This window comes from Nipponia nippon, unplaced genomic scaffold (assembly GCF_047370975.1).
Source record: "Nipponia nippon isolate SJK-2023a ecotype South Korea unplaced genomic scaffold, ASM4737097v1 scaffold_3, whole genome shotgun sequence".
NCBI classification, from domain to species: domain Eukaryota; kingdom Metazoa; phylum Chordata; class Aves; order Pelecaniformes; family Threskiornithidae; genus Nipponia; species Nipponia nippon.
This window is the reverse complement of record NW_028262347.1, coordinates 57,803,444-57,919,917: the sequence shown is the minus strand read 5'-3', so window position 1 is coordinate 57,919,917 and position 116,474 is coordinate 57,803,444. Positions and strand designations below refer to the sequence as shown.

At 51.7% G+C, this 116,474-nt stretch overlaps 7 protein-coding genes across 12 annotated transcripts in view; 2 read left to right on the top strand and 5 right to left on the bottom strand.

Moving 5' to 3' along the window:
- The window catches only part of SOX10 (SRY-box transcription factor 10), a 10,915-nt gene extending 10,609 nt beyond the window's left edge, over nt 1-306 (bottom strand). Inside the window, exon 1 of the mRNA XM_009475194.2 lies at nt 173-306. The gene's annotated coding sequence lies outside the window, so the exon portion shown is untranslated. The remainder of the gene's footprint in view (nt 1-172) is intronic.
- Nucleotides 307-26,857: 26,551 nt separating this feature from the next.
- On the top strand, nt 26,858-37,705 carry PICK1 (protein interacting with PRKCA 1). 2 transcript variants are annotated; one of them, XM_087766695.1, is made up of 13 exons: nt 26,858-26,953; nt 27,850-27,941; nt 28,730-28,841; nt 29,328-29,456; nt 29,580-29,646; nt 30,969-31,058; nt 31,494-31,547; nt 31,647-31,709; nt 32,057-32,190; nt 32,986-33,078; nt 34,076-34,126; nt 35,351-35,495; nt 35,761-37,705. In XM_087766695.1, exons 2-13 carry the CDS (start codon nt 27,901-27,903, stop codon nt 36,003-36,005), a joined length of 1,224 nt encoding a protein of 407 aa, XP_087622821.1. In that variant the 5' UTR covers nt 26,858-26,953; nt 27,850-27,900; the 3' UTR covers nt 36,006-37,705. The 2 variants fall into 2 exon arrangements, with proteins under 2 accessions (XP_087622821.1, XP_087622822.1); XM_087766696.1 differs by lacking the exon at nt 26,858-26,953 and adding an exon at nt 27,079-27,430.
- A 2,327-nt stretch (nt 37,706-40,032) lies between these two features.
- SLC16A8 (solute carrier family 16 member 8) lies at nt 40,033-50,964 on the bottom strand. 2 transcript variants are annotated; one of them, XM_009475196.2, is made up of 6 exons: nt 50,895-50,964; nt 48,758-48,944; nt 44,915-45,223; nt 44,276-44,419; nt 42,852-43,715; nt 40,033-40,533 (listed from the first exon to the last, which is right to left on the bottom strand). In XM_009475196.2, the coding sequence occupies exons 3-6, from the start codon at nt 45,141-45,143 to the stop codon at nt 40,139-40,141; spliced, it is 1,632 nt and encodes a 543-aa protein (XP_009473471.1). In that variant the 5' UTR covers nt 45,144-45,223; nt 48,758-48,944; nt 50,895-50,964; the 3' UTR covers nt 40,033-40,138. The 2 variants fall into 2 exon arrangements, with proteins under 2 accessions (XP_009473471.1, XP_087624242.1); XM_087768116.1 differs by having other exon boundaries at nt 44,915-45,151.
- Nucleotides 50,499-63,412, bottom strand: BAIAP2L2 (BAR/IMD domain containing adaptor protein 2 like 2). The gene is made up of 15 exons (XM_009475198.2): nt 63,274-63,412; nt 62,211-62,346; nt 61,145-61,220; nt 60,741-60,827; nt 59,559-59,620; nt 58,940-59,011; nt 58,211-58,327; nt 57,658-57,804; nt 57,022-57,174; nt 56,610-56,748; nt 55,586-55,811; nt 54,559-54,630; nt 54,034-54,214; nt 52,122-52,156; nt 50,499-51,299 (listed from the first exon to the last, which is right to left on the bottom strand). The coding sequence occupies exons 1-15, from the start codon at nt 63,324-63,326 to the stop codon at nt 51,227-51,229; spliced, it is 1,629 nt and encodes a 542-aa protein (XP_009473473.2). The 5' UTR covers nt 63,327-63,412; the 3' UTR covers nt 50,499-51,226.
- A 28-nt stretch (nt 63,413-63,440) lies between these two features.
- On the bottom strand, nt 63,441-79,799 carry PLA2G6 (phospholipase A2 group VI). 3 transcript variants are annotated; one of them, XR_015707089.1, is made up of 17 exons: nt 79,128-79,799; nt 78,373-78,588; nt 77,387-77,567; nt 75,647-75,834; nt 74,304-74,400; nt 73,147-73,329; nt 72,828-72,936; nt 72,082-72,234; nt 70,331-70,421; nt 69,377-69,540; nt 68,698-68,848; nt 68,379-68,515; nt 67,580-67,734; nt 66,661-66,828; nt 65,457-65,530; nt 64,696-64,927; nt 63,441-63,575 (listed from the first exon to the last, which is right to left on the bottom strand). XR_015707089.1 is itself a non-coding variant. In XM_009475199.2 (16 exons), the coding sequence occupies exons 1-16, from the start codon at nt 79,334-79,336 to the stop codon at nt 64,786-64,788; spliced, it is 2,418 nt and encodes an 805-aa protein (XP_009473474.1). In that variant the 5' UTR covers nt 79,337-79,799; the 3' UTR covers nt 63,659-64,785. The 3 variants fall into 3 exon arrangements, 2 of the variants coding, with proteins under 2 accessions (XP_009473474.1, XP_087624241.1); XM_009475199.2 differs by lacking the exon at nt 63,441-63,575 and having other exon boundaries at nt 63,659-64,927; XM_087768115.1 differs by lacking the exons at nt 63,441-63,575; nt 72,082-72,234 and having other exon boundaries at nt 63,659-64,927.
- Nucleotides 79,800-80,246: 447 nt separating this feature from the next.
- Nucleotides 80,247-83,594, top strand: MAFF (MAF bZIP transcription factor F). Its single transcript, XM_087768120.1, has 3 exons — nt 80,247-80,395; nt 81,400-81,453; nt 81,537-83,594. Exons 2-3 carry the CDS (start codon nt 81,418-81,420, stop codon nt 81,948-81,950), a joined length of 450 nt encoding a protein of 149 aa, XP_087624246.1. The 5' UTR covers nt 80,247-80,395; nt 81,400-81,417; the 3' UTR covers nt 81,951-83,594.
- Nucleotides 83,595-84,634: 1,040 nt separating this feature from the next.
- TMEM184B (transmembrane protein 184B) lies at nt 84,635-115,347 on the bottom strand. Of its 2 annotated transcripts, XM_087768119.1 has the most exons (10): nt 115,139-115,347; nt 101,849-102,109; nt 99,199-99,364; nt 95,678-95,768; nt 95,063-95,138; nt 91,843-91,934; nt 91,372-91,541; nt 89,927-90,121; nt 89,007-89,030; nt 84,635-87,957 (listed from the first exon to the last, which is right to left on the bottom strand). In XM_087768119.1, exons 2-10 carry the CDS (start codon nt 102,047-102,049, stop codon nt 87,716-87,718), a joined length of 1,257 nt encoding a protein of 418 aa, XP_087624245.1. In that variant the 5' UTR covers nt 102,050-102,109; nt 115,139-115,347; the 3' UTR covers nt 84,635-87,715. The 2 variants fall into 2 exon arrangements, with proteins under 2 accessions (XP_087624245.1, XP_087624244.1); XM_087768118.1 differs by lacking the exon at nt 89,007-89,030 and having other exon boundaries at nt 115,139-115,271.
- Nucleotides 115,348-116,474: the final 1,127 nt, after the last annotated feature.

Here is a 116,474-nt window from a genome sequence, read left to right as displayed (position 1 = left end):
TCTGGCTTAGCTGAAAAAGAGCCAACGCAGAGCAAGGGCTGCTATCCCTGCAGTTTCAGAGGGCAACACGGACCCTCACTGGGGAAATCGATAAAAGTAAGAGAAAGTAGGGGGGAAAAAGCGTGAGCAAACGTGTGCGCGCGTGCGAGTGAGCTCAGGTAGGAAAACTTACGTTGCTGGCCGGTGTGCTGGGCAGCTCCTGCGAGGGCTGTGATTTGTATCCCAATAGCCCCCCTGTTCTCCCTCCCAGCCCCGGCGGCGTCGGGGCGCGCGGCGCGGGGAGGCTCTCAGGCGAGTGCCATTCCTAGAGGGAGGCTTGGTTTTTACTAATACCCCAGCTGGATGTCTCTAGCTGGCTTTGCTGCTTAGCACCGGGGGAGGGAAGGGCGGAAGGTGGAGCCAAGCACTCCTCAGAGCCAGAATACGGTCGGTCGGGGACGGCGGGGAGGGGACGCAGGCAGCCCCCCACCCCACCTCAGCTGCCAGCACGTTCCCCACTTTCCCCCAGTGCTGGCTTCTCATGAGAGCTGCTGGCGCTGGGCTTCTCTCAGCAGCATGGCTGCCCCAGAGATGGTGCTGGAGGATTCAGCTCTGGGAGGTTTGGGGTGTTGGGGTGCTGGAAGGGGTCTGGGTTGGTTTGGGGAGATGGGTGTGCACCCCAGGACTGGGATCCCACTCCTTTCCCCTGCTAGCACGGTTGCTCGTGCGGGATCTGGTGTCCCCTACGTGTCAAATGAGTCCCTGATCCCTGTCCCAGAGTCTCACCGGGACCCTGCTGTGCTGCAACAAGTTGGCCCAGGACCCTGGGGTCAAGATGCTGCCAAAAGGCCATCCTCATTCACACCTGAGTCTGTGGGGTGGGGAAGGAGATGCAGGAGGTCAGGGGTGTCCCGAGGATGCAGGACATCAGGTCCAGGGAAAATACCGTGCTGCTGGACAGTGGATACCAGTTTGAACCTTCTTAGGACTTTTGCACCCTAGGGATGGGCTTGTCACAACATGTTCATCTCTGTGGTCTTGCCAAGACAAGCAGGCTCTGCTTCCTCTGGCATGCTGAATTGTTCTTGAAGGCAAATGTGGGTTTTTTCACGAGGAAAGGGAGGTCTCCTGACAAGGACTCTCTCATACTCGCTCACCCTCATTCTTGCTGCTCATGCACTGGGACACATAGAGGATCTCAGCACTCAATGGGTTAGAATCATAGAATCATTAGGGTTGGAAAAGACCCTTAAGATCATCAAATCCAACCGTTAACCTATCACTGCCAAGTCCACCACTAAACCATGTCCTCGAGCACCACGTCTACCCGTCTTTTAAATACCTCCAGGGATGGAGACTCAGCCACTTCCCTGGGCAGCCTGTTCCAGTGCCTGACAACCCTTTTGGTGAAGAAGTTTTTCCTAATATCCAACCTAAACTTCCCCGGGCGCAGCTTGAGGATAGGTTTCCTCTTGTCCTACCGCTTGTTACTTGGGAGAAGAGACCAACCCCCACCTCGCTACAACCTCCTTTCAGGTAGTTGTAGAGGGCAATAAGGTCTCCCCTCAGCCTCCTCTTCTCCAGACTAAACAACCCCAGCTCCCTCAGCCTCTCCTCATAAGACTTGTGCTCTAGACCCTTCACCAGCTTCGTTGCCCTTCTCTGGACACGCTCCAGCACCTCCATGTCCTTCTTGTAGTGAGGGGCCCAAAGCTGAGCACAGTACTCAAGGTGCAGCCTCACCAGTGCTGAGTACAGGGGCACTATCACCTCCCTGGTCCTGCTGGCCACACTGTTCCTGATACAAGCCAGGATGCCATTGGCCTTCTTGGCCACCTGAGCACACTGCTGGCTCATGTTCAGCCAGCTGTCAGCCAAAACCCCCAGGTCCTTTTCCGCCAGGCAGCTCTCCAGCCACTCCTCCCCAAGCCTGTAGCGTTGCATGGGGTTGTTGTGACAATGTGTGCAGACACATAACCAGCGAAAACAAAAACAGGGCAAGGTCGCTTCGTACAAAGTTGTCCGTGGCCCACTGGATACAGAATCAATGATGCTGCAGAGCTCGTGGCATCTTCCCCCAGCCAGCAAGGGTCATCCTCCATCTGTAGGGACCCTGCATATGAGGTGTGGGAGAACTGGAGGGAGGGGAGGGTTGGTCTTCTGTCCCACAGGGAGATAGCCACTGCCAAGAAACACTGCCCTGCTTGTTCCCCTGGCTGCAACCAACCTCCAACCTGGGGCAGGGAGGAAGAATGCCACAGAAAATGGCCAGACAAGGGTGTTTAATTGCCCTCCCTTCAGATGGCTGGTTCCTGTGAACCCCAAGGGAAAGAGGCGATGGAACAGGGATTTGTCATTTCCCTCCAGAGTGGGGATACAGGGTGCTGGACACCAAGTGGTAGGGAGCGAGAGGCTGGGGGTCCTCCTGGTGCTTTGATGGAGAAGATCCCCAATCAGGAGACAAAGGAGCCCCACAGGGCACTGAGAGGAGCTTCACAGCCTGCTCAGCTCATACCCCAAATGCAGCGGCCTCTTGGCAGGCTCTCCGGGGAGAAGGAGACGGTGTTTGACCCCAGCAAGACAGTGAGTGGCAGGGCTCACATCTTCCTGCATGCCCACAGGGTCTAGGTGGGTGAGCAGAAGAGCGTCTGACCCATCACTCTCAACTGGGGCAAGAAAGGGATCAAACCCAGAAAGGATTTCAGTAACCCACAGAGCTCTGGACTGGTGTTTGTCCCACTGCTCACCAGCCCTGTCAGGGGCTGCTGCCACCTGCCAGACAGGAGCCGGGTCGCATTTATGCCTTGTAGGAAGAGCTGTGAGTGCCTCAGCTGCAGATAGGGACAGCCTCAAAGAAGCGTGTACCAGCCACACAGTCTCTGCAATCTGCAGTCTCAGTGTCTCCTCACATTTAAATGGCAGGGAAGGGGTTTTTTTCCCTTCCTTCTGCCTGTTTCCAGTTCTTGCTTTTTGTCTCCTTTTGTCCTGCCTCCTCTTTCTGAACTCTCTTTCCCTGTAGCACCTTTTTCCCTATTTCCAGCCCCCTCTCACAGCACTGACTGCTGATATATCCTTTTCCAAGTCCTTTCTGTCCATGTGTCATCTCTTCTCTTGTGCTACGAAGAGGTAGATGCAGGAGAGAGAGCTGTAGAATATATACCTCTACTGCAGTAGGAAGAGGTGTGATGTTTTCTCTTCAGCTGAAGTGAGAAGACAGGCAGAGGGGAAGGAGAAGAGACCATCCCTGTTTCAGGAATCACTGGGGTTGCATGTGTCTTCCTCCAGTGTCCCCTGGAGCCCTTTTTAGAGACAAGGACCCTCCAAGAGCTACCGCTGGCCACAGCAGCTAGCATTGCAGAATCAGTCTTTCTAAATGCAAGTCTTCCTAATAACTGGTCCCTGGGGAAATGCTCATATAGCAGGCTTCCACCCCTTCTTTTCAGCATATATTTCTATCGATGAGGTGCTCCAGGTCCATAAAAAGGGACAGCCCTTTGTGGATGAAGGATCTACCAGTGAAGGTGGTTCATGAGCTGGAGACCTTGCTAAGTCACAAATTTCCTGTGGCACATTAGTGAAATGCTTTCTTTGGGCCTCAGTCCCCAATATGCAAAGGTGGAAGGATGCCGCTTCTCCACCATAAAGCCATGTCAGGAGGACAATGGGTAAAAGTGGGTGGGAAGTGGAGATGTCCCACCACGCTAGGTGCCCCTGCATCTGCACTGCTCCCAAGGCTGATGGGAAAAGCGCCCGGCTCCGGGCTGGGTGCTTGGCAAGCAAAGTGCATCGTTGCAGGGGCAGGCAGGGGCACCTGCTCAGTAGGGTTTCAACGAGGGGACCACGTTGGTGGGACACCTCCAACACCAAGGTGGGGCCACTGAGGTTGCTGGGGAGGGATTTTGCTAGGTGAAACCCATCCCCTGAACCTGTGGCAAGGGAGGAGTAAGAGGGGAGAGCCTATTCACAGCAGAGGAGCAGCAGGATCCCCAGCGTGAGAGCCAGGGCCAGCTTTTGTCCCCTGCCCAGCTCGGGGGCACAGCACTGGTATTGTCCCAGGACTGCCTGGGAAAATGGGAGGGGTTCCCCATGAAATCTTTCCATACAGTAAAACAGCGTCAGAGCTGGGGAGCGAGGGGGGGACGACACAGACATTCGAAAAAATACACACACACCCCAGCCAAACAATACCCGCAGTGTGCTGAGGGAAAGGGAGACCCATGAATTGGGAGTTTGATAAGGATTTTCTCCCGCGTGCGCCCGCTCTCTCAACAGCCCCTTCAGTTTTCCCAACAACCCCCCTCCTTCCCTTGCCGGCTTTCTTGTTTGGGCCTTAAACAGTGCGCCGTCTTTGTTCGGGATACAGGTGAACGACAATCATGTGATTAACACACACTCACACACACACGCGCGCGCACATAAAAAGCTTTTTAAGAGCGTCCAGCTTGCTCCAGACCCGAAGACGGGAGAGAAGACCCAGGCTAGGAGGAGCTGAGGCGGCAGCGTTGGCCGGGATGGGGACAGCCACTGGGATGGACGAGCGGGTGCCACCGCCTCTCTGCAAAATCCCCTTCCCGTGGAGGTGGGCACGCGAGGCACTGAGGGGCAGGAGGGGCGGCAGGGGGCAAGGTTTGGGATTTGGGGGTGGGAGGGGGTCTTGCCCCTGCTGCCTTCTCGCCCACACCAGGCAGGCTGGCATGGGTTTGCACTGGGTGCGTCCCCCCATGACACTGCGGGAAAGACAGGGGGTGACCATCCCAGCATCGTGCTGGGGAGGGGGATGCAGAACTCTCCCCTTCTCTCCCTGCTGGGGAGGGGAGCTGGGTTTCCCATGCCAAAGCCAAGCCCTCAACCCTCCCCAGCTCCCACATGGGATTTGCATCTTCACCGGCATAAAGCTTGCTGGTCCCACCATGGCTGGAGGGGACAGCTCGGTGAGGAATAGGAGGGGGGCAGTCCTCCTGCTGGAAAGGGGCATGTCTCCCTGTCCAAGCTGTGGTGTGGGGAGATCTGAATGGATTTGCTCAGTCCCATGGTGGCCCAGGAGGGAGAAAGAGAGAGGGAGAGGGCCAGGCAACCCAGGCAGTCGTGGGAAGGTTGTGGATGGCAAGGACAGTTGACCCATGCTGGAAGTCCCACTGCCCCAGCCAGAAATAGAATATCCAATATCCTCAGTGAGGACCGCATGTCCCCTTTGGTGTGGAGATGCCACGGGGCCCTTTCCCACCTCATCACCATGACCATAAAGTAGCTGTGAAGCTGGTTATTCAGTCCTGAGGGGAAGTGGAGGGTAGTGAAGGGATGGCCAGGTGACCGTCTGAACCATCCACAGAGGAAGTCATGAAAGAATTGGAAAAAATAGCAAGGTTTCAAACAGTTACTCTTTATTTGAAGATCGCCTGAGTGTGATGCTCCAAGGAAAAGCAGGGAGAAGCAAAGGGAGAGGCCACCATAACGCTTGGAAAATCTATGGGTCTGTAGCTGGTCTCACTCGTGAGACATCATGGGACATGATTGATGGCAGCCTGGGAGTGATCAGGACCAGGCCATACCCTTTGCTGGAGCAACCAAGCCCAGCCCCGTCTCCAACACTTCCTCATGCCCTTCTGTCCAAATTCCTCCCTGATCCGATGTCACGACCGCCCTCCGAGGCTCCCAGCGTGCAGGCTGTTTTAAAGGCCTTTCCATGAACAGAAGCAGAGGGTTCCCAAAGCTCATGTCTGTGTCACCCTCCACAATTCTGTGGCAGCCACGATCTCCAAAGAGCCCTTCAATCTGCTTTGTGCCGTAGGAGTTCTCCCAACAGGAAGCTGGACACAGGAACCACTGCCGGACTCTGGTCTTGCCATTTTTGGCTGAAGCTCACAATATTGGTCCTAGACCTTCCCAAATGCCTCTTTGCTTCCAGTCATGGGCATCAATGAACTGGCTGCCTGCAAGGCAGCCTGAGGAGGAGGAAAGTGGTTTGGGCCGCTCATGAAAATCAAAAAGCGCTGCCTGCAGCCCTGTCTGGGTTTTGGCAGCACCCCACCGCATCTGTGTAGTTATAGGACAGTTAGCTGCAGGGGATGTGCAGTAATTTTTGTCATGGGGTATCACGGGAAACAAAAGGCATGTGACGCCTGGAGTTGTTTGCTGAGTGACCGGGCTGTTTGTCTCTCTCTGTCATACCCAGTATCCTGCAAAAGAAACATCGTGGTGGTTGCTCTCCTCTGGGGTTATCATTCCCCATGGGCGACATAGGCTGGGTGATGCCAATCGGCGCGTGGCCCTGCGCTCCCATCACCCCGGGATGGGAGACCTCAGGAAGCTCTTTGGGGCCTGGGGCATGGTTGCAAAGTCCCACCCAGCACCAGACCATAAGAAACCCCGTTCCCTCTTGAAGGCGCAGTGAGGGCTGCCACAGGTGTGGGAAACCACGCCACTGCTGCTGCTGGTGTGATGCCTTGAGGTGGCCGAGCAGGAGACTTTGCTCAGTGGCATTTTTTGCTCTAAACCGGTGGATTATGGTGCCAGCTGCTTCAGAGAGGAGGTGCAGGGAAAAATCTCACAGAAAGGAGAGGGAAGAATCCCCTCTGAGCATCACAAAGACCCTGGGCGTCTCCTGGCCTGTCGTCTTGGCCAGCCCAATGTTTCACGGGCATGGGGAGGACTTGCAATGGCTAAACTGGACAATTTTCCTGCATTACTTGAGTCTGGGAAGATCAAAGAGGAATGGGGCAGGCATGTCTGTCTGCTACCTGCTTTGATGGGTGGCACGGAGCCTCCCCGGCTGTTAACCCCCTCAGCTCCTGCCAGAGAAGCCAGGTGCGCTTCCAAAAAGCAAACTCCAAAAAGCAAGTGCTGAAGAGGTGGGGAGCTGGGGGAAAAGGGGACCCATTTTGGCTTTTCTCGGATGGAGTCTGGCACATCCAGTGAGATGTAATGGAGGGAGCTGAGTGCTCTCGGTCTGCACGACAGAGGAGAGAGGCCCAGAGGAAAGAGGAAGGGAATTGTACAAGGTTGGGTGGAACAACCAGAAAAGGGGGCCCTGCCAATGGAACCTGTGGTTGTAGCAGTGCTGGGTGACCCTGGTGGACTCATTGAGCTGTGGCCGAGGTGGCTCCGGGGTGATCTTCACCTCTGCCAGTCCTCTGGCTGCAGGGAGGCTCCTGGGGAGCCGGGGGAAGGGTTAAGTCGGGAAGGCTTCAGCCTGCTGCCTTGGCCCCTGTAATTCCTCCAGAGAGTAGGACTGGGAGAACAAGGAGCCCTTTCTGTTCGCAGGAATTAATAGCAAAGAGTCATCTGGGGTGTCATTCAAGCCCTGATCAGCTCCCGGAGGAATGCAAGGGAGAGCGAGCGAGGGAGCACGGCCCGAGGCCAAGGCACCAAAGCCAGGGCAGCAGCAGTTCGGCTGGTAACCAGTGATACCGGCCGGCATTTGGGTGGCAGGAGCATCTTCCCCTTCACCCCAACCTCTGCGTCCCCTCTGCCCCGTGCCGGGGCTCGCCCCGACACTCATACTCAAAGGGCTCCCACCAGCTCCTAAGCTTGTCCTTTGTTACCCATCACTTCGTCCCGGGGGGGGAAGATGTCCCAACCTGTCAACACCGCAGCCTCCCCTCTGCTGAGCCGGGAGGGATGGGCCAGGCAACCAGGCACCAGGCCAACCCCACTGCCCCCGTGGTGAACATGAACTCCAGCAGACACCCCCTCTCCAGGGCTCGCCCATCACCCCCAGTCTGTGATGGCTGTGGGGTTTGTCCTCCCAAGCAAGGTTGTCCATGGAGAGAGTCTCCAGGGAGCCCTCAAGCATGGCCAGGGTCATGGGGCTGTAGCTCAAGGGACCATGAAGTTCAGTGCGGAAGCCTTTGCCGCTGCATCATCTTGCCCAAGCTGACTTTGGTCACTGCAATTTCAGGAGCAAAAGATCAGGACAGTGAGTTAGCGTGACAGCGCTTCAGTGTTGCTCCACGGCCGCACAGGGAGGCTTGAAAGTGCTGCATGGTGACACTGCAGCGTTGCCTGTAATGGCAACCATCTCTGGTGAGACAAGGAGAGATTTTGGCCACATCTATACCAGCCTGAGAAGGGGACCTTGGAGTGGCCCATCCTGCTCTGTGACCGACCTGCCTCCTTTTTGCCTGGCTGCATTACTGGTGGCCTGCGTGACTATGCCTGGTGGCACAAGGTGACCCAGTGATGCACCATGGTCAACCTTACCATATGGACTATGGGCTCTTCAGGCCAACCCTTCGGGTCAGCCCTAGGTGTGAGCACGGCTGCAGCACCAACCATGAGCTGAGCTCACCAGCCTGGCAGCAAATGCAGGTCGGGCAAAGGTGACCTGTGTGAAATGTGAACAGAACTGTGCTGGAGCACAGGAGTTGCTTTTGGTGGCCGAAACGCATCTCACCAAAGCTTTTTCTTCTCCCCATATACACCAGGTTGGTACAACAACAGGTTTAAGCACTAGCTCTGCATCTCAGCATCCCCCGAGAGACAGAGCCGCCAGGACGGACTCCTCTGCCCCCTCCCCACTCCCGTACCAGTGCCACCACCACCGCCACAATGAGCGCCTCTTGTCATAGAGGGGTTAATAAATGATGCAAGAAAGGAGCCTTTTAATGCACAGTGACCTTTGGCCTTTCATAAATCACAGTGTTGGGCTGCGAGTGCGCGGGGGGCGCAAGGCGGTGGGGGGAGAGGATGGGAGGGGGTCCATGCAGCTGCGCCACGGAGTTGACATTGTTCCCACCATCACTAAAGTGCAACAAATCCCTCTATTGTGTTCCTGGTTTATCTGGTTCCTCTTGTTTATTAGCAGAGGTTGTTTGGCACTGGCTCCAGCCCTGAGCGGGTGGAAAGAGTGTTGGCACGCACCAGAGGAGGGGAGGGAGGGAGTGGGGGGGACCGGGACGGGAGGACGAGAGCAGTTCATCAATGGCTGTATTGTCCCATCTTTTTTGTTGCTCCTGTAATGATATGTTCGAAAAAAGGGGATTAAATAAAAAAAAAAAAGAGGCGGGGGGAGACGAGAGAGGGAGAGAAAGACAAACGGCACAGAAGGACTGGGTAAGAATGGCCAGTCTGGGCCCACAGCGGATGCTGTCGCAGCTGGGGAGGATGGGTCGGGACGGAGCCACGATGGGGCTGCTCTGTGCCTTTATGCTGCTTATTCAGGTCGGGAGCCGTGAGCTCCAGTGGCTTGGGCTGGGCCCACCCGTGCCAACTCTATTCATCGCCAGCGGGGACCACGTGCATACGGCGGAGAGGATGGGGCGGCGGGAGCGAGGGGCTGGGGCCGGCGGGGAAGGGGGAGGAGGGCTATTCTTCACGTCCCTCGAGTCTCAACCTGCCTTTGTACAGAAGAGGCAGTTGGGGAGCACAGCATCTTCTCAAAGCACTGGCAGTGTCCTTCATCCCGCTTGGTCATCATCCCCCAACCTACCTACCCATTATGAGAAGTACCAGCGCCCCTTCCCAAATTAGCAAAGATTTTCTTGTGCCCAAACCTTGCTTACGCTAGGATTTTCTTCACCTGGAGCTGCCTATGGACACAGGCCCATAGAGAGCTCCACTGGTTTTCACAGGGATCAGCGGGACAGTGCTGGAAGACGATGGCACTTTGGTCACCATCTTGCCTAAAGCCAGAAGACAATGGGGATAAAACCACCAGGGCCACAGGGGCTTTGCTCGTCGTTGCTCTGCCTGTTGCTACCCATGGCGCTGAACAGATGCAAGCATGCCTAAGAGGTGCACATCCCACCACAAGCAGCCTTATTGAGTGACATTTATTGAGATAAGAGTGAAATTCTGCCTGGGATGCTCAAGGGTATTTTCTAGTTCATCTCAGGTCACTACCTGGCTGGTTTTATTGCAACCACACCAGCTGTTTCCGCTCCAGTGTCTCCATCACCTCAGAGGTGTCGTGTAGAGGTACGTTGATCTGGACATGCACAGGAGCTCTGCCGTGATTTTTTTTTTTTTTTTCTAATGGCATAACTCAGAGATGGAAATATTCTGCCGAACTTGAAATAGCAGGTTTTATTTTGTGGTTATTAGGCGCCTGTGTCTGACCTCTCATCTTTCAACCTGGGTCAAATTTTAAATGCGAAATGCTGGTTTGAAAAGAAATGTCAGAAATTCCCTTTGAAAATGTCCATTCATAACATTTTGGCATTTAGAAAACAGAATAATTCAGGAAGATTGTCTTGAAATGAAATGTTTTGATATTTTAAAAATCCCCCTCCCACACTCGCTTTCCAGCCAAAAGTGCTTGTTGAATTAGGTCTGGATCTGCAACTGATTTCATTCCCCTGAAGTCCTGTTTCTTGGCAAGTTATTTACCAATAAATGCTTGCCCAGTACCAGTCATTCCCACCCTCAGATGATGCCACATCCTTGCCATCCCTGGGAGGTCTCAGGGTCTCCGCAAAGTGCTGCAGCGTGCCTGGATTCTTGGTTTCCCTGGTCCCACCTTGCTGCAAGTGACCTCAGGACTCGTGGCAGGCCTGCCATCAATCCATGCCACCCACTCCCTGAAGGTCAGGCGTGAAGCCCAGCGCTGGCACAGCTGTAGCTTTGTGGCCTTAAAAACTAGAGGCTTAAACTCGTGTAATGCGGTTGCACATGTTTGTGCAGCTGCAGCTTGGGGTGTTTCTAAAAGGATGTAGGAGGAGCAGGGTGGCAGGGCTGTGAAGGTCTGAAGCTGTAGGAGAAGTGGAGGGGAGGAGAGGAGGGAATGGGACAGACTCCCCCTTATCACAGGGATGCATGGCAATGCACGCAGAGGGACTCCTTTTCACCTGAGTGGAAAATGAAGTGCATCAAAGCTGAGAAAAATTGCTGACTCGATTAAAGCTAACATTTTTCATCCCCTCTTCTCCCATATAAACACAAAATGAGAGAGTGAACCATGCCGGTGACCACATAGAGATGAGCCAGGTAGTGATGACAGGATTATACAGTTGTCAACAGCTTCCCATTTCAAGAGTGGTTCAGCTCCCCACCTTCTCCTCTGCCTGTCACACTCCTTCTCCAACGCAAGTCTGATCTGCCTCTCCACTGAAGGAAATTCTCAAACCTAATGCTGGCTTCCCCCAGTCAGATACTGCTCCATATCCAGCAGGTACCTCCATACCCAGTGTCATCCAAAGTATCTTCATCTAACCTCTGGCAAGAAAGAATGAATAATTCCCACCAGCACTTGGTATCACTACTTGTTCAGATAAAACATCCAGGACCACCTGTCCTTCCCTTCCTCCACTCCAGTGAGAGGGGACTTCATAGGACTTCTGGATTACAAACCCAGAGAGTTATAGGGTTTTGCTTGGAAAAATCTGGTCACACAATGAGTTTAGGAGCAACCTGGAAACAGAGTACAGTTTGCCTGTGCCAGCTTGCACCGGTGGCAACATCAACCGTACACCTGAGCTGGACAGCCACAGGAATGTATCAAAGCCAAATCCCCTTCTGAGACTCTCATGTCTCTCTTTTTTCTCCTGGGCAGTCTAAGCTTCGCCTAACCTAAGGCTACCTGCCAATCTCATCAGCCCTCACAGCAGGTGGCACTGGTGGCTCTGAAGGAGATGCTCTTGTCTGCCCAGAGTAGGTCATGTCACATCACAGAAAGGACAGAGCGCTGGGACCTGGACTTATAGCAAGCAAGCGCACCCCTGAGTGTCCTCAAAGGCAAAGTCTAGCCTGAGCTGCTTCCCCTGAGAGCAGCATCTGGATCACACCACAGATGTCCCCAAGAGCATTCAGTGGGTAGTAATGAGGACAAGTCAGGTTGCCTCAAGGCTGTGCCTGCAAAGCACTGTAGTTTGCAGCAGGGAGCACCTCTTCTTCCACATCAGCAGATAATGGAAGAGAAAATAAATTCTCATCGTGCACACGAAGAAGATGTCTGATCCCAGACAGCGTGGGAGATGCTCCTTGGACACTGAGGTCTCAGCTGTGCTCATGGTGGGCCTGACTCTGCTTTCAGTGGCATCCCGTCGGGCAGGGACAGGACTGTGGCACTCACCATGAACTTCACAGTCTGAGCAGTTGTTGAGAATCTTACCGTTAGGTTTTGCTTTCTGAACCCCAGGGAAGTTCAAGGAATCACTTCTCTGCCAGCAACAGTCTGGAAGTTTTTAAATGAGTATCAGCATTAGGTTGGGAATTCATAACAAGCTCAGATCAAGTTCCTAATCAAGAGGTACATTTGGGACATTTTAAACCCAAGTGCCACCTCTTGGGAACAGCACAGCCCCTGCACCTCTGCAGAGTCGCAGCCTGCACGTTTTGCTCTGAAGCGGGAGAGAAGTCACAGCCCGTCGCCCCCCGGGACGCGTGACATGGTGACTAGAGGAGCATGGCACTGCTCGCTGAGCATCCCGGCCCAGATGGCACAGCTGAACCTGCTGGGTGGCAGGACTCCCCGGCACCGCCGGCTGCACCAGTGCCTGCTCCCGCCCTGTCCGGAGCACAGCTGTCTCGTGTCCCCTCTTCTCCCTACCCCGCAAGAGACCAGACAGCATCCGTGGCCCCCTGGCCACCAACGTGGCCCCTCCATCAGGGGTCCCCTCGCTCACTGGTCAGCTCTGTTTGAATCGACGGATGAGAATTTCTCCCTCATTCGCACAATCGTCTTGCCTCCCCCCCCAGCCATCAAAATCCTCCTTCCCTGCCTCCCTCGTTCTCCTTCCCGCCGCCTCCCCCTTCTCTCCCTGGAACTTCCCTGCAGCTGCAGAGCTGGCCAGACAATCGGGTGTTTTAGAGAAATACATTTTTGGGCTAATTTGCCATGCATAAGTGTTTCTCTTACCCTTTAAAGGCAGGGAACAAAGAGCACATTCTCCGGGAGCTCTGCCCTGTTGTGAGCAGCCCTGCAGCTGTACAGCGCTGTGCTACCCTCCGCTCTCCTGCTCCACTCTCTGCTAGCTGTGTAAGGAGATGGGGCTCTGCTTCTCCCTGGGACCACACCATCTCCTACCCGTCGCTACACATTTCTTCCTGTTTGTCAAAAGCAGAGCCAGAACAAGTGGGGAGGGAAAGGATTTGGCAGCACTGTCACCCCACCTAGCCTGACTTGCCAGATCATCCAGGTACAGTCTTTTATGTTATGTATTTGGAAACAGTCTGAATTTTCCTTTATTTGGGGGTTAATCCTGTGTCCAAGTTAAATATTTATTTTATCCCCTTGGTAAGTAACAGTGTGGCAACGCATTACGTACACCATATTAGACTGCACGAAATTCTGCACCATCAAGGAACACTGGCCATTAAAAAAGAACTCATATGCTGGGTTTTCAGGTCCTATTTCCTCACTTCAAACACTGGGAGCCATCCCTGGTTGGGGAATTTCTCAAACAGGAGGATTTTCCTTTTTAAGGCTAGGATGTTGACTGATGAACAGAGTTTACTTGGTGGACCAGATTAGGAAGGAGATGCAGATGTTCTGGCATGAAGCACTCACGAGCATGCAAGGAAGGCTGTGGGGGAAGGAGATGGCCTGGAGCAGCTGGACACTGAGGCAGTAAAGCTTTTTGTCAGCTTTTTGGGGATGCCATTTCAGCACTTGAAATCATCTTTTTCCTATCCATGGAAAGTTGGTCCAGCAAATTACTTCCCAGATGGGGCAACACGTTCTGGTATAAGCAAGACGAGGCTTTTAAACCAGCCACAGTGAAGCCACTTGCCCCATTTCAGCAGCACTGCATCCTGGCAAACTCTTCCCATCAGCCCAGTCCCACCCACTGTAAATATTCTTAACTCAGTCCAAACCAGTCCCATTTTCAGCTCCAAATTCACCACAGCCTAAGGCAGCTAACCCAGTCAAGCCTAGCCTACCCAGAGCACGCCTATCACAAGCTGCCACCTCAAACCTGCATTCAGATTGCACTCAGTCCATATAAGTGTAGCTCAGTGGGATCAAAGCCAGTGTAACTCAGGCCAAGCCAGCCATACCCAGGCCATTCTGACCAAATTCAAGCCACACTCTATTCAGGGACCAGTATAGTCTAACCTGCCCAGTTGCACTCAAAGTCTAACCCAGTAAGGGTGTGAACCAGGATGTGCCAGCTGCAAGGCAACAGAAGCTCAGCTCGAAGACACTTGAAATGTGTTTTCAGGTGAAAATGTCTGGATCTTACCCAGAGTACAGAGGTCAGCATGGCTTTCAGAGCTCCAGCTTGTGGCACTTTCTCTCAAATAAGTCAACAGTATCGGTCCCCCTGAAACACCCTGCACCTCATATCAGTACAGACGCACTCGTTCTTCAGTCCTCTCCCACACATTGCACCCTATCATTTTGCCTCCAGCAGATCCTCTTGACTCAAATCCAGACGGATCTCTTGCAAATACACAGAAAGATAGGAACTTTGTTTTAAAATTTTTCCATCTGTTTCAAGAACAGATGGAAAATAGGGAAGGGAAGGGAAGGGAAGGGAAGGGAAGGGAAGGGAAGGGAAGGGAAGGGAAGGGAAGGGAAGGGAAGGGAAGGGAAGGGATGGGAAGGGAAGGGAAGGGAAGGGAAGGGAAGGGAAGGGAAGGGAAGGGAAGGGAAGGGAAGGGAAGGGAAGGAAGGGAAGGGAAGGGAAGGGAAGGGAAGGGAAGGGAAGGGAAGGGAAGGGAAGGGAAGGGAAGGGAAGGAAGGGAAGGAAGGGGAAGGGAAGGAAGGGAAGGGAAGGGAAGGGAAGGGAAGGGAAGGGAAGGGAAGGGAAGGGAAGGGAAGGAAGGAAGGAAGGAAGGAAGGGAAGGGAAGGGAAGGGAAGGGAAGGGAAGGAAGGGAAGGGAAGGAAGAGAAGAGAAGAGAAGAGAAGAGAAGAGAAGAGAAGAGAAGAGAAGAGAAGAGAAGAGAAGAGAAGAGAAGAGAAGAGAAGAGAAGAGAAGAGAAGAGAAGAGAAGAGAAGAGAAGAGAAGAGAAGAGAAGAGAAGAGAAGAGAAGAGAAGAAGATATAAGGCGAGACTGCAGTCAGCAGAAATGCATTCGGGGGAGCATGTAAAGCAGGAAAAGGTGAAGGTCTTATGGACTGGAGACCAAGATCCTGAGCTTCTAAGCTACGAAAGGCCAGCCTGGAGGAAATGATAGCTGGAAGAACGTACAGTAGAAGTAGGTGTAATTGGCAACACCACCCAAGTGCTAGGACTGTGCGACAGGCTGAGCCTCACCTGGCACAGCCCACTAAATCCCTCGGTTCCTTCCTGACTCCTTGAGCTCTTTGCTCTCAGCAAGGTTGGTAGGAACTTAGTTACAATAGGAGGCCGTTAGTGGAGCCAAAGCTCAAAGACATGCATTTATTGATAGTGTGGTGGCACTTGTTCTACACAGAACACCACCTGCTCTTAGCTTGGCTGAGGTCTTAATGCTCTCAGACTCCTGCCTTGCTCTGCTACTGTGAATGAGTTGTATGAAGGAGCAGTGGAGAACTTCAGGTTTCTTAGTTTCCAGCCTGCATTTCAAACTCCAGAACTCGCTCTTCCGACTTTCTATGTGACTCCAGTAAGTGCCAGTCAGGTATTAAAACAGTAGTGCCAAGAAAAAGTCAATTTCTGCCTGACTCACAGCTACAATAGTGAAAATCCCATTGAGCAATGGGTTTGATCATATTTAGCATCCTCTCTGGGTAAATGCCCTTCAGTCCCTCTAGGGGACTGACCTTGAAAATTTCCCTGGCCAGGGCTGCAGGGGACATCACACAGCACAGGTGGTGTGAGTGGCACAGGTAGGTTGGACACCAAGACCAAGTGCCAACACAAACAACCCAAAGCCCAGGATGAGGTTAGCAGGAACAAAATTCAGCTCCAGCCTTTGTGGTTACCATCTCAATAAGACAGAGAGAGAGATAGAAAGGAGGCGAAAGGGAGGGAGAAGGTTAGGGAGTGGGGGAGGTGGGGGGAGCCTGCAGACTTCTGTTGCCACATGATTTTCCTGGTTGTTTTCAAAGCGTTGCTCTAACACGCACGCATGAGTCCCGTGTGATCGCTTATTTACGAAAGCACAGTCGTAATGTTGTGTGCATCTCGCATCCGCTCGGCAGCCCACCTGACTGCGGGCTACGTGGGCACCCACGGCACCCTCCCCATCTGCGCCATCGAGCCGAGGGGGATGGGTGACCCATGATGGGTAGACACTGCTCCTGTCCTGGGGAGGCAGGGAAGTGGAGAGGAGGACCATCTTTCCATTTCCAAACTGCTCTTTGCTTCCCTTCTGGCACTATGTGTGGAGGCTCCAGAGGCAGGGTGCTGTCCCTTCTGTACTGTCACGGGGAGAAAAAGCTTTTATTTCAGATCTGGCTGTCTCAGTTCTTTTAATTTGCAGAGCACCCGGAAGAAAGCTCAGATACAAACTGACCTGGCATATGCTGATATCCCATATTTGATCTTCAAATAGGTGCAGATTCTCTTTCCTTGGGTAGAACTTCTCGTGCCATCATCACAGAAGTCCCATTTCACCCAAAGAGCCACTCAATAAAAGAGGAAGCCTCTTTAGAAAGGGCAGGGAGGAGGCTAAGGGAGAATGTTCACAATGAAATAAAGCTGGTTGGTTCTTTGGGGATGGGGGATTTGGCCTACCTTCAAGTCATTTGTATAGAGAACCCCTAACTCCAGTAAAATTGTTCTTCTCAGCCAAAGGCAGGTCTAAGACATGAGCAAGAGAGATGCAATGTGTGAGAATGGAGTTTTTGAAGGCCAACAACAGGAACTGAATTCACAGAGGCTGTGACGGGACAGGATTATGCTGCAGTAAAACAGATATTTTAGGGGTGGTTTTTTTTTTCCTTTCCTTTCTGTCTCCACAGTCCTAGGTGCCAGCATCCCTAGAAAAAAATGTCAATGGAAAAGAGTCATCGCCTCATATGCTGCAAAAACCCCTCCACTGATCTTTGCCAAAACCAAAGCTCCTATGAAGAAAGGACATCTGACATTTTAAAACTTTGGTATGGTCAAACCACCCAACGTCATCCCTACCTCCTCTTCCCAGACAACCAATCCTTGCTTTAAATTGCCCAAGAGCCAACGCGGCTACTTCGCCACACAGATCACACCTCCCACGGCCATGCCTCTTTCCTACATGCTCAGTAAGTCGCCTCCATGAAGGGTTAATTCAACCAGGGCCTTTTACTCCAAGTTGTTTTCCAAGTAGCTGAGAGAATAGGTCTCTTGTTACAAACATGGCTTCTGGGCATTTGGTGATGCTTTCCCTTTTCTCTCTTTCTGTGCCACAAAAGAATCTTTTGTTCTTGTCCCTCTGTCTCATTTACTCTCCCCCACCCTGCTCTCGCCTCTTCCCTCCATTGGCTGCCAAGTGACTAAGGAATGGCAAAAACTGACCATAGCGGGTCATGGCAAATATTTCTTCAGCTATTATCTGATAGAGACCTTGAGCATCTATGTGAAGGGCCCTCTGCCTTCCCTCGGGCTTCTCCTAGAGATGGGGAAAAATGAGTCAGACACAACAGGGCAGGATATAAGTTGAATCAGCCCAACATGCTAATGGAAATGTCTTGCGAATGGAGTCATGGTGCCTGTTTCAGGAAAATCAAATGATAGGGACCCAGAACTGGCAGGAGTCCAATGGCGGCTTCAATGGGTATAGATTTTTCTAGGAACTCCGCATTTATTAAAAAACACACGAGAGGCACAAAAAAGTCGCGTTCTTGCCTCCACATTTACTGATTCAGCTGTTTGTAAGCTGGAGCTGACACTCTGTTAGATGGGTTGTAATGTTGTATAGTTGCTCTGCACCATTGCTGTAAATTCTCTTGTGCATGATCTCCTGCTACAGAAAAGCTATGGTAAATCCCTATGGACATCATATCTTCCCACACCCCATTGAAATTATACGTCAGGCATTCCCACAGACATCCTTTTAGCTATAGTCTCCTTGCACAAACTGCTTCACTGAGTCATTTTTACATGTACATACATAGATATGTAAAAGCTCACATGACGCCAAAGTCACTGCAAGTTCCACAATGACCTTTCTGCAATGGAAACAATTCCCCCGCCAACTTCCCACCTCCCTGCCTTTTAGAGCATTTGGGTATATCCTTCAGTGATACTGCCTCCTGCAAGAAAATCAATTCTTCAGCCTCACCTGAAGCAAATCTTGCTGTTTCTGCCTTTCTGCTCATCTTCTTCTCTACTGACCCTCTTCACTCCTCTGACCATCCTTTGTCCCAAGTCCAGCTCAGTCCGTGTCGTGCTTCAGGTGAACACGGCATACGCTGCCTGGCTCCATCTGCCAAGCTTTCTGCATTCTTCTCCCATTCAGTGCCTTAGCTATTTTGGAAGGCCCTTGAAACAATCATTAAATTTCAGCCTTAGTGACTTCCCGCACACAGTCATACAAAGCTGTGGATGTAAGGCGTTATCTGGAGAATTTTTATTCCTGTAAAGAAGGGGAATCGACTATACAGATAAAAGGGCCATTATATTCCCACGTTAGAAGGACTTCTTGTCTGGTGGATTTTAACCAAGCTGGTTAAAGCATCATGAAAATGGTGCACTGACCAACTCCTTATATTCGTATGACTGTGCCCACAACAAAGATTTGTGCTAAGTCAACCATATCTGTTTCGAAACTGCGTGCAGAGCAGCTTTCATTGTGAAGCATCAAACCCATCTAGTATGTAATAATTAACGAATATATAATAATCCTCTTCCTGCCTCCTGGCTCGATAACATCTAAATGAATCCCAACGCAGACACAGAGATCCTTACTGCAATCCCAGCTGTGCCCCGCTGCTCCCGCATTAGCTCTGTCGCACAGGGTGCTCGCCAGGAGGGTACAGTCAGCCTCAGGAGATAAACACTGATTATCCCCATCACAAAGGACAACCAAAGCACCATGAGATGAAGAATTTTACTCTGGTCAATCCAGAAACTCATGAATTCAAATGTTGTGCATCTAATGCTACAAACATAAACCTCCCCACCAAGCAGTGCCCCTGATGAAGCAATGCCTTGCTGGATTCTCTTAGAAACCCCCATTTAGCAACGGTGAAACAAGGAAAAGGATTTGCTTCTCCCTGGTTCCAATTCCCCTTCACAGGGTGGGATCGCACAGTCCTGCAGTGGAGACTACTGTAGTCAAAGGCATTACACTGCCTAGAGAGCCCCATCAGGGTCGTCTTTGCACCCTGTGGAGACCAAGAGGCCAGCTGTTGAAGTCCCTTTGGAAAAAAGAATCTACCACCATCTCTTTCACAGATGAGAAGCCCAAGGATGGATTATGGATTCTCACTTAGATAATTTTGGATAAATCAAGAAGAGAGAGGAGGGATAGCTGGATGGCTAAATAAAGCCAATGAGATCACATGTTCCGCCTTTTTATCTGCTTTTCTCTTTCTGCTTTTGGACAACAAAGCTTTCTTTGATACAGAAGAAGAGGGGGGTAGGGAGGGTGGGGAGAGGGGGTGCCAGAGTCACCCCAATGGCCCCCGGTCACTTATCCACGCTCCTTAATGTGATGTTCCCACTGAGAGAGACAGAAAAAAAACAGTGATCTCATGATTCCAGAGGCGATTCATGCAAACAACCCTGGGGATGAGGGGTGAAGGGGACAGGAAAGAGGGGTAAAGGATGAGTAAGGAAAGGCAAGAAAGGGAGAGGAAAGGGCAGGAGTGATAGGGAGAGGGGACACGGGAAGCAGGACCTTGCAGGACAACTGTGGATGGAGTTAGAAACTGGAGGTCGGAATCCAAAAGAGGATGTGTAGAGGGACTGTAGGGAAAAGGAGAAGAAAGAGGAGTCTTGAGGCCAAGGGTAACAGGACCGGTGGAAGAAGGTTAAGTGTGACATTGTATGGCAGGACTGAGGGCAGGGTCAGGGATAAGAGTGGACTGAGTTCTTGAGTTCTCAAGGATGTAGGAAAGGGAGGCTGGGCTCAGAGACAGTGTGGTGGGACGAGGAACACGGGCTTGATATGAGTGTGAGAAGGAAAGGAGAGGGAAGTACCTGTGGGGTTGGGAGCAGAAGGGGTAAGACTTACTGAAACTTGTTACTTCTGCATTCTGCTTACACAAATCCAGGTCACCAAATCTGCCAAGAGAATAATCCTGGTCTCTCGCAGCCCCAGAGCCAAGAGATGCCAGGAATGTGATGGGGAGAGAGATTTATTACCTGAAGCATTCAGCTATGTCCAAGGGAGGCAGTGGGGCTGGAGACAGGCACCCTGTTTTCCACTTTGGTTGGGCTGATCTCTCTGCAGGAGACCTTCACACCTGCACAGAGGAGCACTGTGTGTGTATTACACTTCACCTGCCACCAACCACTTCCTTCAGCCTTCTTTCTTTCCTTCCCTCCTGCCTTCTTCCCTCCTTCGCTTCTTCCCTCCCTCCATCCTTCCTTGCCGCCTCCCCACAGGGAGACTCAGTGAAGTTGGCAGAAGATGTCCCACCTTCTTCTCCATCCCCCCCCCGGGGGACCTGCCACCCAGCAGCCCTTATTCCTAACTGGTGAAGCAGCCAGGGCTCAGCAGCAAGCTTTTGAGCCCACAGGGCTCCTGATGGAGCTGGGACAAAGAGGGGGACGAAGGACTGGGGAAACAAGGAAAAGAAAAAGTGTCTCGCATCATGAGCTGCCATCTCCACGTCTCACGGCTCTCCCCAGCACTGGTCTGTGCCGGGGGCTCATCACATTTCCCTCCTCCTCTGTCTGCTCCGTGGCAGCTAATCGGTGACCCACTGACAGTCTCTGTCCATCATCCGACTCTGCACACAATGGGGTAATTAAACCCTGACCCTCCGCTCCTTTTATCCATTTCCTCTGCGCAGTCACTCCCCGAAACGGCAGAGGGGAGGGCCTGCTGTGGAGGCTCCTGCCCCAGCCTCCAGCTGTAATGAAGATGTAAAGCACAGGAAGGACTCCCTGCGAAAAGAAAGATGCTGAGGGGGCAGCCAAAGAGGTATTGAGTGGTACAAGGCTTCCCACATGCTTATGCTGAGCTCTGCTGCCCTACCTCTATCATGGACGTTGTAAACCTTCAACTATTTATCATCATGCCCACAGGTTGTCCAGCATCATCCCCTGCCCATGCATACCTACAGCAAACCCACTGCTCCTCTGCGTGTCCTCAGGGCAGTGCCAGGTGTGGGTGCTCAGCTCTGGTCTAGCAAAGCTTTCCAGGAGCCTCGATACCTCCAGCCCTGGGCTTGCTTCGCCACACCACCACCCAGCTTTGTTGATGTGCCCCAACCTGAAGCTTCTGCACTCCCTGGTGCGTACCCATCGCCTCCACTCGGGCTGAGCCTGGTGCCTCAGGCCTGAGGCAGCCGACTTCCCCCATTAAACACCTGCAGAAGGGCAGAGGGAGTTCTCAGTGGCAGGGTGCACCCCGTGGAGCACAGCTGGCCAGGACGAGGTGATGTTACTCTTGCCTGCGTGGCAGGACAAGGGAGGATGCACCCAGTGACAGGCAGGAGTCACGAAATGCCAGGAAGTCTTCTTTCTTTCTTTCTTTCTGTCTTTCTGTCTTTCTGTCTTTCTGTCTTTCTTGTCTTTCTTTCTTGTCTTTCTGTCTTTCTTTCTTTCTTTCTTTCTGTCTTTCTTTTTTCTGGCTTTCTGGCACTCCACAAAATTTATTACACAGATTGATAAACAGCCAGAAATGATGCCGAGCAACTCAGACTCTGCTTCCTCCTCCCTGCCCCGAGTGGGGAAGCTGCCTCCCTCCCACGCATGAGCAAGAAGGGCTGGAGCCACCCGGGGAAGGGCATGACGGGTAAAGCAGTGCCCCTGAACAATTAAGCACTGTCCCAGGCACTGCGCACCCCTGTCCCGGGAACAAAAGAGTCACACAGAAGAGACCTGACTGTGAAGCCTCCATCCGCTTTCATCACTGACCCCCGGGGCAGTCAGGGCACAAGGTCAGCCCACTTAAACTCCAAACTCAGCCAGAAATAGAGCTGGGAAGTGGGCAAGGGTGGCCAAGTGCAGGGGTCCTCAACCATTTGAGGGGTCCTTTGACTGAGCCATTTCATTTCATCAAAGACACATTTTTTTCTGGAAGGAAAATGGAGAGCAGCGGGTGTGAAGGGAGTAAGGGGGAGGCAGGGTGTTCACCGTGAATTATGACCACTCTCAACAAGAGCCTTTTACATTGCGGAGGTGAGGAGAGGATGGGGTAATTGGGCATGTTAGACCCATGCATAATGAGGGCAAGTCTCTGCCTGTTTCCCACCCTCCACTCTGCCACTGCTCAGGAGATGTGGTCCCCCATATGCCCCGTCGCTATTCCACTGTGGGGCTCAACACCCCACGGGCTCAACCCAAGGACCGCAAGCTTTGATAGCACCTCGCCAGACCAGCAGTCCTCCTGGGCTCTGCGATTGCGTGTGGCCATGCCCCTGGTGTGGAAAGGCTGAAAGGTGCCTTATAAATTAAAAATGATCAGCCAAGCCGGGGCTCACGCTTTCCACCTTCAGGGTCTCAGAAAACCCATTAGGCTTTAAGTTGCTGGTTTTTCAGGTTGTAAATACTGCCTTTGCATATAATGCTTTCATATAGGTAACAGCTGGACCTTCTGGGGGTCAGCACTGAGCAGTATATTAGTGGTAGGTAAGGACAGATGCTCCTGAGACCGATCTCCTTGACTAGGAGGAGAAACCTGTGGGGCCAAAGTCAAGGGGGGGATGAAACATGTTTGGTGTACGTGCATCATGCATCTACCACAGAGCACTGTCCATTCACCAGGCTTCTTCCCTCTGGGTAAGCTTCTGATAATCCTACAAGCAGGAAATTTCAGAGGAAGGACAACTAAAATGCCCAGGAAAAAAAAAAAAAAAGGACAAAAGAAAAGAAAAAAATAATCCATGTACAAAAATACTGCTTTTCACTCCAAAAATGTGAAATTTTACCATCCAAAGTCAGTCAGCCTGAACTCCAAAGGACAGCGATACTGTGTTCTGCTGATACGCTATGGGGCAAGCACTCAGAGCTTGGTGCCCCCATGGGGAAGGATATCTCCAGCTTGTCAGAATGAACTGAAGGTACATCTCATTCTGGGAGGAGTCTGAATACAGCAGCAATAAGATGTACAGGCTGGGAAATAAGCAGTCTGGTCATTTGTAGCCATGTTTTCGATGTTTATCACCCCTTCCTCTCTCAGTTGGTAGCCCCAGGATGCAAGTTCTAACAGCAAACACCCACCCCAGCGTGTGATAAACCACCCCTGCATACGACTGTCCCCTGTTCCACCTCAGTGGGGGGCACAGCCACCTCTGTCTCCCACCTGCACCATGTATAGACCCCTGCAGGGGTCTGGAGCACCCAGCAGAAGTGGGGCAGGGACAGGGCAGGCAGGCGGTAGAGTGGTGGGCAGGGAATACAATCCCCGCGCTTACCCACTGGAAGTTCCCCCAAAAAGAGACAATATGGCTCGAGGGACAGCAACCGAGGAGGATGTTAGCTCAGCGTCAGTCGTGTTGACGCTGACAAAAGCAGCAGCAAAGCAGCCAGAAACACGAGATTCAGCACAGACCCAGTACAGAGAAACGCATCTGAGTGCCAAGAAGCTAACTAGTCATGCAACGTGTGATCTGCTTGCAGACTCCTTATTACACGTGATGAAAGACAAGCAGAAGGGAGTTTGACTCTCAGAGCCTGGGCTGACTTTTCATGGGTTGTCTATCTGGGGGTGGAAAAACGTCTGTACTTGCAAACTGAGCCCTCTTGATCCAAGCCGTATTGGTAGACTGTAAGCAGTGAGCCCACTTTTCAGGATAAAGCTGCGTTTCAAATTTTTGATACAACAATTAATCAGACCTATTCTTGAAAATGAACGCTTCCTGGGATTTTTCTACACGTTGGCTAGCCTTTTTTTTTTTATTTTAACCATTTTAATCAGTAATTCATTACTTTTTCCCTTGGGAGGAGGCGATCGGCTGGATTTCTAATATTGAGACAGACATGGCTTTAGGGCACATGCAGATTCATTCTCCATCTCACGCAGAGAGAATCCAATCAATCTTGGACATGTTGGAGCGACTGTACACAAAATGCAGGGTCAGTCAGCACACGCATACAAAGGCCGACGCTTCAGGGACACACCGAAGGACATACACAACGCACACACATCACCGGAGCGGCACAAACGCAAGGCACATCAGACCTACAGGTTTTGGCTTTGTCAGTGTCAGCAGGTCTGTTTTTTTACCCCAGGCCAGTTCTGCCTCTTTTCTTTCTTTCTAATGGCAGGAGCTGCCAGGAAAGGAGAAATTCACTGTGCCTTTTTTTCCCTTGCAGCTCTAGCAGCAGAAGCAGACCAAGGAGAAATGAGGTCCTGGTACTTCTTTTAACTGCTCTGTTGCCCAGCCATGCACTGAGCAATGATTTATGTTCTGTAGGTGTTCTCCTAGGTGTGGGGGAAACATTTTTTTCCTCCCTTGCAGTAAAATAGGAGAAATATCCCACCGTGGCAAACCCCGTACGCCTGAAGCCAGGCTCCCTTCCTGCAGCAGAAGTTCTCAGTAGCGCCCACACGGTGGAGCTCCCCCCTTAGCAATGAAGCCCAGGCGGCTGGCCTGGTGGTCACCTCTTCCCGGGGTGACCCTGCAAAGCCCATGGCCACGAAGCGGGAGACAGCAAAGGGACAGTGTGGGACTCCCAGACCCCTAACCCACTGCACGGAGCAGTCCTGCCGTGGCACGGCACAGACAGCAGGCCCGACCTCGGCCTCTGCCAACGACCTGCTCCGTGACATTTGCCTAATCGGCTCTTGCCTGTATTAGCTGTCAGCTTTGGGGAGGGTTATGGAGGGTTTCCTCTGTGTTCGGCAGTGCCCAGCTAGCCAGGGGCTGGACTTCAGCAGCAGCTGCAATGTAACTGTACCACAAACATGTTAACCCCCAGCTGTCAAGAGCGAAGTTGTATGCTCTGAGGAGGACATAAAAAAATGCATTTCAAAGTAAGTATTTAAGAAGAAGAAAGTTATGGACAGTTGTTTTGATGCAAGAATTTGAAAGAGAATTACACAGGAAAACGTTTCCAAATGTTGCAGGGTCTCTCTCAGGATCACAGCATTGCAGAATCTGTCCAGTTACATTTTCACTGTCTCTAGGGATGGATATTCCACCACCTCTCTGGGCTGCTGCAACAGTGCTTACCCACCCTGACAGTAATTTTTTTTCCTTTTATCTAACTGGAATTTCCATGCTGCAACTTGCGACCCTTGCCTCTTGCCTTTTGCTATGCAAAAGCCTTGGGAAGAGACTGGCTCTGTCTTCTCTGTATCATCCTCAGCCGCAGTCATTGTGCCATTGTACTGCTGAGTCCCAGCGAGCTCCTCACGTGCAGAGATCAGGGCCTGGCTCATCAATTCTAGCGCTTCACTGATGTAAAACTCCTGTCAGCGTCCAGGGTCAGGATGTCAGTCTCTTCTCTTCAGAGAGCTCCTACCTGAAGGGCTGCATTTCTCATTCAGCTTCCCTTCATAAATAAATCACCTCTTAGACCCAGGACTTCAAAGTGATTACTCACAACATGCTCTTGCCCTTGTACTCCAACATTGTGGGTGGCTTCAGTTGGTGTTTTGATGTATGCAGTTGAGAGGTTCATGGGGCTGCAGACTGCAAACACTAACCACCCTCTCAGCTGGCAAGAGAGGTCATTGTCATCGGCCAGCCCTTGTTCCTGGTCACGGAGGAGTTTTCAGTTCAAAGAGCGCAATTTTTTTTTTTTTTTTGATCTGCGTCAATAAGTCAGGTTTGGCAGCCTGGTAATTGCTCAGAAGCCAGCAGCAGCTGGAAGAGATGACACATAACACAACAGGCAGCCGCATTCTTCTGGGTAATCAAAGCATCCTCCCAGTGATGGTGCTGTCTTGATGGAGGCAGAAAATTCATTTGAACACCTAACCACTACCCCCCCACACACATCGCAGAGGAGCAGAACGCGCAGAAGCTTGGCAATCCTGCCGTACACATGGCAGCGCGCTGGTTTTGCATACAGCTGTGCTGACTGGCTTCCAAATGACTGCTTCCACAGGTCGCCGCTGGCCTGCCAGCAGTAGGGGCGATTGTGCCAACGAGTTGCAAAGCTCTTTGTGTCCCTGCTGTCATCTGAATCATCAGTCCGGGACGCGTTCACATTCACAAATGTCTTTCTGAAATGCTCCCTTCTGTGGGAGGCCAGCGCTGGGCGTATTTGTACAGGGTACATCACCTTCCATAGGTAACAGCTCTGTATTTTGTGCAAGTGGCAAGTGCAGGAGAGTGTCTTTTACTTGACGTGGGTGCACTTTGGCCGCCCCTCCTGGTGACTGAACAGCTGATAGCTCACCACGATCCACTAGTAACAGCAGTAGGACAAGCCATGGCGCGGCTGTTTCACGCTGGCAGCCGTGAAACCCTTAACTGTGTTCAGCTCAGCGGCTCCCACCCTCTTCCTCAGCTGCTGCCACCACTGCAGCTCCCCCTCTGCGACTTATTGAGCCCAAAGGCTCTGCCTCCGGGTGCCCCGCCGTGACCGGGGCACCTCAGAAACCTTACGCGGAGCTGGACATAGCCCAAAATCTGGGCTGGAGGCCACAGGCCTCGCTGCACCATACCGCCCAGCCCTCCCTCTCTGCGCGCCGCGGTGGCCGGAGGGGCCCGAAGGCCTCGGGGCGGTGGGGGGACACACGACACACCCGGAGGACCGTTTCTCCCAAGAGCAGCTCTCCGCCGGCCCAGCTCCCTGAACCGGCCGCATCGGAGAGGGCTGGCAGGGCGGAGGGAGGGAGGGCGGCCCCTTCCCCTCGGGCCGAGGCGAGCCCGACCGCGGGGCTGCGGCCGGGCCCACGCCGCCAACGCCTCCGCCGCGGCCGCGCCGCTCTCAAGATGGCGGCAGGAGCGAGCTGACCCCGCCCCCGCGGGGCTCCGTCCCCATGGCAACGCGGCGCGAGCGGAGGGGGCGGGGCCCCGCCGGGCTCTCGGCTGCTTCCGGGCTGGCCCCGGCGGTGACGTGTCGGCGGGCTGACGGCGGTGGGTGGCGGCGGGGGCCGCGCGCCAGGCGGCCACTTCCGGTGAGCCACGGGACAACCCCCCCCTCCCGGGCCGCCCCCCCCCCCGCGGTTGCCCCGGCGACGGTTTCGGTGAGGGAGGGGCTGGGGTCGTGCTCCTCCCCGGGCCCCGTCAGGGCGAACCCCCCCCCCAAAACGGCCGGGGCAGCGCCCGGTGCCCCCCCCCGGGTCTGCGGGGCCGGGGCTGAGGCCTCGGGACGCAGCGGCGTGGCGAGCTGTCGGCGAAGGCCTCGCCCCGTTGGCGGCCGGTGGGGTTGGATGGGGCGGTAACGGCCTCGGGAGGCCGCCGCCGCCCCCGCCGCGGCGTGGGGCAGCGACACCGCGGCTTCGGTGCTGCCCAAGGATGAGCGAAACCAAAACGCGGCTGCTAATTACTGTCCGAAATTAAATCGAAAATGAAAGAGGGGGCACTTGCGCGTGGGGGAATAACGAGGCTTTTTGTGAAAACGAGTCGCGAGAAGCTTCGCGGAGCCTCCCGAGGTGGGAGATGAACGTCAGAAAGTGACATAACCTGTGATGAAGTCAGGAACAAAATGGAGATAAGTTTTAACAGATGCAGCGGGTAAAACTGTAAATATCTCTAGCAGCCGCGGTGCAGGTAGAGCGTGTGAAGAAGCAGCTTCCAGAAAGGACCACGTCTTGCTCTGGGCTTTGGAAACGCTGCACGTGTGTGGGTTTGGGAACATGCAGCATTCAGACTCGAGGACTTTCTCTTGTCTCATTCAGAGCAGGGAATCAGAGATGCTTGACCTATTTTTCGTCTTCGATATAAGAACAGAGACCACGATATGACGTTCAAAAAAAAAAAAAGGGGATCGACAAGGGTGACAGGTTGATTCTCTGCAGTTTTCTATTGAGATCACTGGTTTATTGGGGTTTATTCTATTCTTTCCTCCCAGGGAGTTTGGAATAAGCAGTCTCAGACAAAAAGGCTCCGCTTAACCAAAACAATGTTTGCAGATTTGGACTATGATATTGAGGAAGATAAGCTGTGAGTATTTCGCTTGTCTTTTCCTGTTTTTTTTACTAACAACAGAAATAGTCTTTGCAGCAAAGACCTAATGGGAGTGGATAAATTTACCTGCTCCCGACGCTGTGTGCTGAAGGGTCAGGCTTGCTGTTCAGTCCTGATTTCTTGCTCCCTCTGGGCACTGGGGATGAGGCATCGCTGTGCTGGTGAGCAAAGGAGAACGCTTTCTGTTGCTCTGCAGTGACTACCCTGCATTTCTGATTGCAAAGCAGTGCTGACAAATCTTCTGTAAATTAGTGACCTTAGCCAGAAGAAAAAAATATTTATAATGGAGGAAAGATAATAAGAGGCAAGAAGAAATGGAGAGAAACTCCGGACTCCTTAGGTCTGTAAGGAGGAGAACACTGGCATTTCCTGAGCAAGTGAAAGTTTTTATGAGATTAGCAATTACTTTAACATGGAGCACTTGTCTTGCATCTCATTTATGCTGTGCAAGTTTTCCTCTCGCTCCAGCACTGAGAGCAGATGAAACACTCTCTAAAACATGATAATGTTTCCTCAGTGCCTAGTGGTGGATGAGGGCGTCTCTCGCACCTCTAATCCGTGCAGGCAGTCTGAAAAAAGATAGCCGAGAAGGTCTTTCTGCTGGTCTGTGCTGATAGACTCTGTGGCGGAGATAATGTGATGAATTCAAATGTGCGGTGCCCGTTACGTTTCCAGTTTGTATCGACTGAGATACCAGAGCTGTTTCATACACATGCAGCTCTGCCTACCGTGCTCAGTTCTTCATTGCCACTTTCTCATCCTAGGGGGATCCCCACTGTACCTGGGACAGTGACCCTGAAGAAGGACTCTCAGAACCTGATTGGGATCAGCATTGGGGGAGGAGCACAGTACTGCCCCTGTCTCTACATTGTCCAGGTGGGCACTCGGGGAGGAAGAATAAACAGTCTTTGTAAAACAGTGTTGGACTGAGAGGTGGAAAGCTTGGAGAGTCCTATGCTATTTGCTTTTCTCAAAGTGGGAGACATACCTCACTTTCCTGTGAATAAGATTTCCTTACCCTAGTACCTAATAGGTGCGGAAGAATTAAATTAAGACTTCCGAAATTATCCTTCTCCTTGGAGAACATGTCAGAATTCACAGGGGAATGGCGTGACATTCTCAACATCAAGAAATCCTACGCTTGAGGAGGTACGTCCTGGAGGCAAGAACTTCCTGAGAGAACAAGATGATCAGCCCACCTCTTAGTTAGGAAAGGGGAAAAACTGTGACTTCACCATGAACGAAATACAACTGAGTTAAATAGGAGGAATGTAATTGTCCCTTTTTTGTTCTTCAGCCCTGCGCTCACCTTTCTCTTCCTCTTGATTCCAGACTGCCTGTGCTCTTTCTCCTCTCCGCTAGGTATTTGATAACACTCCAGCAGCCTTAGACGGCACCGTGGCAGCTGGTGATGAAATCACGGGAGTGAATGGGAAGTCCGTCAAAGGGAAGACCAAGGTGGAGGTGGCCAAGATGATACAGATGGTAAAGGTGAGAGGTAGGAGGAGGCCACTGGAGCTTCTGGGTCGTGGTTTACAGTTTATTGACCATTGGTAAAGGAAGCCACCGCTACTTGCTTCCAGCACAGTAGTTTTGGATTTGCTCTTTCTGCAGGGAGAAGTGACGATTCACTACAACAAGCTGCAGGCTGACCCAAAGCAGGGCAAGTCTTTGGATATTGGTAAGACTGGTTTCTTTCTCCCTAGAGTGTGAAAGTGACACGGAGGTGTGAAAGATTGGTCCCAGCTAAAACCAAAGTAAAGTTCTGGTTCCATTCTTCCTCTTAACTCAGTCATTTTCAGATGGATACTGTCAAAGAGAATTACAGGTTTAAAAAAACCCTTCCCTGAGTTCGTGAAATAGTCTTGAAAGTCAAATTGAGGCTTGGCTGTTGTTGTGGGAGGCTTGTTTTTCTGTGCTGTCTTTAGCATGGATGATGAAACTCAACTAGATAATAATTTAATTTATTTTTAATATGTGTAAGTTATGCTGATCTATTGAGAGTTTCAGCTGTACACGGAAATGCATCTATCAAAAAACAGTGGTTGCAGTTTCTCAGCTTGGAGAACAGTGATGAAATACCTATCTACACTGAGTTTGTACAACCATAAATTTTATAGGAGAGAGGGGAGGCTTTATTTCTAAATCAAAGTGTGTGTTTTGAACTAAGCCTACACAGCTGTCTCTATTATATGGTCTACCTTTCTCACTTTCCTAAAAAATCTATCCATTCTTTTTGCTTTCATTTCTTTTCATGGTGATTAAGGTGCTAATGAATTGACAGGGGTTCGGGAAAACAGGGAGGACTAAGATGGATTTCTGGGGAAAAAGAACCAGAATGAGTCAGAATGAGCAGTGAGAATATGGTATTTTCCAGATGTGCTGAACACTGTGGCTCCAGCTGAGTTCTTGGGAGCTGCAGGCACTTGGCACCCCTGCAAGTTTGCCTCTAAATAAATGCAGCTGGAGTCATCTGATTCCAAAGAGGGCATAATTGTCTCCAGTGATTTGCAGGGTATGACCACCAAAGACAGAAATTAATTCCATCAAGGGGTGACAAAAGGGTTTAACAAAGATCCAAAAGGTAAAAGTAAGCAAAGGGATAACTTTGAGCATTAAATCCTATTTGTCTTCCTTTCAGCCTCATCTCCTGGCTTCAGTTGAAGTAATACAGCAAGTAGCATAAGCAAAGTTTAGTTCCAAATACCATGACAGGTAGCTATTTTTGGAATAGTCTTCCAAAAGAAGTGCTGGAGCTCTATTGATTGAAGTATATAGGATGTGAGAGCAGAACAGACAGAAGACAGAAGAAGTGCTATGCACGGCTGGACCGAACATCTAGTTTCTGTGGTATTCTTTTTCTGCTCACTACCTCGATAGTGAGTTAAGTTCAGACCAGCCAGTTTATTCAATGCCTGAGAAAGAGGTGAAGCGTGCCAGTGTGCTTTTCATGCCCTTAGAAATGACCCTGATCCTGGTTTGCAACTCTCTTTTGGCCTTTAGTATTGAAGAAAGTAAAGCATCGACTGGTAGAGAACATGAGCTCAGGGACAGCGGATGCCCTGGGGTTAAGCCGAGCCATACTTTGCAATGGTAAGTATTGTCCAGGAGGACATTTTCTTAAGGGAACACTTCCCTTTTGTGCTTACCAACTTTTTGTAGTTACTTGCACGTTCCACATGATTCCTTCATAATTCTTTCTTTCTACTATACCTCACTGTTGTGATCGCCTCTGCCCTTCCTGAGTGATATATCCTGTCACTGGGGCCATTTAAAATGTTAACTAAGGTCAAATTAATTTAAAGTGGGGATCCACTTAGTGAATGCTGATAGGTGATGATGCCACACTGTAAAACTAGTTGGCAGTTATTCTAAAAGGTTCCCGTGTTGGACCAGGGGACAGGCTTTAGAGGTGAGAGAAATTCGAACCAAAAATATGAAACTGGTGGTTTTCCAGTTGGTCAAGTCTTAACCGTGTCCTGGATTTGACTGTTGTAATTCTGTATTCTGATTCTTGTTTCCATTTAGATGGACTAGTGAAGAGGTTAGAGGAGCTGGAGAGGACTGCAGAGTTATACAAAGGTAAACTGTGTCTTCCGTCAGACACCAGATGGGAGAGAAGGATGCGTCCATGACATTTCAGTGAAGTGACTTAAATGTTTTTTCTGGCTTCCATCACAGGCTTGACAGAGCACACCAAGAGTCTTCTCAGGGCTTTCTTTGAGCTATCCCAGACACACAGAGGTAAAGAATCTTGAGTGAAGGGAGCAGAAATCTTTGACCTCCAGTTTCAGGGGTTTTAGTCAGTAATTAGATGCATGATTCCCTCACTCCAAGAAAACTCAGTGTTGCAGAAATGAGCTGGGAAGGGCTGCTCTCCTGGCATTAGCGGTCATGGTGCTAACACAGGCCGTGTCTTTCACGTGACACATTGAAGAAATGCCCTGCCTACCTCTGGCCTTTAGGGAATATGTAGCATCATTCCCCAGCTAATTGCAAGGTTATGGGAAGGAGTTGTAATATCAGAGGCAAGATTCTTATCCAGGGTCATCCTCTTCTTTCATCTGTTTGTATTTATTACCCTCATCCAGCATTTGGAGATGTTTTCTCTGTCATTGGTGTACGGGAGCCGCAACCAGCTGCCAGTGAAGCCTTCGTGAAATTTGCTGATGCCCATCGCAACATTGAGAAGTTTGGGATTCACCTTCTGAAAACAATTAAACCGGTAAAGAATTTAACGATAGGAGTAAAGGGTATGGAGAAGAGGGGAATCTAGAAAGACAGAAGCCTGTCTTTGAAGGTGTGATCTTAAAGATCATTCACTGTGGGAAGAACTGTCTTTGTCCGCTTTCCTTCAGGGAACTCTCTTCATGCAGAACCTAAGAGGTAACATAGTGAATATATCAATCTTGTCCCTTTGACTTTTGCACACGAGTATATTCTTCTCCTTTTCTTTTGGGGATGAGGGGGTAGTTTGATCAGTGTAGTCCCTAGAGCCCTTTCCCTGATATTGGTACCCATAATTAAAAGATGTCACTAGATTTGAAAGAGTTTAGATAAGCAGTCCAGGAACAATTTAAGGATTTCAATCAATATATTTGAGTGAAAGTCTCCAGGGGACCTGTCCACCTAGTTTAGCAAAGAGAGTATTAAATGTTGATTTGAGCACCGCTTTAAGTGCCACGTTGGATGGACAATGTTGGGTAGTGGGCCTCTGAGTCAGGGAGAACAGTTTCCAGGACTAGTTGAAAATGAAACAAGATTATTTGGAAGAAGATGGATTCAGACTAGAGGTGAGGTATGAATTTCTAACGCTGGAACCACTTGCCAGTGACTGTAGTGGATGCTCTAACCATGGCAATTCTGAGTCAAGATCAAATGTTTTCTTTCAGATACGCTGTAGTTAAAAAGAGTTAACTCGAGGCAGTCTCATGACATGTGCTGGTTAGAAGGTTGCACTTGATGAATTGTCATCATGCTTTTTGGTCTTACGTTCAGCAACAGGATGTTTCCTTTGCAGATGCTTACTGACTTGAATACGTATCTGAATAAAGCCATTCCTGACACAAGGCTGACTATCAAAAAATATCTGGATGTCAAGTTTGAATATTTGGTGAGCCACTCTTTCCCCCCCCCCGCCCCGTGCTGGTTAAAATTAAGTTTCCTAGAATCATATCCTGAGGATCACGTATAGCCTGTACAATCACAGGTCCACAATTCTTGCAAGAATGCATTATTTTTTCCAATTCTTTGTTTATTGCTGGATTACTCAGGTTCAGACACCTGCTTTTGACCCAATAGTTCTCACTGGTAAGAGAGATCTCCCAGAACCCAGACGACTTATTTTCTACATGACCAAATTAATTTCCTCATTTATTTGTAAAGAGTTCCTGTGCAACTTATGCTCTTGAACTCCCCTCAACAGCCTCAGAGTCCATATTTTTCAGGTAGTTTTGGATAGTCTTTCTTTAGCGAGATTAAACCACTGTCAAATCATGTTTGTTTTCATTTAGACCACGCTTTTTTTCCTCCTTCTCCATTCCACTCACCCTTTGTTTTCCACACCCCAAAAAATAGGGTAGGGTTGTTAAAGTGTATCTGTTCTGTAGCTGTAGGAATCTATTTCCTTTTACCAGCTTAGAGAAGTATTTGGAGCTGCAGCCCTAAGGCAAGTGAATATGGCAGCATCTCTTCCCACATCAATCCTTCCCACAATTCACCTTTTTTCGCCCCCGCTTTATTTATTGCCTCCTCATACTTCTCTGGTACTGTGTTTTCCCAAACAGTCGGTGAACATAGGATTTTTCTCTTACTTAGGTTATACTTATCTAAAGTATTTGCTCCTGTAATAAAAATAATAAGCACCTTCTTTCTCCCCCACTGTTTTCTCTCCCCATCTTTCTCTAAAGAAATTTTCTTTCTGCCTGGAATGTTTAATATACTCTGATCCCACTGTGCTTTCCCCAGTGTCTCTAGCTGCAGCATTGAAAGAAGGCTTGAAAAGGTACAACCCTATGACTATGGGTGATAATGAAATTGCTTCTAGTTCGTAATATTGCCTTCTTGTTTTGTTTTTTGCCTTTTTTTTTTTTTTCTTCAATCCTATGAAGTCTTACTGCCTGAAAGTCAAAGAGATGGATGACGAAGAGTACAGCTGCATTGTGAGTACCAGTACTGTGGGGATGATAACTGCATACTCTCTTTCCACAGCTTCCCTGCGCACACTGCAAAAGCGCTCCTGTGCCTGGGTGCGCCCAAAGTAGTGAATACATCCTAAGAATTACACACATTTGTTCTTAACATATTAGAAATTGGAGATCCTTAAATGCTACCTAGGAAACACTGCCAATAACTGTCATGAATCACTGGTGCTGTGGAATAGTAGAGGGACCAGACATCTCCTCTGCAGCTTGTTTGCTCGGTGGTTGCCTGTCTCAGTGTTTAAGTAATATTAGCTTGTGTAAGGAGGATTAAGGTGTTATCTTCACAGATTCCATTTGTGTGTAGTGTACAGCTTACCATTAATTCTGGATTTGTTTCTGAGAAATGGAGGTTTAGCTTCTCTAGCAAAATGCTTGTGAGAGCTGCATTGTAGTTGAGGAAAATTGATTAAAGGATTGCTCTTAACAATAGAGTTTTTCCTAAAAATAGGTAATTTAAAATCAGAAGACTTAAAAAAAAGACTTAAAAAAAAAAAGGTGGCATCCTGGTCTTGCCCAGCAGAGTAACATCTTTGGGTTTTGGCGCATGCAATGTGCGTTACCAAGCCATAGGCCATAACACAGATTTTTATGTATGTTATTTACAGGTGCAAGAGAAGAATGCTGTTTTGCTGACAGGTCTAACCCCTTTCTCTCAAAACTTTTGTGGGACAACGTATAGATCCCTTCCTGCTGGTTTCCAGCATTGTGTCTGGATTGTTGTAGATACCACAGGGTTCCCTGTGTAGATGTGTAATATGTCACACAATCCATATCCGGTGAAGCTTGCAGAGGAGGGCAGAACTTTTTGTGTGATTGATATAAATTAATATATCCCTCAGACCCTAGACTTTTTGTTCACAGTGCCTGTCTTAATAGTTCAGATAAGAAGCCATTCCGCTTCTCCATGCTGGGTTGAAAGGTGCCTGTCATTCTGTCTTTGCTTAGCAGTGATGCTTTTCTTTACTGTGGTTGGCATGTATTTGGCCTTCAAAATAGCCCCATTGACTGCCAGTTTGTTGACGTGGCTCAGCGTTCCTAATGTTTCATGCTTCCTGACTGCAGTTCCAGTGAGCTTGAGAGGGCTGTAATAACCCAAGGTCGTTGGGAGTCCGCATCAGTAGGCAAACTCTGTGCACAAGCACTGTTGTGGGAGTCTCTAAAATGTTGCCGTGTTTTTGGCAGGCTCTGGGTGAACCCCTCTACCGGGTCAGCACGGGGAACTATGAATACCGCCTTATCCTACGTTGCCGGCAGGAGGCTCGCACGCGCTTTGCCAAGATGAGGAAGGACGTGCTAGAGAAAATAGAGCTCCTGGACCAGAAACATGGTGAGTACCACTGCTGTGTCCAGCACCTGAAGGGGTCAGGCAGGCATGGCTTTGGCCTTCATCTGCCTCCTTTGTCTCAGCTCAGAAGTCTTTGCTGAAGAACCCTTCTGTGGCTGTGCCCGAGACATCCACCCTCAGAGCCAAAAGGGATTAATGCGTAGGAGACCGTAACTAATACTGGCAAGGGAGGCTTGATCACAGCCTTCACACTCTGCTTGCGAAGGGGGTTTTTGCCTGATTTGTTCCCAACTTTTCTCCACTACAGTGCAAGACATCGTGTTCCAGCTCCAGCGTTTTGTCTCCACAATGTCCAAGTACTACGACGACTGCTATGCCGTGCTCCGAGATGCCGATGTCTTTCCCATTGAGGTGGACCTTGCCCGCACTACTCTCAACTATGGGCAGAAGGACACGTACACGGACGGGGCAGAAGAAGAAGAAGGAGGAAGCGAGAGAGAGGGTAGCGGGAAGGAGGACGCAAATGGAGAAAAGCTCATTGATGATGCTTGAGTGTGCCGGCACGGGCAGAGGAAAGACTTTGCAGACTGTTACAAAAACATGTATTTCACGTGGTGATTCATCCTCTGTGACTTTCTGTGTATGTCCAGCCCGGGATTCCTCCTCTGCTTTGGGTGGGAGTGGCTGGTTGGATTGGTACCAGCCTCTGCTTTCCTCTCTCTTCCCTTGCTTGTTTGCCTGGGTATTCCTCTTTCCTCCAGAGACTTCCGCTGCCCAACTTGGGTACTGAGGTGTGGGGAGGAAAATCCCCTACCGCACCGCCACGTGACTCTGTGTAGACAGGACGCTGCTGAGTGTGTGGGATGCACCACTCCCCTCTGGCTCATGGAAGCCAGTTAAACATCTGGAGATGATTGTGAATGGCAAGAACAGCCCCTCCCCTTGTGCTGTGGGAAAGTGTTAGCACCAGCATTGTTTTCTTCACCCCACTGCTCACTGTCTTCAAGCTTCCCATTCTCTGGCCTCTTTTAAGCTTCCTGTGTCTCTTCCATCTGTCCCCATGGGCTGCAGGACCGATTTTTGTAGGATGATAACTCGCACCACTCCCAGCTCTCTGTGCCACCGTTTTTAATAGGAGCAAGTCTGAACCGATGCCTAGAGCTGGTGGTGGTACATCTGATCTGATCACCCCCCCACCCACGGGGCTGGGGGAAGCTCTCAAAGCAGGGGCTGGTGGAAGTAGTTGCCTGGCATGCTGAGCTGCTGCAAAGATTTGGATGTCTCTTCCCCTGGCTACCATCCTCTTCGTAGTCCCCGAGCTCCTGCACAGCTGGCGCTGTCTGCACACTACATAACTACACCCCAAGGCTAGTATCCTGCAGGATGTGGCTCTGCCCTTCCCTGCGGGAAGGAGGGACCTGGCTCAGGAAGGAGCCCTCCTACTCTGCAGAGATGCTGAGGTGAACATGCTGGTCTGAGGCAGACCGGTTCCCGGGAATAACAGCAAAGCTGCATGGATTTCCTTTCCATCCTTCTCTCTTACAGCTCCTTGCGATGGACAATAACCAAACATGCTTCTTCAGGATGTGCAGCCAGTCCTGCACACTCTTTCCTTGTACAGGTGCCAGGAGGAGCCACCTTAGAACCGCAAAGGAGATATCCCATCCTTAAACTAGAGAGACAGGAAGCCTTGTGGAGAGAGGAAGACATGGCCTGTAGGCCATGTTTTTGAGGTTTTGAGTGCCATGGGTGCATAGCGTACCACCCCTGCCACCCCCTGCTCTCCTCTCTGTGCAACCATTTTGTGCTGCCTCCGGGCCAGCTGGAAGCGGTAGCTAACACCCCATTGCCCAGCACAAGGGAAGGAGGGAAAGGAAAACCAAGGTAAGTGAGGCTGCTTCTTTCCTCCTTCCTTTTCTCCCTCCACCCTTGTGGGCTGATCCCAGATGCAGATGGCACTTTCTCATTTAGCAGGCAGCGCAACTGCCAGGAGCGGTGCGCTTCTCGGAGGCAAGGGTTTCGACTTCTCTGTCTTTACATTCTACTGGTAGTGAGAGAAGTTATTTAAGGGCATTAATTTATGATCGAGTTGTTTGGTTTGTTTTGTTTTTTCTCTTTGATTTGGTTTTGAAGCTTCATCATCTCTCTGGGTGCCTGGAAGAAAGCCAACCATGGTCAAGCTGCTCCGCAAAATTTACACGGACTCTGATATACTGACTGTTGTCTCTAATAAAGAAAAATGTGACATTTCATTTCCTGTCCTTCATGGGTTTTCTTTAGAGATTTGTTTGCTCATCCTCCATTGGTTTTAATCTTAAAATATAACGATGGGAAGATGGGTGTCATGTGCTGGCCATTTTTTTTCTTGCTCATACTGGTGGATAACCTCTATGCCAAGCTGCGGTGGTCACTGCAGCACAAGTTTCCAGAGGAGGAGGCTGATAAATGCTGTAGCAAGGCCAGTCCTCCACGTAATACCAGCTTCTCTGTGCCTTGGCTTCCCAGGGGAACACCAGCCTTGTGAAGCCACCGGTTGCCTCAGTCCTGCCCGGTGGCATCCTTGCACCCCTCCAGGGCCAGCTTCTCCACACGCCTCAGCTGTTGCATCACAAGCTTGAGCTGATGCTTAAGTCCCTGATCCTCTTTCAGAGCTGTTTGTTGTGCCAAAATACGGAGCAGTTAAGAGGAACAGAGAAAATGCTTCAGCGGAGCCTGCCTGAAAGCCGACCACGCAAAGTGGAAGGCAGCGTAGCCAGGTTTTTTGCCACCTGACTGGTGGAGGGGAAGGAAGAGGGCTGGGTATCTTAGAGCACTGTCTGCAGCAAGATCTCGTACCCTAAGGGCTTTTATGTGCTTTTGTGAACCGATTTAAGAGCGGGAGGCTTAGTGGGAAATGTTGACTGGTGACAAGGAAACAGAGGGGACCTTGTTCGAGTGACCTGCCTGGTGCTGACAAGGGCGGTTGTTTTCACACCGTGGACCTTGAACCTCTGGGAAGTTGTGAGCTGCTTCGCGGAGCGGGTATTGGTGAATATGGAGAACCCGGCCTGGGAGGCGGGAGGCGGGGTTGCTGGGGAAAGAGCTGTGGAGCAACTCGGTTGAGCAGAGCAGAAAGTCCCTGCTGTGACTGGCTGACAGTCGGAGCTAACAACGATGGCGTTAGCCACGGTGGGACAGGGCGCAGCCCCATGGCGTTTACCTTCTTCCCTCCAATTTCCAGTTCTTATGTCTCTTCTTAAACTGACATTCTTCAGCAGCTTTATTTTGCTCATCCTGTACTGCTCTTTGCTTGGGAGCATCTAGGATGAAACCTTTTCCTTCGTGTCCCTGCTCCCTCTGTGGGTTTAAATGGCTTTATAGGTCCTCTGGTCTGGAATGAAACACCTATTTTGATGGTCCCGTGAGCTGCCTTCCCTGTAGCCCCCTGCTTAGTTTTTGATCCCTCGCTGCGGTCACAGGTTCCCCCAGGGCCTCTGAGGTGAAGCGGTTCAGGAAACCGGAAGAAAGGGCTCTGGCCAGGGGTGTTTATAAAAGATCCAGTCCTAAAGCAGATTAGGAGCGGTTTAAGCATGCCGGGGAAGGTTGTCCTCTCTGGGTCTAGAAATCCACCGCTGCCGCGGGGGTGAGGGGGTCACGCCTGCCTTACCACGTGTGCCAACACCCTCGTTAGTGGCACCCAGGGGCTGTGGCTTGTCCTTCTGCCTTACCTTTGATTCCTTTACGTAAGGGGGTTTTCTCTCTTTAAAAGGGAAACACACATGCGTCTGGTGCCATTCCCACTGAGTGGATAATCGTTTGGGACATGGTAATTTACCTGTCCTGAAACCCCTGCCCCCATAGGGGCCAAGTTGTTCCCTTCGCCTGTCAACAGGACTCACTCCAGCCTCGATAAAGCTAGCTCGCTGCTATTCCTGTCGGCGAGGCTCCATCTCATGGCTGCTCACCTAATGGCATTAGTCTGTCTTAGATGAATTCTTCTTGCACCTCAGCAGTGGCCTCTAACCCAGCGCTTCCCTACTTGGAAAAGCAGCAGCATGGGTCACTGCCCCGGCTTTACCGCCCACAAAAGATGCTCCAGATGGAGGTGGTTGGAGCCGGCATCCCACCAGTTTGGCAGTGCCCGAGGGAGGTATTCAGGGAAATGCAGTCTACCCACCACGCTGGCTGCAGCTGGAGGCGGCCTGGATGACAGCTATGAATTACACCATCTCCTAAACCTACTGCCGGCTAGCCTGGCCCTATCCCGACCGTGGAAGTGGGGCAGAGGAAACACTGACACCAGACCAAAGCGTACCAGATCTGATTACAGAGAGTCTCTAATTGTTTGTGTTCTGTACTGTGACAATGCAGAAGGAAAAGGAGAGTCCTTGGCAGCCTCTTCAAAAGACTTTCTCCAGGGCTGGTTTGGAAGTGAGGAAAGATTTTTTTTTTTTTTTCTTCTCTCTTTTTGGTGTTTGGGCTGCTGTGAGCCTGTGTTGTACCAGCATGGGTGCAGGATGCAAGCAGATGTATCACTGGGTAGGTATGTGGACATATGTACATAAGGACCAGCTATTCTTATACCTCTCCCTCTTCTTACATCTGCTTTTGTCTCAACTTTCTCCACCCCGTATCCCACCTACCCGCCCATGCTGAGGTGCATGCGAACAAGGCCCGTTTTATACATCCCTGTTCCTCTGCTCCAGCTAAAAACTGTCCCTCTCCACCGTCTGGTCAGTGTTGCAGCCATCTCGTGCTAACACCTCCCCATCCCCCTCGGGACACCCGCCTCCCTCCCCACTCTGCTCCTCTGCCACGTGGTTGGCCTCCTCGCTGGCCACCACCACGGCGTTGTCGGTGCTGTGGGCTGGCTGGTGGTTGTTGCTGCTGTGCTCCTCGGCTTCCTGCACGTCGGACTCTGCTTCCTCGGTGTCGCTCCCGCCACCCGCAGAGGAGTTCTTGTGCGGGGGAGGCTCCTTCTTCTTCCCTCGGTTCAGGCAGCAGTAGGTGGCCATGGCCAGGAAGAGAGCAGAGAGCACCACCTCTGAGCCCGCCAGGTAGAAGATCACCTCGTAGTTCTTGAGAGCATCGACCAAGCGGCCTGGCAGTTGGAGAAGAAATGAGACAGTTGGCCTCAGCCTACGCACTCCTGCATGGGCAGCCCAGCACAGGCAGGCAGCACCTGCATTTGGCTAAGGACCCATTTCTCAAGGGAAGAGCAAGAAGCCTGAATATCGAAAAATCACCCTGGGCAAAAGCCACACTGTACAAGAAGGAAAATACTATAAGAGTGCAGGGCTGGTGCTTTCCCTTGTTTGGACAAGATTAAATAATTGTGACATACTGATGTCATGGTCTTGTGTCATGGTGGCCCATCTTCTTCTTGCCAAGGTGAGATGAGCCTCTGAGGACTTGGCTTGTCCAGTCTCAGAAAAGAAAAAAATTTGAGAGGCATTGCTGTTTCTTAAGCTATTATGTCAGGAAAGCATTCAGAGGAGGAGAAGAAACATCTCTTCAGCAGAGAAATCCCTTCAGTTGGCCCACACCTGGTGATTTCTCTGCCGAAGAGGTGTTCTCAGTGTATCTTCTGAATGCACCGGGGCCGGCAATGGAGGGAGGGTTCCCAGTCCGTGGTGCTGGGGAGCCTGAGCAGCTGCTCCTGACTGCGCACGTGACCCCCGGTCCCTGCTGCGCCACGGTGCACGGCCTGAAACCAGCCCCAGGGCATGCTGAGGTGCCTCCCGGAGCAGTCATGGGAGGCATGCGGCGAATTCCTCCTCAGATGAACATGCCCCTGTTCACCCAAGCCGGATGGCGAGCAAGGATCCTGTGCGCACGCGCGCGCGCGCGCGCGTGTGTGTGTGTGTGTGTGCGTGCAGCTTATCCTGTGCCAAACTCCCTCAGCCCCACGGAGTGGGAAGCAGCTCAGGAGGATTACACCAAACAAAGCCACTTTGTTCAACTCTCTTCTTCCAGCTGAGCACTGCTCCCCCGAGTCCGAGCTGTCAGGTTTGCCAGCACGCTCAGGCTTCCCGTACCAGGGGGGTCCTGCAGCAGTGGGTCCCCCTGAGGGGAAGGTGGGAACCATGACTTGGCTCGCCCCAACACCGTTCTTCGGTGACCCCGCACCGTCTGCATCCCACTGTGAGTGTTGCACAGTGCCAAGGCACAGCTGAACTGAGGCAGGAGGGCTAAGGGATGTCCCCCATCACCATCTGCTGGTGTCTGTTAAATCCCCCTCTCCCTCCATGATCTCTCTGCAGCTGCCTCCGAGACACATATTTCTTTACCGTCCCTGGCCTGGGACTGCTGACTGCCCCACAGCTTGTAAGATGGGACATGAATTATTGTTAGCATCAAGAGGGTCTTCTCTTGGCCACCAATTTTTACCCGAGAGCTGGGTGGAGTTGCTGAGGGTAGGTTTTGCTCATAACTGGTGGTACGTGCTGGGGAAAAAAGGTCATTCACGCAGAAGTCTTCACTGATGGCCTTTAGCCCACGTGTTGCAGCTGAAGGGAGTGCAGGAAGCAACGGAGTGGTTCCTGCCCGGGGATTTGCCCATGGTCTGTCCCTAACCCTTCCTTGCAAATCGCACATCCAGGGAACTGCACTTCATTTGGAAATAAGCCTTTGGCATGATTTGGCTTTCTCAGCTCTGATCAGACACTTAACAGTAACCTACACCAAGCTCTCGGGTGAAAGGTTTCTCCCCATTCAACAGCTTGTTTATGGGCTGTTTGCAGGACATGGACCTTACCAGGGAGTGTGGCCTAGACTAGACTGGTTGAGAAGCTGTGAGTGTCTTAATCCTCTTAAAAAAAAAGTAACAGAAAATGCCTCAGGTGGCTCTACAAACTGTTTTGACTCAATTGATACCAAAACGCCTGTGCCTTGGGATTGGGGCCAACAGAAATTGAGATCATTATTCACAGCACCAATCAAAAGGCCATGGACACCAAGGAGAACTTGAACGATCCTTGCCTTGTCCTACTGAAGACTCTCAAAGGTTTGCCTGCAGCATGTGCCTGACCCTACCCATAACATGATTTTATGCAACGTTTGCCATGAAGGCGGAGACCTGGATCCCCACATGAAATGGAGTGAAGTGCCAGTGATCAGGACTGAGGGATGCTGGAAGTCATGCCACTCTGGAAAGCTCTGTATGCCTGCCATCGCTAAGGTCTCTAAGCAAAGCAGAGAGAGAAACATCACTTGCCATCTTCTGCCCCTGCTCAGATTCAATGTTGTGGTGCATGGAGTGAGACTGGGAGCTCTCACTTCACATCTCAGCTTCTAGAGGAAATTTGAAGTGGAGAAATAGGGTCTTTCTTCAAGTACTGTGCCCATGCCCAATACCTGCAATACCATGGAATGGCAGCCAAATTAATAATCTCCTGTGTTTTGCAGTAAGAGACCTACCTGCAGAGGGTGGACCGATGAGCACAGCGAAAGCCTCGATAAGTAGGACCAGACCGATGGCGCTGGAGAACTTCTGGGAGCCAACGATGGCCATCAGCACCTCGAACTGCAGTGCCCCCACCATGCCATAAGAGATGCCAAAAAAGACGCAGAAGATGACCAGCCCTGTGTAATTGCTAGCCCTGGCACTGCAGATATCTGTCAAGCCATTGAAGAGCATAGAGAAGCTGAACAGGTACGCCACGTGAGGGCGGACCCACTTCAACCCTGCCACCATGCCACAGGCTGGGCGGGCGAAGATGTCTATGAAACCAATGATGGAGAGCAAGAATGCAGCCTCTGTGTCTGGTACGCCTGTGTCCTTGGCATAGTTGACCAGCAATATGGGGGGCACGAAGAGACCCAAGACCAGGATGAACTTTGAAATAGTGTAAATGATAAAGCCTCGGTTGGAAAAGATACTAAAATCCAAAAGCTTCTTTCCTTTCTTGGGTTTCTTCTTGGCTTTCTTGGCTTTCTTGGTTCCATCAGTGGTGCTGATTCCCTCCTCTGATTTCCCTCCTATGGGCAGCATCTCCTTGGCTTCGTATTTGTCCTGAGCTTTCTCCATCTTCCGCCTCATGCCCATATCCAGGGGTCTCATGACTGCCCCACAAGTGCAGCAGTTAAGCAGAAGGCCCCCCATGATAAGGAACCCTCCTCGCCAACCAAACTTCTCCAGCAGCACTTGCCCCAGTGGAGAGAGGGAGGAAAGGAAGACAGGGCTCCCAGCGGCAGCCAGTCCATTGGCAAGAGGGCGACGCTTGTCAAAGTAGGTGCCCAGCATGATCAGTGATGGCTGGAAGTTCAACGCCATACCCAGACCTATGTAAGGGTGAGAGCCAGGAGGGAGACAGGGAGTGCAAGAACATGAGATGTGGTTTGCAACAAGCTGAAAACTCCCCTCAGACTATCCTAGTCCTGAAGTCCCATGATGGGATTCATGTGTTCCTCACAAGCCTCTGCTCCTTCATGTTGGTGGGTTGCCCACGGGGAAGATGGGATAAAACAGCCTGTCTACCTGAAGTGTATTGTTTGAATCAGCTAACTGTGGCCATGTTTAGACAGGGCCTGTGCCTTAAACAGGAACTTTGCCTCTCTCCCCTACCACTATATACTGATGCCACCCTAGTTGCCATGATTGCTGAGCATCACTTACATTTCTTCTGTCCCTCTCCCCTCGACCACAGGCCCTGCCTGTTTAGATCCAGCAGATGCATCTCCCACAGGTGCAACATTCAGGACTAGATGCCTTCTTTGAGCAGGTGCGAATAGGTGAGGGGAGACCTGATGCTAATATGGCAATGCTAAAGGGAGATACAACATGGTCTTGGCTCTTCCCCAGCTAAGTCTGTGTCCCCCCCGCAAACTCCTGGGGCTCTCACCTGTCAGCACACCAGCTGTCAGATAAAGCTCAATGATATTGGTGGTAAAAGATGCCAGGATCATCCCAGAGGAAGCTAGCAGCCCACCGATGAGCATCACTGGCCGACAGCCAAACTGGTTCACCATGATGCTGCATACTGGTCCTGGGAGGAAGCAGAGGAGACAGAGTAGGAGACCAGAAGGAGACAAGACAACTGGGAAGGGGCAGCCAGCCCAAGCAGGGCACTCGGAGAAGATGAAACACTAATGACGGAGGTCACCGCTTGGCTGCTTAGATACACATCCGCTGGGCCAGGCCGACGGAGAGAGGCTGCGGCGTGGAGACCTCTGCATGCCCTGCCTTCAGCCCCCTGTTCCCTGGGAGCAAGAGGCGTTTGGTGTGATAGGGGGAGCACTTCAGCAATGGGAGCAAACCCCATGTCAACTGTCTGAGAGGCAGGTGGGGTGACCCCTGAGGTCTCCTAGGGCAGAGGAAACGGGGACATGAAATACAGCACACTTCTAGAAGAGAAGTGGTGGGACAATTGTATTCTGCATGTTGGTTCATGACCAGGCCAGTGAGCGTGAGGAGAGTCCGGGCCCATAGCAGGGCAGGGGAAGGCACAAGTTGGGGAGGGGGGAGCGTATCCAAGCATCACCTGTCCCGTAGAGCATGGCCAGCATGATGGAGGAGATCCAGGCTGTGTCACTGTAGCCCACGTGGAAATCTTTCATGAGCTCCTTGAAGTAGACACTGACAGCTTTCGGGAAGGCATAGGAGAAGCCAGTGATGACAAAGCAGCCGAAGAGCACGATCCAGCCCCAGCCACCATCCGGGGGTTTCACGGGAGCTGGGAGCTGTCCTTCCTCTGGGTCAGCTCTCCCCATTGTCTAGCCTGGGAGGGGAAAGGCAGAGCAGGAGCAGGTAGGGCAACAGAGAGAGAGAGAGAGAGAGAAATCTCCAGGCACTGCAAGAAGAGAAGAGCACAGCAGGCAAACATTTACTACAAGGTTTCTCTCCATGCCCACCATCTCCAAGCTCCAAGAGCCTCACTGGGTGACCACATCATCTCTCTGCACCTTCATCCTGCCAGGCAAGGCAGGATTGCTACAGGGTGTGAGGTCAAGCCACAGCTGGGCAGAGGTGGGAAGGTCCCCCTGAGCTCGAGGCAGCCCACAGCTCTGTAAACCCTGGTCAGATGCAGCCAAGCAGGGTCACAGCTCCCAGATGAGACTGGAGAGCTGCATCTGATGTGGTGGGGCATCAGGATCTGCAGAACCCCGCTTGCTCCATATCCAGCCTTGCCTGCAGGCTGGTGTGAGGTTAGAGCCAGCAACATGAACCCTGCTGGGTTCCAAAGATCTTCCTCTGAGCCTCTCCTCACCCAGTCTGCTCCAGCTGGGAGCCATCCAGGACCTGCCCTGCTACAGACACTTCCAGCAGTGGAGCACAGGAGGTCCATTAACCCTGCCGTGCTTTCTTCTGGGAGGCCTCTTCTCCCTCGCCCTCCCTTCCCCACCGTGAGGGGCCAGATTTGGGAAATGGGTGAAGGGGGAGAGCATAGGCAAACCGGTGGCATTGGTTATTTGCATGCCAGAGAGATTAGGGCTTTGTACCTACATGGAGGGGCCGGAACAAAGCCTAAGCGGGGAGAAGGAGGGAATTAGAGTGGATGTCTTGTGAGTCGCTCTCGGGGCTGTTAAGCTGCCCAGGAATTTTGCTCCAGCTGGCTGCTGTGGGGATGTTTTTCTCATTTCTCCCCCAGGCACCACATCTCTGCCGTACCCCTTCTGGCACCATTGGCCTCAGTTTCTTGGTCATCCAGGCTTATTTTCACACTTGTATGCAAAAGCATCAGTGGCCTTTGATTATAGATGCTCCTAAGTAGCATCAGACAGGCATTAGAAAGCAGGCGGGCTTTCTCCCTGCCTGAACTGGGCTTTGCCGGGTCTGGGTTGCCCTACCACCATCCTGCTGGCAGTACACCCCCAACATGGGTCCTCTCTCCTCCCGCCTCCCTTGGCTGAAGGACACGAAATGGCGGCAACGTCCCCATCCCTTGGCACTGGCAGTCATGCGAAATGCCTGTAGTCACATGCTGACTGGAGACTGCCAAGGGGACAAGGACACTCTTATGGACGGTACACACAGGGCTAGCACCTGGGAGCTTTGATTCTGGATGCATTTCTCAAGGCAGTCCCTCTTCTTCGTGTCCTCCAAGCAATGAGGATGACTTGCCCTGATTCCCATAGCACTCCTTTTGCTCTGCAGGTTAAACGAGTGCAAATCCTTTAGGCAAAAACACGGATGGCACAGCCTGGGGCAGAGTCCAGGCAAAGGGCCCTTGCTTGGCAAGAGATGGTTCTACCCTGTAATACACCTCAATCTTGCAGAAAAAGAGAGAGACTGGTCTTGCTTAGGCTGCAGGAGGTTCAGCATGCAAAGACAAGGCTGGAAACAGGGCTGGGAAGTGCTCTGAGAGAGGTTTGAAACTACGGTTTAGGGGGTGCTGGAGGAGACACTTGCAAGACAAGACAACTAGACCCGTTCTGGACCCCTCTGCAAGGGACGTGGCACCTACACCCACAATACATCAACGTAAGGAGGCACACACTGGTCTTGGCTGGTTGGTTTTAGTCAGGTGCCCGAGCCAAGGTTGACCTATGGAGGGAAGGGTGGGATTGGAGTCACCAGCCACCCGCAGCGGTCTCCCTCCTTCCCCTCCCCAGGGAACTATTGCTCCTGAAAACACTTGAGCGGTTTGTTCATGGCAGCACCCAGACATCTGCCACCGCCACAAGTCCCTACAGCAGAGATCCCTAAACTTTCAGGACCCCATCAGACATGAAAAAAGGGAGCAGGATCTGGCTCTGAGTGTGGATGGCCATATCCTAACAACTCTCAGGCTGAACCACAGGGGCTGGTACAGGCTACTCCAGTCTCTCCCCTCCCCCAGCCCAGGTCTCAGGGACTGTGGCAAGGGACAGAGGCGTGAACTGAGAATAGGGTGCTATAAAGACATTTTCAAGGCAAAGAATCATTGCAAGGAAGAAAAGATTCATTATACACTCTCCAGACACCCATACCTCCCTCCTCACACCCCTTCTGGTGTTATCTGGATGACTGGCACCAGGACAGCCAGACTGAACTGTCTCACTCAGCTTCTGCCGTTACCCACCTGCTGCTCCTCTCCCAGCTCCACCTGACCAACAAGCTAGGTACAGCTGTACAAAACGTGACCTGCCGCAAAAGCGCAACGATTTCTCCATCAGTGCTGGTGCTGCACCACTGCACCATCTGCTGCACATAGCTGCCTCAAATAAGAGCGACTGACACCAAACACATCCTGAGCCTTTTTATCCAAGCCCCTCTCCCAGCCTTGCTCTTCTTGATCTCATCCTGCACCACAAATCAAATGAATCAATCAAACCATTGCAACTCATCTTTTTTTTTTTTTTTTTTCCCTCCAGCTTCCTGGCAAGAAAATATTTGTCCATCTGTGGCATGTTCTTCAGAGATTTCTGTAGCATCGCATGTCAATGATGAGTCAATGGCATCTGATTTTGAAGAGCACATTAGACGAATATCCATCAGTACTGTTTGAGTTTGGAGCTGGATGAGTACCTCTGCAGGAGCCACTTGCTCAGCGCTACATAACTGTACAGCAAGGCATGAAGGGGCTTTTACCTGCCTGCAGCTAGATCTTGCCTGAAAAAGATGAGGTGTACCAGAGGAGCTCACCTGTGGAGGTGCCTCCAAAGCCAATATGCTATAGCATAGCTCTGCTGGAGATTTATCCTAGCTCTGAGCCAGGCAGTTAGTTCAGAGCTGCCTCTTTCCTAACACCATGGCGCATACGTTGGGTCTTCTGCTCACGGCTGCACACGGTGGTCACACCGTGTACTCTGCACCTGCCTTTGCACGCTCTACAGCTTGCTATTATTCTCTTCTCAGTTAAGGAGCTTTATTCACAGGTAAAAATACCATGGGTAAGTTCACATGCACCTAAAAGCTCATCAGCATGGGCACCTGCCCTTCCCTGTGCACCATAACGCAGGTGGCCCAGAGCAGGCACTGCCAGAGCTAGCTGTAGGTGGGTGCCAGGAGAAGACTGGCACTGACACCAGAAGTCACCAGCCCAGGCTGGGAGGGCAAAGGCCACAACAGGTCCAGCCATGGCTGCCAGTCTCTGGATGCGCACAGAGCACAGAGCAGTCAGTGCTGGATGATGCCCAGCAAAGCCCTGCTGTGCCAGGCAAGCTGCATCCAGGAGGGTCCACATGAATACTGGGATGGCTCCTTGCACCTCTACATAGTACAGATGGGGTGGAGGAGTCTGTTTATTAAATACAAGGGCCACAATTCATGCCACCAGCCTCCCCAGCCCACAGACAACACCCTAGGAAAGCACTCATTGGAGAATTAAATGAGTAAGGGCCTGGGACAAGCTGTCCCATCGACAGCCAGTGTCAGGATACAAGCATCCCCCCACGCCACTGACCTGCACAACAAAGCGACGATCTCCCGGGCACGGGCTGAGCCTCCGAGGGCTGAGGGGACCTGTCCACAGTGCTCCCTTCTCCCTCCAGCTGGCAGTTCCCGGCTCTGGATGAGGGCACCTGGTTAGATGGTCCCGCTGGCTCTTTGCTCCATGGTGGGCACGCCGTCAGCTGGGCACGGGGCGATGCCTGCAGGAATCCAGCACCCGTTGAGCGGTCTCTTGTGCCCCGCTCCTTCTTTCGGGGCAGCTACGCCCTCACTAGAGAGCTAATCTCCCTCTCAACCTGCTTTCCTTCAGCTCCGATGCTGCCCAGCAAAGCCGCCCGTGGCCAATCCAGGGGGACGCCCCACACGGGGGACCCTCTTGCCTCCTGCGGGTGCAGGTAGTGCCCCACGGAGCTCCCAGGGTGGAAGTGGGTCAGCAGCCACTTATGGTTTCAGGTCGGCAGAGACCGGCGGGTGCTGAGCAGGCAGAAAGCACTTCTCCACTTTTAAGAGGCTTTTCCAGCCAATGGGGAGGAGGTGGCTGCCTGCCGCGGCCTGAATCCCCGGTAATCCCGCTGCCAAGGGGCTCCTCGCCTTTCCCCCAGCAGAGCGGGGCAGGCTGGCGGGGGGCAGATTCGGAGGGGCTGAGGCAGGAGGAAGCGGGGCGAGGGCGGGAGGTGCTGGTGATGGACCCAGCCAGGAGGGAGGGTGCTGGGGAGGGGGGCAGTGGAGGATGAGGGCACGGGCCCATGCTTTAATAGGGGGCACAATGGGGGAAGGGGCTGCTTTTGAAGCCCCCCCACCACTTCCTCAGCCACCAGCCAGAAGGATGGAGAAGCGCTGGTGTGGTTCTGCAGGGCGTGCGCCCAGCAGAGAGTGAAGACAAGGTGGACCGGCCAAGGAATCGCTGCTGTCCGTGGCTGGAAGGGTGGGATCCAGCCCACTCCTGGGAGCTCGCTCACCACCCCCCGCCAAAACGAAACCCCTCAGCAGCTGCCACCCAGGAGGATGTCTGCTGGGCGCCAGGGACAAGCCACTCTCCAGCCATGCACGGGGGAACCTGTTTTACCGCCAGGGAGGGGGCCGAGGCTCGCCCTAGGTGGGATTTCGGGGTGGGGAGGAAGGCGCAGGCTGTAAACCCCCAAAGCCCCTCAGCCCCCACTGCTGTGCCTTGCTGCTAGCAGGGCAGGCGGGGTGCGGGGGGGCTTTGCAGCACTCACAGCCAGGGTTTAATTTCTATTAATAAGGCTAATCGGCTAAAGCCCTGGCCATTGCTCCCGCTCCCTCCCTCCCCACCTCTCCCTTTGGCCCCTGACAGTGGGGCCAGGCTGGCGGGGCAGCCACAGGCCCCCGCAGGTGTCCGGCAGAGCATTTCCACCCCACACCGAGCTGTGCCGGGGCACCCCTGGGGCTCACAGCCTGGGCAAGGAGAAGATGGCCGCTGGGCCTCGTCCTCCCGGCAGGGCCTGCCCGCACATGGCAGCGGGGAAGCAGGGGCTTGCTGCCCTCCAGTGGCAGGACAGCTGAGGGGACCGGGGGTGGCCGGCGGGGGGCTATGCAGCCCTCCTGGTGCCCTCCATGTCTGCCCTGGCCCCCTGGGCTGTTGGTTACCCTAGCTGGAGCCACAGCACTGCGGCATTCAACGCCCCGACCATGGGCAGCCATCATCGCTGCTGTGCTGGCAGGGACTCCATGTCCTCCTCCTACCACGTCCTCTGATTGAGGGGATGTCCCAGCTGCTGGGATGGCCACGGAAGCGTCATTCTCCATTTTATTTTAAAAAAACCCAAATCTTTTCCACAGGACAATAGGCAAAGGAGCAGAGCAGCAGCACTGGGCACTGTCACCTGCCCCCGCCTTACCCCAGGGCAGCCCAGCAAGGGAAGGGGCTGTGCCAGGGGCGAGAAGGGGCAGATGCTGCTACAAAGGGACACAGTTGCCAAAGGGGCCGAGAGCAGAGAGCTGCATGCTGCAGACCCCGTCAGCCAGACCACATCGCTGGAAGCCTTCTTGTGGCCTCCTCCCTTTGGGGTTCATTCTTCTGGTAGCAAAGGGACCATTCGGCCAGTGTCCTCTGCCCACAGCAGGGCTAGCAAAGCTTCGCCTTCCTCGTCCTGCTAGCACTGCCCCATGCTGCAGATGATCTTACCCACCTGTCCCTCCGCCTCCCAGACCAGCAGCATCCCCTCTCACAGGCCACCAACACCAGTAACACCAGACTTCTCCCACTCAAGTACAGTAACATCACACAGGGAGTGCTGACGAGGGGCAATCCAAAAAGAGCAGCAGGGATCTGCTGCTGGCTAAAGCATGCCAGACAGCCCGGCGAGATGGGTCCCCATCACCCAGAGGGAAGGGAGGGAAAAAGAGAGGTTACTCCGTGAGTGGTAGCACTAGGTTGCTGCCCAGCTGGGGGTCAGAGCCCGTCAGTTGTATGCCTCCCCCTTCCCAGCTGAAATCCTCTGCTGTCTGCAGCCCCACTTCATCAGATGATGGGTGCCGAGCGGTCGTTGGTGACTGTGGGACGCAGCTTGACTGTGGCAAAGGGGTTGGTACCTCTGGAAGGGGAAAGGAAACAGGCAACCATCAGGAAATCTGCAAAGACCATGCAGGGGTCCCGCTGACCAAGCAAAGGCTATTTAGTCCTGCCGGACAACCACCTCCATGCCAAGGAGGAGAGTGTGGTAAAGCTGGCTGCTGAGTATGTTTTCTCCCCCCGTAACACACCCTGCTGCAGGTTCCCATGTGGTTCCCCTTGAGGTCTCCTCAGGGCTGCTCACCCTCCCTCTTCCACAGGATGAAGAAGGGACACCAGCAAAGGGCTTTCCCTTGCAGTAGCACTCTACGCTTGTGGCCTCTGACCCTCCGAGCAAGGAGTCACGGAGCAGAAAGAAGCCACAGCACCATGCCAGAAACATGGAGGCACCAACCCAGCTGCAGGGGGAAGGAAAACAGGGATTTATGGCAAGTCTCATCTCAACAGACTGACTCACCAAAGCTAAAAGCCATGTCCCTTATGCCTCAGCCCTTTCCAAGCAGGCAGAGCTGCACGAATCACGTAGCTCCACGCCCAGGCTGCAAGCTGCTATTGCAGCTCTTCCAAGACGGATTAGAAGGAGCATGCAGGTCTGGCCATCCACTCAGGGTGCTCAGGTCCTGCCTCATACTACCAGCGGTAGGAGAGAGCCTTCCCAGTCAGCCAGAATGGCCCACCTCTGCGGACCCATCTTCTGTCCTGGAAGGTGGGTTGTGCATTGCTTTCCTCCAGACACTTCCCTGTTCCTCCCACGTTTGATAATCCAAAAGATTAAATAATAATAGTATTGTAATAATGCCCCCCTGTCTGACGATTCCAGAGCGCAGCTCCACGCCTCACTCACCGTGGGAAGAGTTCAGGGGGCTGGTCTCCTGATTTCTGCAGTGAAAAGAAAGGCAGCAGTGAGCGACCTGGGGTGGGGAGGGGAATGGCGAGACAAAAGTGGGGCAGGAAACACCGCACACACGGAGGAAGATTTCACAAAACACTTAAGTGAGTTAGGAGCCCAAGTCCTATTAATGGGGCTCTGACTCCTTATTCATTCAAACTTTGCATAATCCCACAACTTCATTGCTACAGATAACACCATGCTTTCTGTGGTGGGGGTTTTCCCTACACCACAGGTTCCCTATTCCCCTAGGAGACCTCCCTTTGTCTTGGGGAAGAAAGTTGATGCTTCGGCTCCCCAAAGTGTCATGTCTGAAGAGCACAGCAAACAGTGACAGACTGAGCTACATTTCACCCTGCCAGCACAGCCAGAGATGCCCCCCTCACATTGCCCACACACCCTGGCGAAGAGTTGATCACCAGCGCCTTCACGTGCTTCCTGCATCCACAGGGAACTCAAGAGCTGTAGGGCTGTACCCTGCCCTACACCACATACTGCTTAAATGCGGAACAACCTGATGGAGAAAGATGGACCTAGGCCCTGTGGCCCTTATTCTTGGCCAGTAGATAATGCAGGATCTGTGACAACTGGCCTGCTAAAGTACACCGGTTTCTGTAGCTGGTGGCAGACAAGAAAGCCATGTGCGGCTATCTGTGTTCCAGCTGGGAAGTCAAACACGCGCCCATTTGCTGCTGGCTCAACTGGAGGATGTCTTGGGCAGAAGTTTAGAGCAAGGCTGAGTCTTTCCAAACTTCTAATGAGGCTCAGTTTCTCTGCCACGGTACTCTAAATGTTCCACATGCTTCATTGCTCAATCCCAGGTCTATCCCTACATCTTAGACCTGGGACTGGATGGAAACCAGTGACCCAGAGCGAGGGAATAGGCTGCAGAGCCTGTTCCCCTCTGTGTTGTGCAGCCTGAGGCTCCCTGAAACCACAGAGCAGGATGTGAAGGGAAAAAAGAGTAATTCAATGTTACATTTTTCAGTCCTTTGAGCCATCTGGTTGCTTGCAACCTCACACTGGCCTGGAACCAGCGACCAGAGATGAGGTTTCCCAGCCTCCTATGAGACTGAGCAAGTAAACGCCCCGCAGGCAGCACTGTCCTTCCCTCTCGCCAGTCCTCATCTTTAACTGTTCTCAACTTTAACTTCGACTGTCCTCACCAGTCAATTCCCCACAGCTGGAAGCAGTGATACGTGGAGCCATAAGCCATGGGTTGGACACAACTTGTTCTAAGGCTCTCCAAAATGGCCGTGCTCTCAGCCTTTCTCCCTAGCTTTTCCCCTACCCCAGCTGTGACTTTAACCCAACCCTTGATTGAATTTAGAAGAGGAGCCCTGCGAAACTCCTCTCCATTCTCTGAAGGGAGAAGAAGGATGGCATCTCTGTTAGCTGGTCACCCACTCCCAGCCCAGCCTGATCACTCCATGGTCCTACTATTAGCAGAAAGATGTGCTGCCCTGGAGCCACCAGAAATCAGGCTGGGAGGTTATGGAGAAAAGGACTGAACTGAAGGGTCCCTGGTGAGCAAAAAGAGAGAGAAATGAAGAGGGTAGGGGCAGAAAAGCAGTCCCTTGGGGGAGTAAAGCCAGGCACTGTGGATCTGCACACACAAGGCTGACCGGCAGGGGCCACCAGGACATGGTGGCATGCGAACAGACTGGGTGAGAAAGGCCAGTGCTAAGAAGATCCCTTAGCTCAGAAAGGGAGGAGGTCACACACCAACATCTGGAAGGTGTTTTTCTTTCTCAACAGGGCAGTACAGAAAAGGTGTGCCTTGGAGGATGAAAGTCAGACATGGCCTACTCCACACACACACACACACACACACACACACAGGGGAACACACTTCTCCTGCGCTCACCTTGGAGCCAGAACTGACTGGGGTGGCCACCCCACTCTGGTGACTGCTGGCACCCACCGAGAGGGGAGGTGGCTTCGGCAAACTGGGCTGGGCAGCGGCAGGCCAGTAATTGCTAAAGGATGGAGTGTTGGGACGGTCCAGGATGTCATCCATACTGTGACTGCTTCGCAGTGGGAAGGACCTGAGTGAGAGGAGAAGGCAGTGGGGTTTAGAGTCAAAGAGCAAGGAACAGGGAGCAGCACAGGTGCTAGCCACAACATGTATCTATGGGATGTCTCTGGAGAAAATACACATGGCTTGGACTGGCCCAGTCACAAGCACCTTTGAGAAGATATTGCACGTGTTAGGGGAGCCATCTAGGGTCAGCCTGTGAGATCTCAGGGCACGGCGAGGCTCTCAGCAGATGCTCGAGCATGGGAGCACTGCAGCTCTCCATGGGGCACACCCCAAACAGGCATCCCGCTGGTGTTAGTGACCTACCAGGAGCCACTCCAGCTCCTGCCTGGCCAATTGCTCTCCTGTTACCTGGTGGCTGGCTCCTCCATCTCCCTCGCATCTTCCAGAGGCTTGACATAAGCTTCGGGGAACCAGCCACATCTAGGGCACAGGAAGAGAGACGAATGAGGTCCAGGCAACCATGGTTTGTGATTCTTCAGATCCAGCTGCCCAGCACTCCTGATCCATACCCATCCCACACATGAATCAAGGCGCTGCTGCCACTACCACGTGTGACAGGGTTTCTGCACATCTTTCACACGTAGGTGGGGCACAGGGTTATTGCAAGACAGTCCTTGAGCTTGGAGCAGGACTCGCTTATCTCAGAGGCTATGCAAAATGCCTGCTACCTGGTGCAATCCAGGACGAAATGCTCTGACTGAGCGTGGTCACCAAGGCCAGCATACAAGGAAGCTGTGGAAATCTCTTCTCCTCAGGGCAAAGCAGCTCCACCCCAGAAACCCCCCAAAAAGGAAGGCACTGCTTTTGCGCATCTCACATCCGAGTGTGAGCTTCCCTGCAGAGCACAGTGCAGGGATGCCGTGTGGAACAGGGAAGGCTTTGCACACACATGTTGGCCAGCAGCGCCACAGGGAGTAATTCAGTAAGTGCTGGGTGCAGCAGTTTCCATGCCCTGTCTGCACTGGAGGGTGTGGTGGCAGCTGTGGTGTGAGCTGAGAAATGCCAGGCCTCTCAGGTAACTCCAGCAGTTCACAGCCCTGAGCTGGGTCCCATGACAGGAGTCAAGTCAGTCGTGCAAGCCGGGAGGGGGTCGCTGCATCCCTGGCTCTTCTACCCAAAGCCCCTGGAGCTTTCTCAGGCAGCTCATCCATGCTCACCCTGCCCCACCACATCTCCTCGGCTTGGAGAGCCCCTGTGCTAGCACAGCCCACAGCTGAGGACATGGCGATGTCCCACCCAGATGGTGGGTGAGACAGTGCCCAAGCCACACTGGGAGGGGAGGGAGGAGATAATTTTGAGCTTAAGCCTCCCAGCTCCAGACCCGACAAGCCTGCATCAGCCTGCCAAGCCAGTTTACAGTGCCAAAGTCACGTACGTGGATGAGCCCTCCAGCTTGCCATACAGCCAGCCATTCTGCGCGTCCGGCATCAGCACCGTGATGACATCCCCAGGGTCAAATCGTAGCAGGGTCCGGTTGGCGCCTGTCACGTGGGGCACGATAGCCTGCACTCTCGCTGTGCCGCTCCTCCTCCTGCCTCCGCTGCCGCTGCTGGCCTCGCCAAAGGAGCCCGAACGGGAGGTACGGCCGGTGGGGAGCAAACCTGCAGGGAGGCATCAGAGGGGCCTGGCTGGAGCCCAGCATCCTCCTGCTAGACCCACGCTGCCTTGAAGGGACCAGCGATTCCCCAGTCAAGTAATTATTCTAGAGGAGTAGATGGCCTTTCTCTGCAAGCAGGCAGCAGGGCATAGCATGGGAAAGGGTAAAACATTCATCTTGCAGGAGAAAATCAACTCAAGCTGAAACCACTTGCTTTGTACTATGTCCTCTTTGGCCAGATGTCTAGGGCACAGGCACTGCCCGCTAAAAGACTGGCTGATGTCCCTCTTCCCAACCCTGCTAGAGCAACTGAGAATTTGGGTCATTTTTCCTCTCCCCCTGCCCCTTTTTTTTTTTTAAACACTTTAAGCTGAAATTTTTCAGAAAGGAAAAGCAGTTGAGACATGAGGTAACTGGCTGGGTTTTGTAGGGCAGGGTAATATTTAATCTTGTAGCGCAAGGGAAGGTGCATTACCAAAATGGGAACTCCAGTAAGAACCAGCCCTCATGGTTCAAGGAACCTTGAAAATTGCACACCTGTGGGTTCCCCCCTTACACAGCCAGCCAGGAAACCTGGCTTTGTCCTGGATGGACCCTGCTCTGAAGGTTGTGCTCACCCCCTGCTTCATTCAGCCTTGCCCTCTCCAGCTCCCATACGCACTGTCCTCTCACCATGCCCAGCAATGTGGCTGAGAACCGGTGGTCTGATAGAGTGGTGGTCCTTCCCCAAACTCAACCCTGTTCCCAGAGAGGCCCAACCACTGTGTCTCCCCACAGCATTGCTCCCGGACACGGGTCATACTGGCTGATGGTGTCCTCCGCAGCGGCCGCCTGGGGGGCTCTGGTTGAGGAGACAGTCTCATTTCTGGAGGCTCTGAAGAGAAGATGCCGGATCTACTCCCAGTCATGGGAGAAGCAAAGTCCCCAAGGGGTCTCTGGGGCTGTTGGAAGGAAAGGAGGCTGAATCCACAGAGGCTGCATCAAGCGGAAGATGCTCTGAGAGATACGCAGTTCCTCTCAGGAAGCCAAACCCAGCACGTTCCCCCATTGCAGCCCATATACATGCTTCCCTTCATCTCGGCCAGGAAAGGCCAGGAAACTGGACAAGGTAGCAAGTACCACAGTTGGCCAAGGACTGACCTTGCCCTACAGCCTGAAAGGGGCAGCTGCAGCCTTGCCACCGCCAAGGCAGAGGCTGCTTGTGGGCTCCTCACCATCTCGAGGTGGGTGGGGGTGAGCCGGCCCGATGGATACCCCTGGCCATGGGAGGCCGCGAGAAGCCCCTGAGAGTGGCTGTTTGAGGGGTTGCGGGTGGCCTCCAGCTGCTCCTTCCACTGTGGCGCCTTGGTCTGGATCACGCCCCGGGCCTGGGGAGAGACATAAGAAGAGGGGGTGACGGACAGGGCAGAACAGCTACAGAGGGAGCTGAGGGCTGCCACGTGCATTAGGTTAGCGACCTAATGTGGGTTAATTCCCACAATTATGTTTGTGGGAATGGCTAAACAGAGCCCCACAGAAGTGCATTTCTAGGATAGCATCCTCCAGCAGAGACCTCGTGGTCCCAATGACCCTGCCATAAACACCTACATCGCCCTTCCCTCTCCCATTGCTCACACACCCAACTAACCCCATGTCAGCACCATCCTCACTCCCGGCCATGCTCTCCCAGCCTAGTACAGTCAGCCTGGACCCCACAGCAAGAAATGAAATAGAGTTTCCTGCCCAGTCCATGCACAGATGGACTTCACCCAAGGGGCAGCTCAGCCCTGGCTCCCTCCTGCCTGCATGCCCCACCTCCAGCCATGCTGCCTGCTTCCCCAGCTCCACTCCCCAGCGTGCCAGGGCCGTACCCTGCTGTAAAACTGGAGGAGAGTGTTGTAGAGCATCTGGTGTTTTTCAGCCAGGAAGCGGTAGCGGCGTTTCTCCTCCAGCTCAGCCTCCCTCTGGCTCTCAGAGACGAACGCCTGCATCTCCGAGCGCAGTCGCATCACATTCTCCTGGGCCACAGGGGAAAGAGGGAGGAAGGGATCAGTGTAAACATGGCAGAGTGGGTTCACACATGGCAGGGGAAGGGGTGAAACGAGTCATTGTGTCTACCACCTTCCCAGTCCGCTCGCAGTGCTGGAGCAGCACAAAGGAGCTAGAGCAAAGTGCCAGGGACCAAGTCCTTGCTCACTGAGGCTTGCTAAATGAGGCAAGGGCTTGGCAGGAGTGTGCAGCACAGGTCAACAGCACTCTGCAGAAAAGGAGTTTTCTCCTTTCCAGATAAGCCTGCTGCCTTTTGAATGTTGGGGACAACCCCCTGGCTTTTAAGGAAAAACAAGGTTGCTCAGAAATCAGTCGTGGCTCCAGATAAATCATCCAGTTCTTTTTCCAACTACCCTTCCTCCAATCGCTGCTCACCTTCATCTCCCGGACATTTTTATCACGGGCCCTCTCCATTCTCCACAGCTCTGCCATGCACTTATCCAGGTTGGTGGCTCTGCGCTGGTACTCCAGCTCATACTGCTTCTGGCTTTCCTGCCAGGGAGAAACCAGGCTGGGTGAGGAACTGGAGACCCAGCTGCACTGTGATGCAGCAGGGGTCCTGCTCTGATGGGTGGTTGAGCATTTGAGTCCCCCTGAAATCGGGCTTCACCTGGACCTCTTATAAAAAGTCTTTCTTTACCTTTCTCTTCATTTTGAAAGGCCCCAGAGTGCTAATGAGCCTCAGGATCTCAGGAGCAAAAACTGGCACCCAGCTCCCCCAGCACTGGGAGCAAGCCCCTAGGCCCCCGTCTCCCTCCATGACACCACCCACCGGCATGGCCAGCTGGGCCACAACGGCACAGGACCCACACCCCTGCCAAGGCTGTGGTTCGGGGAAGCTGGGAACTCTGCTTTTGGGGTGCCAAGTCTCTCAGCTCCATTGAAGCATTCGGCAAGTCCCACTGCACAAAGGAGAACAGTCGCCTGCCCTCTTTAGTTCTCCATCAACAGCCAAACTAGGGGGGTTTGGCCCATGACAAGAGAAAAAGATAAGGCCCCTGACTCCTGCTGAGGAAAGTCAAGGAAACACCTAAAGTGCTCAAGCAAAGGCCCTTGGGTAGAGGGAAACAAGGAGGGCTGAGGAGAAGGGAGTTCATCACTCACACTGATGAACTGTACATCCATTTTGGTGTTCTTCTCCATGTGCTGCAGCAGGTCCACATGGAAGGTCTGAGCCTGGAAGAGGCAGAGGAGCCATCACCCTCGTCCCTTCACCATATGGGGTGAAGGGGCAGCTCACAAAACCCAGAGCTAGTGACTCCTTTGCCACCTGGACCCCATGCAGGAGCCAGAAATGGGCTACCATGGATCAGCCCTGCAGCCTGGGGGTCGGCACCCACCCAACCATTAACCCCCGAGCTTCGGCACGGGCACAAACAGCAGGGTCTGGAAGGGTTAGCATCCCTTCCACTCCTGTCCCACCGCTGCCACCCACATCTTCAGAGCCGGGCATTGCTCAGTCTACTGCGCACCTGTCACCACACTCACGGAGAGGTGGTGACAGTCCACCAACGGCACCAAACATTGAACAACAGCCAGGCTCTGGGCACGCCGGCTCTGAACCGCCTCTTTCACATGCAACAGGGATAGCAGGGAGGCAGGCACCTGCCAGCAGGCATGTCAGAGGGTGGGAGATGGGGCAAATCGGGCAAATGCTGGCATGCTGTGCTTAAGGAAGTCCCTTTTTTCCCCACCTGTACTAGCCCCCAAGAAAATCACTCACCACAACTTCCAAATCAGAGCTCAGTAGTCTCTGTGTGTCAGACATCTGCATCAGAATTTCACCTTCAGGGAAAGAGACAGGAGAGGGTGGAAAAATCCCGCAGCCATTTCCTTGTGCGCCCAAAGAGGCAGACCAGTAGCGTGCAACTCAGGCTGATGATATACAGGTGTGAAAGTCCAACAGATATCGCAACACACTGCTCTCTGCACCCTGAGAGAGGCTGGTAGCCTTCCTGCCCAGGGCTCAGCTCCACCACTGCTTCCCAGGCACTGCCAATGTGGGATTGCTCCAGCCCATGAACCTGCCAGACCAGCACTCTGTTACAGCCCGTGGTGCCAGCAGGCAGCCTCGGCTCTGCCATGGGCTCTGGGTGCTGGATTTCTGCTCTGCCACAGCCCCTACGAGCCCCATTTCCAACCCCAATGGCACCCCAGCTACGGTGCACGGTTCTGGCTGTCCTACAGGAAAGTAGGTACAGCACCCGCTGCTGATGCTGTGTGCAGTCCCACTTCACCAGTGTTGGCTTTATGAAACCGTGAAGGGACGAGACTGATGACAGCGAGCAGAAGAGTGAGCTGGGTGGTGCAGATGATGGTAGGAGTCTGCAGAAGGGACGCATCTGCTGGAAGTCTTTTACTAAAATGTTAAGTATCAGAGCAGTTCCCGAACATATTTTCAGCAGCTGACATTAGGCTGCAGAATTATTTGCACTGCTGAGCGTAAGCCCCTCAGCTCCAAGCTGCCATTTCAGCAGGCTGCAGGCTCAGGAGGACAACACCCCATCAGCTGTTGTCAGCCCATGCTCTCCGGCTTTTCCCTCACACCTGCAAGGAGGAACAAAATGTTTCCTCCAAGATGAAAACTTCATCTCTCAGGGCAGGATGCCTCAGCAAGGACTGGTTTCCATGAGAGGTCCATCACTGGAGGTCCATCCCAGGACCTGGGCTCAGTCATTGATCTCAGAGGGATACAGGGGAGAGTGCTGAGGCCTTGGGGGATATTAAGGATACACAATAAATTTGACTTTTAATGCCTGGACAGGGCCTGATGCTGTGAGACACCATTTAGAGGAGCTGTCTTCCTTCCCCCAATGCCTAGAAAGGGACTAGCTAAGGGGGAAGGCCAAAAAAATCTAACTGTGGCTCATCACAGGACAGATAATGATGAGCGGGAGAGCCTTACCCAGCACGTGTGAGGTGGAGCTCTGCAGTGCTTGCTCCCCAATCTTCTCGATCGCCTTAAAATACACTTCAGCTGCTTTGGATAATGCTGTGAGGGGAGAAGAGGGGAGGTAAGGATCTGGCCTGCCTTCTCACCATCACGAGCCCCAGTAAGCAGCACGCAGGACAGCCACCCCCTGGTACCTCGCCTATAGGCAAGGGCACCCCGTCTCTCCCCATCTGCGCCTAATAACAGCAGCGGGTCCTGGAGCAGGAGAAAAGTGAGTAAGAGCAGCTGAGGACATGCCATGGTGGGGACCAGCAGCCTTGCCCTGGGTGACAGCAGTCCCTCCTGATGCACAGTGGACACCCAGGATGGATGCAGCAGCACGATCTGGAGCCTGGGCCATGTGGGACACCACTCACCGTGAAAGGCACGCAGGTAGTTGTTCCCCAGGTACACCAGGTTCTCCAGCGCGGGGTTGAACTGCTCCAGGATACTCTGTGGCCAGGCAGAAGCATGTTAACGCCAGCCTTCCCCACACCCCAGAGACCTCAGTAGGTCAATACCCTCTCGCTGCAGTTTGACTGGGTGCAGCAGGGACCCAGAGAGCTCCCCCAGCCACAATGCTGGATGGCCGTGGTGATTTACAGCCGTACACAAAGTCAGCTCCCTGCATCGGAGGTAGCTGGGACCTTCAGCTGCCCCGAGTCCTCTCCAGCCAGCTGGGAGAGGAACAATGCCAGAGGGCAAGGTAGCTCGCTGGAGAGCCAAGTGGTCACCTGAAGATGGCTTTCTCCCAAGGCCCCACACCCGCTGCAGACAGGGGAGTAACTGCAAGGGGACCCGAGCAGCCTTTCCCCTTACCCCAGAGCCTTTTGGGGTGAGGGCCACTGCTTATTATCCGGGCATGAACACGACTTTTTCCTGGCCAGGATTTGGTGCACTGCCAGAGTCAGCAGCTTGCTAAGAGAAGGGACGGACTGCTTCAGACCAGCGTCTCTGCTCTGACCTGCTGTATGTATCAAAGGTGTTTATTACCTATAGCAGAGAAGACCAGAGGCTAGAATAAGCAATTCTCCCTTCTCCCAGCCCTCACCACCTTGGTGCAGCACCAGTGTGCGTAGGGAAGTGTTCATGAGATCAGACTTCTCTTTCCAGCAAAGGGGAAAACAGCTGACTGAGCTCCAGCTTCCTACTGGCAACCAAGGCATGTCACCCTTCATAAACATGCTCCATGTCCAAACCACCCTGGTTGCCCAGTTCCTTCCCAGATCTGCCTTAAGACCCACACCACCCTCCCCTCCCACCAGCCGTCTGCTCTCGAACACAGCCCAGAGCCCACAGGAACTGCTGCAGTTCAGCCTGGGGATGGATCCGGCCCTCGGCTGTCCACCCTTTAAGGAAGCCTTTGGCAGAAAACAGCTCTTCTCCTCCCACCCACACGTCTCCCCTAGACAAACAGGAGCAGCCTCTGGTGTCAGCACTCACCTTATAGACGGAGATGGTGGATCTGTGGGACAGGTCCATCTCCAGAGCCTTTTCCCACTCCCACGGAGAAGCAAGGAGCAAAGGAGAGCACAAGCTGCTTATGCTGGTCCGGAGGACTCTGCTTCTGCACAGCCGGCTGGATGGAAAGAGCCTGTCACTGGCAAGGTAGGACAGAAGGAAGACACAGACGTGGTACAAAGGGAATGGAGCACCGCTGGAGTTTAATAATTCACCAGCCAAGGGGCTGGAACTTGATCTCTGGAAGTAACCAGACGCTGGGGAGAGAGGAATCCTGCGACAGCCAGCAAGGGCATGTGACCACCTCCTTGAATTACTGATTGCCGGCTCAGTACCCAGCTCTCCCTGCCCCAACACCTGCGGAGCCAGCCACCTGCCAGAGTAACCGCCTTATGGCTCGCTGCCTCCGTCACTGCCACCGCTCGGAGGTGGCTCGCTCGGCCTCGCTGCGCTAGCAGAGCATCCTCAGGTCCCTCGCGCACAGCTTGCAATCGCAGGCAGCAAATAGCAGGGGCTGGGAGGAAACGTAAGGAAAGCTCAAAACAGGTTTCGCCTCTTCCCTGCCCACTGTTCCCCCAGCCCAGGCCTCAGCCCTCTGGCTTTTAGCATCCCTCCCACTCCCGGTCTCAATGAGACTCCTTAACGGCAAGTATGAGCTTGTGCTTGAACCCTCCTGCTCTCCCTGTCTGCGTGCAAGGAGCCCGGGCACAGACCACTCCGGGAAGGCCCTGCAGATGGTGCAGGCTTATAGAGGGGGAGAGTGCAAGCCAGGGGCAAAAAGCAGAAGGGAGCTCATATTCTCTCCATCCCAAGGTGTGGGGTTTTGTTTTTCCACAGGAAGGTAAGCCCCTCCATTATGTAGGAAAAAGAAAACCTTTAGTCCACATTAAAAGCCCCTTAATTCCACCATCTCATTTGCGAAAGTGAAGATCAGAAGGCAGATAATCAGGTTTTAGCCCTATTCATGACTCAGCACCCACACTCCTATCAGCGGTGTCCCTTAGCAATCAGCGGGCACCAGGTCCAGCAAGCTCGCAGCAGTTACCTTGTCCAGGAACCACCTGGGGATACCAAAGCTAAAGCCCTGTCTCCAGTCATTTGTACCCCGAGGGTTTTCAGTGTTTCTCTTTTTAGGCCAGACCAGCTCCAAGAGGATTCTCACATGGGAGCTGGTCCAAAGCCTCTCCATCGGCTGCAACTGATCAGGCCAGCATGCGGTGTTGTGCTTCGTGGGACAGCCAGCCCCTCACACCACACTCGTGCTCCCAGGGCTGGCTGCAGGGACAGGCCATTCACCTCTTCAGGTATAACCCCGTGTCTCAAGCGGCTCAATTCCTCATTTTCTACCTGTAAGAAATTCAGAGGCTGCAAGCTCAGAACCCCTCTGGGACTTTGTAGGATGGAGAGAGAAAGACAAGACAACCATGGACTGCATGACAGTGGAACTAAATGCAAACCTCTCTTTATTTCAGGGCAGGTTAGCTTGGCATAGAAGCACTGTTCACAACAGCAGTCCATCCAGTCAAAAGCAAATTACTAAGAATTCAGTTTTTCAGGTTACTCCTCAAAATGCCTCCAAATAGATATATAAATTATTTATAAATATGAAAATTGACCGCAGAAACATTGAGTATTATAGCATTCACAATGGAATTTCCAGCAGTAAGAAAAGTAAATCCAAATTGTCACAGGGTCAGCTTCTTTGGTGGGAATGATCTCAGAGCATTTCAATTCCACATTAAGAATAAAGAGAAATGATCTCTCTACCAAGCCAAGGCTATTGTCCCTCATCTTGAGCTTGCTGCGAGTTAAGACAGGCTTTCACACCTCAGCCCTTGAGCAAGGCAGGTGGCACAAAACAGTCTCAGGGTGGGGTCTGCTCCCACCCTGGGCACGGTCAGTACCTGCATTGCCAGCCCATCTCGGAGGGGAAAGGGGAAGGTGCTACAGAAGACAACTGACTCAGGAAAGGTTCCCCCTTCTCCCAAGGCCAGTCACAACATTCTCCATCGTATCTACTGCAGAAAGTTGCAGCGTTTCTGTTCCACTTCAAACCATGTGTGTTAATAATCCCTTTTCCCCATACCGTACACTCCGAAACACCTTGGCCCCAGTGGGCCAAGTAATCCCTGAAGCTTCATCTGGCCTTGGCCCATTCTGCGATGTGGGAAGGTGCATGGTGCTTTGTCAGTGGAGGTGCTGCACAGGCAAGAGACAGACTCCAGCTGCTACAGCTCAAGACAGGTAGGTGGGGGCTCTGGCTCCTGAGAAGGGTTGTATGGTCAGAGAGCAGGGCAGCAAAACCGAGCACAGCAGCAGAGACGGGGCTACAGTACAAAGATAACTGTCAGCATTTCACAGCCGTCAGGGAATACATGGGTGTGTCCTGGAATACATGTGTATGTGCGCTGCCGTCTATTAAATATCATTAATTCCTCATTATTAGTAGTAGTAGTCCCTCCCCCACCTCAATATCTTGGTTCAAGGGCAAATCCGAGCCATTTCAGTGTCTGCTGCTCCTTGCTATGGGGATGCGGAACAGGAACCTCCAGGTCAGTCATCGGCAGAGATGTTGCACCAGCTGCTCAAACTGCTCCCGCTGCTGGTAGATGTAAAGCTGGGTGTCCCAGAGAGCGTTCACCAGCACGGCATCGTTCACCTCGTCCAACATCACCTCTGTGTGCAGCTGAGGGCTGAGCCTGCGTACGGCAAGACAGCATCACCAGCTGGGCACAAACACGAGCGCGACAAGGCAGCAAATGTGCCAAGCGCAGGACTTGTGCGAAGTGACTCCCGCCATCCTCGGCATTCGCTTCCCCTTATCTAGCAGGCTTGCAGAGCGGAGGCCTTCCCCCTCCTTCAAGGCACAACCACGCTCAAGGCCGAGACTCAGTTCAGCAACTGCACCACCTAAGGCACAAGCCTCAAAACACGCTGTGCGTGGTGGAATAGGGCAGGATGCACGTCCCCTAAGGACCCTGCTAGACAGAGTCCCCCGAGCCCCCGCTACCCGACCCCAGACAAGGCGCGCTCGGTGCATCAGCTCATAGAGTGGGCCGTGGCATCCTCCGATACGTCACCGAGACACAAAGAAAGGGGGCAGGGGGACAGGTCTGAGCAGGCATGCCGCTGGAGGGGACACGATTTGGGATGATGCATGCCACAGCCAGGTCTGAAGTGAGAAGGCTAAAAATAGGTCTGTGCAGAGGGAGGAAAGGAAGCTCCTACCGGAAATACGGGACATCCATCATCTCGCACCAGGCCCTGGCACGATCCACAGCTGGGCCATCTGCGTCAGTGCACTGCAGGAGAAACAGGCCCACAGTTAGAGCCCGACTGTCACACTGCTCTCCCCCTGCCTGCAAGAGGCTCCCCTGGCACCAAGCCGAACGTGCACAAGCCACAGAGGGAGAGGGAAAACCAGGAACAAGTGCATTCTGAATGGCAACGTTCACCACCGAGACTGGGGTGACTTTTTGTTTGTTTGTTTTTTAACATAAGAAGAGTGCTCCTGGATCCTTGGGACACAAGGAATTCCATCCTACAGATCCTCCATCCATCACAGTACCGAGTGGATTCCCTTAAAGAAATCCCCAGGATGATCCGAGTCACAGCCTCCTTGGGATTTCATCTCTATCCATTTCTGTCCAAGCCCAGTACCAGTAGAGCCTGTGATTACTGCAGGTTTTCTGGGCTCTCCTGGGACAGCTTCCCTGGGAGCACCGAAATAAAAGACAGGGGAAGCAAAGGGACCTCTCCGGGTATTTTCTGGCTTGAGGAAGCCAAGAGGACATAAAGTGACAGAATTAAGATTATAGTCAAAACCTCAGTTATGATCTTTCTGGCTTTCATTCATTTGGAGTGTTTTCATGTACAACATTTAATGAGCTTCTTTCTGAAGCATCCAAGAACATATGCCTATTACACTCTTCTAACCACAGCTCTGAACTATTGCTTTCTATTAGTGATACTCCCACTTCTCTAGCGTTTCCTAATTTCCCCAGTGGGGATAACCAAGCTTTTCTAAAGAAAAATTAATTGCTGTTTTCTGAGGCATGATTTTTTTGGTCCACATTGCTCAGATGATCATCAATGCTCCCTGGAAAGAAACCACAAACTCACACCTGCAAATGTTCCTAGGGGTCACTCACCACCATCCTGCCCTCCTCTCTCCCACACCTTAGCTCCTTACAGCTGCAGGAACTGCACCTCCCTTGGCACTTGAAACCCGGAACAGGCAGACAGGGCTTCAGACCTGCTGTGCTCCCGCAATTCTTCGGTTACCCACTGCATCCATTCCTTGAACTGGCTGTAGTCGGAGCAGTTCCAAGGAAATACGGTTTTCTTCCAAAAGGAAGAAGCTGAAGACCTTTGCTCCCTCCCTGCAAGCAGCCCCAGGGGTTTTTCCCCATCCCCTCCTCCCAGTACTCACACAATCCACCACCATCTTGCCAAGCTCCCTGGCCCCAAAGACGGTCTTCGCCAGCTCCCAAGGGTTGGAGGGGCGGAAAACATCCACAGAGCTCACTGGGACCTGCGGAGGCTTCCCTGTCCCCAGGGAGACCACCAACCCCAATTTTCTTACTTTCTGCCTCTGACCCTGTGGACAAACAAAAGATTTGTTTGCAAGGACCAACAATTAAGGTGGATCATGTCCTTCACAGCAGTCTAGGGGAAGCTCTGAAAGCTAAGGCAAAAGGCTCAGTTGCCTCTTCTCTCCCCCATCCCCCCCCTTTAGTACTGCCCGGTGAGACAGGTATAATCCACATGACTTCAACAGTTGCACTGTTCTGTCCCTTACGCCCCTGGCTGCACCCAAACCCATGGGATCACCCCAAAGATGAGTCCTAGGACCAGATGACTATGAAACAGTCCAACTCTTTCAGTCATTTTGGCAACACACCTCCCCTTTCAGCTAGAGGGAGCAGTAGCTGCCAGTAGCTAGGTCATCTTTCTGAGGAACCTGCCACACCACAGAAGGCATTCATTCTTCAGCCTTGCAGAGTGCCCTACCATTGTCTTCTCCCTTTATTTTTGGGCAGACAAAGGCCCTGCAGAGCTGTGTCAAGGGCCACACACAACCATCAGCTGAATCATCCTTGCTCAAAGTAGCAAGGATAGGCTGACGGGGCTGCCTCCCTGTCTCACACCCTTGTCAGAAGAGGCATTTCACCTCTCAGGCACCATTCCCAACACACATCCCCCTCCATACACTCCCATCTAGGGTGCTACACTGCTAACTTGTTTATCCACTAGAGAGGCATCCATTCCCAAACCCTCCTCCCCTTCAAGGGAGGCTCAGCGGAGCCAATAAAGCCCCAGTTACCAGACAGGGCCAGGATTTCCCTCACCTTCTTGATCAGCGTCTTGTTGTACTCGTGGATCTCTGCCATGGCATCGAGGGTTGGATTGTTGGCTAGCAGCCCGCCATCCAGAAAGCGGCCTATCGGCCGGAAATAAGTGGGAGCCGCACCGCTGCAGCGGGCAGCACGCCATACAAGTTGGTCTGGAGGGAGAGAAAGCGTACAGCCTCTTGCAGCAACTTTCCTGCATGGAAGAAGCACCCCGCCTTCACCAACACAAAGCAGGAGGGCTTGCAATCCCAGAAGACCCTGCCCTAGATAGTTGTGCCTCTTTCTTCCAACAGTAGGCCCTCCGCTTGGATGCATAGGATTATTCTGGGGGGCTTTAAAAGATGTTCTCACCACTTTTTACGTATCCTGGGTCAAATTGACTGTCTACCAGCTTCATTGCCGCTATTTTGATGGTGAACCAGTTATGTTTGCTAGACAAAGAAAGAAGCAAGCTGGAGGGGGCTGCGTGCTTCAGTTACACAGCTTTTTCATGTTAATCTGCTCCTGAGAGCCCAGGGAAAGGTACTGACTGTACACAGGACTCCTCTAGTACACCCCTTCCTCATGAACCTCACTAGCCAGCCCCTGTTCCTGGTACAAGAGAAGCCAAGGTAGGAGGAGAGAGGAGAAAAGGGAACCATCACTAGGACCAAGCTACAAGTCAAGATCAGGGATGAGCCATTGCTGGGACACCCCAATTTTCAGAGCAATGGGAGGAAGAAGAGGAGATCTTCTGTCTCTGAGGGACAGCCCCCTCCCCTGCCAACCAGCTGGACTGCTGTGTGCTAGCATTTACCTTCTGGCTGAGTGAGTGGTTTGAAAGATGCGCTTGTCTTGTATTCAGTGGAGGTTTTTGTTTCTGGTACGGGGTAATTCCGGAAAAGGTGGAGCTCAGCTGGCTGCCGGTCGCACAACGTCCCTGTCACCATAACCCTGGGGGAGAGGACATGACAGAATAAGAGTAAAATGGAAAAAAACCCATACTTATGGCTTCAATAGTCTGCACATCACACTCCTTCAGATCTGCTCTAAGGAGAAGCTGAGCATCTCTGCTGAGAGGGGTCTAGAGCACACACAGCAGAGCATCAACCAGCGCAGCCCCAGGCAGGACTTACTTGGGTTTTTGGACATCTGTCATTTTGGTGTTTTCCCCAAATTCCTTCTTCAAGAACTCATCCAGGGGCTCCGACTCGTAGGGCCGAGACCCCCGGAACACCATGTCCTTCATGCGGAAGTACAGGCAGCGCATGTAGTCCATGGACTTCCCTGAGACAGGCAACAGCGTCAGTAGAAGCAGGGGGTGGGAGGAAGGGCAGGCAGAACAAACAGCATATCAGAGCTGGGACTTTCCAGGACCAGCGGGAGATGGAATGCGTCACTCCCAATCCCATCCCCTTCCCAGGCTGCCTGTCATCTGCTCAGACCTCAGCAGCATGGCTGGGAAGGATTAAAGAGGAAGGGCAAGCTCGGAGCATAGTTTCCCACTACCAGAAAGTGCCAATCACCTTGTTGTGAAATCCCCGTGGAGAGAGCAGGAAGAACAGAACACTGCACTCTGCCACCACATGCTTCCCAAAACCCAGAAAGCTGCTCAAGACCAGCTGCCGTGAGAATCGAGCACAAAGTCAGGTTTAGGCTTTCCATCATTAACGGACACCCCTTCCCTCCTTTGGCAGGGACAACAAATCTCAGTCGGGACTCAGAGAAGCAGCTCCCACCCTGCATCCGCTCCCCACAGAGGAACGCTCAAGCCCACAGGAGCGAGAAGGGGCCTGTTATTTGCACCGTCCTCACCGTGTACAATAGCCAAGGCCAAGATCCCCCCGGTGCTGGTCCCTGCGATCCAGTCAAAAATCTCACGAATGGGACGGCCTGCAGCCTTTTCAATAGCCAGGAGGAGCTGGATGAGCACCAGGCCCCGGATGCCGCCTCCATCCAGGCACAGGAGGCGGTCGTGACTGGAGACAGAGAGATACAGATGACTGGGAGCTGTGGGACAGCTTACAAATCACAGCGCACCACGTGGGAAAGCAGCCCTGGGCATAGGAAACTAGGTCATTAACAAGAACACTGCTGTGGACAGTGTGGTCAGTGAACAAATATATCCAACGGTGCTTCCTCAGACACAAGTAAGACTGAACACGGCCAGATAAGCCTCGTCAGAGCTGGTGCAACACCACTTGCTCTTTTAGCCATCTCTAACCTCTACACCAGAGAGACATTCACAGGCTGAAAATGCACCCAAGTCCCTTATTATGCAGTGATAGATATTGCCTCATAAATAAAAATCGGACAGCTCTAAGTTCCTGCTAGCAGCACTTCAGTGCCAACCCTCCCTCTGCTCCATGCAAGGTGAGGTGTGGGCACTGCCAAGGCAGTGCACAGCCTGGCAAAGGAGCTGGGTGAATGTCAGGGCAGCACGTGGAGATGGGGAAATCACAAAGCCAAAACAGCTTTGGCGCCCAGCAGCAGAGGAGAGGGACAGAGCAGGGGTTTCACCTGCTAGTTTGGGCTCCACTGCAGCTCCAGGGCTGCAGGCAGGAACAGGCGACGGTCGTTTACGGGAACTGAGATTTATCACAACAGGGAGCAGGGGGGTTTCTGGCAAAAACTGCAACATCAACGGACACTAAATAATGTCAGCTCTGAGGATGCCACACCCACAGGTGTGGATGGGGAGGCATTCACACACACGGCTTTCACCTTCAAGTTGCATGGGAGCCCAGACAGAAGCTGTTCCTCACTTACTTTCTTCTACCCTCACTGGGCGAGTCCACCATATCTAGTGCCTTCAACAACTGTCCAAGTGTTGCAGAAACATACAGAAGGTCCTTGTACCCTGGAGGGCCATGAACATGCAAAAGGAAAAAAAAAAAATTAGAGACCACTTTGCTACCTGAACCCTCTGATACACACCTCAGAGATGTTAGTCAACCAAATTATACTTAATCAATTAGAAAACCTTCAATTATTCTTCCTACTTTCTCTCTGTCCCCAGAAAACTTGGTCAGGGTACCCAAACCTCCCACCCCTGCGGTAAATCATTTCCACCACAATCACACAGAGAACATCCAACTCCCTTCCCAATCAAATAAAGCTCCCTGCAGGAGACACAAGCCATCTTACCCATAGCCACCAGATACCCTCCCCAGATTAAACTCCACACCAAAGAGGAGAAACCCCGTCCTTTAGAACAGGCAGCTGGAGATGCACTGGCAAAGACGAAGTATTTGTAGAAGCAGATGATGAGCACAGTAGGCGAGAGAGAAGGCAGAGCCTAGCAGCGTGCCCACTACGCGGTTTACTGCAAGCCATAAAATAAAATCTAAATCTACTCCTGCTAGGTAACCTAGGCAGGAGAGCTGTGGGGACAGGGTGGCTTGTCATTACCCCTCAGCTGCTGTACACCCAGGCCAACCCGGGTGCAGGGCACCAATCCAGCCTAGGTGAGAAGCCAGCCTGCGAAACCAAAAGAAAGAAAGAACAGGGGGAGACATTAAATACTCCTGCCAGAGTCCAGGCCAGAAGGCGGCTGTGGATGACAATGAATGTGGTGAGTAGTTTCTTCAAGGGCCAGAGTCCAGGACGAAAAAGGGCTTTGGCTCTGTCACTGCATCAGCGCTGAAACTGGGGGAGTCGCCTTCACGAGGCCGTGGCGAGAAGAAAGTCCTGGTGTCACCAACCAGTGAGACTTGTGGTGATACAGACGCACTCTGGGGCCTGAGGCAGGGGCAGGGTGTTATCCTCTAGCCCCGAGAGGGGAAGCGGACCACAAGCAGCTGTTATCTGCCTGCATGCCCCTCTCACGAGGGTCAGAGCCTCGCTCCAAGCCAATTCACACACTGCCCACTCCATAACCCCTCCTGCTGCCTCTGCCTGAGCTCCAGAGCTCCCCAGAGGAGTAAAGCCCGGCACCTAGAATAGACCCACGGGCTTATTCACACAGTCTGGGCAGTACAGAGCACAAGCTACGACACAGTCATATGGCCTAAGGTAGGCTTTTCCTATGCGTAACATAAACCCTGTGACCAGGGTCGCTTATCCTTGGGCTTCATCCCTTCCCTCTCCCAGCTCCTGGTCTCCAGGATCTGAATGAGTGATGCTTCTAATTTTCTTGTGCCCAGCATGACACTGGGAGGTCCTCAAGGCCGACCAGCAAGTACCTCCCCTTCTGTACATGACCCAATGGCTAAAGTGCATGCAGGCAACTAAGTCCTACACCTCTTCCAGCCTGGTGAGGGAATCAGTCTTCCCTTTCCTTTTTACAGAGCTGCATTGTGTCATGTCTATGAAACAAAAGTTTAGGGCACAAGAGTTTAGAGTACATACACAGGAAAAACAAAGAAAAGAGACAGGATCCTGCAACAGCTGAATGAGGACACCAGAAACTGAGAGCTAGGAGACAGTTCCCAGAGCATGGCCCATCTGAAGAAGAGATCTGAGACAGCACTGCGAAGCAAGAAGGGAGGAGAGCGAGGGAGGGCCAGGGGAGGCTTTACCTAAGCTGCTGAAGCTGCTCCGTGAGGAAGGTTGGCCTTCCAGGAAGGAGGAGGCGGCAGATGGTGCCAGGCTTGGGGAGTCGGGATTGGGTGGGTGGCAGCGTTCGGTCCCTACAGTTTGCAGCAGGTCTAAGAGCACTTTCCGGTTCGCACCTTAGGTGATGAAGGGGGAGTCACAGATCAGAAAGAGAATCAGTGCACGCACACACTGGAGGGGGGGCTCTGCCAGATTCACAGCAGCCTTGACCCTCACAAAACCTCTGGGATGACCCGGGGAAGGGGGAAGCATGTCCCGGGTATCTCTCCCCAACACCAGGCAGTAGGACTTGTGCACAGCAGGGGTACCCAATGCTGTCCAGCTTCAAGGGTGTGTGCCACACACACTTCTTGCCACCAAAGAACCACCCGTGTCTGCTTACGCCTGGGCAGTTCAGCAGCACTGCGTCATCCCGTTGTGAGCCTGCAGTGCCTGACATCGTGGCTTGAAAGAGGTGGAGTGCGTGCCAGCTTTTCCTCTTGCATCTCTGTCTCATAGAAGAGAAATTCATCAAGGACTATTAATACAAAGCCTATGCCGCTAGCTCAGGAAGTGCCTACCCTGTGAGCAACTAGAAGCTGGGAAAGCATGTTGGAGAAGCATCACCCATGCCTGGCATGTTTTCACCTCTCCCCAAGACACTGTTTTGGCCACCAAGGGGAGACGGGATGCCGGTTCACCCTGTAAAGCTGCTGACATGCTCCCTCACCTTTGCTGCTCCTGGCTGCCAATAGCCCTGGTGTCTCCCCGAAATCATTGGGGATCTCAACATCTCCTCCAAACACAATGATCGCTTTGATCATATCCAGGTGGTCATGCTAGGGGACAAAAGAAAGCTCAGTCAAGAGCCACGCTCCCCTTGGCTACATCATCTCTCATTCCCTCCCTCCTCTCTTCATTAGCCAAAGCACCCACAAGGGGTGATCCCATGAAAGACAACAGCGAGAATTTCAAAGGAGTCTGTCCCTGCCTCAACCCTTCAAGAAAATCCTCTCTCTCCTTCCCAGCAGCCTCTGCAGAAAACTCACCTTCATGGCCAGGTGCAGTGGTGTGTTGCCATCCTGACCCCTGGCATTGGTGTGGGCCCCATGTGTCAGCAGCAGCATGGCGCAGTCAAAGCGTCCCCTCTTGACCGCAATGTGTAGAGCCATGTCAGCCGTCCGGCTGGTCAAATTCACCTCAGAGCCGTACTCAAGTAGCAGCCGTGCCATCTGTGCCCAAGCGTGCAAGTGCCAGGTCAAGAAGAGAGAAATCGATCGTGAGGACAACCGCCTGGGCGCTCAAACGATCCAGGTCTCATGGAAAGCAAAGCAGGGGAAGAGGCAGGACCCTTAGCCTGGACACGGCTGGCTGGCAGATGCCAGCTGCATTGTTCCAAGCACTGGAGATGGGGTTTCTCTGCCTTTTACCACAGAACTAGCTGGTGGTTTCACAATCTGGCTAGAGCTTCTGGATGTTTTGGGACTTACATGCAAGTGTAGCAACTGGCTGAGAGCAATGGAGAAACAACAGTTCCTACTCAGGCCAGAATCCTTGCAGACTGGAGGAAAAAAGTTTGCTTTTTGATCTTCTCTTTATAAGCCAAGCAGATGTATGTCTGCTCTGAAACTCCACAGGACATTTCTGAGAGGGATGTGATGCTGCAGAAGGGAAAACAGTCCTGCCATAGGAATGTCCTCTGCTTGCAACAACCACCATTCACTCCAGCACGGCATAGCACACTACTGATCTGCCCATCCCTGGCAGAAGATGGACCACAACCCACATGCCGCCACTCTGTGCCTACCTCCCACTCTCCCTGCAGTTTTCAAAGCATCAGTCTGGTTCCTTCTGTGAAACTGTCAGTAATGAGAAGACAGCTTCCCCCAGGGGAAACAGGGACACTGCTGCAATTTCCCCAGCAAAAAGGGAAAAGGGACAAGCTGGCAGTTTCACAGCCAAGGATGACATACTAGGGATGAGCCCACCCGTTTGTTTCACTGCAAGGCTCCACTACTCCATCCCCTTTGGCAAACAGCACTGATCAGCACAGGGCAAAGAGAATCAAACACCGGGCTGCTGGCTGGGCTCCGACACTCCCAGGGCTCTGCACATGCACCCAGGAAAGGGAGAGGTCAGCAACAGGGGGAATTAGCGGAGTGTTGGGTAGTAGCACAGGCCCTCGCCACGGATTAGCTCCATTTACCTCCGCCTTCTTTGCCCAGTGCAGCGGAGTGGCTTCATAGCGCGGATCCTTGGAGCGAACCTGGCTGGCATCCACCTCGAGGATGGCCTGGGCACAGCTGGCAAAGACAATGAGATGAAGGGATGGGTGGCTGCTGTCTTGACTCAAGACCTCCACTCACATCAGCACCTGCCTCCTGCCCAGAGCCTTTCAGGAAACCCTTCAGCAGCAGCAGGCTCTCTGCAACACCTGCAAGTTCCTCAGCTGCAGTTTTATTTTGCTCTTTTTAGAAAGGAAGGGCGCAACAGGAAGCATACAAGCAGCACAGCGTTCGGAGGAAGCAGGAGAATCCCTTCCCAATTCCAAGTTGTGGAGCAACATCTGGGTGCTTCTCCAATAGAGGAATATGTCATTTCCCCTCAAGACCTGAGGGGAAATTCTTCTCTTCTCCCTCTCTCTCTCTGGAAACGTGGGGATAAAACTGAAATAGTTAAATACTTGCTGAAATTAAGAATCTGTGTACTTTCCTATGAGTGAAAAATCACACCTATTGTGAATAGACTAGTATCTAGTGCCTAGAAAGCGTGGGTAGGTAGACTTACGAAACAAGCATACGCTCTCCACCCTGAAGCACCACCAAATAAACCGTGTACAAGAGATCGAGCCCCACTGCAAACTAAGGGACCTAAGCACATTTTTGGCTTATGAATATGTCTCTAATGTTGGAAAGCACTTTTCAAAATGCTGAAAAATAGCTAGCAGCAGCTCGTGTTGACTTGAGAGCCCAATTTGTAGAGCTCGGACACTCTATGAAAATTAAGTATTATAAAGTACATACAAAGAGAATCACATTTCTCTGGGGAAAACAATGGGAAGTAAACATCATGTGTCTTTTGATTCAGTTCCAGAGTGTGTTATTAAGAGTCAAGAGTACCTTTGGCCCACAGGAGACAGGAATAACTAGGCTTTGAAATGAAAGCTTATTAGGATCAGAGCACTCAAAGACAGAGGTGCAGCAATTAGCAATACTATTTAAGCATCAGTAAATCATCTTCTCACAGCTCATTCTGAGAAAAAGTATTTCACAAACATTTTTTTAAAAATCTGTGTCTTTCTCAGGAAGTCTGATACTAAATAATATATATAAATTCAGGGAAAAACATTTTTTCTGAAAGCTTTTCTTTTCCATACCACCACTTCTCTGTTCTTTTGCCAACTTGGTGATGCAGCAGAGGACAGCACAGGACATCTTCCTACTAAGCACTGCCCTGAAGGGGGTCCAGTCTTGGGACAACCCCGAGCAAGCAGACAGGTCCCCAGACTGGAAGAAGAGCCCTGTTCCGGCAGCCCAAGCGGTTACTTACCCCTTCTGGGAGAACTTCAGCGCTGTGTGGATGGGGTAGCCCAGCGTCCCCATGACGCTGCAGCTGGCGCGGCATTTCAGCAGAGACCTGACCATGTCCTCTTTGCCCAGCTGACAAGCGAGATGCAGAGCGGTCAGCCCTTCGTGGCTCAGGTGGTCCAAGCCAGCAGTTGGGGTACTGCCCAGGAGCTGGGAAGAGGAGACAATAGATAAATAAATAGACAGACATGGAAGAGCACGGTCTCTCTTCCTGAGCTCCGAGGACAGACTCTGGAGCACTGGGTTCCTCACGGTGCTGCAGCCTGTCCTCTCCACCCCTGCTTCCAACACAGTAGCTATGGAAGTGCTCCTTGCTTTCTCTCCCTAAAGGGTTTATCACTGCTCTCTGTGCCCTCTTCCTCTGGCCCGGGTGCTTCTGAAACACCCCTCAGGGCTTGCACCACCTTGAAGAACACAGCCCAGCAGACTCCCACCATCTCCCACTGCGAGAGCCAAGCTCAGCCCAACCGAACGAGAGCACTAACTGAAACCAGTAGTTTCCTCTCCTGCTGCAGCCCCATCAGTTACCACGGCCAGTCAGCGGGCCAGAGCTCAACCTCCCCTGCAACGCCACTGTTGCTTTCAGATACAAACAGGATTCCGTTTAAACTATACATGTGGGGATACATTTGAAGGAATTTCTCTATTCTTCCCATAAATTTTAGACCTGTTACCTGCTGACTGGTTTGTTACACAAAAATATTCCACTGCCATTCTGGGGAATCCCTGCAAGCCCTGATGCACACAAGAGAAGCAGGAATTTAGAGTGTCTTTTATCTGATTTAGCAAGGAATCAAGAGAGAAAAGAAACAAACAGGAGACAGATCAGACCTGGAAGTGTGTCTGTAACAACAAGCCAAGTGGCTGCCATCAGAGAAATAAAGGAAGAGGATATCTTTTTAATACAAAGGTCTTAACTGCCCTGCTCCACAGCACAGCAAGCCCCGATTGTCATCCACCACGCGTTACGAAACCCCAGCACAGTCTGGTGGGCAGAGGGAGAGCTGTCACAACAGAGGTATTGGGCAAATGTGCGGGGTGCAGCCGTAGGGGAGAGCCGGTCTCGCACTGGGTGCTGGGGAGCTGATAGACCCAAGGAACCAATGTGGAAGGCCACCCACACCCTTACGAACCCTGTCACTCTGCCCAGCACTTCTCAGCAATCGACAACGCCTCTGGCTTCAGACTGTCTCTGCCTCGAGGCTCTGATCGCGTGCAAGGCCACTCAGTTCAAACCACAGGTTCTGCAGCTCAGGAGAGCCCAGGGCGGCTCCAAACTGTCCTTCAGTCTATGAGCAACACACGCTCCCCCACGGCAGCCTAAACACACACTCCCCCACAGGAGCGCTCTGCCCAGAACCAAATACCCTGCTCAGAGGAGACGGAGAAGGGGCAGCCAAGGGCCTGGGGAAAGGCAGGATGAAGGCCTGATGCAAATACCAACGAAGGACACTTTCTGAGGAAACTTGCTTAATATCCTTGTTCCACTGCAGGGTGGAATCTGGAGCCTGCTTACGGGAAACAGCACCAGTAAAGGGGGAAGAAAGAGACCGAAATCAGCCTCAAGCATTAACTCAGTGCTGCAGCAGAGGGAACTGACCTTCTCCTCCCCTGCCTGCAGCTATTTTCCTGTCTCCCTCCTCACAGCATAGCAAGGACCCATTCTAGTCCCAGTCTCCCCCAGCTTTGAAATCACTCCCACCTCAATGATCTGGGGGCTGTTCCCTCGCACAGCATAGTGGAAAACGGTCTCCCCGTTCCTGTCAGTAATGTCCACCCGCGCGTGGCACTCCAGCAACTCCAGCAGGCACTCCATGTCTCCTTTGCGGCACGCCAGGTGCAGCGGGGTGCAGCCATCCTCGCTGTCCGTGCTGTTCACGCAGCTGCAAGAGATGAGTCAACGTGAGACCAAGGAAGGGCTACGAAGACGAGGACATGCAGCCGCCCTGGGAGCTGATACGAAGGTACCTTCCACGCCTGTGACAGGCCCAGCTGGCGAACCAGCTTCATGAAAGCCTGGCCCTCTTGCCAGGGAAGGAGCACAGGGAAGGGCTGCCAAGCAGCCCTCCCATGGACCCTCTCCCTGACACGCTGCTCCTTCCTCTGCCCCCAATATAGGAGTAGCTCCCCCTGCCCAAAGGAAGGCAGGAGTCAGGTTACAGTCAGCAACCTGGCAGGGGTGCTGCCATTAGTCCCCCAGTCCCCTAACTCCTCACTAGCCTCCCCTATCCTCAATGAACTTCCACATGGAAAGAAAGCAAGGGCTCGTGACCAAAAACCATTTCCAGAAAGACAGTCCTACTGTACCTCCTCTCTCGTGATTTACAAAGTCAGACACAACCCCCTCCAAAAAGCAGCTCAACAAGAATCTAACTAGTGCCTCCAGCAAAACACTTAAATCCTTTAGCTCAAACACCAGAACTCCAGGCTTTAACGTCCGCAGCAGCAGGTTGAAAGCCCGCCAATAAGCTTACACAGTGACCATCGGACCCCTTTGCTACCACATCTGTCATTCAGGCAAGACACTTTTAAACTTGACCTCTGCAGCAACCACAGGTGTTAAGCTCCTCCAAGAAGCAGCCCCCTTCGCTTCGGTACATCAAGCCGGGATACCCTAATCCGGCACAGCCTGCCCTCCTGAGCTCGTTCCCAGCACCAGGCCCACCGGAGACCCCTCCGACCTCTTGCCTCAGAACGTGGTTGTGCCGGAAGTTCTCACGATGGCCGATCTCCACTGCGATGTGTGCCAAGGACCAGCTGGGGTGGTTGCGGAAGCAGTCACTGAGCTGCTGGAGATCCTCCAGGGACAACGGCTGGCGCGAGCTCTCGTAGAAAGGGCGCAGCTGCCTGGCGTACTGCTCAAAACGCACCAGGGCATCTGCTTCATTGTCAAGCTGGAAGAGCCTGGAAGAAAGGCAAACACGGTGTTGGTCCTGCTCAAAGAAACAACCTCCACCCCATGTATCTGAGAGAAACGGCTCTTCTCCAAACATTAGTGCTGGGGACCTTCCCATTTCTCCTCATCTGGTGTCATGCTCATTCCAGGGGAAGAAGGGAGCCTACTTCGTTAGCAGAGAGCATCTCCCCTTCCTGAGGAACATTAACTTTTGGGCTGAAGCATCCTGTGCTCCAGATGTTCAAGCAGTAACTGGTACGAGTGGAAGGGCATGTACCTGTGGGTGTCCTGACCCGAGTACCTATTTCACAGTTGCCTGTTTTTACAATGTTTGGACTCTGTCCTGCCCTGTTCTCACAGAGGCATGTTCTGATGACAGCTCCTGCACCAGCACACGCAAGGGCCTCCCACTCCTCACGAGCCCACCTGCTGACCAAACACTTCGCCCCACGCCCACAGCCGCCAAGCTCTGAGGTCCTGAGATCGGAGATTTCGGGTCTTTAGCTTTTTTCGCTTGAGTAGCGATTGCTAAAGGTCCGTCACTTACCGGAAAGCGACCTGCGGGCTCTGGGGATTCACCAGCAGGCAATCCCACGAGCGAGCGAGGCTGTTCTTATACAGGGCCACCCTGCCTTCCTCCCGCAGGCAGGCGTGAGCGGCATACTCCGCAGCCGGCACCTCCTTCACCCGGTATGGGTTCGTGAATATCTGGGTGACGCTGTTGATGGTATTCACCAGCCGGCCAAAGAACTGCATCTCTCCGGAGCCTCAGGCGGCTTCTCCCCCACCGCGCCCTGAGGGAAACCCGGCCACAGGCTCCGCCCGGCCCGGCCCGGCCCGGCCCTTGCCCTTCCCCGAACTTCGCGACCCCGCGCCAGGAAAGCAGAACCGAAAGGCGCCGGGGTGACACACCGCACGGGAGGAAAGCCCGGCGCCGGCGGTTTCGTTCCTGGCTCCTCCGGGAAGAGCGCCCGCTTCTCCTCAGCGCCTCACGGCGGCCGCCCACCCCCGGCCTCCCTCTCGCCAGCCTCACTCCACCGCCTCGGCGGGAAATACCCCCCCTCCGCGGCCGGCCCCGGCGCCCTGCCGCCTGCCCGGGCTTGGCGGCGGGGAGCGGGGCTGGGGGCGGACCCGCGGCCTGGCAGGGCCAAGCCCGGCGCCCGGGGTGCGGCGGCGCCCGCGAAGCAGGACGGGCTCCCAGCGGCCCCCGCGCGGCGCCCCCGGCCCGCTTCGCCGCCCGCCCGCCAATCGCCGCACCGCCCCCCGCCGGGGCGGGCCAATCAGCGGCGCCGCGCCCGGGGAGGGGCGACGAGGGCGGGGGAGCGCGGCCAGCGCCGCTGCGTCACGCCCGCCGCCATCCCGGAGGAGGGCGGAAAGGCGGGAGGCGGCATCTTTGTGAGGGGCGGGGGGCGCTCCTCTTAAAGCGGCAGCGGCCCATTCCGCTGGGGTTGGGTAGGGGTGCGCGGCACCCGGGCGTGGCCGTTGCCTGGGCGTGCGTCACCCCAAAATCTGGGGAAAAAACAGCGGTTTTGGAGAGTGGCTGCGTTCGTACCCCGGTGCGTTTAACACTCTGGCAGCGTGCGAGGCGGGGGTGTCACCCCGGGCGCTTTAAGGGCAGCGGCGGCTTTAAGAGCAGGGGCCGGCCCGCGCGGCGGCGGTGGCGGCGAGGGGCGGGCCGTGGGTGACGTCACCGCATGACTGTGTTTTTATGAATGAAAAGAATCCGCGGGTGAGTAATCGCGGGGAGCAGGGCTGGAGGCGCCGCCCGACGGCCCGACCCGGCAGCGGCCCCGCGGGGACCAGCGCAGCCTCCCGGTAAGCACCGGCGGCGGGGGGACACCGGGACCCCGTCCCCTTCCCTCCCTCCCGGGGCGCCCCCTCCGCTCCGGCTTCTCCCCCCGCCGGGAGAGGGGGGCGGCGGCGGGGTCCGGGACCGGCGGCGGGGGGGTCCCCGCCCGGGGCCGTCCGCGCTTCCCTCCCGACTCCCGGCCGCCGCCCCCCGCAGGGAGCCGCCGCCGCTCCCCCGGCCCCGGCGACGGCTCCCCGGCCCGGATTGCATCAGCTTCCAGCCGCCCCGGCTCCACCTTCCCCGCCGCCCCCCTCCAGCCCCTCGCCTCCCCGCGGGGCGCGCCCGGCCCTGGCCCGGCCGCCCCTCCCGGGGCTCTGCTAACGGGGAGGGGGCTCCCCGAGGCGGGGCTCCCCGCTCGGCCGCAGCCCGGGCTCCCGGCCCTCTCTTAACCCAGAGACGGGGAGGGGGGGACCGGCCACCGGCGATGGGACCGGCGCCGCTTCGGTGACGTTCCGCCCTCCCCCCGGGCTGCTGAATCACGGGGAGGCCACTTCTCGGCCGCCCACGCCGCGTGGCCGCGGGCCCGACCCCGACCCGTCGCCCCCGGAGGCTGCGGGCCCCCGGCGGGGCGGCTGCGCCGCCGTCCCGTCCCGTCCCGTCTCGTCCCGTCCCATCCCGCGGGGCGGCTGCCGCTGCCGGTTTTACTTTCCTTTCGGCCCCGGGCGGATCTCGCCCGGGTTTCCTCCCCGGGGGGAAGCCTCGGCAGCCGGGCTGGGGCGTTTTTGGTCCCCTGGGCAGAGCAGCATCCCCACCACTGCGGGGTGGGATGAAGGAGGGATGGGAGGTCCAGCCTTCCCCTGTTGTTACTATTTTTTGCAGTCGTTATTACTATTATTATTACTACGTACTTTTCTTTAAAGGAGCAGGGATGAGTCACGCAGCCGGCGGGGGGACGTGGGCACCGGGCAGGGGGCCCTCTGTGCCGGGGCGATGGGCACGGGCAGGCAGTAACCAGCTTTTCTCCTGGCAGGGCCAGCGTGAGGCAAGGATGGCTGCGGACGGGCTCTCCAGCAAGGCCCTGAAGGTGAGCGCCGGTGGGACTGGGCGGTTGGGGTGGCAGGGGTCTGGTTTCGGGGGGTCTCAGGCAACCGCCCCTCTCTCCGGCAGGTGAAGCGGGAGCTGGGGGAGAACACGCCGCTGCTGTCAGATGAGGAGCTGATGGGGCTGTCGGTGCGGGAGCTCAACCACCATCTGCGGGGCCTCTCCAAGGAGGAGGTGGCGAGGCTGAAGCAGCGCCGGCGGACACTCAAGAACAGGGGTTACGCCGCCAGCTGCCGGGTGAAGCGCGTCTGCCAGAAGGAAGAGCTGCAGAAGCAGAAGATGGAGCTGGAATGGGAGGTGGACAAGCTGGCCCGGGAAAACGCCGCCATGCGCCTGGAGCTCGACACCCTGCGTGGCAAGTATGAGGCCCTGCAGGGCTTTGCCCGCACCGTGGCTGCCCATGGGCCCCCCGCCAAGGTGGCCACTGCCAGCGTCATCACCATTGTCAAGTCCGGCACCAACCAGGCCGCCTATTCCTAGTGTCGGCCTCTGTCCCCCGGCCAGGCACAGCCTCCCCGGGGCACCTTCCCCCACAAATCCCCTCCCGTACCCTTCCTGACCTCCTTCCCACTGGGACCTGTGCCTGAAATCCTCCTCCTCCCATCCCTTGACCTCCAGCTCCTCCGTGCAGGGAGAGCTGCCGCAGCGTGGGTGCTGGGGCGGAGGACAGGACCCCACTGGTGGCCCCTGAAGCCCCGCAGCCCCCTCCCTTTTGACCCAGCCCCGTCCCCTGCTGCAGCCCCCTTGGCCAGGCGCCCCTCACCCTGGGGGGGTGCAGGCAGGAGAGGGCGAGCCCGCACAGGCAGCAGCGGGGAAGCATCCCACGGCTCCAAGCTGGCAGGAAAACACCAGGTGCCTCTTTTTTTTTTTGTGGGGGTGAGGGCGCAGGAGAGCTGAGTGCGGCCCAGGCGCTCCCAGGAGCATATGCCAGGGAGAGAGGTTTTGCAGCGAGGGGCAGAAGGGATATGATGGAGAGTAGGTTGGCATTGGCCCTGCAACTTGGACCGTGGCTGGAGCGAGGCGGGAGGCGGCAGTGTGGCTGGAGCCTCTGGGGATGGAGATGGCAAGGGAAAGTGGCAGGTCAGAGGGGGAGAGAAAGTGGCTGCAGGTTGGTGCCTGGTAAGGGTGAGCGGGATGGGAGAGCGCTGTGGCAGCCCAGAGGTGACGGTGACGGAGGAGGGACCCTCGGGCAGGGGAGAGCTGGGGGACGTGGGCAGGTCAGCCCAGGCTGTCGTATGCAAGAAGCAGTGGTGCTGTTTTATCTTTCTCCATCACGCACGTCCTTCACGCCTCTTCCTGCCTACGGGACGCTCAGCCTGGCCGGCCGGGTGTCTCTGAAACACAGCGGCACCGGCAGGAAGGAAGCGGAGGCAGCTGGAGCAGAGATAAACACTGTTTTGCTCTGCACGGGCCAGATTGTACGGCCCCACCAAGCGCTCCCCGGCCTACAAAGCCCACGGAAAGGTCCTCCTGGCCCCCGAGAGCCAGAGCTGTGGAGGCAGAGAGAGGGGTGGAGGTGCAGGAGGTGGGAAGCAGGGGTGGAGAGCATCCCTGCTCCTGGGAGCTGCCTGGCAGGCAGGTAGGCTCCTCCCTCTGTTTTTCCTCCAGCTTGGACACCCATGTGAGACAACCGGCTCTTCAGCAGGCTGAAACGCTGGAGAAGAGTTGGGTTTGCTAAATACAGGCAGCACGGGGGAGGCTACAGGAGGCAGACCCCTCTTGGCATCTGCTGCTGTCAATGATCCCCCTGCTTTCTGCCCCTGCCTGGGTCTCGCCATGCCAGCCACCCTCGGCTGCAGCCTCCACCCCTCCCTGGAGAGAGGTGCCCGTTGCTCGTGGAGGGGGCACTGTGGTTAGCGTCCCCCCACCCCGACTCCTCTTGGGTTTATTTATTGCACGAATATAAGTTATTTTCACGTCCTCTTTGCCATTCCGCCTCTCGGCACAGCCAGGATGTTGGTACAGAGCTGTACTTTATATTTTATATATGCAAATCACATTTTATCTTATACTTATATAGAGCAAAAAAATACTTATTTATTTTCTGACTTACGGTATGTGTCTTACCTGACTCCTCTGTATTTTGTAGACTTTACAAATAAAGCAAGTTCTTTTTTTTTTCCACAGTGAGCGTGTGTTTGGTCATTCTTGAACTTCAGGGTAGAGCTGTGTTTCAGTGAGACCAGGTTTTCTAGCCCCCTCTAGTTTTGCTGCAGGACAGGTTCAAGAAGGTGCCCCAAAAAGATGGGATTGGGGGCTCATGACTTTTTAGAACACAGATTCATAGTCTCTGGAAGAAAAGGGCTCAGTAAGCAAGCTTAATGCTGAACATCACCCTGCAAAGTGCTTGCTTTCAGGAGCAGTTTGGCTGTGCTGGATCAGCTTTTCCTAGGAAAGATAATGCTTTTTGCTAGAAAAATTCCCTGCAGGCTGCCCTCGGACCTGGTGTGGGAGGAGAGGCTGGTGCAATCAGGGCAGCTCTACCCAAAAACTTCCCTGCCGAGTGACCTCGCTGCCTGATGCAGGAACAGCGAGGAGAGAAGCAGGGAGCTCACATCCGTGGGTGGCAGGAGAAGGGGAAGGAAACGTGGCAGGCACCTTATCCGGAGATGAAGCCCAACCTCCTCCCCATGGGGAAAAGCCACGCTTCCTCGCAGCCGAGGTGGAAGTAACGAGCGTGTTCCCCGACATCCAGGTGGGCCTGGCCCCAGCCTCCCAGGAGCTTGCAGCACTCACATCGGGGTTCTGGGTTTTACACTCATGTTCCCTCTTGCTACTGCAAACCGCCCCAGCCCCACCACCACTCATGGAAGAAAAGCCCGGAGCTGCTGTTTGCTGGGGCCTGTGTCAGAGAAAGCAGCCCCCTTTCTCCCGCAAGTGTTTTGTACCAGCACCCAAGATCAGGACTCATCTCTACTCAAGGTATTTGACAAAGGGGTTTCGCTTCTGCCTTGGGCCATCAGCGATCTTTGCCCCAGGCTGCTGTAGCCCCGCTTCTCCATCAGCTCCTGCATACACACAGACAGCAGGAAGCTTTCCTCTCGAGAAGATGACTAGGAGGACAAGACACACTGACCCACTAAGCCTCGGCCCCTGTAACGAGCAAAAACTCAAAATCAGTTCAGAGAAGTCACCCAGACAGCACCACGCAGAGGCAGCCTAAGTACAATCTATATTATCTCTATATTTTTATTTGTCATCATATTTGCTCATTTCTGCAGAGTATAACGTCACAAAGACCAAAATAGAGAGAGCGGCTTGTCGCTGAGCTCACATCAGTTAAACACGATAGGTACAAAACTAGGTGACTCTGTCTTATTTATCATACATTTTTTTTTCAGTCATTTATATACAAAGAACTACTCTATATGGAAAAATAATAAACAAATCCCATGGGTATGTTACATGGTAAACAAAAAGGAAGGAAGGAGAGGGGAAGCAGGTGAGGGAGAGCAGCTCCAAGGGCCTACTCCTGGAACCAACATGTTTACTGGGGCCCTGGGCTACCGCGAGCAGACCTGCAAGACCACAGACGCCTCGGCCTCCTTGGTCTCAAGCTCTGGGTCTTATATTTGTTCCTCCAAGCCAGAGCAGCTTCAGAGCCAGTCCTTGCTCTGGCACTTGCCTGTCGCGAAGGAGAGCAGGAAGCTCAGAGATTATTTTGTGTGGTGTTAAAAAACATATATGTCTATAAAATTATAACGCATGGCAGCTGGCTGTTGTTTGGGTGCTAGTTCTTCACCAGGCTTCTCCAAAGGCAGCTAGTGCAAAAGGGTTACACTTTAAACCACTACGTACAGGAAGCTTCGAGAATATCCAGATCCTCTGCACAGCATATATATATATATGCAGCATACATTTCAAAAGAATTTTAAAAAAAAAAAAAAATGCTTCCCCAAGCCTGGATCATCTTCAGCGGGGCAATCCCAGAGATTTCAGATCTCGGCCACCCAACAAAGATTGGGGACAGTCACCAATTAAGTGACACTGGGACACAAGGCCTGCAAATGCAAGGAAAGGGGAAGAAGGGATCATGTCCCATGCCCCCCTTTCCTAAGACAGAGGGGAAGTTTAAAAACCTCACACTAAAGGACTATTAATCAAAGCCATGGAAGATGGAAGGAAAGCCCATTCAGTCTTCAGCCCTGCTTTCCAGGCGGCTTATGGCATGAGGAAAAGGAAGAGTTTTACACCAAGCCCACACAAAGCCTGGCAGATAGCGTTTGCATGTCCATTTAAGCAGCGACAGATTTGGGAAAAGCAGTAACTAACTGCGTGGCATCGCAGGATGTGTGCAAATGGGGAAATCCAGCAGCAGAGAAGCTGCTGGATCCACTGACCCTGCCTCCAGCTCCCTCAGAGCGGCGAGTACGGAAGAAGACGCTGTCCTTACATCTTCCCCCAACTTATCTTCATAGCAGGGAGCAAACCCACCTCTCTTCAAGCCCTTTTCCCCCTGTTCCTGACCACCAGCTTCTGGCAGGGGTGCTGAGGAAATGAGGTGCTCTTCACTCACAGTCGCTTCTGAGAAAGCAAATGAGCAAGCACATAGATTAGGATACAAGAGGAAAGGTAAACTCCAGGCAGTAAACCAGGCCCCAGTTCTCCCAGCAGAGCAGCGAGGGGCAATCTGGAAATGCGCAGGTCTGCTGATGGCAGGGTAGGCATCAAGCGGGAGAGGAACAGAGAAACTACAGCCAAGAACGCAGCGGCTTGCTCCAGTCTCTGCATTTTGTGTCCTGCTTGGGGGTAGGGGCATCTGATCTATGGCACTTGAGTGTGCTCCCCCCTCCTCCCCTAGACAATTTTAAGCAAGCAAGAGGTATTTCCTGGTCCCTGGTTAGATCTAGAGAGGGATCATTTTTATTTTGGCTCCACTAAATTCCTAGGGGCCAATTCAAAACCCTACAAAAGCAAGGGGAAGCTTCTTTTTCCACTCCCGTGGATGCTGACTCCACCCTTGATAGCATTGCATTTGCTGCAGGGCCTGTGAAGTGTGCAGCAGCAACTGCTACCTGGGAAACTAAGAGGGACAATTTTAACCAGCTAGGTCATGTCAGGTTTCAAGTCTATTCCAGTTTGGCCCGGAACAGCTATGGAGATAAAAAGCAAAGGAGGAGTGTGCAACATCTCTTCCTGAATACTCCAGCCTAAGGGCAAAACTTGTGCAGCTCACAGGGCAAGTCAGTGATGACAAGGATGGGGAGCGCTACCTGCAAGAGACCAGGACCTGCTCTGGCAGCTACCTGGTCCAATCCACACCTTTAAGAGGGGCAGCTATGTTGGCGGGGGACAAGAAACAAGAAGAAAAAAAAACATTTTAGTGTTTACACATCTTCCTTTCCCAAAGAGGGATGAAAGCTCTACAAACTTCCACCACCTATCGTGGCCAGTCCTCAGTCTTGTTAGCAGGAGACATGCTCCAGGGAGGCTTCTTGCCACAGGAACGCAGGGGAGGTGGGAAGCTTGGACACCTGGTGATTAGAAAACCCCGCCCTTGCGAGACAGCAATTCCATCCCTGCTGAGCTTCGACAAGCATCTGCTTTGATGGGCAGCAAGGGAGATGCAGGGACTGGAGGAACAGGAAGAAAGTCCTGTCCTTTTTCCCCTCACTGGCTCAAGCACAGGACTGCACAATCAGGTGCTTAGGAGGGTGAGGGCAGATGTTCCTTACTAAGTATTCAAGGCAATGGCTATAGAGAGACCAGTCTCTGGTCTGGTCCTCAGGAATGCTTATCGCTGCATCCTAATCCCATTTCCCAAGGATCACAGAGATGTTAGTACCAGGGAGCTGGGGGAGAAAACTGTGCCTACATCAACCATTCAGGAAGAGGAATACAAAGCAGTCACATTGTCCAGTTGGAAAAAAAAAAATAAAAATAAAACAAAACAACACCAAACCAAAAACATTTTTGGCCACAACTCTGGGCTCTGGCCAGTCACGCTCCACACCAAGCTGGGCAGGTATGGGAGGCCAGAGCCCCAAACCCTAGAGCTTGCTTCAATTAATTCCAGTCGATTGCTGCTGTAAGGAATGGGCTTGAGAATGGAGTCCTGGCCATTCCCCTACCTCTGTACTGCTCATCATGTCCGTACCCACAAAAGCTAATGGGAAGTGCCCACTTCTGCAATCTGCGCTCTCTAGGAAGTGATATGACTTGCATGTTTCTGCTTCAATAAATTAAAAAAAAAATAAAAACAACAAAAGAAGGAAAATGACAGCCTGTGCTGGCAGCTTCCCCTCCTAGAATTCATCGTCAGAACTCAGCAAGAGGGTCTTCTCGTTGTCACGGGCACCCGAGCAGCTGTGGGAGCGTGAGATAACGTGACTGCCGTTGCGCCAGGGTGGACCATGCTCCAGCGTTGACTGCTGGGTGTACTGCTGGTAGGCTGGGGAGAAGTTGTGAATTGCATCTTGGACAATGTCATGGGGGTTCATGGTCTCCTTGAGGCTGCTGGAGATGCTCTTCATGGGAGCACAGCGACCTGTTGGGGTAAGATGGGGAGGGACAAGTGAAGAATACTGCTGCCTTCCCCCACACCCCTTAACAAGAAAGTAAGGAGAACAGGGAACATGCACTCCTAGATCCTGCAGAAGGTACTTTACAGACTTCCTTAAGCAGCTGCTGAGGAAATGCCACGCAAATGGTGTCAAGTTTTACCAGTAGTGCTCCTAAATCCAGCCACTGCTAGCCAAGTGAATCCACCTCAGCACCAAATGGGGAACATGCCATGAGAATGGGACACACCCACAGTGACAACTTCCACTACACACTACCTGTGCTGGCTTGGGTGTGCAAACGAAGACAATCAGGTAGGGAGGTGCTCCTGTAAAGGGTTTCAGAAGACAAAAACCAAGGAAATTCTAAAAATATAGGAGAAATGGAATTTTCTATTCCCACTCACTGGAAATTAGACTGATAGGCGCTATCAGTGCCCGCAGGAATGAGGTCATAAAAGTGGAAAGCAGTGCAAAGGAGGGGAAGGAGGGGAACAGGCAGTACTAGAGGCAGAACCACCCCATAGGTGGAGGGTGTCACAGTGACACCGTGAAGGAAGCAACAGTTGGAGATTGAGCACAGAGGAAGGCTACGCGTCCTTCTAGGAGCTGCCATTTCTCATGGCTTCTAGGTCCCATTTCCAGCGTGGACTTCTGGTTCTGCTCAGTCCTGGGGATGAGCTCCCCAAATGACCAAAGCACGCTGATCATCTGTGGCAATTATGAAAGTGAAGGGAAGCTGGGGTGAGAGCTCAAACCAGCTCCTTTGAGAGCCTGTGCAACTCTTTGGAGAGAGATTCACACAGTCCTGATAGAAACGCTCTAAAGCGAGGTGTTATGCCACTGCCCACGGGGCTGTTTTACAACTTATGATCCAGACAACCCTAAAGCAGCTGTGTGAGGCAGTCGAGTTACAGACCTACAAGGAAGGGGGAACAAGGGACAGAGCAGGCAGTAGGTGGGCTGAGAATCAGGACAGAACAGCATCCCAGTTAAAAACCAACGGAGACAAACACACAGATCATGCTGTACCTACCGTATGGCCCATATGATGGAACAGCTGCATCAGGGACCAGTGGCCAAAGCAAGGGAGAGATAAAAGGGAGAGGAGAGAGAGAGAGACAGAGAACGAAAGAGAGAAAGAGAGAGGAAATAACAAGAACTGAACAAGACCCTCCATCAAAACATCGCCCACTGTACCGGCCAGCAGTTTACCCTGTCATCACTCACAAATCTCATCTCCCCCAGCTGCAGCCACTGTCCTTCCCAAACCTCTGGGGCTGGCTGGGATGGAGGGATCATCTACGTGAACACTGCCCAAGGGCTGCTGTCTTCCCACGCCTCAGCACAGAGTCCAGCAGGAAGGAACCCCTTTATTTGGAGAACACTGAATGTACTTGCATAGACTGGGCACAAGAACCCCCTTTCCCCAGAGATAACATCCACCTCTCTCTTCCCCAGAATAAGGCTTCTAACAACCCAGCCCTCACAAAGTCGTTACAGGAAGATCCTCCTCCTCCAAGACAAACATATTGCCAAAGCACAGCCTCATCTTCCTGAGCCAGATTCAAAACAGAGCCTGTTTCAGGCCCTGTCCCTCCTGCCTTCAGTCTGTTGCACAATCTGGAGCAATGGAGTTCCCCTTTGAGGAGACAGGAAGAAGGACAAACCCACTCTACCAAAAGGACGCAACTTCTTGCAGCCCTCAGGTCTGCAACAAACTGCCGTGGGTGGCATACAGGGGAACTGAAAAGGGAACAACGCAATTCAGGCAAGGTTTCTGCCCTGCAGAGCCATTGCACAATGAATCTGTTCAGACACCACAGAGGAGGGGATGTGATGTTTTCCAAGCATTCAGGTTGGGAGTCATATCAGTGTGGCGGCTGCCAGAGGAACCAGTCTCCACCCAGTCTCGCTACCAAATAGACATGCCATTTGCACTGGCATATTTCCTACCTTGGGCATCAAGTCTCTTGTCCACATACACCTTGTATGTGAAGGCATGGCGCAGGGCGATGGCTGCAAAGAACATCTCCACGCAAATGATGAAGTCCTGATACCCAGCAGCTACTGTGCCTTCACCCACAGACACATTGGCAGAGTGGATTTTGGGGATGGCACCACACTTTTCCAAGATGGCCAACAGCATCCCTAAACAAAGCAATGAGCTCATGTAAGTGTGCAGAAAACATGACTGCATATAACTGTAAGGAATGGAAATAGCTGTCTGTGCTGTAAGTCCCAGATGCAAATGCATTTAACATGGGAGCTACAAACAGAGCGGTCTAGATACTCCCATCTACGCTCACCTGTACAATAGAGAAAGTAGGAATAAATATGTTTAAGCAAAGAATGTTCAAACACTGACCCTCTTCCATTCTCAACTGACACATAATCTGTGGAACTAGCTGCTGCAGGACTTAATAAGTCCAAAAGGGTAAGAAGCAGCCAGATATTTCTGTGAGCGCTTCTGTGATCTCAGCACGTCCACTAACTAAAGCAAAAATTGAAGTAACAGAGCTTATCATTTAAGCATAAAGCGGTTTTGACACACGATTGCAAGAAAGATGTTTCTCCCCCTCTATAGCCAGGTGGCTGAAGAATTCCAGAGAAGGCAGAAAGTGTGTGACCAGATGGCTCAAGATGACAAACTAGACAGTTTATTAGTTTGTCTGTAGCCGGGGACGATGGGCCATACTCCAACAGCCTGAATTCCACATAAGTTCCTACCCAATTAGTCTTTGAAGTGCAACTCAGTAAACCTAAGTAGGGCATTGAACAGGGAAATGCTTAGAGCTAATTAGTAAGAAGCACTAAGCTTAGGCGGAATTTCAGCTTTCTGAATGTGCCTCTGCATCATGTGTACGTATTCTGAATGTCCTTCCGCTCCATAGTGGTTCTGTGGCAGCACGCACTGCATTCAGGCAGCTTGCTGCTTCACATGAATCACAGACATACCATTAAAATTTTATTTATAGAGCACTAAAAAAAAAAGTACTAAAAATTTTTAGATGAGCTACTTTAATCAATAAAATGGCAGCATGCAGATAAAATTTTGGCAGCTTGTGCTTTATGGTTGTTCCAGGAATGCAAAAGACTCTTCATCCAAACAGCTGATTTTGCCAGGCAGATGTGTGTGTGCACATGCACACGGACAGGGATAGTGAGGATTCAGGAGCATATAAACAAAGATGAAAATGAGCAAAATATGTTTCCCAGAGAAAAGCAATGAAAAACTATAAAACAAATATAATAATAATGATAATAACAACAACAACAATAATAATAATAATACAGAAAGACATTCTGGCTATTAATCAGGATCTGCTCTATCAACTCCAGTGTCTGAGCCCCTGCAGAGAGCTCTTCGTGCCTACCAAGGGAAGGGAAAAGCAGCTCACCTTGCCAGAAGGACAGGAAGATGACAGACTTCACCATGAAGAACTTGAGTACTGGGCTGTAAGGACTGAGCAGCTCGCGTGTGGCGAAGTAGAAAAGGAAGAGGGCATACAGTGCCAGGCTGACAGAGATGTTGTAGATGATCGTCACGTAGAGGTAGCCACTGGTTACACTGAAAAGAGAAGATACATGAATGCCTGAAATTTCAGCATCGTCTTTTCCCCTTGCTGCTGTCACTGGGGAGTTTTAAGACTCCGTTTCCTTCCTGCCCCGCTGTCCCATTCCCTCACCCAAAGTGAGGCAGAAAAAAAACCTGAAACCAACAGGCTTACCCCTGCCCTCTTTTCACACATGCATATTCAGCCCGTGTTGTCCCCCTGTCTTTTCCCATGGCCCAGCACACACACGGACCATAAGCACAGCTGGGCAGAGAAGGGGCAGCTGAGGCTCGCACACTAGACAAACGAACTTACTCAAAGTCACCATCCTGGTACTTGCCGAAGGCCTGAAGGATGACTGTGCTGATCGCCATGAGGGGCTTCACCACACAGAACTGCAGGGTAGCCTACAAGAATGAGAGAGGAGGAATGAGAAGGCAGGAGGTGCAAGAGGCCAAGCTCCCAAACCAGATCCATGATGGAGTGATGATGGAGCGTCCACTGGGACAACTTGGCAAGGCAGCATAATCCAGCCCCAACAAGGAGTCTAACCCCGCCACTTGCTTGAGGACTGCAGCACCCAAAAGGAGACAGAGGAGATTCAGAAGAAATGCGTGCTATCTAATTGCCCAAAATGGTAAGAAAAACCACTCTGTAGGTTGTTCCTGGAAGCTGCTCAGCTGCTGTCTTCCAGAGCTGTTTTTTCATAGACTGTGCTGCAGCACATTTACGCACAGTAACAGCAGGACAAACAAAAAATGCTACACTGTGCTATGGTACGGACACAGCAAGTTTAACAAAGGGATACTGGGGAAGGGAAGCCAACTCCAATCCACAGTTGCTGCAAAGCTAGGCAAGAAGGTCCCCTGGATAGGAGGGGAACCCAGCTCTCTGAGGAGGAACTTTGGCAACTGCCACCATATTAATGCATTTTGTATACACAGTGATGTGTGTTGCCAGACAGAAGTTAAGAGCTATTCTGTTGTCGCCCACACGACCTTTACTGAATCTCCCCAAAGGCTCCGTGGCACTTGGGATCAGCTCTATCCAGTCTGCCAATATAAATCACTGCTCCTATTGGGACAACTCCTCTCAAAGCCACTCCATTCTTCATCTTTCTGGAGATGTTGAACTTCAGTTCTTAGGAGTTGGACTGCTAAAGAGAGTGGAGGGTTGTGACCCTAAAAATGTCACCCATGTCTCCCAGAAGGGGGCTGGAAGAGCCTGGGCAGGTGCTGACCTGCACACATGTGGGGAGGGCTGTGTATGGAAAGAAGGCAAAACCAAAAACAGGAGCAATTGCTTTGGATACGATGCAATTTGTTAGTGGTCATAAGACTTCAAGGAGATTAAAAACCCCAGCACATGCCAGTTAGTGAGTCACTGTAAATATGTGAACTGGAAAAGGTCAAGCTAATTGGTAAACAACTCTGTCCTCTGAGCTTCCCCTCCTTCCAATCTGGGGATGTTTTAACTGTTTCCCTGCAATCCAAACCACCACGTCCTATTTTTAGTTGCTTCCCTAGGAGATGCCACAGCATACGGGAAGCACATGGATGGTGTGTGACCCATCTGTGAGGGTCACCAGACAGAACCAGCAAAGAATCTTGATCAAGACATCTTTAAAGAAACAAGCTGTCCAGATTTTACACCGCAGCCACCAGCTGCTGGAGGGCCACAGGCAACGCAAGCAAACTGACTGACCCACAGCAGACACCTGCCTGAGAACAGCTTGGGGTGGGAGTGAAGACGGAAAGAAGGAATGGTTATAACACGCAGATTCCTTCAGGATGAAAAGGGCTGGAAAGAGCAGAAAATGGGCAGGTGGTGGTGGGAGGCAACAGGAGTGCTGAAGATGCTGAGAGCAGGGATAAAATGGGCAAGGTGCTCCTTCCAGCCTGATTGCCATGACGGTGGATACTGCACAGATCAGCACAGAGATCTGCTCTGCTGCCCTTTTGCACCAGCCTACACAGGAATTTGCCTTGAAAGGTCTTTCTCGGCGATCCTGGAAGTCTAAAGTACTAGAAAGTGAGTCTTGGTGCCGAAGACTTCTCACCAAGGCAACATTTAAGCTCGAGCCAAGAAGGACGGAAGTACTTAAACATCCCTTTGCAAGACACCTCCCTCACAGCCTCTACAGCAGAATTAGCAGTTTGTAAAGGGCAGGCCTGACTAGAAGAATTGCTGCCAGATAGCAGCAAAGCAAAAGCAAAATATCCACCTAAGCCTGAGTTACCAAGTGAACTGAGGATTTGTGGAAGCAGGCAGAATCCTCCTCCCCCCCCCCCATAAAAGTGCTTCTAGTCTTCATTGTTGTGAAAAAAAAAAAAAAAAAAAAAAAAAAAAAAACCTTTCCAAACACAGCCAGGTGCAATCCATGTGGAGATAACTGCCAGAGGCTGTGGGACAAGAGAAACAAGAGGTCTAAGGGAAATTATTTCTCCAGCACTCATTCAACTTGATGGGTGTTATGTTTGCTTATGACATATTTAAAAGGTGAAAGTTAACATTAGGAGCAAAAAGAATAGATAATGCATCAAATCAAACACAGGGTGTACAAATGAAGCCCGAGAGAAACAGGTAAAGCAGCATACTGGGAACAGCTTAGAAAATAGAAGTATCAGGGAAGAAAAGGAGGAAAGCCATGAGGAAAGAATACACAACAAAGAAAAGATAGATGTGGTCCTTTGAAAAAGGCGATTCATGCTGCAGAGATTAAGACTGGATATTACTATGAGGCTGCATTGTACCTTTGATGTTCCTGCATATGGCTAAAACACAGAAGATGGGGCATGATGTGGAAGAGAAGCCAGGGCAGATATCTAGACCCAGTGACTGGAATTACAGTGACCTGAGCCATTTAAAAGAACCAGACCTGCTTCACGCTGTCTCCAGAGAAACCTCATGTGTTCATTTCAGCAAGTGAGCAAAGCCTTGAAAATCAGCTGCTGTTTCATGGCAGCCAGAGGTGACTGACCTGGGATGAGCAGACAAGGGCTGTATCGCGGTTTAGATCTCCCCCATTCCCTCCTCCTCAACATACCCAATTCAGCACAGACAGACACACATGGTGAGCAATACTCGGTTCCTCCTACAAAGCGTTGTGTCACGCTTAACCTCCACCCCCTCCTCAACTCCAAACCACAACAGCAGCACTGGGAATTCAGGAGGCTGTTACACAACTGTGGGGTGTCTGCAACACAACACGGCCATCAATTTCTTAAAAGGTGGGACCTCTGCAATCCAGAAAGGGAAGGGGAAATCAGAATTTCTTCCCAGGGCTAACATCAGATCCAAGAGATAAATTGGGTCTTTTGCTAAGGCCTTCCTGATACGGGGTTGAGTAGAAAATGCTAAGATCATTCAAAACAAAAAAAACCCTCTTCTCAGCAGCCTGCAGGCCTCTCAAAATGATATTATAAACCCCCTCAAAGGAGTGCTCATCTCAGAAGTTCAGCAGCAAAAGGCACCATCGCCACCCACACACACTTCATTCATTTCTAGAGGATGGCACAGTTCCTCCAGCCCATACCTGTTTGCAGAACCTCAGGAATCCAATCGAATAAGTCTTTCCCCACAGGCAGCAAGTCCCGTATACACAGCTGGACCTGAAAGAGCCAACACAAGATGACAGGGTTCAGAAGCAAGATTTGGAGTAGAGTGCAAGATTCCTACCCTCTTTGTCTACCTCTCTGTAGCAAAGTTGCAGGACTGGTGCTTTCTCCAACCATGATTACAATTACAGCCATACCCTCTTTCAGAGACATGTTTAAAACAACACCCTGACTCCACACTTCAATTTTTTTTTTTTTTTTTTTTAACTGAGTAGCATGGGGAGAAACACAGGTCCTAGAGGAAGCACACACAACGAACTGAAGACAGATTTAAAGTAGGAGAAGGGAATAAGAAAAGAAACAAAGGAGTAGGCAGGTGTCCAGAAAAGCTGTGAATCAGTCCAGCTTGCCTAAGAGGATGTGATCAGCCTGATCGGTCTCAGAGCAGAGTCCTGGTAAATCATCACCATCCATGCTGCCCAGTCCCAGCAGACATTTGCCACCTGACACAGTTTTTCAGGGCAAGGATAGAGGCATGGTAGATGGGCACAGAAGGAGGAGAGCGTCATGCTGTAAGCACAATAAATACTCACTCAATTGGTTTCCCTCTGATCTCAGACATGATGGAGCTCTCCCCTCCCAAGTACTCATAGCACAGGCTGAGAAAGTTGTATATTACAAAGGCTGCAAAGACATCAATCAGAGTAAAATGACAACCAACTTCAAAACAGGTGCAAGGACCAAGAGTACAGGCAACAGACCAAACATTAGCAGTGACTGCTTATGCAGCATCTTTCCCTTCAAAGCACTCCAGATTATTTTCACTGCATTTATCATCCTACCTCAGCACTCGCAAGACTATCTGAACTGGAGTTTGGCCATGGTCCCAGGCCAGTTCCATGACTCATGCCAAAAGGGTCACAGGACCATTTAAAATTCTGGTCAGTCTGTTTTACTTGGCATCTGTAAGATGCCATTCTTTACAGGGTTCCTGTGCTTTATTCCGGGACATTACACCGGTACTAAATAATTTGGAAAAGTTATCTCTGATCCATCAACCATATCTTATCTCCTGTATTTAACCTTTTAGGTGATGAACACAGTTTCTGTCTCCGAGGTAACCAGACTACAGACATAAGAGCTGGAGAAACAGAGGGTTTTTACCAATCAGTGAAACTCTGTTTTCATGTCTGGTGGAGATTTTTTAAAAACAGGCTCTGTGCTTCATTTCCTCAGAAAGCTAAAATTTCTTGCACCTCTTTTCTGCCTTCCCTAGCTACCTGGTACAGATGAGGAAGAGCCTTCTCAGACTGACCGCTACTACTCTGCCCCATTTCAATTCTCTTCAAGGCTCAGTTTTGCCAATACATATAAACTGAGGTGAAGACACTGGGCGAGGGGGGCTCTCCTCATAACTACAGACATGTTTCCTTTTCATGGGATCCAAACCCACTTAATTGTGCATGCAGTAAGCCTGTACATGCCCTGTCTGCCAATCTCGACTTGTTATAGTCGCTGCTGGACCCTCACACAGTTGTGAGATTTTTAGGGTAAGGACTGTACTCCTGAGTTTGCCACATACAGCCTTGGGGCAAAATGACAGACCAGGTGACCCTTCTTTCAATGTTATTTTCTATGATAGACATTCCCTGGCACGCCAACACCCAAATCCTGGTTTTGGTCCCCAGCACTGACATAATACAAAGAGAAAATAACTTGGGATGGAAACAGAAGTCTCGAGAAACTTTGACATAAGAACAAAAGCCTAATAATGTACAGTGTTCAGAAGCTGACCTCACCAAGCAGCCAGTTATTAGACCTGAGGTCAATTTTCTCACGTGGATGAACTTCCAAAGCCAGAGACAGACATCAACTCTAATTCTTCTACAAGATTCCAAGCTATGCCATAGTTTTCAAATTATGGAAAAGAGGTACTCAACGCTCCCCCAAATGGTCACAGTCTCAAAACATTATGTTTATGGCTTGTAGATGTGCCTAGCTGGCAAGAATGCTACAGCACATAAAAGCCAGTGGTATACCTGCTTCTATGTATGTAATTGGGATATTGTTATTCCATCTGTAATCCTTGTTACTGAATGAAGTTAGGTATGTTTACACAGCAGTGATTTTGCTAAAGCCTTAATTAGGAGAGAAAACACCAATCATGGAAAACTTATTTAATTGTGCTAACCCCTTTTGCCTGCAATTTTTCTGCAACGTAGCTGACAGCTCCCAGCACCCAGAGGAAGAAAAGCTGAGCTTTTCCTATTGTCCTCCAGTGACCCCTGCCCTCTGATGTGGTCATTACAATACCAGCTGCCCATTCCACAAGCACTAGGGAAGAGATGACATCAGAGGAAGAAAACAAAACAACAAAAGAAAAAAAAAAGAGGGGGAAATATCTGCCCCTCCATCCCCAAAAGAAGTGAGCGCTAGCTATCAAAGTTCACCACACCAGCAAAAGCACTCTTCTCCCATTCCTGATCCACATTCATCAGATGGTGTTCATGACATCAACATAACAAAAAAAAAAAAAATCTACTAGTGTCAGTGTTACTGACACCCAGGTTTGTACAGAAGCAGAGTCATGTGAAAGAGCAACACCAAAACATGCTCCTCCTAACACACACTATGAAATGTAGCCCATAAATGGCCCAAGACAGCTTTCGAAATTTATTAACAGGGTCTTCTCCCCCTGTTCCCTAAGAGGGCTCTCTCCACTTTGCAACCTAATACCTTCCCAAAAATGAAATTATAAGGTGGATGGCAAGGGAAGGCAGAGAACAAAAAGGCTGTTTCAAAGCAGTCCCCAGAAAAAGTGAGGGAGAGAACCTGCTGACCGAAGGTGCTTTCACTTTCGCCTGTAGTCTTTTCTCACAGCCCAGTGTGCCGAGGTGAACTCTGGAGCATGGGCTGCCTCCTGAGCAGACACTCAGATGTTTGAAAGCTCCCTGAGCAAGCGAGACAGAGGGATACTGGCCGTTGCTAGGAGAGGAGTTTCGCAGAGCAGCAAGATTCCTGCTAGACCTACACACATGCCCAGGGCAGGGAAGGAACGGAGAAAAAAAAACCCAGGCCCAAACAAAGATGCCTTCTGAATCACGTGTGCACGTTTGCCATCTGCTGCTGCATCTCGGAGCATTGTTGTGGATGTGAAGGAGGGCCTGCTGGTCCCTTCAGCTGATTAACTTGTTCACACGGCCAGGGGCACCTCTCTGCAATGCAGATCTTGCCAAAACAACTGCACCAATGAGTATGATTTAATGAGGGTACGGTGATAAACTGTCCTCAAAAGTACACTGCTAGAGTGCAGTTTCTCCTGCTGGATGGGTAGAAGGCTCCTTTCTGGATGAGATCAGGAGGGAATTTTAGATAGCATTTATTGGAGAGCAACTGTTTCCCCCACATAAAATGCTAGTGTTATCATCTGCAACAGATAACTGAAAGCGAAGCAATCGGTAACTCATCCTGAACATGGCCCCCTGTCTCCTGCAGGACTCCAAAGCACTTTACATCTCACCAACACCAGCAGGTGGTGGCTGTGCTACCCTGCGTGATCACACAAGTGGCCACAGGATGGGACCAGAAGAATACGTCACTAACAAACTGTGCCAGGAAAACTGGACAAAGCAAGCATCTGGCTGCTAAGTGCGTGCTGTTCCAAGAGCCAGGAGCTAATTGCTTTAAACACACAGCTAGAATCAGATTTTTGGCTTTACACCTTCCTGAAGCAAAGGACCCAAAAAAATCGTAAACTTTGTCTCTACAGAACATCAGAGAGAAGGCTCAACACATCTTGTCATGCTCAGAGGCCAGTGAGGGAGAAGGTCAGGTTGGACAGGGCTTTGAGCAACCTGATCTAGTGAAAGATGTCCCAGCCGATGGCAGGGAGGTTGCAGTAGATGATCTTTAAAGGTCCTTCCCAGCCCATATCATCCTATGATTCTATGATTTTCTGTCACTGAGCAAGCCATGGTCAACCAGTCAAGCACATTGTAAAACTTTGTCTGAGTAGGTGACAGAGATGCTTTCTCCATGTGCCCAACCAGAAGCCAAAATTCTCTCAGGGCAGAGACTTCCCACCTCCCCCATTTTCTGTCTGACCCCTCCTTACCTTCATAGCAGTCCCGCACTGTGCCAAAGTAAACATAGTACTGGTCATTGGTGAAGAACAGGAGACTGAGCCACGAGTCAAAGGCGTAAATGGGCACAATGAAGAGGATCCGAACAATGTAGCGCTGTTCATTTGGGCAGCTATAGCAGCGAAGATGCATGTAGATCTGGGAGGACGGAGAGGGGAGACCAGGATCAGCGGTATATGGAATAGAGAGGAGAAAGTGGAACTGGAGAGTCAATTGGGCCAGGAAAAACACTCAGTAAATCACCTCTTGATTACCTCCAGCAGCCTCAAGGTGATAAGCATTAAAAAAAAAAAAAATCACTATTATCTTATGGCATCCATATAGCATCCCTTAGTTTGCAGAGAGTGGTAAGGAGAAGAAAAAAAGAAGTGGAGGCATTTCTAATCTGTTTTCTTATAGGGAATTAATTTACTGTTATTATCACTACTTTGCCCATATTCTTTTGTTCATACCTTTTTCCCCCGGTTATCAACCCCATATTCCTGCTATCCTGTTTTAAGTACCTAAGATTCATAACACTGCAGCCCGCTTTTCTCTTAAGAGGGAAGGTGCATGCACTTGAGTGCATGCTCATTGTAAACACTCTCACTCTCTTGTGAGTTTTGAACACTTCCGAGACTTTCACCTGAAACAACCTAAGAGAGCCCTTCACAGCACTGCCAAGAGCTGATAAGCCACAGCCCATCTGCTCAAAAAGTGCCGTTCTGCACGCTGGTGACAGCACAGCCACGAAGCATCAGCCATCAAGTGAGCACCGAGCTCGTGCACTGTGCTCGAAGGAACAACGCAGCCACACTGCTCATTTTGTCCAACTGTCTGCACACATGCCAATCCCTCTAAGTCACTGGCTGGGGGGAGTGCAACGTCCCCACCCTACCTGCTCCCACCGCTCACAGTTTGTTAGCCATCATTAAATCCCACACCTAAGATGCTTTTTCACAGAACACCCACCTCCTGGAAAAGGTACTGACCACAAGCATACCCTGAAGATGAGCACCACTCCTGTAATGACCTAATAACACAGCCAGCGCTTCGGCACGGGCTGCAGGTATGCTCTGTTGGCCACAGAGTCAGCAGAGGGCACGTTCTCCAGAGGCAAGGCCTCCATACGGCAACCCTCATCAAGCTGCTGCCCCAACTGCTGGAATTACTAACAGCTAGTTTATTACACACGTGCCTCACGACTGACCGATTTTGCTGCCTGAAGAGGCACAAGCATTTGCCTGAAGCTTCACCCTGCATTTGGGGGTGCTGCGAGGATTCTCCAGGGCCTAACGAAGCATGCATCGACGATCTCGCCTTTCCCTCATACATGAGAGGGGGTTGTCTCTTCCCAGCTGTCTGTTGCTCATCTCTCCCTGCCTCTTGCCCAGATCTGGTCAAAATCAACTGAAGGGCTCAAAATACTTCTGCTTCCTCTCCCTAACCCACGAGGAGCTCACGAAAGCCTCCTTTCCTGAGGAGAACAGGTTGAAAATAAACTAACAAACCTTAGGGATTTTTTCCTTGCGATGATCCCAGTGACACAGCTCATCCAGCACAGGGACAGCTGACACCAGAGTTCAGATGACTCCAAGCTTTGCCCTTGGGATGTCACAAGAGCCCTGCGATCCGTGCGCCTACGAGAGCACAGGAACTGCTGTCTTGTAACAGGACAACAGCGCATTTCAATCAACAGCGTCTCTCTGGCGCTGTCCTCCATTGCATTCTTTGGAGAAGGGCATTAATGCCTAACTGTGCAATGCTATACTGCAGAGGAAAGATTTCTTCCTACCCTCAGCAGGCGATCAATTTGACAGGAGGATCCATAGCACTTGTAATTGTTACCCAAGCTGGTAAAACTGCAGGTGTTACTCTTATTCATCAGTGACTAATCCATTTTTGAACTTCACTAGCCCCTGTACTCCATCAATAGGCTGTAGTTTTCTAGATCCTAGTCATCACTCTGGAATCTACGGACCAACAGGTACAAAACACAGGTTGATAAATAACAGGGCTTGCATTTCTCCACTGTGTTTTTCAGTTCACATGACAACCGCATGAAAGAGAGGTACAGAACAGGATACAGGGTTTGACTTGTTCTGGCTCCCAGGACACCTGCCCCAGAAAGAGGGGAGGGGAGAAAAATTAAAATAAAACATTTCCTGCTACTCCTTTCCGCAGTGGAGTTCAGCCCATGGAATCCACTGGCACAGGAGATCAAAGGAGGTATGTCAAACAACAGATGACCACGATCATTTAGCTAACAGCTGACACAATAATGAAATGGCTCGATTCAGCTACAAGACCTGGGAAAGGATGGCTTGAGATAACACACCTTTCTGCAAACACTCAAGAGACGGCCAAATGGTTTACACCTACTAGTTTTAAAGGGTTTGCTTCCTCTCCATTCACACTACAGAAATGGTCTGAACCTGGGCAGAAAAAGGCCTTCATATAAAAGTTGCCACCTTAATCGGCACAGACAATATATTAGACCCCAAAGAAGAGGTCCTGGTACCACTCCAGAGTCTGCAAATCCCCATCACACAGCTGTATTTGGCAGACAGATGCCAGGGGATCATATGTGTTCTTCCATGTGGTGAAAAGAAAAGGATGAGAAGTACGAGTGATAGGGTTTACCTGATGGCAGGTGATGAGCAAAGCTGTCCATACAAAGAAACCTGAGATGGCCTGAGCAGCGGTGGTCATGAGGAATATTGGCTGCTCCACAGCCGTGGGGCTACCATCCTCCGGCATCCAGGAGAAGTTGGGAGCCACAGCTGGACTGGTGGCAGTTGACCCCAATCCGGGGACTGCAGTGACGTGAGCCATCACTATCATGGTGCCTTTTGGTGTGAGGGTCCAGTTGGGATTGCTGAAGAGCTGCCCACGAGCCAAGACCTGTCAAAGAAGAAAACCAAAAAGCAATTGAACCCAGCTGAAAGGATGCAGGAGCATAACAGTAACAGTACTTTGCATCTCTCACATGCCTTTCACCAGGCTGCCCACGTGCTTTACGAACAGGACCTGGATAAGTCTGCCACTGCCACCCCGCGTGATACAACAAATCATGTGGTACTCAGGAACCGCTCTACCACTCACAACACAGCCTCCCCAAGATCATGAAACACTGCCACTGTCACTACCCTTCTGCAATAAAAATATTTAAGAACAAGATGAATACAGCATTCACCCGAGATCAGAAGGAAGTATCTAAATCATCTGTACTGGAAGATGACAGGCACACCCAACTTAACAGCTCTACTTTCCAGAAAAGCACTGGCTATTCTGCCGTGACCTAGTCTTATGGTTAGTCTGCCAGAGTCTAAGTCTTACGGTTTCATCTGGAAGGCAGCAGAACAAGCAGCAGCAGGCAACAAGAACACGGACCACAAAGCGTCACTGCGCAGCAAGGGGGGGAAGAGAAGCATCTTTATTGCTCCAGCAAGCAATCCCCACCTCTCCTACTGCCATTTTGAAAACCACACTCAGCCTAAAGCACCTTTATTGGAAGGATATGTGCTGAAAGCTCTCCTCACTAGAAAGAAGAGCATGAAAGTGATGCTTTTACCAAACATTGTATGGCATGGTACACTTAGTGAGCCTGTCATTAATTCTAGTAACAGCATTGTTTTCTACGTGACGTGAATTTAACCTGATCGGCTTTTAAAAGCCAGTTGACCCATGAAAACACACCCAGAACACAAGGATATGCAAGATTTCAAAGCAGCATGACCCTTGGTCATTTCATGGATGAAAAGCTATTTTCTTTCAATGGAACAAACTCTTGAAGGTCTAAGATCTAAAACAGCTATTATTTTCAATTTGGTTGTAAGCAGGCTCTAATGTGACCTCTGGATTGGAAGAAGATAATCCACTTAAACCAAGATCACAAGCAGGCAGCCATTGGTTCTGTCCACTACAAGAGCTGCGTCTGATGCGGTTGATAGTAAAGACATGGTTATAAAGGGGAACAGCATAATCTTGCCCCTTTCTGATAACCTCCTAATAGTTTTCGGGATACCCTTTCTGTAAAAGCGTAAGACGTAGCTTTCTGTAAAAGCGTAAGACATAGCAGGCCTTAAAGATCAGCAGATGGAAAGGCCAACGATCCATTGCCACAGTTTACAGCCGCAGCAGGGAAGGACACATCTGTCATTTACTGACAGGTCACAGCAGAACACGCAAGAGAACACACATCTGCAGATGAACTGCCCCAGCCTTCCTTCACTTGAAGCCACAGCTCAAATCAGGGAACAGGCACCCAGTAAAAGCAGAGGGCCAGGAGCAAATCATTTCCACAGGCACACTAAGGTGTGCAAATGGCCCCTCCAGCACATGCTTTTCCAAACCACACGCTTGCACCAGCGGTGCGCGGCACTCTGATGTTACTTACGCCACATTGCACCTCATTTCTGCTTTCTTCCATGGCGGGAAGAGAACAAATACAAATCCTGGGAAATATCCAGATTTGTTTAAGCAGATATTACCTTACCATAGAGGGAGCTGCACAACTGTTATGGTTTAATTTATAATTGTCAAATTTGGCTTTTCTTCATTCTTTCCAGTCATTCTTTTTCCAAAATATCCCTGCTCTGAGTTACAGCTTTCCATAACTGCATGTACTGAAGGGTAATTCCTCTTCAGTCCTGATCGGTACAGGAACTATAAATGGTAAGTTTTGAGTTTCAAAGCATACACACACACACACACACACTACATTATTTATACTGTATCTAAAAATTTGGAGAGAGAAGGCTGGATGGAGATGTCACAAAGTAGCAAGGTTTTTATTGCTTTGAGAAGACAGGATTTCTACGTAAGTGACTTCTGAAGCGACTGAACACTCACAGCGCTGAGAGTGCTTCCACTAAGCTCACAAAGGGCACATCTAAAATGAAATCAGAGCAGATGCACCTGTGGTTAACCTAGCTCTAAATAAAGTCCAGCCAGCTGCGATCCTGCACATCCCAGTGCACTTTGGGAGCTATGCAAGAGAGGAAGCTGCTAAGCCCTTCCTAAAGCTCATGGGGGAGAGGATCTCTACTGCAGACCACCGGTGGCAGGAGGGACAGGACCTGGAGCTCCACGCTCCAGCTAATCAAACCACACCGACACCACGGACCCAAACGCAGCGCCGGTAATGTCAGCGGAGCTGAAGATCTGAAAGGGAATTTCTCTGCTTCTCTGCACTCGTTTTAAGGGAAGCTGAAACGGCAAAAAGGGATCAACAAGCATTTTGACGTGACAAGGGTTACGTATTCAGAAGCAGTGACACTTGAAAGTTCAAGTTGTATATGTAACCTTAACACTGCCCCCTTGTGATTACACATCAAGTGTCATTAATTACATGATTACGCATCATTCTTTGCCTAATTCCCTTTAATTCACAAGGTCATTGAAACTAATAACTCTTTCCAGCACTGCGTTCTGAAAGAACATATACAAACTTTCTTAACCGGGGCTCCACTTCTCCTACCTCAAACCCCAGTCCACCTCACCCATGAGCACCCCCCTGTTCCTCAGGGTTGCCCGTAAGGACAACTTTTTAATCACTTGATACTTTTTACTGGTTGTAAGCATCAGCTTGCAGTTCATTCTCCTTGCTAGTGAAACACGAAGGAACACTGTACTCTCAAATCTGCAAAATTAACATAGACCTTCCAAATTATCCCTTCTAATCTCCTAAAGTCCCATACACCATTGCTACAGTGACAGGTATAAGCAGTGCACAAAGCTATTATGAAAGTCTACTGTATGCAAGAAGCTGAAGAGCAATTCTGTACTATATTTAATAGATAATAGCACAGCCTTAACCAGGTGAGTGGATTTCGGCTCATTCACTACCACCAGCTCAGAGTCTGCTAGCTCCTCTTCTGGCCCAGCACATCATCAGAACAGGCTTCCAGCAAAGGTGGTGCCTGGGAGCATGTCACAGCAAACCGCGCTGCCTCGACGAGCTACAGATCCAGCATCCTGGTGCAAGCAGCTTCCCTCTCACCTGACGCAGTGAATATGTTTTGATGCTTTTTTTCTTGGACACCTACCTCCATCACAGCCCATGTCAGTGCCGTAGCACATACCTTCCTGCTTCCTCTCATGCCTGGGGAAAACAGTCCTTTCCAACAGCCACAAAGCTATTTCATATTCACCTCGATTTTCTCCATTCTCCCGTTTTGCTACTCCAGCTGTGCAACAACCTGACAATGGTTAGGCTACCAGCTGTGATCTCTTTTCTCTGCACTCCTCCCAGCTGGCTATATTTCTCTGTTGTTTCTTGCGCATTGTAAGCTCCTTGGGACAACCATCTTTTTGTTCTCTGCCCGCACAGTTCCCAGCACTGCAAGGTACCAAACCATGAGGAAGGCACTTGACATTACCATATGGCAAATTAGGGGCATTTAGAAACCTGAATTACCAATGCAATACAAACCAATCTAACACATAATAAATTTTGAAGAGTTCCTTACTCTTCTGCCATGTCCTGTTTTCTCTGCCCATCTCTTTCACCTCCACCTCATTGCTTCCATTTCAAGCGAGAGTAAAGTTACTTGCACGCTTATTCTCCCTCTCTGGAGGGCTCTCCTAAGTATATCAAAGGAAAACATTTCAACACCTCTAAATTTCACTCTTGAAGCTTTCATCTCCAACTGACTACCTTGCTCCCCCCGGAGGTAACCTGCAATATAGCACATCCCAAACAGGACCAGGAGAACAGATAGCCACGAAAAGCACCAAACTTGGGAAACTGGAAACACGCGCACAGAAAAGTACGTCTGGGTAAACACACAGGGCTTTCAGACATGGGCCCAGGTGTACTTCAGGATGGCTGCAGGAACCTCGGATCAGCTGGTACGATTCCTGCACGTGGGCTACATGAGCTTTGGGCAGTGCTGAGGTCTGCATGAGGTCTATACCCAACAACCCCAAATGTGGAAGGCAGAAACGACGCCCCCATCCCCAATGAGCTGTTCCGCATTCCTGCCTAGATGCAATTACAATTTACACACATTAGAGCAAGACAGGACTTTGTACTGCTAGGGCATCAGCTTAAACACCAACGTGGTACCAGCTTACACTTACCTAACAGATCTTCTGAAAGCACTTTAGGAGTATTAGGGTCTGCTCTCAATGCAAGGAGCAGAAAAGAAAATAAAGCAAAGCATGTGCTATTTATATCAAGATAACTATCCTGATAAAAACCTAGAGATGCAAAACACTGTTACGGAGATTCTTGACAGGGAAGAGGCTCCAACCTGCGTGGGGACCAGTGCTGTTAGAGACACCACAATAGTATAAAGTTAGCAGGGATGTGTCCACACGGCCTGCATCCACAGAAAAACAGCAATGCAGTAATTCTTGATCAGGAGCAGCTTGCCATTCCTGTATCTTCTGGGAACAGAGGCCTTCTGTCTCTAACATTAACATGGCAGCTTCTTCCACCAAAAATAAACTCAGAACAGTAAACAGAAGGGATGTGGCACAAGTGAAAACAAAAAAAAACTTCTTTTTTGGCTTGCGTAAAGGCATGGAAAATGTCACCACTGAGGAGGAGCTATTTCTACATAAAGATAAACAAACAGAAATACATGAAACCCATTTCTGACGCAACAAAAGCAGTGTAAGAGGTGGGAAGAAATGTTCAAGCGTGGTCCTTCAGTTCTTAGGGGTACTTCTGAACACGTATTCAATCCCAGAGTCTAGACAAGGAGGAGCGGGCTGTCTGCTCTGAGCAAGACCCGCCCCGCTGTGCTGCTGGTGACAGTGGGCTCGCTTTGCCCTCGTGTCGGTAGGAAAAGAACCCCGAACGACACGACTCTGAAGCCGTTCTCTGCCATCTGCAAACGCAATCTGTGTTTTTAAAATAGATCATCTCCTCCGAGGCTAAAAGTATTTCATTCCTAAACTGCTGAGAGAGCAAAGAATGATACACAAAGCTATCCCGTGAAAGAGTCTTAACAGCTAAGCCTCCTTCTGCTCTACAAGATACAATCCAACAAAACATGCACGACCTGGCTGCAAGGTTCTCCTGGAAAGCTACGAGGCAAGAAATTGTTCCTCCTTAAAATCTACTACATACTTAGTGTAGTTTCAAATATCCACCATGCTGAAATTTGTTAAGACACCACAAAACCATTTTCCACTCCCCTCTTAACTTCTTATTCCTCCAAGAGTTTCTCCATTAAAATTATCCTTATTCTGGACACAAAAAGACCAATGCAGAAGTGCCACGTGGTAGGTGATTTAAAGTCTGAATTTTCTGCCTCTATTAGGACACCAGCTGGAGCTTTACATCAGTGAAAGCAGGAGCCTTACGGTTTTCAGAATGTCCCCTAGACTTACAAGGAGTACAAGAACACACAACAAAATGGTTCAAGGTTTATTTTAGACTATTTTAATTACAAGAATGCCTAGAATTGCCAACTGGGATCAGCTTTTTCCATTGTGCTAGGTATATATTGCAAATTCATAATTGATTTAAGGTCTTTTCGACCCCCAAAGGCACGGCATCACGAGCTGATGTGACAAAAGGTAGGAAAAAGACAAGGTAAAGAGTCAGGACAAAATAACATAATGCTATACGGTAAGAGAGGCACTGGTGCAGCTCAAATCAGTGATAGCAATAAAAGAAAATCAAATGCTTTTAAATTTATTACTTCTTAAATTGCTTTTGCTCTCTGGGGTGGCATCTAGTTTACTTAGCTATGAGACATTAAAAGGTCCCAACAGTGCATTTTTAAGCTCTCCAGTAGAATTCCCGAAACAATCTGTGAGTTAAGTATGTGACCTGGCATGCATTTTTTACTAGTGCAACTCATTTACATTTTACTATTCATGCTGGGCAAAGTGTTCTTAACGTCAAGCCACTGAAAGTCACCCCACAACAGACACTTCATACACACGCACACATATGTAACTCCAAACACACACGAGCAACACCGTGCTCAGCTAGAAGACAGGCATTCGACAAGATTTACAAAAACACACAGTGATTGAATCTATAGTTACTGCGTTTCGTATCAGCTTAATGCATGACTTCTCTCTCTGCACAACAAATTCAGATCCAAATGCAGTTCTTTGCAATGTTACTTCTCCAGAGGTGTAAGCAGTCTGAACACTGAAGAGATTTTGCACGGTGACAATTTTCAAAACAGCTGTCAGTACAGTCAGTGAAACCAGAGAAAAGTGGCACTGGGACATAAAACCAGTAGTGCCAGCATGAGCAGAGCAGGAAGACCATTAGCCTCAGAAGCAGAAGGTAGAGGAGTCAGGCACCTAGGAGGACCAAACCACAGGGCAAAGTACACACCCACTAAGCCATATTCAAGAGATGATCCGACGCCTACGTACACATAAGAGCATACCATACACACAAACAATTTAACCTTCAACAAGGCCAAGCAACAACTTTTCTCATTTTAAGGAAATTAAACAATGAGAATACCACAAAAATCTTCTCCACTTCCAGCTCACATAGCCTCCACCCATTTGTTAATCCATACACAGTCATCCAACAAGAGAGCAGCTTCCCCTCCCCATGCATCCATTTAAAAACTCACAATCAACAATAAAACCCTTTTACCCTGAGCCATGCACTCTTCTTTCCAGAGTTTTTTTCTGCTCTATTAATTTCTGTTGTCTCGCTGTACTCACACAGCCCTCCTCCCCCCATCCTCCTCCTCTTTTTTTTTTTTTTTTTTTGTGGACTGACCCACATTGTGATAGGTCAACATCCAACATCCAGTCCCTTTTTTTGAAGGAGACAGGAAAAAAAGAGAAAGGGGGAGGGAGAAGAGGAGAAGGGATGTTCCCCAACCTTCCAACCACTCCTTCGAAAGCAGGATCAAGCACACTTCGGCCATGTGCTGTGTCCCTTTCCCACATTCCCAGCAGCCCCACTCGACACAAACCAGTCAAGCCCTCTGCTCCCAGGAGACAAACAGAGAAAGACTACAAAGATGTTCCGCAACTGGCAGAGGGGAAGGAAACAAGGAGAAAAAGGATGTGTTGTAAACACTTGCGTCCAGCATGACAGAGGAAGTTTGCATTTCATTTTCCAAATTGTCAAGAACAAAGTCAAATCAGAACTTACTCCATCACCACTTGCATTCATCCTCCCCCACCTCCAAGTGCCAAGACAGAGGAGACAGCAGTTTTAAAGGTGCCACAGGGTATAAAGTTACTCTAAGATGCATCAGAAGTCAAACTCTACAGCAGGATCGAAAGCCACTGAACTTGTGGCAGTCACACATGAAGGGAGTTTGGTTTTGGGGGTTTGTTTTGTTTTCTTTTTAATCAGAGCATACTTTTCCACACAGAATATAGCATACAGAATCTATCAGATCAGATCCACACTTAAATTTAGCAAGTAAATGTGCTGGAAGAAGCCAGACTTCTTATCACAAGCCTAGGCAACTGTGCAGCGATGCATATGAGGGAGATGGCACATCTGACTTCCCTAGCAATCATCCTCTGATGCAAACACGTAACAGCGATGAGCAGTGCAGAAGTAAAATCAGTGATTCTCAACAAAGCACTCAAAGCCACTCACTGTGAAGCCATTCTGTTATTGCTAAAATAACACCTGATCTGCTTATTCTTGTTTGTGAGTTGTTGGGGTTTTTTTGTTTGTTTTTTTGTTTTGTTTTGTTTTGTTTTTTAAACTCTGGACATAAGACACATACATCCTCTTGTTAATTCCCCAAAATTACCAACTCCTAATTTCATTACTCCTGTTCAACATTGCTTTTCTCCTGCCCTGTTACTCTAGCAAGAAAAATAAATATCCCACAGATGCAGACTTCTAAAAGCAGAATAAGGAGCTTTGTATTCCTGGACTCCTGTGAGAGGAGAGTTCCTCCCCACACGAAAATGCCAAGTCCTAGATACATCAGCGTTATAGCTTTGCTAGTTAAACAATGAATCCAGACACAGCACTTCCCTTACACAAAAGTTACCTCTGGAAGCTCACGGGCAGAGCAAGATGCCTGGAGGAGGAAATCATTCTCACCCTTGCCGGCTAAAGCACAGCAAGTAGAGACAGCATCAGCAGGAAAAATCTTGCCTAGCATCCTCTTCCAAAGGCCACTTACACCACACGAGTGGCTAGAAGCTGCTCACCCTTTCCTGACTCAGCATCAAAGCTGACCACAGAGGTTTGCAGAGAAGTCGTCAATACTGTTAGAAGCTGACAGATGCCAACAGCTACTAAAACACAGTTCAAAGTGATTTTGAAATCCTGCCTCTCTATCCCAGAAGTCACCAACAGCAATGCATTTTCTCTATACAGAAAGAGGCACACCAAGCATCCACCTGAGAGAGTGTGTGTTTAAAAAAAAAAAGACAAAACTTCAACCCAGTTTTTCCAGACACAGTAAGATTAAATTACCCAGTTGGATGAAATTGCCGAAATGGGAATTTATACAAGTAACTTGTAGCTTAAAACTCTGCTGTAAAATCAGTGCCATCACAAAGCCATTGGGACAGGGGAAAGAAAGTCTGAAAGTCAGGAGAATTTGGAGGAGGAGAAAGGTCACTCCCAGCTCCCACGGGACAATTAGCTGCAAATAGCTTCACCCACCACTAACCAGCCTTTCCTACCAAAACTGGCAAGAAGGAGACAAAACATGGTGAGCCATGAAGAGAAATTCACTCTCTTCTAGTCTGCCTCCTCAGGTGACTGGCTTGTCCGGGTTCATTTTAAGTAACCTGGACAGAGGCACAGCTACTTACAATACTGCTGCCTGGGCTGTATCTGGGGTGGGGATGACCAGGCAACTGCAGGCTCCCAAGCAATCAGCTGAGCAGCCTCCAATAGCACCAATGTCACGTTTCACAGCCTGGGGAGGGAGCAATGGGCTGGCAAGGCCAGCTTTTAAGGTATTACTTCATCTCATCTCCTTCTCAAAGCCTCACTGCTGCACTAGATAACACGTTGCAGTCACTTTCTTTGCTGAACCAGAGACCTTTTTTTACCTTTTTGCCACAGAGTTGATTGGGGGCCAGATGTACAACATACCCAGGCAGAGAGGAATGCTTTCAGGTCAGACACAAAAAATTTGAGGCCGTGACACTATCTCTCTATGCTCTTGGTCATTCTCCATTATACAATGTCCTCAAATAGCTGATCCTCTCAGTATCATCAGACTCGCAGGCACTGTGACTGTAAGATAATAATAGCAGTATTCCCATCCTTTCAATCCAGAGACAGACTTGAGGGTGGGGAGACAAATATCCAGGTACTCTATGCGTTAAAGGACATTCAATACTGCAGGTAGAGCATGTAAGTTATTTCCCTCTTCAGGTTTCCTGTAAATTATGCCCCTTTTGGGGGCTATGAAGACCTGGTCACACCCAGATACAGCACAGTTCCTGAGCAGCTTGCCTATACGCTGCATTTTCCCTGGACACAGCTTGCTCTGTGGCCTTCCCAGACATGTTAACTTACACCATCACAAACAAAAACCCCATGGAGGTCAAGCTGATTTTTAAAGACTAGAGAGAACCTGGCTATAAGCAAGTCATCCAGTCCCCTGACTCCTCCTAGAAGAGGAAGACTCTAAGGCAAGACTCCTGGAAGGCAGCTGCAGCTCACTGCTTCAGCTGACAGAATTTCAGCTCCAAAACCTTCCTTGGGGAATGCTGCTCTGAAAACATGTCCAGTTGCTCTCTCCCTAAGTAGTTTGGGGGGGGGGGGGGGGGGGGGGGGGGGAGAAAAAAACCAAACACCAAAAAAACTTTAAAACTTTTCAAAAGGGTGTTTCCAGTCCAACCGCTACCATATTTTACAGTTATTTTAGCTAAGTGTTTTAATCCATCCTATCACCCTTTCAAACCACTTTCAGAGTCCCAAGCATTCTGGTAGGGTGTAATGTCTTGGCAGGAAACCGCTCTTCCACCACAAGAAAGCAAACCCCAAAGAATCTGGGAAGAAGCGAGAACAGCACACAACGCACACACCGCTTCAAGCGAACAGATGGGCAAGTCAGCACACAAAACCCAAACACAACACCTCAATTTTCCAGGGCCTTGGCGAGTGCAATCAATCACAAACTCTGAAACAGAGAAAAGCTTCTGCCCCCAGCCCTGGCTGTTCAATAACACGCAGCAGCTTTGTTACACAGACAGCTAGCAGTAGTGGCGTACTAGGAAAGCTCTACTGTACAAAGGTTAAGTGCAATTTCTCTCTGAGGCTGTCCTGTTCTCTTGATTCTACAGACAGCCCAACCTGTACATTCACCACTGCTGAATTCACATAACCTCGGTTTCCTCAATTTTAGCCTGAAAACCCTGTGAAAACTAGTCACAGAAGCAGCCCTTCAGAATCAACAAGTCTGATTTGCAACTTCGTATTTTACCTCAACCTTCAATACTTTGAACAATGCAACCCTGGACTCTTGAAGCAGCTAGGACCAAATCACAAACATCTCCCAAGGAATTCACTGCTCCCACCAGCCGTTCCTGCAAGAGCTCAGATATCCTTTGACCTGCTGGAAAACGAAACAGGCACTTCTGCTAGAAGGAGCAGGCAAGAGCTCATCACCACCGCTGTAAACATAAGCCAATTAAATACAGACCCAAAACAGGAGGGGAGAAGGGCATGAAGGGTAAGTTCCATCACAGAGAAATTAAAAGGTTGTCGGCTTAAGTCAAAACGTGATTATTAGATGTTTTAGTTAACTCTGCAGTAGAACTGGGTGGAGAAAGGGACTGACATTTTAGGGGAGAAAAAACGTGGTTTAAAAGTTATTTTAACTATGAGTTGGGGAAAAAAAAAAAACAGTCCACCCTTCCTTTATCCAAGAGAAGAAAAGAACCCTAATCCCACAACTGCAAACCGCGAAAGCTCATCTCCCAGCCTGCTACCAGCAAACAGGCAAACAAGCTGACAGATAACAAGGCGGATTTCTAGCTGGATTCTGTCAAATCGTTAGAAACCAGCCAGCTCAGACGCTTTCGTTATGCCGAACCAGCTAGTTGCACTGAACTTTGAGAACCTTCCCCTTCTAACTGCCACGTGTCCCAAGGAGACAGACAAATAAAAGTACAAAAGATGCCTGAGTGACTGGGCAGCAGTCTTCCCCTTGCCCCACATCTCCAAAACACAACCCGTTCAGCACTCTGAACTGATTTTAGAGACCTGAGCAGAATACAAAGGGGAAAAAAAAAAAAATAAAAAAAAAAAGGTCTTCTTCCCACACCACCAAACTGGTTATAAATGCTGACTTTGTAGCAATGTTTTCCCAATCATTTTACAGCAAGACTGAATCCTTTCTGCTCCAGATGCAGCCATAGCCACCTGCTGCACACATGCCACTTAAGGTTTACAGCACAACGTTAACAACGATGGTATTAAGGACTTGACAACTGTTTCGAAGCCCATTTTCCTGGGGAAAACGGTGAAAAAAAGCCTGAAGTAGACCTTTGTGGAATACCTTCACCAGAAGAAAAGCTCTCCTAAAGCCCTATTGTTTAGTACTCAGCCAACATCCTAAAAGTGTGAGAGTTTATTTTTTTCCGAAACTACCACACAAATACAAACTTTTAGCATTAGAAACCTCAATAACATGAATGTTTCTAAGAAATCTCTGGTCCCTTTTAGGGAGGCTGCTAAGCTCTTAGGCTCAAGGGTAACTTCCAGCAACATAAGTTCAATGGACCAGTTAACTACTGTGTTAAAAAAGTCTTTGTTAGCAGGATGTATGCTTTATTACATTTTCATCGATTGTTGTCTTTTTCTTGCAGGACAGGAAATAGACATTTCTATTCATCCTGTTAGCCTTTGCTCTATTATTGATCAATGCCTTCTATTTTTCTCTTCAATGGAGGTAAACAGTCATCTCTCTGGGGAAGCCTGTCTATGTCTTCAACGATTACTTCTGTTCAAGCTCCCTATGTGGAGAGAACGGTTTCAAACTTTCTGTGAGGAGGAACCATCTTCAGTATTTCCTCTAGATTTACCACTCCTACTCCTCCCACTCTTGACAGCTGCGTGGTGTTCCAGGCAGCTTTCACAGAGCTGCCCCTGAAACCACTCCGGTCCCTTTCCAGGATCACAACTCATCAGAACCCGGTCACGCACACGTTCTTCCAAAGCCCTCCTTCCACTACATGCTGCAGTTGCCAAGACTGAATTAGCCCTTACAGAGCAACTGAAATTTCAAGCCACCGTGAGCATCCAAACAAGACCGATGATAACTCGCCTGCGATACAGGAGCCCACGGGCACAGCAACAGCCTCCTTGCACACCTACCACATCAGCACACGCACATACACACCATGTCTGTCAGTCCATCCAGCCTGAACCAGAGGAGGCACAGAAAACACAAGCCTGGTGCCCACCACCCTGCTGGGGTCTACCGTGCTCCCAGCCTGCCTGGGGACAGAAACACTTGCAGAAAATGAACCCCACCCGATGCCACCGAGCAGCACGACAGCACCGGGGAGCGTGGGGGCTGCGTGGGGCAACGTGTGTGCATGCGTGGGGAGACTGGGTGGGCTGCAGCAGGGAGATACTGGGGAACAGACTGTGTGGGCTGCATCGGGGGGGGAGCGCACTGGGAGCTTGTGGGGAGGCGGGGGGGGGGGGGGGTATGGAGGCCACGCGTGGGGAACGTGCGTGGTGGGGACAGGCTGTGGGGGCCGCCTGGAGAGAGAATGGCGGGGGCACAGCGAGGAATGGGGAGGAGGGCTGGGGGGGCCGCACCGGGGCGGGGGCATGGGGCCGGGGGATCGTGCAGGCCACGCTGAGGAACGGGAGGAGAAGGAGGGACTGGGGGGGGGGCGGAGGTCGCGGCCACAGCGGGGCGATGCAGGGGGGAAGGTGAGCTGCCCCATGCCCCCCCTCCCGCCAGCGCGGCCCCTCAGGCCCGCCCCACGCCCCCACAGCCGCCCCCGCGCCCCAGCCACCCTGCCCCCGCCACGTCTTACCTCCCGGCGGGCGGGCAGGCGGGAGGGGCACGCTCGACTCGCTCGGCTCGGCCCAGCCCGTTGGGCTGAGGAGGGGTGGGGTCGGGTCGGGTCGGGTCGGGCCCTGCCCCGCTGCCCCGCGGGCGCCGGCACCGGCGCGGGGGCGCTGAGGGCCTCAGGAGCCCATGGCGACGCCGGGCCCACCCCGCCCCTCCGCGCCTGCGCACGGCACGGGGCGCCCCGCCCACTCCCCACGCCGCGCGGGCGAGGGGGCGGGGCGGCGGGAGAACAGGGTGACGTAACCGCCCGGCTCTTAAAGGGGCGGCAGCGCCCGGAGGGGCGGGGAGCGGAGCTGCTGCCCCCGCCCCGGCCCGGCGGCCCCGGGGGTTCAGCGCTCCAGCCACTCTTTCCCCCCCACCCCAGGCCGGTTAAGGGCAGGAAAATCCCCCAGGGCAGATTCCCACCTCTGCCTCAGGGCCATTTTCCCAGAAATTCCGAGGGGAAAATGCACATATAGGTGTTGGAAACCAATGTACCTCCACTCAAGCCAGAACAATGGATTTTCAATCTAAATAAATTCAAAAAAATAATAAAAAAAACCCAACCAAGCCCTAAAAACCTTTAATACGCAAGCAAACTGCTTGCAGCAAGGGCTGTGTTCGCAAGAGCAGCCAAGAGCCCACCTGAGGAGCCTCTCCTTCTCCTTTACAGGGACACTTGCCCCCTTCTTTTGAACCACAGGTGCACCCATGGACCTGCTACCCCCCGTCTCCCAAAATGGCAGTGCATGTCCCCACCATCCCAAAACACAGCTGCCTCTCCTGAAGCCAGCCAGATCAAGGCTCCGCTTGGGGAGCAAAGGCGGCGGGCAGAGACAGGTGCTGCCTGGCGCGTAGGCAACGCTCCTCTTCCTCACAGAAAACAAGATGCGAGAAGTCCAGTTTCACGCTCATCCCTCAGAAATGCACTCAAAATGGAGGCAGGACCAAGGCACGATAGAGACAAGAGGACGATACCCCCTACCCCCGAACTACCCTCCTCCTCCTCTTCTCTCCTCAGAGGAGCTGGGAGCCCCACGCAGCAGGCAAACGAAGGAGCAGCTCTTCCTGCTCAGCTGGCAGAGAACAGGCTGGGAAGGAATATGCCAAGTCATCAAGATCCATCATTTATTCCCAGCAGATGTTTCTGAAAATCAATTTCAAGAGTTTTACACAGCCTGCAAGAAGCAGGCCTCTTGTCTGGATAACGCAGGGAAGCATAACAATATGGGCAGTGATTTAGAAATAGATCCATCTTAAAATTTGGTAATTTATTGCCAGACAGGTCAGGCAACCAAAGGAGAAACCCAAACAAGCCC

Bases quoted from the DNA above. Each gene is read 5' to 3' on its own strand.
- SLC16A8 (XM_009475196.2), bottom strand. From the start codon at position 45,143: ATGGGGAGAGCTGACCCAGAGGAAGGACAGCTCCCAGCTCCCGTGAAA. The intron at 43,716-44,275 runs GTGAGAGCCCCA...ACCCTTACATAG, and splicing joins GACAGCTGGTGTGCTGACAG to GTCTGGGTATGGCGTTGAAC. The intron at 40,534-42,851 runs GTAGGTCTCTTA...TCCAACTGCCAG, and splicing joins CATCGGTCCACCCTCTGCAG to GCCGCTTGGTCGATGCTCTC.
- TMEM184B (XM_087768119.1), bottom strand. From the start codon at position 102,049: ATGATAGTGATGGCTCACGTCACTGCAGTCCCCGGATTGGGGTCAACT. The intron at 90,122-91,371 runs GTGAGCTGCTTT...TGCTTTGTTTAG, and splicing joins CTTCCTGTCCTTCTGGCAAG to GGATGCTGTTGGCCATCTTG. The intron at 89,031-89,926 runs GTAGGAAATATG...TCCCTGATGCAG, and splicing joins CAAGAGACTTGATGCCCAAG to CTGTTCCATCATATGGGCCA.
- PICK1 (XM_087766695.1), top strand. From the start codon at position 27,901: ATGTTTGCAGATTTGGACTATGATATTGAGGAAGATAAGCT. The intron at 31,059-31,493 runs GTAAGTATTGTC...GTTTCCATTTAG, and splicing joins CCGAGCCATACTTTGCAATG to ATGGACTAGTGAAGAGGTTA. The intron at 31,548-31,646 runs GTAAACTGTGTC...CTTCCATCACAG, and splicing joins GACTGCAGAGTTATACAAAG to GCTTGACAGAGCACACCAAG.
- MAFF (XM_087768120.1), top strand. From the start codon at position 81,418: ATGGCTGCGGACGGGCTCTCCAGCAAGGCCCTGAAG. The intron at 81,454-81,536 runs GTGAGCGCCGGT...TCTCTCCGGCAG, and splicing joins TCTCCAGCAAGGCCCTGAAG to GTGAAGCGGGAGCTGGGGGA.
- BAIAP2L2 (XM_009475198.2), bottom strand. From the start codon at position 63,326: ATGACTGGAGACAGGGCTTTAGCTTTGGTATCCCCAGGTGGTTCCTGG. The intron at 57,175-57,657 runs GTACGGCCCTGG...GTCTCTCCCCAG, and splicing joins TCCTCCAGTTTTACAGCAGG to GCCCGGGGCGTGATCCAGAC. The intron at 54,631-55,585 runs GTACGTGACTTT...CCTGTGCCCTAG, and splicing joins AAGCTGGAGGGCTCATCCAC to ATGTGGCTGGTTCCCCGAAG.
- PLA2G6 (XM_009475199.2), bottom strand. From the start codon at position 79,336: ATGCAGTTCTTTGGCCGGCTGGTGAATACCATCAACAGCGTCACCCAG. The intron at 68,516-68,697 runs GTAAGTCCTGCC...CCTCTCCCCCAG, and splicing joins ACAGATGTCCAAAAACCCAA to GGTTATGGTGACAGGGACGT. The intron at 65,531-66,660 runs GTGAGTACTGGG...TTTCTCCTGCAG, and splicing joins GCAAGATGGTGGTGGATTGT to TGCACTGACGCAGATGGCCC.